Consider the following 144,179-nt stretch of genomic DNA (forward strand, 5'->3'; position numbering starts at 1 on the left):
TAGCTAACGAGTCATCTGGACTAAATGAGAACTAAATGAGTTCATTTATGTCGTGTCAGTCTAGCAGATTGATTCATTTGGTTTTCATGCAGAGTTCCAAGAGAACAATGCCAATTATTTCCACAAATAGAACGGAACGATCCAGCTATCTGAGGAGTGACTTTAGCATTCCTTTAAGGAATAAGACATATCTTCCTTCTTTATTCCTTAACCCTCTAACTTCCTTCCTTAGAAAAAAAGTATCTTGGAAGTTAAGAAGGCAAAACTCTAACTTAATAAGTTCAAATTCTTCCTGGGTGTTTGCTACCATTGACGTTGTTAGGGATAAGCAATCCTTAACCTTTACCAACTACTTTTTTTTTTTTTAATTTTTTTATTCTTATGTTAATCCCCTTACATTACAACATTAGTTTTAGATGAAGTGTTCCATGATTCATTGTTTGTGCACAACACCCAGTGCTCTATGCAGAATGTGCCCTCCTAAATACCCACCACCAGGCTAACCCATCCTCCCACCCCCCTCCCCTCTAGAACCCTGTTTGTTTTTCAGAGTCCATCGTCTCTCATGGTTCGTCTACCCCTCTGATTTCCCCCGCTTCATTCTTCCCCTCCCACTACCTTCTTCTTCTTCTTCTTCTTCTTCTTCTTTTTTTTTTTTCTTAACATATATTGCATTATTTGTTTCAGAGGTACAGATCTGAGATTCAACAGTCTTGCACAATTCACAGCGCTTACCAGAGCACATACACTCCCCAGTGTCTATCACCCAGTCCCCCCATCCCTCCCACCCCACCCCCCACTCCAACAACACTCAGTTTGTTTCCTGCGATTAAGAATTCCTCATATCAGTGAGATCATATGATACATGTCTTTCTCTGTTTGACTTATTTCACTCAACATAATACCCTCCAGTTCCATCCACGTCGTTGCAAATGGCAAGATCTCATTCCTTTTGATGGCTGCATAATATTCCATTGTATATATATACCACATCTTCTTTATCCATTCATCTGTCGATGGACATCTTGGCTCTTTCCACAGTTTGGCTATTGTGGACATTGCTGCTATAAACATCGGGGTGCACGTACCCCTTCGGATCCCTACTTTTGTATCTTTGGGGTAAATACCCAGTAGTGCAATTGCTGGATCATAGGGTAGCTCTATTTTCAACTTTTTGAGGAACCTCCATACAGTTTTCCAGAGTGGCTGCACCAGTTTGCATGCCCACCAACAGTGTAGGAGGGTTCCCCTTTCTCCTCATCCCCGCCAACATCTGTCGTTTCCTGACTTGTTAATTTTAGCCATTCTGACTGGTGTGAGGTGGTATCTCATTGAGGTTTTGATTTGGATTTCCCTGATGCCGAGCGATATTGAGCACTTTTTCATGTGTCTGTTGGCCATTTGGATGTCTTCTTTGGAAAAATGTCTGTTCATGTCTTCTGCCCATTTCTTAATTGGATTCTTTGTTCTTTGGGTGTTGAGTTTGATGAGTTCTTTATAGATTTTGGATACTAGCCCTTTATCTGATATGTCATTTGCAAATATCTTCTCCCATTCTGTCGGTTGTCTTTTGGTTTTGTTAACTGTTTCCTTTGCTTTGCAAAAGCTTTTTATCTGGATGAAGTCCCAATAGTTCATTTTTGCCCTTGCTTCCCTTGCCTTTGGCGATGTTTCTAGGAAGAAGTTGCTTCGGCTGAGGTCAAAGAGGTTGTTGCCTGTGTTCTCCTTTAGGATTTTGATGGACTCCTGTCTCACATTGAGGTCTTTCCACCATTTGGAGTCTATTTTTGTGTGTGGTGTAAGGAAGTGGTCCAGTTTCATTCTTCTGCATGTGGCTATCCAATTTTCCCAACACCATTTGTTGAAGAGACTGTCTTTGTTCCATTGGACATTCTTTCCTGCTTTGTCGAAGATTAGTTGACCATAGAGTTGAGGGTCCATTTCTGGGCTCTCTATTCTGTTCCATTGATCTATGTGTCTGTTTTTGTGCCAGTACCATGCTGTCTTGATGATGACAGCTTTGTAATAGAGCTGGAAGTCCGGAATTGTGATGCCGCCGGCTTTGCTTTTCTTTTTCAACATTCCTCTGGCTATGCGGGGTCTTTTCTGGTTCCATACAAATTTTAGGATTATTTCTTCCATTTCTTTGAAAAAAGTGGATGGTATTTTGATGGGGATTGCATTGAATGTGTAGATTGCTCTAGGTAGCTTTGACATCTTCACAATATTTGTTCTTCCAATCCATGAGCATGGAACGTTTTTCCATTTCTTTGTGTCTTCCTCAATTTCTTTCATGAGTATTTTATAGTTTTCTGAGTACAGATCCTTTGTCTCTTTGGTTAGATTTATTCCTAGGTATCTTATGGTTTTGGGTGCAATTGTAAATGGGATCGACTCCTTAATTTCTCTTTCTTCTGTCTTGTTGTTGGTGTATAGGAATGCCACTGACTTCTGTGCATTGATTTTATATCCTGCCACTTGACTGAATTCCTGTATGAGTTCTAGCAGTTTGGGGGTGGAGTCTTTTGGGTTTTCCACATAAAGTATCATATCATCTGCAAAGAGTGAGAGTTTGACTTCTTCTTTGCCAATTTGGATGCCTTTGATTTCTTTTTGTTGTCTGATTGCTGTGGCTAGGACTTCCAATACTATGTTGAATAGCAGTGGTGATAGTGGACATCCCTGCCGCGTTCCTGACCTTAGGGGGAAAGCTCTCAGTTTTTCCCCATTGAGAATAATATTTGCTGTAGGTTTTTCATAGATGGCTTTTATGATATTGAGGTATGTACCCTCTATCCCTATACTCTGAAGAGTTTTGATCAAGAAAGGATGCTGTACTTTGTCAAAAGCTTTTTCTGCATCTATTGAGAGGATCATATGATTCTTGTTCTTTCCTTTGGTAATGTACTGTATCACATTGATTGATTTGCGGATGTTGAACCAACTTTGCAGCCCAGGGATAAATCCCACTTGGTCATGGTGAATAATGTACTTTTAATGTACTGTTGGATCCTATTGGCTAGTATTTTGGTGAGAATTTTTGCATCCATGTTCATCAGGGATATTGGTCTGTAATTCTCCTTTTTGATGGGGTCTTTGTCTGGTTTGGGGATCAAGGTAATGCTGGCCACATAAAATGAGTTTGGAAGTTTTCCTTCCATTTCTATTTTTTGGAACAGTTTCAGAAGAATAGGTATTAATTCTTCTTGAAATGTTTGGTAGAATTCCCCTGGGAAGCCATCTGGCCCTGGGCTTTTGTTCTTTGGGAGATTTTTGATGACTGCTTCAATTTCCTTAGTGGTTATAGGTCTGTTCAGGTTTTCTATTTCATCCTGGTTCAGTTTTGGTAGTTGATACATCTCTTGGAATGCATCCATCTCTTCCAGGTTATCTAATTTGCTGGCATAGAGTTGCTCATAATAGGTTCTTATAATTGTTTGTATTTCTTTGGTGTTGGTTGTGATCTCTCCTCTTTCATTCATGATTTTGTTGATTTGGGTCATTTCTCTTCTCTTTTTGATAAGTCTGGCCAGGGGTTTATCAATCTTGTTAATTCTTTCAAAGAACAAGCTCCTAGTTTTGTTGATCTGTTCTACTGTTCTTTTAGTTTCTATTTCATTGATTTCTGCTCTGATCTTTATGATTTCTCTTCTCCTGCTGGGTTTAGGCTTTATTTGCTGTTCTTTCTCCAGCTCCTTTAGGTGTAGGGTTAGGTTGTGTACTTGAGACCTTTCTTGTTTCTTGAGAAAGGCTTGTATTGCTATATACTTAACTCTTAGGACTGCCTTTGCTGTATCCCAAAGATTTTGAACAGTGTGTTTTCATTTTCATTGGTTTCCATGTATTTTTTTAATTCTTCTTTAATTTCCTGGTTGACCCATTCATTCTTCAGTAGGATGCTCTTTAGCCTCCATGTATTTGAGTTCTTTCCAACTTTCCTCTTGGGATTGAGTTCTAGTTTCAAAGCATTGTGGTCTGAAAATAGGCAGGGAATGATCCCAATCTTTTGGTACCGGTTGAGACCTGATTTATGACCTAGGATGTGATCGATTCTGGAGAATGTTCCATGGGCACTAGAGAAGAATGTGTATTCCGTTGCTTTGGGGTGGAAAGTTCTGAATATGTCTGTGAAGTCCATTTGGTCCAGTGTGTCATTTAAAGTCTTTATTTCCTTGTTGATCTTTTGCTTAGATGATCTGTCCATTTCAGTGAGGGGGATGTTAAAGTCCCCCACTATTATTGTATTGTTGTCGATGTGTTTCTTTGCTTTTGTTATTAATTGCCTTATATAATTGGCTGCTCCCATGTTAGGGGCATAGATATTTACAGTGGTTAGATCTTCTTGTTGGATAGATCCTTTAAGTATGATATAGTGTCCTTCCTCATCTCTTATTACAGTCTTTGGTTTAAAATCTAATTTGTCTGATATAAGGATTGCCACCCCAGCTTTCTTTTGGTGTCCATTAGCATGGTAAATGGTTTTCCACCCCCTCACTTTCAATCTGGGGGTGTCTTTGGGTCTAAAATGAGTCTCTTGCAGACAGCATATCGATGGATCTTGTTTTTTAATCCAGTCTGTTAGCCTGTGTCTTTTGATTGGGGCATTTAGCCCACTTACATTCAAGGTAACTATTGAAAGATCGGAATTTAGTGCCATTGTATTGCCTGTAAGGTGACTGTTACCGTATATTGTCTGTGTTCCTTTCTGGTCTATGTTGCTTTTAGGGTCTCTCTTTGCTTAGAGGACCCCTTTCAAGATTTCCTGTAGGGCTGGTTTTGTGTTTGCAAATTCCTTTAGTTTTTGTTTGTCCTGGAAGCTTTTTATCTCTCCTTCAATTTTCAATGACAGCCTAGCTGGATAGAGTATTCTTGGCTGCATATTTTTCTCCTTTAGTGCTCTGAATATATCCTGCCAGTCCTTTCTGGCCTGCCAGGTCTCTGTGGATAGGTCTGTTGCCAATCTAATGTTTCTACCATTGTAGGTTACATATCTCTTCTCCCGAGCTGCTTTCAGGATTTTCTCTTTGTCTATGAGACTCGTAAGTTTTACTATTAGATGTCGGGGAGTTGACCTGTTTTTATTGATTTTGAGAGGGGTTCTCTGTGCTTCCTGGATTTTCATGCCTGTTTCTTTCCCCAAATTAGGGGAGTTCTCTGCTATAATTTGCTCCATTATACCTTCTGCCCCTCTCTCTCTTTCTTCTTCTTCTGGGATCCCAATTATTCTAATGTTGTTTCGTCTTATGGTATCGCTTATCTCTCGAATTCTGCCCTCCTGATCCAGTAGTTGTTTATCTCTCTTTTTCTCAGCTTCTTTATTTTCCAGCATTTCATCTTCTATATTACTGATTCTCTCTTCTGCCTCATTTATTCTAGCAGTTAGTGCCCCCATTTTTGATTGCACCTCATTAATAGCCTTTTTGATTTCTACTTGGTTGGATTTTAGCTCTTTTACTTCTCCAGAAAGAGTTTCTCTAATAACTTCTATATTTTTTTCAAGCCCAGCTAGTATCTTTAAAGTGATGATTCTGAACTCTAGATCTGACATCGTGCTAATGTCCGTATTGAGTAGGTCCCTGGCAGTCGGTACTGCCTCTTGTTCTTTTTGTTGAGGTGATTTTTTCCGTCTCGTCATTTTGTGCAGAGGAGAATAGATTAATGAGAGAACAAAATGCTAGCAGAGTAACCACGTCCCCAGAAAATATACTCTAAACAAATCAGAAAAGACCTGAAGCAGTGGGATAAGAAGGGGAAAGAGAGAAAAAAGAAAAAGAAAAAAAAAGAAAAAGATAAAGATAAAAACAAAAACAAACAAAACAAAACAACAACAACAAAAGAAAAACCAGAATGTGATCAAATATGATCTATATGGTATATAGATCAGTGCCACACACTAGATTTGGGGTGTGTTTTGGTCTTTTAGAAGAAAGTGTCTCCCAAAATTTTAAAGAAAGAAAAACTTATATATGTACAAAAATAAGGGTTGATATGATGAAGGGATGGAAAATGACTGTAAAAATGGAAATTATAAAAAATTTTATAAAAGGAATTGATAAGAAGTTGTTTGAAAAAAGAAAGAAGAGGATTTAAATAAAGAAAAAAGAAAAAGAAAAAAAAAGGGAGAGGATGTGATCAGGCAGGGGAATAGAAAACACCATATACTAGAGATTTAGGGTATATTTTAATCTGTTAGAAGAAACTATCTCAAAATTTTAAAGAGAGAACAACTTATATATATAAGCCAAAAATATGGGTAACTACTATGAAGGGATAGAATATGACTCTAAAAATGAAAAATAAAAATTTTTTTTAAAAAAAGGGATTGATAAGATGTTGTTTGAAAAAGGGAAAAAAAATTCAAAAAGAAATAAAAAGACAAAAAGACAGTTAAAAAAAATTAACTTTGAAAGACTAAAGGATCATGGTAAAAAAGCCGTGAATTCTATGTGCAGTAGTCCCTTAGCGCTGGAGTTCTGCCGTTCTCATTGATCGGTAAACTTGGTCTTGGCTGGCTGTTCTCGCTGATCTTCTGGGGGAGGGGCCTGTTGCCGTGGTTTCCAAATGTCTTTGCCGGAGGCGGAATTGCCCCGCCCTTGCCCCCTCCCGGCTAAGTCATCTGCTGGGGTTTGCTCTCGGGGCTTTTGTTCCCTGCGAGCTTTCCGTACAGCTTTGGAGGCGGAGAGTGAAAATGGCGGCCTCCCAATCTCCGCCCCGGAGGAGCCGAGAACTCGGGCCCCGCTCCCCAGTGAGCCCCCAGAGAAAAGCTGTCAGTCACTCCCGTCTCCCCGGTCTGCAGCCGCACTCCGTGCTCAACCGGCCTGTGACGGCGCGTTTCTATCTCTGGCACCCGACCCGGTCTGGAGTCTCCAAACCCAGCAGATCCCTGCGGTGCACTCCCGCGCGGCTCCTCCCGGGGGAGGAAGGTGAGTCTTCCCGGATCTGCCGCTTGTTGGGTCCCTGCTGGAGGAGCAGTGGCCCGACTGTACCACGAATCACGGTTTATGGCCACCCCGAGCTGAGAGCCCGCGCCTGGGCTCCGCCTCTGCAGCCGGCTTCCCTGCTCCGTTACCTGGGAGCTCTGCCGCCCTCAGGCACCCCCGGTCTTTCTGTGACCCCGAGGGTCCTGAGACCACACTGTCCCGGAGGGTTCCACCCCAGCTTAGCCACCGGAGTGACATCCCTGGCGGAGCAGACTTTTAAAAGTTCCGATTTTGTGCTCCGCGGCTCTATCACTTGCCAGAAGTGGCCGACGGAGGCCCCTCCCCCGCCGTCTATCCTCCCGAATATCGCCTCAGATTCACTTCTCCGCACGTCCTACCTTCCAGAAAGTGGTCGTTTTTCTGATGAGAGAGTTGTTGCTCTTCTTTTCTTCGATCTCCTGTTGGGTTTGTAGGTGTTCCGAATGGTTTGATCCCTATCCAGCTGAATTCCTGAGAGGAGACAAAATCCAGGTCTCCTACTCCTCTGCCATCTTGCTCCGCCCCCCTAGCAACTACTTTTTATTTGCCAAGCACCATGCTAAGAGCTTTGTAAGCAGGATCTCATTTCTTCCTCTTTTTTTTTTAAATTATGTTATGTTAGTCACCCTACAGTACTTCATTAGTTTTTGATGTAGTGTTCCATGATTCATTGTTTGCATATAACACCCAGGGCTCATCGCAATACGTGCCCTCCTTAATACCCATTTCTTCCTCTTAATAACTCTTTGAGATAGGTATTCTTACTCCCCTTTGTCAGGAATTAAAAAAACATGAGGTTTGAAGACGTTAGGTAACTTGCCCACAGCGGCCCCTTTAGAAGAAAAGGTATGACAGATAGAAGTGAAAACCAAGTCCATCAGACATGATAACCCAAATTTCTGACAACTGTGCTGGTGCTTCTTCAACTTAACATGCATGGAGACCATGCAAAGATCTTCCAAAAATGCAGATTCTGATTCAGCATGCTTCTGTAGGGACCTGTGATTCTGCATTTCCAAGAAGCTCCAAGTCATTTCCAGCAGAGTACTCATTTTTTTGAAATTAATATATTCCACATTTTAGAACAGTTTTTCAGTTAACAGAGTAATTTCACAAAAAAGTAAAGTCTCATATATACCCTCTCCTCACACACCTAGTTTTGCCCCCTATTATTAATATTTTGCATTAGTGTGTTACATTTGTTACAACTGAGGAGCCAATATTGATTATTGTTAAGTAAAAGTCAATAGTCTGCATTAGGGTTACTGTTTGGGTGGTACATTCTATGGATTTTGATACCATAGAATGGTATCAGACAAGATTCATAGGCTGGAGATCCCCATAGTTCTCCCCAGATCCTTCTGTCTCCCCAGCGCCTGCCATTTATCATCATGTGACCTCTGTTGTTTTTCTTATGAAAAAAAAAAATTTTTGGTACTCACGTCTCTATCAAAAGTGAGAAAATGGAAGACCAGAAAAAGCTTCATGTTTCCGAAAAGTGGGTGAGAGCAATCACTTAGTTTGACACGTATTTGTTGACTGCCCAGTCCCAATTATTGTTTTAGTCTGAGATGCTTTATATAGAACTCCTTTCTCCTGAAGCTTTGTCCTTTCTGCCTCTGGCCACGTAGGACAGCTACCATAAAGGAGGACAGGACACTTCAGGATTGCAGAAAACCTAGTGTTTTCCAAAGGTGCCCAATTCTGGCTCCTCCTCTTACCCCTTCCAGTGGCTGCTCCCCTCCTTGCCAAAAATAGTACCACAGGGTCCAGTTCTTCCTACACCGTCCAGCTCTGCTTCCACACACTCCTAGGGGCTGTCCTGGCTTTCTCTGGTATAAAATACAGCGTACCTGGTAACATTTGAATTGTATGTATTCATTGGATTCATTTAGTATGCCCTTTGGGGCTAACTAAAAATAGTACACAGAACTGGTTTTTATTTGAAACTGAAATTTAACTGTCCTGTGTGTGTTTGTTGTTGTGTGTGTGTTGTTCCTGTGTGTTGTTAAACGTTTTGTTTTGTTACTAAATCTGGCAACCCTACCTCTAAGATATCTTTCCCCCCTGCTCAAATATCAGAGACCAAGTATTTCATCTTTTGCTAGGACCTGCTCAGTGTTCCTTCCCAAAGGGAACCACTCTCTGGAGTTACTGTCCCTATTTTCACTGTAATTCTATAGTGGACAAATGAAATGTTCTGTCCATTTTTTTTCCCAATATAATAGTAATAATAGACCTCTCTACTAATTTTTACCCTTTCTCCTGTCACCAAGGTAAACATGAGGACAATCCTTAAACAGGAATAACTTCGTGAAGGAATGCTATTCCTGTGAATCCTTCCTTGGCACCATCATCTTCCGGGGCACAACCTCATCTTTTTACTGCTGTGCTTAGAAGTCTTTCCCCAACTTCCCAACTTTATTTTGCTGCTTTTTCTTTCTTTCTTTCCTTCTTTCTTTCTTTCCTTCTTTCTTTCTTTCTTTCTTTCTTTCTTTCTTTCTTTCTTTCTTTCTTTCTTTCTTTCTTTCTCTTTCTTTCTTTCTTTCTTTCTTCTTTCTTCTTTCTTTCCTTCTTTCTTTCTTTCTTTCCTTTTTTCTTTCTTTCTTTCTTTCTTTCTCTTTCTTTCTTTCTTTCTTTCTTTCTTTCCTTCTTTCTTTCTTTCTTTCTTTCTTTTCTTTTTGCTGCAACTCACCTCACTCTTTTTATGTGATTCACTCGTGAAGCATCCTTTTTTAGTCCTTCCTTTAATTCATTAGAAACAAGACATGATGTGATGACACAGTTGCCATCTTTTCTATATTCGAATTTTTGTGACATTTTTAAAGCCAAAATCATAAAATAAGAAATATTTGCTCAGCCCCAGGCTTGATGAGGCCATCACATCAGACCTCTGGGCACTTTCTTAGTATAACAAGAATAGACCCGTGGACCTCTGGAAGGTTTGGTGATTTGTTTTTATGTCATGGAGGTTGACACATGAAGGGACGATTTTTGTAATTGTTTTCCCCAGAGGTTGCTAAGGTTTCACATGGTTCTTCTGGCCTCCCACCCCCTCTCCATCCCCTGCCAATAATGGCTCTCGGACTTTTTCAGGTAAAAGCATGTGCTAGCCTCTTCTATCATCACATTGTAATAAAACTAAAAGGAAAAAGCCAGAAGAGCTGGTGGTCATATTGAGAAGTAAATAATTCAAGACCTATAACCTGTATTGGTTTCAAAACTGTGAGGGTTGGGAGTTAGGGAGGCACATGAACTGTGAAAGAAAGAATTGGAACAAAAATTCTCAACGTACAAGCTTTATCAATCGTGTGTCTGACCCCTCAATAGAACTGGGTCTCAGCTGCATCAGAAATCCGTCTACTTACCATTACCGTTTTTGTAGAGTCGATGTGTACCATCAGACTAATCATCCCCAGTATTTGCTATACCTGACTCCTTTCCAAAATCAATCCCACCCTCAAAGGCAGGAAATAAACTGCCCCTGAGAACTATTCTAAAGAACTTGCCAAAGTAGGTTAATGTTTTTAATCTCTTCTTAGTTATCCTTGTAATCTGGACTAAATGACTTGACACAATAAGACCTGGATTCATTAAGGTTGTAAAAATATGCTTCACCAACTTGGGGGGGGTTGTTGGTAACCACTGCAGTGAGGTGAATATCACTTGTCAGAGGATTTTTCATTTCTAAATTAATTTAATCATTTCTGCTTCTGTAATCATTATGCCCTTTCAATGTCTCTCTGAAGTTTGTATCATTCTAAAGAGGTAATGAAGTGCATAGAGCTTTACCGTCCCTCTGGCAAGGATTTAAACAAATCTGTGAGGAAAGCCAAGCCAGATAGAGAGATACCCAGGTGGTAGCTCCTTTAGGGGTTTTGGCTTAGCTGGTAATAAACTGACACTTCTCTTTAGGTCCCACTGAGGTGGTTTCATTTTCACCTCAAAAGTTGGTAAATGCCACCTGACACAATGTTTTATGTATGTAAAATCCATACACAATAGCATGTGGTGCTATTTTCTTTATAAAAATGATTCTTTTTCCAGAAATCAAATGTGCCCAAAATAATTAAAAACATACTAAGAGATTTTAACCTTATGAAATTGAATATTATGAATGTGATTAAAGCCAACTGATTTTATACAAGTCCCATTAGCATAAGAGCAGGAAAAATACTTTAAAAATCTAAAAATAGTATGATGATGCATAAGAGCGAAGGTTCTGACGTGGGATGGATTTTTGATTTAAAGTCATTAACGCATGGCCTATCTACTTATGTGTCCTCCATGCTGCTAAAGCTCAATGAATCTGGAATAGATTTGCCCCAAATTATGGAATTGTATAATATTACAGCAAGACTAATTGCTAAAGCAATACAGTCCAAAAATCTCTTATGGCAGTCAAGAAGAAGAAAACCCAAGTGAGTATTTGATTTTTTTTTTTAAAGATTCATTTAAGAGAGAGAGAGCAAGTAGGGGGAAGGGCAGAGGAAGAGGGAGACAAGCAGATTCCCCACTCAGTGGGGAGGCTGATGCAGAGCTGGATCCCAGGACCCTGAGATCATGACCTGAGCCAAAATCCGGAGTCAGACACTTAACCAGATGATCCACCCAGGCACCCCAGTAATTCTGTGATTTGTCCAAAGTCACAACTTAGGGCAGATGGGTTAGAGGCTTATCGTCAGACCCCTAGGCCCTTAGCCAGTTAGGCAGTAGGCCCTACTGTGCTCTGCCCCAACTTTCTTCTCGTTCGGCTCCCTGGGCTACAGATGATAGGAAAGCTATTTCACACAGTCCCTTTCAGCCAGGATTCTACATGTGACCTGGTGAAAGGAAAGAATTAACACCTGGACTATAAATCTTCCTCCAGCCTCAGAGATGTTTGAGCACAGTTAAATCTGTAGTCAAAGTTCTTGAGATATCCATTGTGGTCAGTCGAGAGCACCAAAAATACTCCTAAGTATTTTGTACTTAGTTATCCAAGATTGTTTGCTGTATAACTTGTCATTTACGGAAGGACTATAGTTATAAGAAAGAGTGGGAGGTCGGCACATGACCTCTGGGGTGCTAGGTGATTAGCAAAGTGTCTAAGTTCAGGGATTCTGAACTCTGGGGCTTCCCTGTGCTGATGTGATCCACGTTCACTCAGCATCTTTTCATTTCCTGTGGCCAGAACGTAAGCAATGCATGTGACTAGGGACATCAGGAACAGTAGCCAAGGTCTCTGTGATGCTCTTGCCCTGGACGCCCTCTTTTCTGGAAACTTTCTTAAAGATAAGTAAACATTGTGCTGGGTAAGCCTGTTGTGCCTTGAAAGTCTGAATGATCATCCAGAGTGGAAACCCACCCTGGTGATCTTGCACTGAGTTTCTGCCAAGGGGAACCACTTACACGCTTGGAGGCAGACATGAGCACCAGGTGATGACACGGGCAAAGCCATCAAAGCTTCTAGGAGGCACAGTGGCAGAAGTATCTGGCTTTTCTGGGGCAATGTCCTTGTCTTTCTACTGTCCAGACTTTAGCATCAGAGGGTGCAAGGAGCAAGCTATGGCAGCAGGGATTTTTCCAAAATAAGTAAGAGATGGTGGGATGCATTTTCAGACCCTGCCCCTGAATGTGTCCATTCTATGAGCCAAATGAACCATTCAAATATGCATCTTTTCACCACATAGAATGGATTCTTCTTCTGCTCTCAAGAATCCTGATCAATAGAGTTAGGGGTTTCTTGTCTTTCGCATTGAAGGGATTGTTCTGAGCATTTTACTTCAGTTTGGCTTCTGCGTAAAACCCTGATCAGAGTTAAACCCATCCTCCCTATGGGCTATAAGGGGCAAGATTTGTTTCTGTAGCCTTTTGCCTAAAATTCAGAAGCCCCCAAAACTGCCTATGATGTGTTTCGAATGCCTTGACCACCCACCCAAGTCTTTCAGTCAGTGAGATACCATCCCTCGGAGAGGAAGGAAGACTGGACCTGTGGTTAACTCTGCTTGGGTCCCTATGGTCATGAAAGGTTGGGATAATTTGGCCTTTCTGGCCTTATGAATATTAAACGGCCAAGGGAAAGGAAGCTTTGGAACAAGAAGCTTCACCAAGACCCTGCTTTGCTCACACAACAGAGGAGGCCGGAGAGCCAGTGCAATGGGGGTTCTTATCCACCTGGCCAAGGTGAAGGTGTCTCCCTCTGAGCCTCGTCAACCATCACCTGTCACAGCAGCAAGGCCCGGGCTTCACCACAGTCAATGGAGCAACTGACCAGTGGATCAAATTATGTTTATGGACCATCTAATGAGTATTGGGACATTGTAGAAGCTGCAAAGGGAAAAAGAATGAGAAAGACACAATTCTTGCTCACAGGAACTAACGTACAGGAAGAAAAATCAAGCCTGTTATGGCACATTTCAGCAGTTAGAGGAATCCAGGGAGGAAGTTAGAGATCAGGGTGGAAGGCGGATAGTCAGAGAGGGAGGAATGGTTGGTCCAGGGATGGTAGGGACCCTGAAGCTGAAGGTCTCTACAAATGAAGAGGCATCATTTGGTGGGGGGAGGGCGGGGGCGGGGGAGACAACTTTCTAAGCAGGAAGGCAAAGGGGCAAACAAAGCAGAGAGGAAGTAGGAATGGAGACGGAACTGCCAGTGGGTGGCCTTACTTGCTCAAGAAGCGATGGTTACCTGAACGAAGCAGAAAGACCGTGCTTCTTGAGAACATAAAGGAAAGGGGCTTGAACAGCATCCTAAATCTTGAGTTCCGCTGTTGCTCTCGTGTCCTCAAATGGAGAAAGGCAATAAAAGCAGCAGGTTAAGGCTGCTTTTCATTGTGCAGTTGCCCCCTGCATGTCTCAGAACTTAGGGCTCACGTTGGGTGACCAGACACAGAAGCACGGGGTATGCGCTGTGAAATGAAGAGAATAAATGCGGGTTACGTCTAATTCTTCCTCTTGTGGATATGGGAATGTTTCCATCCGTACATTCATTCAATAAGCACTGAGTACCCAATAATAACTAATTACCAATTGCAACTGAGTACTTACATGTATCCGACTGAATCCATTCATGTATGCAGCAGACACACATAATTGCCTCCCATTTTTCTCACTAATAGAACCCTTCTGGTCCTGGGGGCTACAAGGCTGCATTTCCCTGCCTCCTTTGCAGATGTGGACGTGGACACAGTTCTGGCCCACAGTAGCTGGCAAAACTGTCAGTGAGGGGACCTGCTTGCTTAAAGGCAGAGCATTAACATGGCAGAAAGGAGGAGAAAATCTGAACATAAGGAAAAGGGCTGGAGCAGAATCCTGAGATGCTGAATGTAGGAGGATCAACCCAAAAGGAAGAAATCAGTCCTTATGAGTCAGTTTGAAGATAAAATATTTCAAGATAAACTCTTTGAATTCTAAGAATGACCCCCTTTTAGTATAACCTATTGCATTATTTGGCTAACAGAATAGTTGTCCTTCTTTCTGTATTACCAAAGGCCTCTCTATTATCCTCATCTGGCATGGGCCGGAGACCCAGAGGGGGTGTGAGTATACACTCCACCTCAGAGAGGAGATGTTCTCTCCTTTGAGGTAGTTAATGTTACTACTCTCATTTATCGTATGATAAAATGGCGACCTAGGAATCTAAATGATTAGCCAAAGATGACAAAGCCAGTCAGAGGCAAAGGGAGAACTCACACATGGATATGCTTCTGCTGCTTCCTTTAATGTCTGATAGCATGTGAGGGACAGGCAACACAAGAAGGAGCAAAAAATAGTCCTTGCCTGAGGGGAACTTCCAGTCTTTCTGGGCGCGTGACATATGGAAAAACAGAAAAGAAACGCTAAGGGAGCACAGAGAAAGAAGAAATCGAATAGGCAGCAGTTTGTAGAAAAGTCTCTCATGGTCCTGGAGTCAGTTTAGGGAAATCACCCCCCACCCTCTTTCTCAACCCACTCCTGAGGGCTTAACTGGCAACCGTTGCTCTCAGACAAGACTTAAGTTTCTTAATTTAGTTCCAACACTGGGATAACTAGTCATGACTATGTCCTATGTGCAAAACACCATACTCCATCTTTCTAGAAAGAGTCAACAAATGGATGAGGAATGTCTTGGCTTTCAAGAAAATTACAATTTGGGAAGAAAAATATTAAAAAATTATAGTAAAGGAGAAAAAAATCATAGCCTAGCAAATTCTGTGAGAGTGAATCAAAGGTGAAAGACAATAGGGATACCAATCTGCTTTGATCTCTGATCTTTGATGTCCTTTGTAGGTTGTATCGGTCATTATTACAAAATACTACTGAGTCTTTACTGCATACCAAGTACCATGCTAGGCTCTGGTAATTCAAAAAAGAACAAGACACAGCTTTTGCCTTGCTGGGGGTTGGTGCCCACAGACCAGGCATTCTCAGGAAGGAGGATGGTTGGGGGAGAGGTAATATCACCTACAAGGCGGGGGGGGGGGGGGGGGGTGAAAATTGGTTCTTGTGAGGATGAAAAAAATCTGTTTTGTTTTGTTTTTTTTTTAGTGTTTCTTATTTACTTATTTTTTTATTTTTTTATTCTTATGTTAATCCCCATACATTACATCATTAGTTTTAGATGAAGTGTTCCATGATTCATTGTTTGTGCATAACACCCAGTGCTCCATGCAGAATGTGCCCTCCTCAATACCCACCACCAGGCTAACCGAAGGGGTACGTGCACCCCGATGTTTATAGCAGCAATGTCCACAATAGCCAAACTGTGGAAAGAGCCAAGATGTCCATCGACAGATGAATGGATAAAGAAGATGTGGTATATATATACAATGGAATATTATGCAGCCATCAAAAGGAATGAGATCTTGCCATTTGCAAAAAATCTGTTTTTAAGTGTATAAGGCACAGATATACATGCAGTATAGGAACAGATATGACTATGTGGTATTAAAATTTTATGGGAGGCATAGTGATTAGATAAAAATGTCTAGAAAGTTTCTTTGGGGGGATGATATTAAAAATGGGTTAAGAAATACTGATATAGACAATTTAACAAGCAATTTCAACACAATTTGATAAATGCTGTGATAAGCCAAGTGGATGGTGAGAACACAAAATAGAGACACCCAACCTGGGCTTTAGGAGACAGGAAGACCGCCCTGCAGTCTCTCAGCGTTGGCCCCTCAGCTGAGGCCAAAATGGTGAGGAAGGGCCAGGAAAGGTGTAGGAAGGCCTTCCAAAACTATGGAGCATTGTGTGTAAAGTTGTAGCATTGAGAAAGCAAGCATGCGCCATTAATGAAACTGCATGACGTTCACAAACTTCACCAGAAAGTCCAAGTTGGAAAGGGGACGTGAGGTTTCCACTCCTACCCATACCAAGTAACCCATACAATTGCCACTTTTGAGTGAGTCCCAAAGCAACTGAAGGCTCTGCAGCAAGTCAACACTGCAATGCAAGTTGCTCTTGGGCCTTAGGACTCTACAGATCTGATGAGACACAAAATGTCTGTGACAAATTGGGGTGAGGTACAAGCCTCTGGGAAGCAATGAAAGGAGAGTCACAGCATAGAACTAGGGGGTTTTGAAGCAAACTCACACCCTCTTCTGCAGAAAACTATCCTTTCGAGAAACAGGTTTTGGCTAGCTATGAGGTATTGATAAAGATTAAATGCCTAACCGTGAGATATCAAATGACCCTGTGATCTGAGCTACCAATGAAACCTAGATGCCGAGTGTATATGACAGTAATCTATCAGCACATTCCATGAGTAGATGATTCAGACTTCTTTGACACCTACTTTGGTTGAATCGCCCCATTTCCTCCAGTCTATACTTAAGGCCCCATTGGAAATCCTGTGACAGTTGATCAAGGAGAGAAAAACTCAGTCCTGGTTTACAGGTGTTTCTGCACGATATTCTAGCAGCAACCAGAGGTAATGGTGGCAGCATTACAATCCTTCCCAGGGCTGGCTACTCTACTAGTAGCAGTAAAGGAAATTTTTCCCAGTGGGCAGTTTATTTGATCATTCGCTTTGCACCAGAAGACCTATGTATCTACATTGATTCATGGACAGTTGTTAACAGTTGATCTGGATGATCAAGGACTTGGAAAGAACAATATTGGAAAACACCCTCCAGTGAGGTCTGGGGAAGAAGTATGAGGATGAAACTTTCAGAATGGGCACAGAGTGTGAAAACATTCTTATGCCATGTTATTGGTCATCAAAAAACATCTATTGCAGAGGAAGTTCTCAGTAATCAGTTGAACAAATGACTTGTAGATGTGAATATCTCCCCAGTCTTCCCAGTGCTCAATGGGCCCATGTACAAAGTGGCCGTGGGGGCAGGAATGGAGGCTATCAATGGGCTCAGTACGCATTGACTTCCCCTCACCAAAGCTGACCTGTCTCCCACTGTTGTTGAGTGCCTAACCTGCCAACATCAAAGATTGAGCCCCCTGGTGTGCCAGTATTCAAAAGGGATGAATTTACGTTGGTTATATGGAGGAGGCAGGAATTTATCCTCATCAAATAGACGTGATTCTGGATATGAATGGACCATCCCTATTTATAATGCCCTGCCAGCACCACAATTTGTGAACATCTGAAATGCTTCATTCATCATCACGATATCATTCAAATATCACTTCTAAGCAGGGAACTCATTCCAGAGCAAAAGAGGCATACAATGGGCTCATGCCAGTGGAGTTCACTAGTCTTCCAATAGCCATCACTAGCAGCAGTTTGCCCAGTAGAATGGGGAAACAACCTACTGAAGACAGTTATGGTGCCAGTTGGGAAATGATGTCCTGACAGGACAGGATTCTATTTTATAGGATGCAGTTCATATTTTGAATCAGTGACCAGTAAGTAAAACAGCCTCACCCACAGTTAGAATACATGGGTCCAGGAATCAACCTATGGAATTACATACATGGAATAATGAGGTTCCCCTCATTATTCATAATCCACATGCAGAATTTCTGCTTTCTGTCCCAACAACTCTGAGGTTTGCTAGCTACTGATTCAATAGGTGAAGGTGGACATGATCTACTGGTTGAGATGATTATCTCTGATTACTAGAAGGAAATTGGTTTGAAACAGGGAGGACGACTTGGAATCCAGGGATTTCTCTGCCCACAAAATGGCAGGTCCACTGAAGAATCAGACCCATTAAGAATGCAGATTTAGAACACCTCACCAATTAAAATACCTTGATCTGCTAAAGTTATGGCTGTCAGGAAAGGAAACATGGGATGGGTAGAGGAAGAAGGAGGTTATAAATATAAACAATGGTCCTGTGACTGGCTATAGAAACAATGACTAATGGCTATAAATTTTTTCTTCTTTGCTGATTATATGAATGGGTATATGTTTGTGTAATTATAAACACAAATTTATTTTTCTCTTACATCCTATCCTTTATTATCTTATACAAGTTTTTTGGCAGTTTACGACTTAGCCTTTAGGCAATTAAATATTCAAATGGAACTGTGACTGAATTTGAGGACCAGGTATTATAGCCCAGAGATAAATGGTAGGATTACTAATGAAGGTGGATACACTTATTGAGACTTCGGGTTCCTCATTTTGAGAAAAGGATGAGAACGTCTTCATTTGTACAAATTGTACATCTTGCTAGATGAAAACAGAGAGCTGTTTCTGTTGTTGTTTGAAAGACCAGTAGGCACAGGAAGGATGTGTGTGTGTGCGCTGACCAGCCAAAGGGACAGATTTTGCCAGTTATTAAGTTATTCTCGGTTAGCTTCAAATCCACCCTTCTATACCCGGTTTGTGATATTGGGGCGGGGACTCTACCAATCACATTTCGGCTTTGCCAAAAGGCTTTGTTTGGCTCTGCCAATAGGGGATCCCAGGAAAACTAGACCGAAGGGGGAAGAGGCTGCTCCTTCCTGTTACTCAGAGTCACTCTGGCCTCACCTCTTCCCTCAGGAAGTAGCAGCCCATTCCCCACCAGCTGCAAACTAGCCTCCTCCTGCTCCATCTCAGAGCCACCAGCACCCGCTGTGCTCTGCCCTGTCTGCGGGGCGCGGAGAGCTTGATCCACTCAGGGCACCACCTCCAAGCTTCTGAAGTTGAGTCACTTCAACTTCTTCCCTCATTCCTCCAGCCCTCCAGCAGATTAATAGCCGTTTCTTGCAATCCTTGCTTCTGCTCCATCTTAGTGTTCTCTTTCTGCTTTGTCAGTTCTTCAATAACTAGTTAACAGTTCTTTATATTCAGTTCTCTCAATGGCAGTGACTGGTGTGGTTTCTGTCCCCTGACTAACCCCCAACTAATCCAAAAAAATCAACACAGGCTGGATCATAAAGCATCTTACAATAACCGTTAAGAAGTTAAGACTTATTCTCAATAAAATGGCACTGAAGGGTTTTTAAATCAAGAAAGTAACAACGAGATTTGGACTTGAGAAAAATTACCCCAGCTGCACTCTGGAGAATACATTGGAGGGGTCAATACTAGAGGCAGTTAGGAAGGGATTGCAGAAATCCAGGTGAAATAGTGCCTTGAACTGAAGAAGTGAAAGTATTGATTAAAAAAAAAAATGAAGTAATTGCTACTGAGTAGTTAGGACCATAAGGACTTAGTCTGGATTGGATAAAGGTAGGGAAGGAGGGAAAGAAATTTATTTCCTTTGGAAGTGACAAAGAGGAAGCTATCAAGGTTGACAGTCTCTGGTGATGACAGCTGGGTAAGTAATTCAGTTCATAGAAAAGAAGCCCAAACACTGAGGGGTAATCAGGTTTAAGGCAATCAAATGAATTTGGTTTTGAACTGTGGGCTTTGGCTTTTAGGACATCTAGAGGTGGTTGGATTCAGAGATCTGGGGATCAAGAAAATTCCTGAATTTGAAAGATACTAACAGCTCTGTTGAGATTTAGGGGCCATTTGTGTGACTTCAGGACCTCGGGAAATTTGCTACACAGTCTCCTCCTTTTGAGAGAGCTGTTACATAGTGTTTCCTGCCATGCCATCCGTGTCTCTCTGCAGAGGGGACTCTAGTGAGTCAGAGGGGACTGCCCTGAGTGTTGGCATGACCACTAGGTGGCCAGTGCGGGCCACTCATCCAGGAGGAATTGAGGAGGAGGTGCCTAAAAGCATGATGAGAACCTGGTGAGCAAAATGAGACTCTCTGAGAGGGTAAGACCACTGAAAAGCAAGTGTCTAATGTGTCACTTGATGAGGACATGACCAATAAGTGCTGACCCAACAGGCGACCCATCTATCACCTTTACCGATTCAGTTCCATTCTCCTTTGGGAGGAAGTATAACAGTAAAGTGGTTAAAGGCAAAGGCACTAGCAAACTCATAAACGTTGATCCCAGCTCTTGTACTTACCAGCTGTCTCACCTCTAGCTGGTTATTTCATTCTTTTAAATTTTAGATTATTCATCTATAAAACAGAAAATAATAGCAACCCAAATCATAAGAGAGTTGAGGTTTAAATGAGAGAATCCATATAAAGCCCAACTGAGCCTTCTGTTAGCTGTGTGTGCTAGCTACCAGTTTATTGCCTCCCTTTCCAAAGTCATCCTGCATTACCAGCTCCGTGCTAATGCAGATTTAAATATTTCCTTGCACTGAGCACAGTATTGAGCTTTGTCAATGGATGGTTACTGCAGGAGGAAGGATTTTTCTCCCTGACTCCAGTGTGCTGCCATTTTTGCTTCTGGCTCCTGCTGTGTAGAGGTCAGCGGCACAGGTCTTGGGATATCCAGGGGTGCTCTGCCCTGGCTGCACACCCAGGATTTGTAGTCTCTTGTCAAGCTTGTAGCCTGGCCCGGACTGGTGAACACTTCCCATGGCCCTCCCAACATGGATCCCAGACATCCCAGGCCTCGCGGCACCTGACTCATTCCGTGCCTGCTGCCAGCCTCAGCCTGCCTGTGCTCCCAAAGTTCTTGCGCCAGGTCCTCCAGATACGTACACCACGTACCCCAGGCTGCACACTGCCCCGCCGATGAACAGGATCCAGCTACCTCAACTCTCTCTGCAAGTTCACCTGCCAGCCTCAGCATACCCGCTTGGTATGCTTCCTGCAAGCTTCCTGCTTGCCCAGCAAATACAGACTACCTCTAGCCTCTCTGCTGGCCCCCAGGCTTCAAGCACGCCTTTTCCAGCGAGCTCTGAATCCCAGCCTTGGGGAGGGCCCCCCCATTCCAACTCGGTCCTTCCTTGGATAGTGTATCCTTTAGAGTTCTCCCTAGATCTTTTTAGTTCTTTCTCTATTTAATACTTTTTTATATTAAACCTTCTATATTCAAATTAATGGTGATTTCTGTTTCCATAATGGATCTTGACTGATGCACTATTTTTGATATCATTATTTTATTCAACAAACATTTATTGAGTTCTTGCAGTGTGGTTGGCACTGTTGTGCATACTGATGAAACTGCAATAAACAAGACAAAATTCGTGCCCTTATGGAACTTGCATTCTCTAGGAAGACGGATTGGGACACCAGTTAAATGATGTGAGATGTCTGTCTCTAGAAGGCAGAAGATACCCCTCACATGTTTCATAAAGCTTTGAGATCAAATTCATATCTTAATGTTAGAAAAGCTGGTGCAAAAGATCAACTCATTCAAATCTAGTTCATTCAAATGTTTTTACCATAATCTTTTCTTTTAATCATTTAAAAATCACATTGCTGGGACGCCTGGGTGGCTCCGCTGGTTAAATGTCTGCCTTCGGCTCAGGTCATGATCCCAGGGTCCTGGGGAGGAGTCCCGCATCGGGCTCCCTGCTCTGCGGGGTGTCGCTTCTCCTTCTCTCTCCCACTCCCCCTGCTTTATGCTTGCTTTCACTCCCTGTCAAATAAATAAATAAAATCTTTAAAAAAATAAAAATAAAAATCCCGTTGCTTTTGAGTGAACTTGTCTTACAAGTCCATTGTGATAAACATTTTAAATTTACAGTTTTACTCTTTTTATCCTGGTGCTTGGTTCTCTTTTCAGTCATCTAATGTGAGTGGCAGCATTCACTAGATATGCCGTTACTCTGCAGATAGTTATTATTTTAAAGTTGCTTAGCAACAATTATTTAACTTTGAGCTTCTATCAGCTTTTGCACTGAGATGTTTTGAAACCCTGAAAAGAGTGTACTATTTCAGGTATTTAGCATTGAACTCCATTATTTCTTTGCTAAAATAGCACAGTCTTAGAGTTTGTATAGAAATTGCGCATTTATTAAAGCCCATAATAATTGCTGATTGAGCCCAGCATTTCTACATGTTTCTATCAGACTTAGAGATATTCAGAGCACAAAACTAGTTGAAATAAATAAATTTATGTTTGAAATTCACTAATCTTGAGAGTGAAGATGCATTTCTGGATCAAATAAATTCTAAAAATGAGAAGGTGAAAAATGTGGTTAGACCAGATAAACTTAATCAGCCTCTTCAAACTGAATAGCTTTATATGAATCTAATTGACATTACAAAGTCCTATAGTCTTTTGTCTATCAGGTTTCTTACTAAAGAATAAATTAGAGACTGAAGAGAAGACGCCGACAAGCTCGCCTGCCGGTCACTGCAAAACCAAGTTTACTTGAAACACATCAACATAAAACAGTGCCAAGGGCTAGAAAGTAAAGAGCTTTATAAAAAACGAAAGCAACAAGTGCAAACACAAAACTAACCCTTATCTTTATTTTCCTTCTCAAGCCAGTGTGTTCCTATAGTACATATTGAACACATTCATGAAATACTATGAATAAATCAAAACTGTAGAGTTGGATTACGCTAAAAAAGAAAAAGGGGGGAGCTAATTATATCAAATGAAAGAAAACCTGTGGTTGATTAATAAAATGATTATTTTCCGACTTTATTGAATATTGAGTGTGGGCACCTGTTGTATTTTTTTTTTTTTTTAATCCAACAGCATACTCAATAGCGAAATGCTCTTTTTTTAAACAAGGTCCATTATGTCATATGTCGGGAGTGGAGAGGCCAAGAATAATGGTAAACATTCATAGAAACCTTACCCAGTCAAAATATAAAACAGTCACCCAGGACCCTTAAAGAGCCCCATATATCATTCCCAATCCTAACTTTGTTTGCTCCCTTAGAGGTAACTACTTTTTGTGACTGTTATTTTCTTACTTTTCTTTATAGTTTTACCACTAATATCTGCATCCCTTACACTGTTGTTTCACTTTGCCTGGTTTTGAACTTTGTACCAATGGATTCATACTGTATGTGTTTGGATTTGACTTAAATTCTTTCCATCAGTATTGTAGTTATGAGAGGATGTAGTTTATTCAGTTTCATTGCTCTCTGACTACACCATAACTTTTTATCCAGTCTGTTTGAGGGACATTAGGATTGGTTCTGGCTTGAGTCTGCTAAAAATCATTCTTATATGAGCATTCTTGCATAGTATCCTAATCTACTACAAATGCACAAGATTATCCAGTGTACATATGTCAGAGTGATTTTGTGGGTTGTAAAGTAATATTAATAACAAGGATAGCAATAACAATGATAGAAAATTCTTTATAGTTTTTATTATGTTCTGGATACTGTTATGAGCATTTCACATAGATTAACTCATTTAATCTTCACCAAAAAACTCCCATGAGGGCAAAACTTAGTTCCTGGGGCAGGAATTGGGAGTAAGAGAGTAAAAATCTTACTCTTTTTATATTTGAAGTCACATCCTCAAGGTCATAGAAGTAAAAAGATGGGATTCAAATCCATGTAGTTGGCAACAGAATTGGTACTCAACCACCACATCATAATGCAATAGTATTTATACAGTATAACATCTTCAAATTTGTTAGAGAATGTCAAACTGTTTTCCAGAGAAGTTATGCTAATTAACACTCTCATTAGCAAGATAAGAGAGTTTCCATTACTTTCTATCATTTTCCACACCTGTTATTGTCAGTTTCCTCATTTTACTCAATTTGAAAGTTCTGTAATACAATCTCATTGTGATTTATACTTGAATTTCTCTATTACAAATGAAAAAGGATTTTGTTTACTGACCATGTGAATTTCCTTATTTGTGAATTTCTTGTTCAAGGTTTTCCTCCATTTTGTTTTGGATTTTATTTCTTATTGATCTATAGTTTTTTTAAGATTTTATTTATTTGTTAACAGGGAGAGACACAGCGAGAGAGGGAACACAAGCGGGGGGAGTGGGAGAGGGACAAGCAGGCCTCCCGCGGAGGAGGGGGCCCGATGCAGGGCTCAATCCCGGGACCCTGGGATCATGACCTGAGCCAAAGGCAACTGAGCCACCCAGGCACCCCTGATCTATAGTTCTTTAGATGTTCTGCATATTATTTCTTTGAGCATTATTGATGTGATACAACTATCCATATTCTGAGGCATGCATTTGCACTTACCGCTTTTGATGGAAAAGTAACTTGTTAATGTGTTTAGATATGTTCACTTTTTTCCTTTACAGCTAGAGCTGGTTGTGTCTTTAAAAAAGTCCTCTCCTGGGGCACGTGGGTGGCTGTCGGTTAGGTGTCTGACTCTTGATTTCGGCTCAGGTCATGATCTCAGGGTAGCGGGATCAAGCCCGCATTGGGCTCTGCGCTGGGTGTGGAACCTGCTTGAGATTCTCTCTCTCCTTCTCCCTTTGCCCCTCTACTTCCACCCCTGCTTGGGCTCTCTCTCACTTTTGCACTAAAAAAAAAAAAAAAAATCCTCTCCTGGGGCTCCTGGGTGGCTCAGTGGGTTACGCATCTGACTCTTGATATCAGCTCAGGTCTTCATCTCAGGGTTGTGAGTTCAAGCCCTGCACTGGGTTCCATGCTGGATGTGAAGCCTACTTAAAAAAAATCCTCCTACCCCAATATTTTGAAGATATTCTTTATATTGTGTTTTTACAGTGTTGTAACTTTGTCTTCTTTTGATCTTTAAGAAACCTACAACCAATTCTAGGTACCCAAGATTTTTTTTCCATAAAAATATCTGAATTTCCCAGAACCATTTGTTGAAAAGCAGTCCTTTCTGCCCTGTAGGATGGTACCACCATTGGATAAGCTAAGCCTCCATATAATAAAATGTTGCACTATCTTCATAACTATAGTTATAGTGTATTTCAATATCTGGCTAGCAGAGAAAGTTCTATTACATTCTCTTCTTAGTGTACTGGCTATTCTTGGTCCTTTCCACTTCCATATAAATCTTTAAGCTTTTTCAATTAAAAAACCATTTGGAATTTTGATGAAGATTACATCAAAACTATAAAGGTTCAGGAATAATTATACTTACAATTCTAAATCTTCTAATCTTTGAGCATGGAGTAACACTTTTTAAATGGTACTGTATTCGTAAACCTGATGCAAGTTTACAAAATTTACTGTACATTGACAAATCTGCAATGAGAAATTACACAAAAATGAAGCATGCCAAATGTGCAGATGTTGATCTGCTAGCCATCAGGATATGAATGAATTCAATAATGTATTCAAGATTTAGCCTTAGGTATAAGGAACTTTAATGCTTTAAAGAATTCTGCTTTGTCACTTACTATCTGAGCACCTGGCAATCAGAACTGTATACAAATGTAACCAAGTGAAAAGAATACCACATTTTCAGTCTTCTTTAGTGTCTTTAAGAAAAATTTCAAAATTTTCTCCAGAGAGTTTTGAATACCTTTTGTGAAATTGCTTTGTATTTATTTGTTGATACTATTTTAATATTTTTATAAATTTTCACATTGTTGCTGCTTATATAGAAATGCAATTGATTTTTGTACAGCAATTTTTGCATCTAACAAACTTGTTAAATTCTCTTATTCTAATAATTTATAGATTATTTTGGATGTTCAACATATACATTAATATTGTCTCAGACTAACAGTTTTGACTTGAAAAGCAGTGATGACAAATATTCTTGTCTTTTTCCCAATCTCAAAGAGAAAGCTTTCAAGGATTCATCATTATGTTTGCTGCAGATGTTTGGTAGAAACCCTTTAATTAGATTGATGAAGTGCCCTTTATATTTAGTTTGTTAAGAGATTTTTATCATGGATAGATGTTGAATGCTTAGCAAATGCTTTTTATACATCTAATGAGATGATGACATTTACACTCCTTTGATTATGTGGTGGATCATAGTAATTGATTTTCTAATGTAAAAACAACTTTGGATTTCTAACATAAACCTGACCAAGTCATGATAAGTCATGCTTTACTGTATTTGTTTTTACTAATACTTAGTTTAGAATTATGCATCTATATCATAAGTGAAATTGGCCTGTAATTTTCCTTACTCATACCATTATTATTGGTATCAGATATTTGACAGTCTCATAAAATGAGTTAGGAAGAAGTATCCCTCTTTTTCTATTCTCTCAAAAAGCTTGTTTAATTTCTTGAATATTTAGCTGTACTCACCAAAGAAGTTGTTTAGACCTCAAATTTTCTTTCTATACTGATACAATTAATTTAAAAGCTATGGAACCATTTTTCTGGCTATTTTGCTAAGCTATATAATTTTTAAAAATTAACCCTTCTAGACTACAAATTTACTGGTTTTGAGTTGTTCATAGTATCATATCTATTTAATGTCAGAAAAGAAATGGTTATGTCCTCTTTTCACTCCTGATATTTTTCTTATTCAACTTTACCAGAGATTTGTCACTGAAAAAAGTCTTTTTCAAAGAATAAGCTTTTGATTTTTTATTACTTTCTGCTCTAATCCTTATCTCCTTTGAGATTATTTTGTGCTATTTTTCTTATTAAAATAGATGCTTCTCATTAATATTCAGGCTTTCTTTTTGCTAGACACATTTAAAGCTATGAATTTCCTCCAGCTACTGTTTTAGCTACAGCCTATAAATTTTATCAAGTATTTCACTAGTGTTCAGTTCCAGTTATATTTTAGGATCCATTAGAATTTCTTGATTGAGTCATTGGTTATTTACAACTGTGTTAACTCCCTAAAATATGGGGCTGCTTAATCATTTACTTCCAGGTAAATACCAATTTAAAAATTATCCTCTCAATGAACTGAACCTTTCATTATATGAAGTTACTTTCTTTATCTCTAACAGTGTTTCTGGTTTTACGGTTGTTTTCAGATATAAATATATCTATATCAGATTAATTTTGGTTGGTATAACTTTCTGTATTTTATGCTTTAGGTGTGCATATAAGTGCATATAAGTGGTTTTATTTGTCAATAAAATAGTCCATACACATTTGATGTGTTACTGACATATTTTGCTTATTATCTCAATTTTTTTCTATCTCATTTATCCTCAATTACTAACTTGGAAGTTACATACTCATTTCTATAAAACAATCATTTTAGTGGTTGGTTTTGATTAGAAAACCAATTCTATATAACATGTAACCACTAAAATGGTCATTATATAAAAATGAGTTATACATTAGAAATCACATTTATACTTAAATTATACTACCTTTATTCTCTTCTCATACAATCTACACTATTTTTTTATTTTTAGTTGAAGTATTTGGTTGATGTATACTTTTATACTGGTTTCAGGTGAACAACATAGTGATTCAACGATTATCGTTGTGAACACTGTGTCATGTATATAAGTGTAGTTACCCTCTGTCACCATACAGTTATTACAATATTATTGACAGTTTTCTCTTTGCTGTATTTTTCATTACGATGGCTTATTTTATAATCGAAACTTTATACCTCTCAATCCCTTTCACTTATTTTCAGTCCCCCATCCCCCTCCCCTTTGGCAACCACCAGTTCTCAGTATTTATGAGATTATTTCTATTTTTGCTTGTTTGTTCATTTGTTTTGCGTTTTAGTCCCACATATAAGTGAAATCATATGGCATTGGTCTTTTTCTGACTTATTTCACTTAGAGTAATACCCTCTAGGTCCATCCATGTTGTTGCAAAGGGCAAGATCTCATTCTTTTTTTATGGCTGAGTAATATTTCAGTTTATATGTACACATACACTGTGTCTTCTTTATTCATTCATCTATCAATGGACACTTTGGGCCCATATCTTGGCTATTGCAAATAATGCTGCAATAAATATAGGGGTGTATACATCTTTTTGAATTAATGTCTTCGTATTCTTGGGTAAATACCCAGTAGCGGAGTTACAGGATCATATGGTATTTCTATTTTTGATTTTTTGAGGAACCTCCATACTCTTTTCCACAGTGGTTACATCAATGTACATTGAGGGTTGCAGACTCAATGAGGAATACTAAAAAGGAGTGAGGAGTCTGGCAGCCATACACAGACAAAAAGCCCATATGGCAAAAGAGAGTAAATATGAATCAATTTTTAAAGAGCTGAATAAATGCAATAGCATCTGAAAAATAATCACTTCACAATCTCAAAGTAGACATACATAACTAAAGTTACAAGTCGTTTCAGTAATTTTTTTTAAATTAAACATTTTAGGATGTACATGGGATTACCACTTGATTTTTTTCAGTTTATAATCAACTTAAAAAATTTATAAAAGTGTTTTTATATCTCCCCAACTTTGAGGCAATAAATGAGATTCTCAAGGTAACTACAAATTATATAAATTTAAGGGCTCATCTGTTATTAAGAAACACTGTAGAAACATTACACTATCATTTGTATGATAGATTATACAATGTATGATGGTACTGAATGTTAAAGCTTCTTTTTAATCTGTCATTGTATCTGAACAATGACTCGGGGAGAATGGATATTTACAAGAATAATCATTAAAGTAGAAATGATGAAACTTTCAGAATGACAATATATATAAATAACAACCTTGCTGGAATTCCACATCTGTCATTATCACAATATACTTATCTGTTGAAGCTAAAACCATGAGGCTAATGCTTGAACAAGAACAGCATAATACATTATATTTTAATAAAAAAAAAAAAAAAAAACCCTGTAGCCTGATTGGAAAAAAAGAACAGTATTAAATTTATATATAAAAATAAATTCTGGCAAAATTCCACAACTTTGTGGAATTTTAGAGTCATTCTTTCTTGTTTAGTCCAAAAATCAAATCCTATCCAGCAAGTACTGTTACTTAAATGCAGTTTTGTGTACTAGTCATATTGATCTATATATTGTAGATACCACTAATAACATCCCCCAAATAAAATATTTCATTAATACTAGGCATTCTCAAAGCCTAAAAGCTTAAGAAACAAATTCCTAAAAACCATGAGACTTAAAATAAGGGGTTCTGAACTTAAAATGCTTGTTAAGCTTTATTGCGTAGACTAAAATGTTGGTTTCCTAGACTCAGTAATACTAAATTGTCTATTGGGTTTAGTAGCTTCTTGCATCAGCTCCTGCAACTGTCCAATTTGTTCATCACGAAAGTCATTAAGTTTTTCTTCTGGTAGGGCAGCTCCAAAACATACTTTTTCTGTTGAATTTTGTCTGTTTTCATTAGTTTGTTGCCATAGCACTGCTGCATACACCTAATAAAAAGACCAAAAAAAAAAAAAAAAACTGAAGGTTATATATATAAAATTAAGATATGTATGCATCCATTTAATGTTAGAGGACTTGAAAAATTCTAAGTCACCTATTTTTCTCCATCACTGAAGATACAAACAATATAGTTAAGTTTTTACTGAAAATTTCAAATATACCTTTTTAGCAAAGTTTTTAACCTGGAAATCTGGGGGTTGGGTGTGACCCACGAACAGACTCGAAGAAAATGCATAAACCACCCAAAAGTCATATGCTAAAATGTATGTACACAAGCACTGCAGATAGTTGTGGGGCTAGAACTTTCCTCAGGTTTTTAAGGAGGGGTAGGGGTCTTATAGACTTAAAAGTGGGGTGCAAAATTCATTGTTAATTCCCTTGCTTACAATTAAAAGATTAAATCACACTAGAGAGAATGTTTTCAAACCTTTAACTGTTCTATATTTAATAATAATCTCTGTCAGGGAAAAATTCTACACTTTTTATGCTGTCATTTTTCTCTCATTCAATCATCATCTGCAGCCTAATATTCCAACTACTGTTGTCTTACACAAGTGATACTTTTTTGAAGCAGACTCTCACTCTACAATCAATCTTTTAATCAGACAGGAAGTAACAATGTATTTTAGTTCATGAAGTTAAAAGATTACATGTACCCTCTAGGTAAGTAAATAGTTAACTCTATGTAATGCCACTAACTTTATCTGGTTTAATTAAATTGCTTATAACTGCTGGATAGCCATTATCACCAAAGAAACTTTAATTCAAAACATTCCGACCTTTACCTGTATTGAAAATATTTTCTTTTACAGAAATCTGTTTCATATAACTGAAAGAGTTGCATGTACCCCAAGCTTTAGCAATCCCACCTCAAAGTATATGCCCAGAGCAAGGTTTCTCAACCTTCGCACTATTAACAAATTGAATAATTTGGATAATGCTACAATTTGTAGTGGGGTGGTGGGAGTCTGTTCTTCCAGGGTAGGATGTTTTAGCAGTATCTCTAGTCTCTGCCCAATAGATGCCAGGAGCACACCTCCCTTCAGTCTTGATAATCAAAAATGTCTCCAAACATTGCCAAATGTTCCCTGGCAGGCAAGACTGACCCAGGTTGAGAACTATGGCCCTAAAGAGACTTTCAAACATATGAATGAGTAGCACAGGAAGCGTGGTATTACTTGTTAAAGCAAAAATTGGAAAAAATCTCATTGTACTTTTCATTAGGAGAAAGGACAAATACACTAAGGTTTATTCAGATACTTCATCTCTTCTTTTTGTCTATACTTTATAAATTTTATTTTTTTATTAGGTTATGTTAGTCACCCTACAGTACTTCATTAGTTTTTGATGTAGTGTTCCATGATTCATTGTTTGCGTATAACACCCAGTGCTCATTGCAATACGAGTCCTCCTTAATACCCATCACTGGGCTAACCCATTCCCCACCCCCCTCCCCTCTAAAACCCTCAGTTTGTTTCCTGGAGTCCATAGTCTCTCATGGTTCATCTCCCCCTCCGATACCCCCGCTTCATTTTTCCCTTCCTTCTCCTAATGTCCTCCATGCTGTTCCTTATGTTCCACATATAAGTGAAACCATATGATAATTGTCTTTCTCTGCTTGACTTATTTCACTTAAGCATAATCCCCTCCAGTTCCATCCATGTCGATGCAAATGGTGAGTATTCCTCCTTTCTGATGGCTGAGTAATATTCCATTGTATATATGGACCACATCCTCTTTATACATTCATTTGTTGAAGGGCATCTCAGCCCCTTCCACAGTTTGGCTATTGCAAACATTGTTGCTATGAACATTGGAGTGCACGTGCCCCTTCTTTTCACTACATTTGTGTCTTGAGGGTAAATACCCAGGAGTGCAATTGCTGGGCCATAGGGTAGCTCTATTTTTAACTTTTTGAGGAACTGCCATACTGTTTTCCAAAGTGGCTGTACGAACTTGCATTCCCACCAACAATGTAAGAAGGTTCCCCTTTCTCTACAACCTCTCCAACATTTGTTTCCTGCCTTGTTAATTTTTGCCATTGTAACTGATATAAGGTGGTATCTCAATGTGGTTTTAATTTGAATTTTCCTGATGGCTCATGATGTTGGACATTTTTTCATGTGTCTGTTAGCCATTTGTATGTCTTCTTCAGAGAAGTGTCTGTTCATGTCTTCTGCCCATTTTTTGACTTATTTGTTTTTTGTGTGTTGAGTTTGAGAAGTTCTTTACAAATCTTGGATACCAGCCCTTTATCTGTAATGTCATTTGCAAATATCTTCTCCCATTCTGTGGGTTGCCTCTTTGTTTTGTTGACTATTTCCTTTGTCGTGCAGAAGCTTTTTATCTTGATGAAGCCCCAAAAGTTCACTTTTGCTTTTTTTCCCCTTGCCTTTGGAGACGTGTCCTGAAAGAAGTTGCTGTGGCCGATGTCAAAGAGATTACTGCCTATGTTCTCCTCTAGGATTTTGATGGATTCCTGTCTCACATTGAGGTCTTTCATCCATTTAGAGTTTATCTTTGTGTATGGCATAAGAGAATGGTTGAGTTTCATTCTTCTGTATATAGCTGTCCAATTTTCCCAGCACATCTATTGAAGAGACTTTTTTCCATTGCATATTTTTTCCTGCTTTGTCAAAGATATTTGACCATAGAGTTCAGGGTCCATATCTGGGCTATCTATTCTGTTCCACTGATCTATGTGTCTGTTTTGTGCCAGTACCATGCTCTCTTGGTGATCACTGCTTTGTAATATAGCTTGAAATCAGGCAACATGATGCCCCCAGCTTTGTTTTTCTTTTTCAACATTTCCTTGGCGATTTGGGGTCTTTTCTGGTTCCAAACAAATATTAGGATTGTTTGTTCCTGCTCTTTGAAAAATGCCATTGGTATTTTGATCAGGATGACATTGAAAGTATAGATTGCTCTGGGTAGCACAGACATTTTAATAATGTTTATTCTTTCGATCCATGAGCATGGAATGTTTTTTCTTCTTTTGGTGTCATCCTCAATTTCTTTCATGAGTGTTCTGTAGTTTTTAGAGTATAGATCCTTTACCTCTTTGGTTAGGTTTCTTCCGAGGTATCTTATGGTTTTTGGTGCTATTGTAAATGGAATCAACTCCCTAATTTCTTTCTATAGTTGCATTGTTAGTGTATAAGAAAGCAACTGATTTCTGTGCATTGATTTTGTATCCTGCTATATTACTGAATTGCTGTATGAGTTCTAGTAATTTGGGGGTGGAGTCTTTTGGGTTTTCCACATAAAGTATCATGTCATCTGCAAAAAGAGAGAGTTTGATTTCTTCTTTGCCAATTTGAATACCTTTTATTTCTTTTTGTTGTCTGGTTGCTGATGCTAGGATTTCTAATACTATATTGAACAACAGTGGCAGGAGTGGGCATCCTTGTCGTGTTCCTGATCTTAAGGGAATGAGAATGATATTCACTGTGGGCTTTTCATAGATGGTTTTCATGAATTTGAGGAATGTTCCCTCTACCCTCCCTACACTCTTTTCAAAAAGCCAGCTTTTGGGGGCGCCTGGGTGGCTCAGTTGGTTAAGCGACTGCCTTCGGCTCAGGTCATGATTCTGGAGTCCCGGGATCAAGTCCCACATCGGGCTCCCTGCTCAGCAGGGAGTCTGCTTCTCCCTTTGACCCTCCCCCCTCTCATGCTCTCTCTCATTCTCTCTCTCGCAAATAAATAAAATCTTAAAAAAAAAAAAAAGCCAGCTTTTGGTTTCATTGATCTTCTCCATTGTTGTTTTAGTCTCCATTTCATTTATTTCTGTTCTGATCTTTATTATTTCCTTCCTTCTACTAGATTTGGGCTTTGATTGTTCTTTTCCAAGCTAGGTCCTGTAGGTGTAAGGTTAGGTTGTTTGAGACTTTTCTTATTTCTTGAGGTAGGCCTGTATCACACGTAAGTTTCTCCCTGAAATTGCTTTCACTGCATCACAAAGATTTTGGACTGTTGTGTTTTCATTTTCTTTTTTTTTTTTAATTGACTCTTGATTTCTTTGACTCACTGGTTGTTTAGTAGCATGTTTAGCCTCCATGTGTTTGTGTTTCCACCATTTTTTTCTTGAGACTGATTTCTAGTTTCACACCTTTTGGTCAAAAAAGATGCATGATATGATTTCAATCTTCTTAAATTTATTGACACTTATTTTGTAGCCTAACATGTGGTCTATCCTGGAGAATATTCCATGTGCATTTGAAAAGAATGTGTATTCTGTTGTTTTGGATGGAGTGTTGTGCATTTAAGTCCATCTGGTCTTGAATGCAAAGCTACTGTTGGCTTATTTTCTGCCTGAATAATCTACCCATTAATGTAAGTGGGATATTAAAGTCCCCTATTACTCTCAATTTCTCCATGTCCATTAATACTTGCTTTCTGTATTTAGGTATCCAGTGTTGGATGTACAGTTGTTCACAATTGTTATATCCTCTTGTTGGATGATCCTTCTATCATTATGTGGTGCCCTTCTTTGTCTCGTTACTGTCTTTGTTCTACAGTCTATTTTGTCGGATATGAGTATTGCTACCCATTTTTTTTCCTCCCTTTTAAATGGAATATCTTTTTCCATTCTTTCCATTTCAGCCTATATGTGTCTTCAGCTCTGAAGTGAGTCTCTTGTAGACAGCATATAGATGGGTCTTGTTTTTTCATCCATTCAGTCATCTAATGTCTTTTGATTAGAGCATTTAGACCATTTACATTTGAAATAATGATTGATAGTTATGTACTTGTCATTTTGTTGAACTGTTTTCTGCTTGCTTTCTTAGTTCTCTGTTCATTTCTTCTTCTCTTACTCTTTTCCCTTGGGATTAGTGACTCTATGGTATTATGCTTGCCTTCCTTTCTCTTTATTTTTTTGTGTATTTATTATAAATTTTCAGTTTGTGGTTACCATGAGGTTTATATGTAACATTCCAAGTATAAAGCATCTATATTAAAATGGTGGCCACTTAGGTTTGAAAACATTCTAAAAGAACTTTTTGACTCCCACTTCCACAGTTCATGTAAATGTTGGCATATTTCCCTACTTCCAATTAGGGCCTTTTCTTTTCCACTTAATGAAGTCCCTTTGATATTTCTCATAATCTTGGTTTAGTTTAACTTTTGTCTGGGAAACTGTCTTTGTCAAATAGGAAAAAAATCTACAACCCAGAATATTCTTTCAACTCTTTACAGGCCAGAAGGGAGCAACATGATACATTCAAAGTTTCTGTTGAAAAATCAACAGAGGCTTTATGGAGTTTCTCTTTGTTGCTGCTTTAAAATTTTCTCTCTCTAATGTTTGACATTTCAATTACTATGTGTCAAGTGACGTGGACTTCCTTGGGTTCATCTTGTTTGGAACTCTCTGTGATTCCTCGACCAAGATGCAGATTTCCTTCGCGTTCTCTTTGCCTTCTGGGACCTCTATAATGTGAATGTGCACTTGATATTGTTCAAGACATCTTTTAGCTTCTCATTTTTAAAATTCGTTTTGCTGTTGAGCTTGGGTGCTTTCCATGACCCTGTCTTCTAGATCATTGATCAGTTTCCCTGCATCCACTAATGTGTTGATTCCCTCTAGTGTATTTCTCATTTCAGTTATTGTATTCTTCAACTCTGACTGGTTCTCTGCAGTCCAGTGAGCATCTTTATGATCATTACTTTAAATTCTATCAATCACATATATTGCTTATCTCCATTTCCTTTGGAGTATATTCCTCTGTCTCGTTGTGCTTGACATTTGGTGTTTCTTTCTATGAATTAGAATTCTCCCAAACTTGAAGGAATGGTCTTATATATGGTCATCCCCAGGGGAAACTATGTGTGCTTGGTGACTTTGGCTGCCTGGAGCTATGGCTGGTGTAGGCTGAGGGTCCCAAAGCTCTCTGTGCAGAGGGTACCCTGGCAGGACAGCTAAAGTGAAAGAAAAGTGGGGTGTCCTAGGATACTCAATGCAGAGGGTGCCCTGGTGGGGTGGCTGGAGCCAAGGTGGGGTACATGCTGGGTGAGTCCCAGGGTGCTCAGTACAGTAGATGTAAGATAGGAGGTTCCAGAGCACTCTGAGGTAGGAGGGCCCTAGCAAGCCACCTAGAGCTGAGTGGTGTGGGCCTAGAGTGTCCCAGGGTGCTTTGTTCCTGTGTTGCCTTGACATGACGGCTGGAACTGCAGTAAGTGCTGATGATGAGAGTCCTAATTTATGTTGCTCTGAGGCCTTGATGGGATGGCTGGGGCTGGTGTGGTCTAGGGTCTTGGGGCTCACTGGGGTGATAGGTCAGCTAGGGCACCCAGACCCTTCTCCTGTCCATGTTATCAAGGTAGAGGGGAAATGTAAACCAAGGCTCTTGCCAGCCCCTCCTACCCAAAGAGAATTTCAGGAGCTCCCCTCTTGTTTGGCAGATTTTCCCTTCTTGTTTGGATCCTTTATATTGTAGCTGTTCTTTGGTTTTTGTTTCGTTTTGATCATGATAGTGTACTCCTTAATCCTCATCACCTATTTCACCCATTCCCCCACCCACCTCCCCTCTGGTAAGCATCAGTTGGTTCTCTATAGTTAAGGGTCTGTTTCTTTGTGTCTCTCTTCCCCCCGCCCCCACATGAGTAAAATCATATATGGTATTTGTCTTTCTCTGACTTATTTCACATAGCATTATTTTCTCTAGCTCTCTCCAGGTTGTAAATGACAAGATTCCATTTTTTACAGCTGGGCAATAATCCACCGTATATACATACCACACTTTCTTTATCCATTCATATATCAATAGATGCTAGGTCTGCTTCCATATTTTGTTTATTGCAGCATTATTTACAATAGCCATAGGGTGCATGTATCCCTTTGAATTAGTGTGTTATATTTTTTGGGTAAATACCCAGTAGTGGGATTACTGGATTGTAGAATCTATTTTGAACTTTTTGAGGATACTCCATACTGTTTTCCCCAGGAGCTGCAGCAGGTTACATTCCTACCAACAGTGTATGAAAGTTCCTTTTTCTCCACATTCTTGCCAACACTTGTTTCTTGGGGTTTTGATTTTAGCCATTCTGATAGGTCTGAGGTGATATCTCATTGTAGTTTTGCATTTCCCTGATGATGGGTGATATTGAGCATCTTTTCATGTGTCTGTCAGCCATCTGGATCTCTTCTTTGGAAAAATGTCTGTTCATGTCTTCTGCCCATTTTTTAACTGGATTATTTGGCTTTCTGGGTGTTGAGTTTGATAAGTTCTTTATATATTTATCTGATATATCATTTGCAAGTATCTTCTCTCATTCAGTAGATTGTCTTTTCATTTTGTTGGTTGTATCCTTCACTGTGCAGAAGCTTTTTATTTTGCTGTAGTCCCAATAGTTTATTTTTGCTTTTATTTCCTTTGCCTTGGGAGACATATCTAGAAAAATGTTGCTACAGCCAATGTTAGAAAAATTACTGTCTGTGTTCTCTTCAAGGACTTTTATGGTTTCAGGTCTTACATTTAGGCCTTGAACCCATTTTGAGTTTATTTTTGCATATGGTAAAAAAAAGTGGTCTAAGTTTCATTCTTTTGCATGTAGCTGTCCAGTTTTCCCAGCACCATTTCTTGAAGAGACTGTCTTTTTCACACTGCATATTCTTTCCTCCTTTGTTACAGATTAACTGACCATATAATCATGTGTTTATTTCTGGGTTTTCCATTCTGTTCCATTGATCTACATGTCTATTTTTATTCCAATACCATACTGTTCTAATTACTCCCACTTTGTAATATAACTTGAAGTCTGGAATTGTGATGCCTCCAGTTCTGTTTTTCTTGTAGTTGCTCTTTTAAATGGCAGCCTTTTTTACTGTGCTCCAAGGCATCTGCTGCAGGTGTGTGCCAGATAGCCTGGGGCTCACTCAGGCAGAAGGCCTATCAAGGCACCCAGCCTCTTCTCCCATTTGTACTTTCAAAATGGAGGGAGAGTATAAAGCACCAACAGCTCTCCTGCCATTTGGCAGGGTTCTAGAGCTGGTTCCTTTACATTCTAGTTGCCCTTTTAAACCAAAGCTTTTTTTCTTTGGTCTAGAGCAAACATATCTGCTTATTGTCCCTCAGTATGATCCCTCCCCACTGTACTTTGTGGTGGGGGTTCCCTTTGTTATCATGTAGAGAACAGCAAGAGAAATGGAAACATGGTATATCTATCTTTTTTTGTGCAGAAGCTGTTCAGTCACCTATCAGGTTTTTTTCAGGAGGAATTGCTCTATCAATAGTTATGGATTTGGTGTATCAATGTTGGAGATAAGGTCTTCTATGCTGCCATCCTGGACTAGAATTTCAGATATTACTTTAGAACCCATTAATAGGTAAATGAACTAAATGCCTATTAGCATGGATGAATGTCCAAAACAGAATCCAAAAAATGGATTTTAAAAAGGTATTCATTTGTAGAAATGGGAAAACTGATACTCAAATTCAAATATAAGAGGCCCTTATTAGCCAAAACATACTTGAAAAAGAACAAATTTGGAGCACTCACAGCATCCAACTTCAAAACTGACAAAGCTACATTAAATAATCAAAACACTGTGATATAGGCTTTAGGATAAACATATAGATCAACAGAATAACAATGAGAGTCCAGAAATAAACCTATATATAGGGCCAATTGTTTTCCAACAAGGGTGTCAAGTGCACTCAATGGGGGAAAGAACAATCTCTTCAAGAGATACTTCAGGGAAAACTGGATCTCTATCTCCTATCTTAAACAAAACTTAACACAAAAATCCATGAAATTTCAGACCTAAATATGAGAGAGAAAATCATAAAACTCCTAGAAGAATACAGGTAAATCTTATGACCTTGAATTTGGTAATGAATTCTGAAATATGACCCCAAAACATGAGCAACAAAAGAAGAAATAAACTGGGCTTCATCAAAAGCTTCTGTGTTCCAGAAAACATTATTAAGAAAGTGAAAAAACACTACAGAATGGGTAAAAAAAATTATATGATGAAAAAGCCCAGACTTATATAAAAAAAAAAAAACTACATTTCAACAACAAAAAGACAACAACCCAATTTAAAAATGTGCAAAGACTTCTAATGTGCTTCTTGACCATTTGTATATCATCATTGTAAGATACTCAATATGATCAGGGAAATGCAAATCAAAGATCTAAAGAAAATGGAACCCTTGGGCATTGCTGATGGGAATATGAAATGGTATAGCCACTGTGGAAGACAATTCGGCAGTTCCCACAAGGTTAAAGAATTACCATAAGACCCAGCAATTCCACTCATCGGTATTTACCCAAAATAAATGAAAGCAGGAATTCATACTTCTACACTTCTGTTCATAACAGCCTTACTCACAATACCTAATATGTGTAAATACCCAAGTGTCCATTAAGAGATGAACAGATAAAATGTGGTACAGATGTAAAATGAAATATTTACCCTTAAAAAGGAATGAAGTTGGATGGAAAAAAGATGGGGAAGGAGCAGGGGACCCTATTCCAACTGGTCCCCGGAATTGAGCTGGATATCTACCAGACCACTCAACACCCATGAAATCAGCATGAGATGTAAGAAGATATATCTGGATTTCTACAAACAGAATATCACAGGCAGTTGGTTTCGAGGTATGAAGCGGGGAGCCATGATTCTGTGGGCAGATATCCAAAGATAAATGGAAGGCGGAGGGAGCCGTGGGGATCCTACACCACCAGTGAGCAACAGCCTCCTGCACTGGGGACAGGGCACAGACTCACAGACTGGTAGTGGTGGGGAAAGGACTTTAAGGCAGCCCCCCAGACTGAAACCTGAAGCGGCGGGGTCATGTATGCAAACTGGGGGCGGCTGACGGTTTTAGAAGTACAAAGGGCAGAGACGAGCTCCTGTACCCCGACCTGCAGGCAAGGACTGGGAGCCCTGCTGAGGGGCGCACAACCCAGGACACTGCAGTTTATAGCAGCACAGACAGAAACGGAAATAATGTGGCCTGGAGAGTTCACTGAAGAACAGACTGTGATCTCTCTGCTCTGAGGCAGAGGGTTGGAAACGGTCTCTTCTGCTCTGTTGGAAGAGACGAGGAAAGCCACCAGAGAACAAAAGCCCCAAAAACCAGTTTTCACTGAGCCCATTCCCCCCCCCCACCACAGTGGGCAGGGCAACTCTGCCCAAACAGGCTTGCCTGAGTAAAAGTGCAGCAGGCCCCTCCCCCGAGAAGACAGGCTGGGAGAACAAGAGGCCAACAACCCTAAGGTCCCTATAAAACAGGTGCATCTTGCTTGGGTTGTGGTCAATAATTTGGACTCTGTACATTCCCTCAACCACCCATCAACAGAAAGAGTAGGAGGAGGAACCCCCAAAATAGGAAAGACTCAGAGATTATGACTTCTGCCACAGATTTACAAATGGATACAGATGTAACCAAGATGTCGGATATGGAATTCAGGGTAGCAGTTGTGAAGACAAGAGCTAGAATGGAGAAATTGATTAATGGCAACCTAGAGTATCTAGATTAGATCTCATTGATAGCATTTTTAAGTTCTGCCCTTAGAGACTCTAACAGCTAGGGTAAGCGAGGCAGAAGAATGAATTAGTGATCTAGAAGACCAATTGATAGAAAAGAAGGATAAAGAGGGGGAAACAACTCAAAATCCATGAAAACAGAATCAGAAAACTAAGTGACAATATGAAATGTTCCAATGTCAGAATTATTGGGATCCCTGAGGGGATGAAGAGAGAGAGAGGGCTAGAAGATATATTTTTGAACAAATCGTAGCTGAGAACTTCCCTAATCTGGGGAATGAAACAAACAGTCATGTCTTAGAGGCAAGAGGACCCCTCCCAAGACCAAGGAAAAAAGGCCAATGCCCCGGAATGTAATAGTAAAACTCACAAATCTTAGAACCAAGGAAACCATCTTAAGGGCAGGTAGGGGGAAGAGATTCCTTACATACACAGGGAAGAACATCAGAATAACGTCAGACCTACCCACAGAGACCTGGCAAGACATTTTCAGGTCCTAAACGAGAAGAACATGCAACCAAGAATACTTTATCTGGCAAGGCTGTCATTTAGAATGGATGGAGAGATGCAGAACTTCCAAGTCTGGCAGAAACTGAAAGAATATGTGACCACTAAGCTGGCCCTGCAAGAAATATTAAGGGGGGGGTTCTATAAAAGGAGAAAGACCCCAAGAGTGATATACAACAGAAATTTACAAGGACAATCTATAAAAACGACGTCTTCACAGGCAACATGATGACAATTAATTCATATCTTTCAATAATCACTCTCAATGTGAATGGCCTAAATGCTCCCCTAAAACGGCACAGAGTTGCAGATTGGCTAAAAAGACAGGACCCATCCATAGGCTGTCTAAAGGAGATGCATTTTGAACCTAAAGATACATCCAGACTGAAAGTGAAGGGATGGAGATCCATCTTCCATGCCAATGGACCTCAAAAGAAAGCTGGGGTAGCAATTCTTATATCAGACAAATTAGATTTTAAACTAAAGACCGTAGTCAGACACACAGAAGGACACTATATCATTGTTAAAGGGTCTATCCAACAAGAAGATCTAACAATTGTAAGTATCTATGCCCCCAACATGGGAGCAGCCATCTACATAAGCCAACTGTTAACCAAAATAGTCATATTGATCATAATACGTTAATTTTAGGAGACCTCAATATTCCACTCTCAGCAATACAGCATCTAAATAGAAAAATCAACAAACAAGAGCTTTGAATGACACACTGGACCAGATGGACCTCATAGATATATACAGAACATTTTACCCTAAAACAATACTCATTCTTCTTGAGCACACATGGAACTTTCTCCAGAATAGACCACATACTGGGCCACAGATCAGGTCTCAACCGATACCAAAAGTATGAGATTATTCCCTGCATATTCTCAGACCATAATGCTTTAAAACTGGAACTCAATCACACGAAAAAATTTGGCAGAAATTCAAACACTTGGAAGCTAAAGACTACTCTACTCAAGAATGTTTGGGTCAACCAGGAAATCAAAGAAGAACTTAAACAATTCATGGAAACCAATGAGAATGAAACCTCATCGGTCCAAAACCTATGGGATACTGCAAAGGCAGTCCTAAGGGGGAAATATATAGCCATCCAAGCCTCACTCAAAAAAATAGAAAAATCCTGAATTCACCAATTCTGCACCTTAAAGAACTACAGAAAGTGAAATAATGCCTAAGCCATGCATTAGAAAAGAAATAATTAAGATTAGAGCAGAGATCAATGAATTAGAAACCAGAAACAGAGTAGATCATATCAATGAAACTAGAAGCTGGTTCTTTGAAAGAATTAATAAGATCAATAAACCACTGGCCAGACTTATTCAAAAGAAGAGAGAAAGGACTCAAATTAATAAAATTATGAATGAAAGGGGAGAGATCACGACTAACACCAAGGAAATAGAAACAATTATTAGAAATTATTATCAACTATATGCCAATGAACTGAGCAATCTGGATGCAATGGATGGCTTCCTATAAACCTATAAACTGCCAAAACTGAAACAGGAAGAAACTGACAACCTGAACAGGACAATAACCAATAACGAGACTGAAGCAATGATCAAAAACCTCCCAAAAAACGAGTCCAGGACCTGATGGATTCCCTGGGGAATTCTACGAAACATTCAAAGAAGAAATAACACCTATTCTCCTGAAGCTGTTTCAAAAAATGGAAACAGAAGGAAAGCTTCCAGACTCATTCTATGAGGTCAGCATTACCTCCCCAAACCAGGCAAATACCCCATCAAAAAGGAGATTTTCAGACCGATATCCCTGATGAATATGGATTCCAAAATCCTCAACAAAATCCTAGCTAATAGGATCCAACAACACATTAAAAGGATCATCCACCATGACCAAGTGGGATTTATCCCCGGGATGCAAGGGTGGGTCACCATTCGCAAATCAATCAATGTGATAGAACACATTAATAAGAGGAGGGAGAAGAACCATATGGTCCTCTCAGTTGATGCAGAAAAAGCATTTGACAAAATACAGCATCCTTTCCTGATTAAAACTCTTCAAAGTATAGGGATAGAGGGAACATTCCTCAAGTTCATAAAATCCATCTATGAAAAACCCACAGCAAATATCATCCTCAATGGGGAAAAGCTGAGAGCCTTTCCCTTAAGATCAGGAACACATCAAGGATGCCCACTCTCACCACTATTGTTCAACATAGTACTAGAAGTCCTGCAATCAGACAACAACAAGAAATAAAAGGTATTCAAATTGGCAAAGAAGAAGTCAAACTCTCTTTTCGCAGATGACAGGATACTTTATGTGGAAAACCCAAAAGACTCCACCCCCAAATTACTAGATCTCATACAGCAATTCAGTAATGTGGCAGGATACAAAATCAATGCACAGAAATCAGTTGCTTTCTTATACACTAACAATGCAACTGCAGAAAGAGAAATTAGAGAACAATTCCATTTACAATAGCACCAAAAACCATAAGATACCTTGGAATAAACCTAACCAAAGAGGTAAAGGATCTATACTCTAGAAACTACAGAACACTCATGTTCCATCACAAAAAGATGGAACAACATTCCATGCTCATGGATCGGAAGAATAAACATTATTAAAATGTCTATGCTACCCAGAGCAATCTATACTTTCAATGCCATCCTGATCAAAATTCCAATGACATTTTTCAAAGTGCTGGAACAAACAATCCTAAAATTTGTATGGAACCAGAAAAGACCCCGAATTGCCAAGGAAATGTTGAAAAAGAAAAACAAACCTGGGGGCATCATGTTGCCTGATTTCAAGCTATATTACAAAGCAGTGATCACCAAGAGAGCATGGTACTGGCACAAAAACAGACACATAGATCAATGGAACAGAATAGATAGCCCAGATATGGACCCTGAACTCTATGGTCAAATATCTTCGACAAAGCAGGAAAAAATATGCACTGGAAAAAAGACAGTCTCTTCAATAAATGGTGCGGGGAAAATTGGACAGCCACATGCAGAAGAATGAAACTTGACCATTCTCTAACACCATACACAAAGATAAACTCAAAATGGATGAAAAACCTCAGTGTGAGACAGGAATCCATCAAAATCCTAGAGGAGAACATAGGCAGTAACCTCTTCGACATCAGCCACAGCAACTTCTTTCAAGATACATCTCCAAAGGCTAGTGAAGCAAAAGCAAAAAGGAACTTTTGGGACTTCATGAAGACAAAAAGCTTCTGCACAGCAAAGGAAACAGTCAACAGAACAGAGGCAACTCACAGAATGGGAGAAGATATTTACAAATGACAGTACAGATAAAAGGCTGATTTCCAAGCTATAAAGAACTTCTCAAATTCAACACCTAAAAAACAATCAAGTCAAAAAATGAGCAGAAGACATGAACAGACACTTCTCTGAAGAAGATATACAAATGGCTAACAGACACATGAAAAAATGTTCAACATCATTAGGCATCAGGGAAATTCAAATCAAAACCACACTGAGATACCATCCTACACCAGTTACAATGGCAAAAATTGACAAGGCAAGAAACAACAAATGTTGGCGAGGTTGTGGAGAAAAGCGATCTCTCTTACACTGTTGGTGGGAATACAAGTTGGTAGAGCCACTTTGGAAAACAGTGTGGAGGTGCCTCAAAAAATTAAAAATAGAGCTACCCTATGACCCAGCAATTACACTACTGGGTATTTACCCCAAAGATACAGATGTAGTGAAAAGAAGGGCCATATGCACCCCAATGTTCATAGCAGCAATGTCCGCAATAGCCAAACTGTGGAAGGAGCCAAGATGCCCTTCAAAAGACGAATGGATAAAGAAGATGTAGTCCATATATACAATGGAATATTACTCAGCCATCAGAAAGGAGGAATACTCACCATTTGCATTGACATGGATGGAACTGGAGGGGATTATGCTTAAGTGAAATAAGTCAAGCAGAGAAAGACAATTATCATATGGTTTCACTTATATGTGGAACATAAGGAACAGCATGGAGGACATTAGGAGAAGGAAGGGAAAAATAAGGGGGGGGTGGAAATCGGAGGGAGAGATGAACCATGAGAGACTATGGACTCCAGGAAACAAACTGAGGGTTTTAGAGGGGAGGGTGGTGGGGGGATGGGTTAGCCCGGTGATGGGTATTAAGGAGGGCACATATTGCAATGAGCACTGGGTGTTACACGAAAACAATCATGGATCACTACATCAAAAATTAATGATGTACTGTATAGTGACTAACAATAAAATTAAAAAAGGAATGAAGTTCTGGTATATTCTACAACGTGGATAACCTTGAAAACATTATGCTAATAAGCCAACACAATGAATATTATAGGATTCCACTTACAGGAAATATGTAGAATAAGCAAATTTAGAGAGACAGAAAATAGAACAGAGGTTGCCAGGGGTTGGGAAAATGGGATTTATTGCATAATAAGCACAAAGTACCTGTTTGGTTAAGAAAAGGTTTTGGGTATAGATAGTGGTAACTGATGCACAACATGGTAAATGCAATTAATGCTCATGAATTATAGGCTTAAAAATGGTTGAAATGGCAAATTTCATGTTATATATATTTTTATCACATTAAGAAAAAGGTTATGCAAGATGTTCAATCAATTAATGGTGGGGTAACTTCTATCAGACCAACCCTCCTCCAAATAACCTTGTAAACTCTGGACAAATATAATCAAACAACAACCCCAGGGCACCTGAGAACAACCAAAGTCAAACAGAAAATAGAAAGGAGTTGACTCTTCAGAAAACTACAGAAAATACTAGGTTAGACTCCCATTTTTACAACTTTTTGTCTAAGATCCCAGTTGGTGCCAAGAAGTAACTAAAGAATCAGCAGACATTGTACGATAACCACAGCAATTGGAAAGCAACAAGGGGAAATCACAGGAAAAAAGAGCTACAGAAAGGGAACTCTGAATTCTGTAAATAAACTCTGCCAAAATCTCTGGCTAACCCCTTAACTATGAATGCTCAGGACAGACTCACACAGCCCCTCCCCCCCCCAAAAAAATGGCAAAAAAGAAAGCAAGAAATAGATATTTCAGCAGCTTCTTGTCAGAGGAGACAGAGTTTGGGATCTGAGTTCTGCCAAGGTAACTGCTTGATAAAATCAATAAGCTTTGGAAGAAGATAGTGGAATAAGGTCTCTACAATGTATCATTCAGTCCCCAGGAAACAAATCCAAGATTACTAGAAACATGAAGAATTTCAAAAGAAAAGACAATGTCTGAAATGATTCATATATTACTGGAAAAGAATTTTATTTTTAAGTAATGTCTCCACCCAATGTGGGGCTCCATCTCACAACCCTGACATCAAGAGTTGCATGCTCTACTGACTGAGCTAACCCGGTCCCCCAGTGGAAAAGGATTTTAAACCACCTATTATGAATACGTGCAAGTATGTAAAAGAAAATTTGGTCATAAAGAATGCCTAGATGAGAAGTCTCAAAAAACAAAAACAAAAAAAAGAGAAACTGTTAGACCCAGATGAAAACTCTGGAACTCTAAAATGCAGTATCTGAAATGTAAAAAACCTCACTGGTCTTAATAGCATACTAGAATTGAAAGAAGAAAGATTCAATAAACTTGAAAATAAATCAGAAGTTATCCAATCTGAAAGAAAAAAACTATTAAATTTAAGATCAATGTTTTATGGGACAATGTCAAAACATTTACATATTTAAATAGAATCCCAGAAAAAGAGAATGAGGCAGAAAATATATTTGAAAAGTAATTATCTTAAAAATGTACAGATTCAAAAAGCTTAGTAAGCTCCCAGCAAGATAATTACATAATGAAGCCACTCCAACTAGGTGTTATACTCAAATGATAAATTATTGAACACTACATCTGAAACTAATGATGTACTATGTTGGCTAATTCAACTTAAATAAAAAATTTAAAAAGTAGTAATAATGAAGCCACTCCTAGCCATACCAGAGCAAAATGTTAAAAAGGACCAATAAAGCAAAAATCTTATTTATAAATAGTATGACCATTTTGTATACATTTTAAAAATAGAATATTATTCACAAACATTATATATATGTATATGCAAAATATATCAAAACAAACATGGAAACAACAGACACCAATGTCAAGATACTGATTACCTCTAAGGACATAGAAAGGGGAAAAGACTGGGGTAAAGTTTTATCTGCACTCTTAATGTCTTTTTAAAAGACTGATCTAATGCAAATCCTGTAAAATGTCAGTATAGGCAGCTCCACTAGAGGCCTCAAAATGGAAACAAGTGCCCCATACCAATGATTGGGGGCAGACTGTAATACATCTTTCATACCTACAGTAAATAGTTTATTATCAGGACCTCTATAATGCTCAGCAGAGACGGCATGCTTCATTCTCTCCTCTTGCAATATCTCTTCCATGGTCAGCCATCATAAAGGGAGAGGTGCGTATATTTCCCTCTTTAGGCCAAGCTGATTTACAGCCCCATGCCAGCCAGGAGAGTAAAGGAGTCACATGATCTTCATTGATGGCTCCATGCAGACCCTGCTCTAAATCAGGATGTGTCATAATGGACACCATGTTGGACACTTGTTCCCAAAAGCAAAATGCCTTCAATGCCCACATCCCATAGATAGAACCATGCTGTGATGGACTCCCTTCCTTTGTGTCTGAATTTATTCCCCAATTCCACCAGTTTGGTGTATAGTTGCTCAGTGTGGTTCTGGGGTTCCACACCCTGTGGCGTGGCTGCTCTGCTTTCACTTTGGTGGTTAAAACCAGCTGAACTGAGGGAATGAGAATGTCTCTGGACTCATCCCAATCTCTTCCTCAGTTGAGCTCTCAACAGGGCTGCATGACTTGATCCCAGGTGGGCTTAGAGATAACCACCCAAACTCATTGCTAGGGCAACTTACAACCCTTCAGCCAGGGCCAGTCTGCATGCTAGAGTTTCTAATTTATCATCTTGTTTCCTCAAGCAGATTATCAAGTTCTCTACAGTCTTTGCTTGTGCTAGTGTTCCTCTCTAAGCATAATTCCTCCTGCACATGGTACATTTTCTCCAAGGCAGCTAATTCTGCTTCTGCCCCAAGGACAGCTGTAAGGAGGGGCCACCCAACCTCAGAGGCAGCTACTCACCTGTGTATCCATCCTCTAAATCAAAATTTCCTCTAGACACTTAAGCATTTTCAAGGTGTCCCTGTACTCACAGTGTGGGCCCCATCCATCAATGATTGCAACTATAAGGCCAAATGTGGATGGTCGCCCCAGAATTTCCCCCTTTCCCACATCTAGGCACTCACAGGGTTTTTTCCAGCCTCCTGGCTGGCCTGCCAATGGTCTAATTGCACCCCAGTAGACTCTAAGCCCAGGGTGGGTGATGGTCTGGGGAGGCCAAAGAAAAGCAACTGAAACGTAGGTTTATTGAGAGAACTTACATACAGGGAGTCCAGGAGCAGCTGACTGGACAAAGCATTCACTGCTAGGATCTATATGTAGCAAGCTTTTATAATGTAGTGACTGAGCCCAGCAGCCGGCTGTAGCCCTTCTCCTTATTGCACAGCCAGTGTTCCAAAGAGATCTAGGCCTGCCATTTAGGACTCTTCCTTACAGAGGAGATGCTCTGGGTTAGCCACCCCAAGAGCCCCTGACCTTGAATAGTGAACAATACATTCTACATATTTTGCTTGATGGGAATACAGAGGGAGAAACAGTAACAGGAAAACCTTACCAGTGAAGGTATATAGTTATATTCAGAATACTCTAATGGTGGTCAGTAAATCACATAAATCCAACATGAAGTTTAAACACAAAAGTATTAATGGATACACAACATAAAAAGTTGTAGGTTGTGAAAATAAAAATAGAAAACATGGGGCGAAGAAGTAAAAATGTGAAGCTTTAGTATGCATTTAATGTTATCAGCTTAAAAGAGAGTGAAATAAATAGACTCAGAAAAGATGAAGGGAAAGGAATCTAAGCCACTAAAGAAAATCATCAAATCACAAAGGAATAGAGCAACAGATGAAAGGTAACAAAAGAATTGCAGAATAGCCAAAAAATAATTAACAGAATAGCAATAGTAAGTCCTTACCTATCATTAATAACTTTAAATATAAATGGACTGAATTCCTCAATAGAAAGATGCAAAATGACTGAATGGATTACAAAAAACAAAAACAAAAACTATGCTGTCTACAAGAGGATCACTTTAGAGTTAAGGACACCTATAGACTGAAACTAAAGGGACAGAAAAGATACATACTATGCCTATGGAAATCACGAGAAAGCTAAGGTAGCTATACTTAGATAAAACAGACATCAAGACAAAGACTGATAAAAAACAAAGAAGGTCATTATATAATAATAAAAAGGTCAATCCAACAAGAGGATATGTTAATATTTATGCAGCCAACATAGGAGCACTTAAATATATAAAGCAAATGTTAACAGACCTACAGTGGAAACAGTCAGCAATACAGTAATAGTGCGAAACTTCAATACCTGGATCTGGATAGATCATCTAGAAAGAAAATCAATAATAAAACACTGGACTTAAACTACACATTACACTGATGGACTTTCCATCTAAAAACAATACACATTCTTCTCAAGCACACGTGGAAAATTCTCTAGCATACATCATGTTAGTCTACAAGGCCTTGAATCACATCAGGCATCTTTTCAGACCACAGTGAAACTGGACAATTCATAAATATGTGTAGATTAAACAACATACAACTGAATAACAATATGTCAAAGAATAAATCAAAAGATATATCAAAAGATAAATCAAAAAATATCTTGAGAAAAAGGAAATACAACACACCAAACTTATGGGATGCAGAAAGGCCAGTTCTAAGAGGGAAATTCAAAACAACTACATTAAAGATTTTATTTATTTATTTATTTGAGGGAGAGAGAAGCAGACTCCCTGCTGAGCAGTGAGCTCCACACGGGGCTCAATCCCAGGACCCTGAGATCATGACCTGAGCCGAAAGAAGACGCTTAACCAACTGAGCCGCCCAGGTGCCCCAAACAGCTACATTAGAAACAAGAACATTTCAAATAAAAAAAATTTTTTAAACCCTAATTTGACACCTGAAAGAACCAGAAAAAGTAAACATTTAGCCCAAAGTTCATAAAAATAAGGAAATAGCAAAGATCAGAGCAGAAATAAATGAAATAGAGACCAAAAAAAGGCAACAGAAAAGTTAAATGTAACTATGAGTTGTTTTTTTTAAAAGATAAACAAATATTTAGCTAGATTCACCAAGAAAAAAAGACATTATAACCAATATCACAGAAATACAAAAGATAAAAGACTACTATGAACAATTTATATGACAACAAATTGGACAACCTAGAAGAAATGAATTTTTAGAAACACACAATTTATAAAGACTGAATCATGAATAGAAAATTTGAACAGACCAATCACTAATAAGGAAATCGAATCCATAAAGTCCAGGACCAAATGGCCTCACTGGTAAATTCAAACTCTTCCAAAAATGTATGAGTAGAGAATATTTCCTATTTTACTCATTTTACAAAGCCAGCATTACCCTGATACCAAAACTAGACAACACTGTACAAGAAAAGAAAATTAGAGGTCAATATCCCTGATGAACATAGCTGCAAAAATCCTCAACAAAATATTACCAAGCCCAATTCAACAATACATTAAAAGGATCATATACCATCGTCAGGTGGGATTTATCCCTGGGATACAGGATGGTGCAATATCCACAAATCAGTGTGATACACCACATTAACAGAATGAAGGATAAAAATCTTATCAAGAAAAGCATTTGACAAAATTCAACATCCATTCATGATAGTGGTGAGAGTAGATGTAGTGAGCTAAATGGTGTCCCCCAAGATATCAAGTCCTAACCCCTGGAATGTGTGAGTGTTATTCTGTATGGCAAAGGATTTGCAGATGTAATTAAAAGTTTAATACTTGAGATGAGGAAATTATCCTGTTGGGCTCTAAATACCACCAGAAATGTTCGTCTAGGAGAGAAGTGGAGAGAAATTAGACATACCAGAAAAGAAGGTTATGTGAATATAGAGACAAAGTTTGGAGTGATGTGACCACAAGTCAAGAAATGCCTGCATCTACCCAAAGCTGGAAGAAGCACGGCTCAGGTTCTCCCCTAGAGCCTCCAACACCTTGAGTAGGACAGTTGGCATCTAGAACTATGAGAGAACAAATTTTTGTTGTGTTAAGCCATCATGTTGTGCTAATTTATTACAGCAGCATCAGGAAACTGTGACAGCAAGAAACTACTGAAAGTTTTAGAAAAGTCTAACAGAAAAAACTACCCTTCATGCTATGATAATAACTTAAACTGTTATCAAAAGGCGAATTCGCTGTAGCTTGCTAATTCCTTTTCTCACTAGTTTTTGAAAAGGCAGAGGACCTACAGTACCAGTTTATCAGTGACAAAACAACTAAAATATTTTGAGACTAGTTCTGCCTTCACTGTATCTTCTACATATTAAACTTGAATCCAGTCGATACCACTGAAATACTGATAACAAAGTGGATAGAATCCATTAGAATAGGACTTTAACATATGTAAAAGATAATTTTATTAAGTTGACAGTTTTTTATCTCTTATTAGAAAACTGACTTCTATTGAACAGGGTTTTTATCAAAGAATAGAAGTGAACTGTAGGGGATTTTTTTTTACCAGTTTTGGAAATTAATAAAACTAAACGGAAAATCTAACAAGATAAACAACCAGAGACATGTACCCCGATATTTATCACCTATACCAAAAATCAACCTGTACCTAAGAAGCCTATACATTTAACCCAATTTACATAATAACATGTTAAATATCACTATGGGAATGCAATCAGCAAAATCCAGGCTACAACAACAACCCCAATCTAAGAGCTAATAAAGGAAAAACAACTTTCCAGTGAGAAACCACTAAGACACCACCTTAACCAAATGATCAAGGTTAACATCACCAGTAATAAGTGATAGTGACAGCATGGTACCCCCTGATAATACTGCACTGAGAAGGGTATGTCATCTCCGTAATATTTCTCCCATTAATGTACAACCTCAGTGTAATCATAAGAAAACATCAAACTGCAACTAAGGGACTCTTCACCAAATAACTACCAGTAGTTTTCAAATGTTTTAATGTCATGAAAGCAAAGACTAAAGAACTGTCACAGATCAGAGGAAACAATGGTAACATGACAACCATATGCAGTGTAGAACACTGGATTAGACCCTGAAACAGAAGAAGAACATTAGCAGAAAAACTGATGAGACTAGATATACTAAGTAGTTAATAATATTGTACTGATGTTAATTTCTTAGTTCTGATCATTGTACTATAATTATGCCAGATATTAACAGGTAGGGGAGCTATACTATTTTTGCCACTGGAAATCTAAAGTTAATTCAAATTAAAAAGCTAAACTATTTTTTTTTCATTTCAAGAAAAGGAAGATTTAACAGACCTCAATTATGATGTATCAATTTATTTGGATTCTTATTCAAACAAAAATGCTAATTTAAAAAACTGGATGTTTGATGATATTAAGAATTACTGCTAATTTTAGAAGTACAGTAATGGTATTATGATCACGATTTTGGAGTTTCTTTTAGAGATAAATAAGTATTTGTGAATAAAATTACGGCTTGTGATTTGCTTTAAAATAATCTGAGGGTGAGGGAACAAAGTAGATGAAGGTACAAATGAAACAAGATTGGCCATAGTTGAAAAATGCTAAAGCCAAGTGATAGGGATGTGGTGGTTCGTTATATTCTCTACATTTGTATATGTTTGAAATTTTTTCTATTAACTAAAAATTATATACACACACTGCACGCACATATACAACACAATTTAAACAGAATTAGCCATGCAAATACAATTCTACTAAAACTATTATTTCAGGGGCACCTGGGTGACTCAGTCAGTTAAGTGTCTGCCTTCGGCTCAGGTCATGATCCCAGGGTCCTGGGATCAAGCCCTGCATCAGGCTCCCTGCAAAGCAGGAAGCCTGCTTCTCCCTCTCCCACTCCCCCTGCTTGTGTTCCTGCTCTTGTTCTCTCTCTCTTCTGCCAAATAAATAAATAAAATCTTTAAAAAAAAAAAAAAAAACATTATTTCAATCACTCCTAAACTTACCTACAAAGCTTCCCAAAGCACTGGAAAGTTCCCTTGGCCTAATCTAAGCACAAGCCTGTGGACTCTAGACTAGTCTACTCTCATATTAACTTCTCTAACCAAAAACCATATTAATTCTTTTTGTTTCAATGAATAAAGGATATTAAGTGTTTTGACTGCTATATTTAATTTTTGTAAATCAAAGAAAAACAACCTTTTTCAGATTTAATATTAACTGTTGTTTGTCATGTCAATTTATAACATTTTTTTTTCTTACACAGTCATCAGGGTTCAAAGAAGAAAACTAGTTTGCTCTGAGGCTACCCTCAAAAATTTTTTTTAAAGATTTTATTGTTCTGGGCTTACACTTTTATTTGTTGGTGCAAGACTCTAGTGCTTTTCCTGCCTCAGTCATGGAAGCCCACACAGAAAAAGGCGCCAGAAAATCAAAGTAGTTTGGAATGCTGAGCCCCCTATGTGGAGAGCAGGTGGAGAGTCCCACAGTCCTGTGGGAATGAGACTTTATGGGAATGAGAAATAAACTTCTGTTAAACTACAAAAAAAAAAAATATGTATCTTGAGTAATCTCTATACCCAACATGGGACTCGAGCCCATAACCCCAAGATCAAGAGTGCATGCTCCACCTACTAAGCCAGCCAGGCACACCACCCACCCCGCCCTGAGATCTTTATTTCTAATGAGGTCATAATGATTACCTGGGTAACAAAGTTTTGTCCTTTTTATTTCCTGTTAAAGAAATGGTTAATTGGCAAGAGAGTGAGGATGAAACAATATTAAGTTTCTCCTTCCTCTCTAGTAAATGTTCATTAGAGAACACACTAGGTTCTTTAATGAAAAAAACCCTACCTTTACCAGCAGTTTTTCTTCTGTTTCTGGAACTATTTCTTAAATACCTTACTATTACCATAATTTTTAAGCCATACATATTTTTTAAAACCTAGGTAAAACATAACAAGAATTTTAAATAGGTTTCACAACAATTTCCTTACAAAAGAATAGGATTTCAACTTGATACTTTAGCATATGCTTGTGAACCCTGATTAAATTCACTTAGTATACCATTAAATACCACTTGTATTTATAATGTGAATCACTGGATTTGCACCACCCGCCCTGCAGGCTAGAATCAAAGTGGGATAAGATTCCTTATAAACCCGGCATACAAAAATTGAGACTAATTGGTTCTTATGAACAAATCTGGGCCACAATTTTTTAAGATGCCAATAATGAACACTGTTGGTAAGAGAATAAGACTTGAACATGGGACAGTGATAGAGTCACAAAAAGCCAGGAATCAAGTAAATAAAGCTATGGACTTCAGACAGTTCAGACTATAATTGTGAATGACAGGAATATCAGGGCAGAAAAGGTACTAAACCCATCATATCTTTAAAAAGTCTCACATGTATATAGAAACAGATATAAGGATTAGTCAAATTAAATATAGTACATCTAAAATATTCAACAGTTAAAAAGAGCTCCCTAAGTGAAAAAAGCAACTTGCAGAATATTATGTAAAACAAAAAAAAAGTCATTTGTATATGTTTTTAGAATATGTACACAATTATGTAGGTAATAGAATACTTATATATTTATACATGTAAATGAAGAAGCTGAAAGGATGCTCACAAAAGTTTGGGGGGTGATCTTTTATATTTCGTTCTGAACATTTCACTTCTGTAATGTTTTGATCTTTTATAATATTAAGTATTATTAAGTAATTAAATGGAAAGAAAACAAAGCAAAGAGAAGCTTTACTGGACAAATTTTAGAATGGAGGAAATTATAGCTCTGGTTTTCATGATTTGTGACCAAATCAATTTGCCATAAAGATTAACAGAAGAAAACTCAAATTCTCATTTTGTTTAATCACACATCTACTACTTGCCCTTTGTTCTTTAAAACAAAATTACAACTGAACAACCCAAAAATGCAGTCAGAAACATTAATTCTGTAAGAAATCATGATATGATAATGTAAATTGTCAAAGCCTAAATAAAATTGCTTCACAAGAGGATATTCATATTTAGAAAAGCATTTATCATAGGCCCCTTTGAAAAGTGAAAACAAATGGCTTAAGAAGCCTAATCTTTCTTTTGAACTACATATTATATGTATTACTATTCATATCAATTCCTCTTATAGGCATATATGGTGCTGCCATGCCCACAATTTCCTGGAAAGCTAAAATAAGAGTAATCTTTCAGAGTTTTGCTAAATTAAATTATCTGTTACTCCTTCAATGTAAACTCCCAAAGAGAAAGAAAACTAGTAGATCCAGAAGGAAAGTTATGTTTCTCCCAAAAATTAATTACTGTAAGATTTTATTTAGCAACACTGAACCAACAAAGTTTGGAACATTTAGTCAAGCTTTCCCTGGAGAACTGATTAAAAATGCCATGCCTCCTGGAGGAACAAAAACAACAAAAACAACCCCTCCATAAGAAACCTGAAAGTTACCTGAATTATAATAACTAAATTCAAAGACACCTTAGGGATTTGAAGCACAGCTGCCCAAGTCATTAAGACAGAATATTTTATATTACAGAAAAAAAGAATCTATGTTGTCAATAATAAATCTGATCTTCTGGCTGACAGATTTTATGATTTTCATATCAGTGATGACAGATCCATTTTTATAGCACAAAACATATCAAATACAACTTAACGCTGTTTCTCAGCACCCAAATAGTTATAAAACATCACAGTGATTCACAGAACACAAACTAGAATAGAAAGTAGCACCAGTGTCACCAATATGTATTTCTCAGGTGGCCATGAAGCTGGGCCTCTTGGGAATCAAGTTCCCTAGGTTCCTCTTCCCAGGGAAGGGAAGGAGACTCAGGACTCACCTGGGACTCCAGGGATTAGCAAAAAAGGTGTTAGTTGCTACTCAAAGCAGAGCAAAAAAAGAGACTGAACACATGAACATGGAAGGTTCCTGGTTAGGGATGTAGTAAGGAAATGTAGAGAAGATCTGGTTCACAAATGCTCTTTACACTTGTTTACTCTGAATTCTGTATGTTCTTGACATTAGTCCCATACAAATCAAGTATTTCATAATGGCAGAAATGAGAAGTCAGTACAAATAAATAAGTAAATTTCTGTTTATGAAATTCATCCAAAAGTTCCTAGAAGCTTACTATTAGCATGGTACTTAAGGTAAATATTATTACATAAGATACCTTACTTAAAGGCAACTCTTCATCACCCAAAAACATTCATAAGATTAAAAAAAAAAAATTTTTTTTCCTGGTCATTTTTTAAGACTATGAAGGTAAATGCATTATATGTACATTTTATGCTTTATTTAGCAATTTTATTCTTTTGTAATACAATTTGCTTAAGTTTTATAGTACCTCATTATGTTCTAGATATAGAATTAAATGTGTAATATTATGATAGGTTAACACAAGATATTTTAAAATGATAAAAACTTGTCAAGCTCTCTAACTGGACATCTTTATTAATGAGAACTACCAAATATGTATAGTATAGGATTATTGTGACAATTAAATTATAAACAGTTAATATTTTTAAAAGGTCTTTGCATTCAGTCTGTAAAATACCGTAGAATTCTCTTCGTGATTATGTGTCTTTGTGAGTATTCTTGCCTGGAATGCTCTTCTCATGCCTGCCTTCCTACCCTCATCATAGCTTAAATGTCTCTTCCTTAGAAAGGCCTTCCTGACTCTTTCCTATATAACTGTTACTTCTGTTCTCAATACTCTTAAGTTTCCTGCTCAGTACTTACCCTAATCTGGTATTTTTATTTCCCCCATTAGAATGAAAAGTCCATGAAAATAGGGACGCATCTGTCTTTTTCACTACTGAATTCCCTTCATCTAACATGGTGCCTAGATCAAAGAAAGTGCTCAATAATTACCATCTTATGATGAATAAATGAATGCTGTCCAAACATTTACCAGAAACCACTCTCCCAGGGTATTACAGGCACAAGGTTGATGCATAATCTTCAAATATGCTTACTTTATCTAGTTTTTTTAAAGAGTCATAATTTAAGATATTGAACTGAATATGGATATTTTCATAAAGTGAAAACATAAAATCTTTTTTCTTACTGATGACATTGTCAAAGGTATCTTTGCTCAATGGTTGTCAAATATTTTGGTCTCAGAATTTCATATTCTTAAGTACAAAAAGGTTTTTATCTGAATTATATCTACCAATATTCACTGTATTAAAAATTAAAACATTTTAAAATTCACTAAAAATATATTACCAATAAACTCATAAAGTAACAGCACATTTTTATGAAAAATAACTTCAAAAAAAAAAAAAAAACACCTTAGAAGAATGGTACTGTTTTATAGGTCTGCAAATCTAATAACTGGTTTACTACAAAGACCTCTGGATTCTCTTTCTATTGTGATATGTAATTTTGGTTGAAGTATATGAAGAAAATCTAACCTTACATTGATTAACATTTGTAAAAGGGAAGCAATTTTAATACATTTTTTGATAATTGTGGATATTACTCTTTGATACTACACCAAAACTAAACAAGTGGTAGTTTCGGGAAAGTTGCAATGTACCATATCAATGAACTTTTCCTACTCTATTACATGAAAATTCATTGCTCCACTTTACCCTTTGAATGAAATTTTTATCTCTACATGGTTCTGTAATACCATGCATTGGTCATTTGTAAAATCACTACTTTCACTAAGTTATACTAATCTCCCAAATGCTGATGTTTTACTCTACAATATTTTAAAAATTACATGTATTAATATCTCCACTGATAAAATGAGCAAAGTATTTGTCTTGGGAACTATCTTCCAATTGGGGGATGGAGAGAGGATAGTTTTCCAAAATCCTAATTTTTGCCCAAAAGCTCAATTTTCACCTTTAGCAAACAATGTCAATAACTTTCCATGAAGTGATGGGCTCACTCCACTCATTTTTGAGAAAATGTCTGCAAATTCCCAAGTCCAAGAAATGATTACTTGTTGTCGTTCTTTTTGGTAAAAACTGTATACATTTTAAAAAGTAACTTAACTTTCAACTCAAATATCTTTATAAGTGCTTTTATTCAAGATAATCATCATGCTTTGGTATGAAACCAAAGTGTTTCATGAGTACTTCCTATTTCTTCACACAGAATATTAAAAGGACATACTCAAAAGTAAAAATTTAACAAAATTAATTAACACTGTTTCATTAAAGATATTCTTAAACAAAATTGGCTTTTAAAAAAAGGCAGGGGAGTTCAGGAAAGATCCAGAAGAGGATCCTGAGTTCCCTTTATCCCACAGACACAACAAGATAACAACTACATTTATGCAACTGGCTCTGAAAATGACCTGAAGACTAGCAGAATGTGTAGTTATTCACAGTTACTCACAGAGAGGAGGCCACATTGAAAAGACAGGAGAGGTAGAGACTCCAGCAAGACTAAACACAAATGGGAGGGACACCCCAAGCACAGAGAAGCCGGAAGAGCAGACGCCACACGAGGAGCTTTTTAAATAAGCAGGACTTACCAGGTACTTTAAACCTCATTGGGCTTAATAGCAGGGAGAGCCTAGGTTGATAGGAAACCAAGTCCCTGTCCTTAAAGAGCCAGCATAATAAACTGGGCCAGAGACACAAACCGAAGCACCATTTTGAAAAGTGCCTGGGATATACATGAAGGAGATTTATTTACTAATCTCAGAACCTGTGCTGGCAGGGCAGTGATCTTCAGGAGATTTCTCTAGGAACGAAATGCTGGCATTTTGTTGTTTCCTTTCCCCAAACTAGATAGTTCTAACTTTCAAAAATGTCTGGCTAATGGTATCTATCTTGCTAGTACAACATGCCCAGCCCCTACATTCTCCTAAGGACCCGCCCATCTAACCTCTCTGCCTTGGCTGACTTCCCACCAATGCAGCTCCAGCTCCAAAATACCCTGCAAGCAGCCTCAGCAGAGACCACCACTCCAAAGTGACTACTGCCCTGAGGAGAGGGGAAGATAACTGCACACACCAGCATGTTTGCAGTCCTTGTATAGCTGAGCCTCTTAGCTGGTTGCACAGGGAGCAAGTCCTTCCATTCAATTCACCTGCAGCTGTGGCAGGGAGGTTAACTGCAGACACCTAGTCTGGCTGCTGGCCCCATCCACCTAAAACTTGTGGTGGCCTCAGCAAAGCCTCTTAATAGTGCAGGGACAAAACCCTGACATGTGCACCCACAACAGGCAGATCAGATCATTGCAGCTAACTGGTCTGAAAGCAAACAAGCTCAGCCACAACAGTAGGGTGCATGCAGTCCACACAGAAGACACCCCTGGAGTTCCTGGTTCTGGTGACTAAATGGGACTGAGCTACAGGACACCACAGGACCTGTTGTACACAAGGCCACTACTTTCAAGACCAGGAGATGGAGCCAACTTCTCTAATACATAGTTACACAAGAGTTAGATAAAATGAGGAGACAGAGGAATCTGTCCTAAATGAAAGAATAGGACAAAATGACAGAAAATGAGCTAAATGAAATGGAGATAAGCAAAATGCCTGATAATTCAAAGTAATGATCATAGATATTCACTGGACTTGAGAAAAGAGTGGAAGAACTCAGTGAGAATTTAAAGAGATGGATAATATTAAAAAGAATCCACAGAGCTAAAGAATTCAAGAACTGAAAAAATGCACTAAAGGGAATCCACAGAAAAGAGGATGTAGAAGAATGGATCAGCAATGTAGAAGACAGGATAATGGAAAGCAAATAAGTTGAACAGCAAAAAAAAAAAAAAAGACATAGTAATAAAAAATGAGAATACATTAAGGGAACTCAGTGACACTATTAAGTGTAATAACATCTGTATTATAGGGATCCCTAAAAAGAGAAATGAAGAAGAGAGAAGGGGACAGAAAACATGTTTGAAGAAATAGCTGAAAACTTCCTAATTTGGGGAAGGAAATGGACATCCAGATCCAGGAAGTACAGAAAGCCCTTAAAGCAAGATTAACCCCAGAAAGTCCACACCAAAACACATAATAATTAAAATGGCAAAAGGTAATGATAAAGAGATTTTAAAAGCAGCAGAAGCTACATACAAGAGAAACCCCATAAGACTATCAGTTGATTTTTCAGCAGAAACTCTGCAGACCAGAAGACAGTGGCATGATATATTCAAAGTCCTGAGAGGAAAAAACCTCCAACAAAGAATACTCTACCTAGCGGGGCGCCTGTGTGGCTCAGTTGGTTAAGCGGCTGCCTTCGGCTCAGGTCATGATCCCAGCGTCCTGGAATCGAGCCCCGCATCGGGCTCCCTGCTCGGCGGAGAGCCTGCTTCTCCCTTTCCCTCTGCCTGCCGCTCTGCCTACTTGTGCTATCTCTCTGTCAAATAAATAAATTAAAAAAATAATAAATTAAATTTAAAAAAAAAAAGAATACTCTACCTAGCAAGATTATCATTAAGAATAGAATGAGAAACAGTTTCCCAGACAGACAAAAGTTAAAGGAGTTCATCACCACTAAATCAGCCTTACAAGAAATATTAAAGGGACTTAAAATGTAAAGTCCATAACCAAAGGAAAATTATAAAAGCAAACATACGCTAAGGTAGTAGATAAATCACTTATAAAGCCAGTATGGAGGTTAAAATATAAAGGCAGTAAAATGAAGTATGTCTATAAAATTAGTCAAGACACACAAAATAAAAAGATGCAAACTATGCAATACATAAAATGGAGGGGGAGGTAAAAATGTAGCACTTTTAGCATGTGTTCAAACTTAAGTAATCATCAACTTAATATAGACAAATATACACATGTATATTACCATAATGTAACCACAAATAAAAAACCTATAGATACACACAAAACCATCAAACACAAGGCAAGAGAGTAAGAAAAGAGAAACAACTACAAGAACTACTATAAAACAATTAAACTGGCAAAAAATACATACTTATCAAAAATTAAATGTAAATGGACTAAATGCTTCAACCATAAAATATATATAACTGAATAGATTTAAAAAACAACAACGGGGTACCTGGGTGGCTCAAACGTTAAGCATCTGCCTTCAGCTCAGGTCACGATCCCGGGGTCCTGGGATCAAACCCTGCATCAGGCTCCATGCTCAATGGGAAGCCTGCTTCTCCCTCTCCCACTCCCCCTGCTTGTGTTCCCTCTCTTGCTGTCTCTCTGTCAAACAAACAAACAAACAAACAAATAACAACAACAAGACCCATCTATATGCTGCCTACCAGAGACTTGCTTCAGACCTAAAGACTCATACAGGCTAAAAGTGAAAAAAATGGAAAAACATATACCATGCAAATGGAAAAAAAAAAAAGCTGGGGTAGCAATAATTATATCAGACAAAATAGATTTTAAAACAAAGATTGCAGCAAGACAAAGAACTACACTACATAACAGAGGGATCTATCCAACAAAAGGATATAACAAGTATAAATATCTAAGCACCCAACATTGGAGCATCTAGATAGATAAAGCAAACATTCAAAGACATAAAGGGAGAAATTGGACAGCAATATAATAATACTAGGGAATTTTAACATCTACTTATATCAATGGATAGATAACCCAGACAGAAAATCAACATGAAAACAGTGGCTTTGAACAACACAATAGACCAAATGTATATACAAAACATTCCATCCAAAAATACACATTATTTTCAAGTGCACATGGATAATTCTCCAGGACAGATCACACATTAGGCCACAAAATAAAGCTCAATAAATTACTCAAGAGACACAAAAAGATGTAAGATATGAGGTCATATACATAAAACCTGGAGGAGAAAGTGGAGTTAAGAAGATGGAAATGTCACACATCTTTTCCAACTGTAACGATATGAAATTAGAGATTTAAAAAATCTAGAAAGAACACAAATGCATGGAGGCTAAACAACATGCTACTAAGCAATGAGTGAGTTAACCAATAAATCAAAGAGGACATCAAAACATACATGAGGACGATTCAAACACACAATCCAAAATCTTTGAGACAGCAGAAGCAGTTCTAAGAAAGAAGTTTATAGCAATACAGACCTACTTCAACAAAACAAAAAATCTCAAACTAACTGCAGAAAAAGAAAAAACAAAGCCCAAACTAGTAGAAGGAAGGAAATTATAATTATGTGTATATACAGAGATACAGACACACACACACATATAATTTTAAAAAGATTAATGAAACCAAGACTCAAATTCTGAAATGAAGAAAGAAAAATAATTGACACCATAGAGATGCAAAGAATTATAAGAGAATATTATGAAAAAGTATATGCCAACAAACTGCACTATCTAGCAGAAATGGATAAATTCCTAGAAATATACAATCTTCAGAAACTGAATAAGGAAAAAAAAATCTGAACAAACCAATTACTAGCAACAAAATTGAATCAGCAATCAAAAAACTCTGAACAAATGTCTAGGAACATATGGTTTCACATAGGAATTCTACCAAACATCTCAAACTCTTCTAAAAAGAGAGAAAGGAAAACTTCCACAAGACCAGCATTACCCTAATATCAAAACAGGACAAACACACTACAAAAAAAAAAACAAAAAAAACTGCAGGCCAATATCCCTGGTATGCAAAGATGCAAAGATCCTCAACTAAATACTGGCAAACCAAATTCAAAATTACATTTAAAAAATCATTCACCCATGATCAAATGGGATTTATTCCAGGGATGCAAGGGTGGTTCAAATTCACAATCAATGTGATATACCAAATTCACAAGAGAAAGCATAAAAACCATATGATCATCACAACAGATGCAGAAAAAGCATCTGACAAAGCACAACATCCATTATGATAAAAACTCCTGGTGGGAAGAGCAAGATGGCAGAGATGTAGGAGACCTAAATTTCGTCTGGTCTCAGAAATTCAACTAGATAGGGATCAAACCATTCAGAACACCTACAAACTCAACAGGAGACTGAAGAAAACAATAGCAGCAATTCTATGAACCGAAAAGCAACCACTTTCTGGAAGGTAGGACGTGCAGAGAAGTGAATCCAAGGCAATATTTGGGAAGACATACCCCAGGGGCGGGGACATAGCCTCTGTCAGCCAGCTACCGGCAAGTGATAGAGCCCAGCGGAGCACAAAATCAGAACTTTTAGAAGTCTGCTCCGCTGAGGGATGTCCCTCCAGTGGCTAAGCAGGGGTGGAACCCTCATTGGGACAGTGTGGTCTCAGGACCCTCGGGGTCACAGAAAGACCGGGGGTGCCTGAGTGCAGCAGAGCCCCCAGGTATCAGAGCAGGGAAGCCGGCTGCAAAGGCAGAGCCGAGGAGTGGGCTCTCAGCTCGGGGTTGCCATAAACTGTGATCTACGGCACAGTGGGGCCACTGCTCTTCCAGCAGAGACCAAACAAGCAGCAGATCCAGGGAGACTCCCCTTCCTCCTTGGGGAGGAGCGGCATGGGAGCGCACCACAGGTATTTGCTGGGTTTGGAGACTCCAAACAGGGTCAGGTGCCAGAGATAGAAATGCTCAGTCACAGGCCGGGTGAGCATGGAGTTCAGCTGGAGACAGGAGTGATTGATTGCTTTTCTCTGGGGGTCACTGAGGAGTGGGAACCGAGCTCTCAGCTCCTCCGGGACCAGAGATTGGGAAGCCACCATTTTCACTCTCATCCTCCAAAGCTGTACGGAAAGCTTGCAGGGAACAAAATCTACTGAGAGCAAGCCTAAGCAGATTATTTAGCCTGGTCCCTGACAAGGGCAGTGCAATTCCACCACAGGCAAAGACATATGGGAATCACTGCAACAGGCCCCTCCCCCAGAAGATGAGCAAGAACAACCAGCCAAGACCAAGTTTACCGATCACTGAGAACTGCAAAACCCCAGTGCTAGGGGAATACAGCATATAGAATTCATGGCATTTTCCCCATGATTCTTTACTCTTTCAAAGTTAATTTTTTTATTTTATTTGTTTAGTTGAATTTTTCTTCTTTCCTTTTTCAACCAACATATTATCAATTTTTTTAAATCTTTTTTAATTTTCACTTTTACAGGCATATTCTATCCCTTCATTGTATTTAAACTTTTTTGTATATATATGTTTCTTTCATTAAAATTTTGGGATACGGTTTCTTCTAAAAGACCAAAATACACCCTAAACCTAGTGTATGACATTGTCCTAGTCTCGCCATGATCACATTTTTTTTAATTTTTAAAAAAAATTTTTCAACCACCTTATCAATTCATTTTTTAAAATCTTTTTAAATTTTCATCTTTACAGTCATATTCCATCCCTTCATCGTATTTACCCTTATTTTTGTATATATGTAAGATTTTCTTTCCTTAAAATTTTGGGAGGCAATTTCTTCTAAAAGACCAAAATACACCCAAAATCTAGTGTGTGGCTCTGTTCTATACACCAGCCTGATCATGTTCTTCCCCCCTCCCCCCCCCCCCGGTTTCAGGTCTCTTCTGATTTGTTTAGCGTCTATTTTTCTGGGTTCATTGTTACCCTTTCAGCATTTTGTTCTCTCATTCATCTAGTCTCCTCTGGACAAAATGACAAGATGGAAAACTCATCTCAAAAAAAGAACAAGAGGCAGTACCGACTGCCAGGGCCTAATCAATACAGACATTAGTAAGATGTCGGAACTAGAGTTCAGAATGATGATTATAAAGATACTAGCTGGGCTGGAAAAACTCTTAGAAGATACTAGAGAATCCCTTTCTGGAGAAATAAAAACTAAAACATAACCAAGTCAAAATAAAAAAGGCTATTAATGAGGTGCAATAAAAAATGGAGGCTCTAACTGCTAAGATAACTGAGGCAAAAGAGAGAATTAGTGATATAGAAGACCAAATGATGGAAAATAAAGAAGCTGAGAAAAAGAGATAAACTACTGGATCACGAGGGGAGAATTCGAGACATAAGCAAAACAACATTAGAATAATTGGGATCCCCGAAGAAGAAAGACAGAGAAGGGCAGAAGGTATATTGGAGCAAATTATAGCAGAGAACTTCCCTAATTTGGGGAAGGAAACAAGGATCTAAATCCAGGAGGCACAGAGAATGCACCTCAAAATCAATAAAAATAGGTCAACACCCCAACATCTAATAGTAAAACTCGCAAGTCTCAGAGACAAAGAGAAAATCCTGAAAGCAGCACCGGAAAAGAGGTCTGTAACCTACAATGATAGAAACATTAGATTGGCAACAGACCTATCCACAGAGATCTGGCAGACCATAAAGGACTGGCATGATATATTCAGGGCACTAAATGAGAAAAATATGCAGCCAAGAATACTATATCCAGCTAGGCTGTCACTGAAAACAGACAGAGAGATTAAAAGGGTCCAGGACAAACAAAAACTAAAAGAATTTGTGAACACCAAACCAGCCCTACAAGAAATACTGAAAGGGGTCCTCTAAGAAAGAAAGAGCCCAAAAGTAACATAGACCAGAAAGGAACACAAACAATATACAGTAACAGTCACCTTACAGGCAATACAATGGCACTAAATTCGTATCTTTCAATAGTTACCCTGAATGTAAATGGGCTAAATGCCCCAATCAAAAGACAAAGGCTATCAGATTGGATAAAAAAACAAGACCCATCGAGATGCTGTCTGCAAGAGACTCATTTTAGACCCAAAGATACCTCCAGATTTAAAGTGAGGGGGTGGAAAACAATTTACCATGCTAACGGACATCAAAAGAAAGCTGGGGTGGCAATCCTTAGATCAGACAAATCAGATTTTAAACCAAAGACTATAAGAGATGAGGAAGAACACTACATCATACTTAAAGGGTCTATCCAACAAGAAGATCTAACAATTGTAAATATTTATGCCCCTAACATGGGAGCAGCCAATTATATGAACCGATTAATAAAATCAAATAAACATACTGACAATAATACAATTATAGTAGGGGACTTTAACATGCCCCTCACTGAAATGGACAAATCATCTAAGCAAAAGATCAACATGGAAATAAAGGCTTTAAATGACACACTGGAGCAGTTGGACTTCACAGATATATTCAGAACATTCCATCCCAAAGCAACAGAATACACATTCTTCTCTAGTGCACATGGAACATTCTCCAGAATAGATCACATCCTGGGTCACAAATCAGGTCTCAACTGGTACCAAAAGACTGAGATCATTCCCTGCATATTTTCAGACCACAATGCTTTGAAACTAGAACTCAATCACAAGAGGAAAGCCAGAAAGAACTCAAATACATGGAAGCTAAAGAGCATCCTACTAAAGAATGAATGAATGGGTCAACCAGGAAATTAAAGAATTTAAAAAATTCATGGAAACCAATGAAAATGAAAACACAACAGTTCAAAATCTTTGGGATACAGCAAAGGCGGTCCTGAGAGGAAAGTACATAGCAATACAAGCCTTCCTCAAGAAACAAGAAAGGTCTCAAATACACAGCCTAAACCTACACCTAAAGGAGCTGGAGAAAGAAGAGCAAATAAAGCCTAAACCCAGAAAGAAGAGAAATAATAAAGATCAGAGCAGAAATCAATGAAACAGAAACCAAAAGAACAGCAGAACAGATCAACGAAACTAGGAGCGGGTTCTCTGAAAGAATTAATAAGACTGATAAACCCCTGGCCAGACTTATCAAAAAGAAAAGAGAAAAGACCCAAATAAATAAAATCATGAATGAAAGAGGAGAAATCAAAACCAACAAAAGAAGTACAAACAATTATAAGAACATATTATGAGCAACTATATGCCAGCAAATTGGATAATCTGGAAGAAATGGATGCATTCCTGGAGATATATAAACTACCAAAACTGAACCAAGAAGAAATAGAAAACCTGAACAGACCCACAACCACTAAGGAAATTGAAGCAGTAATCAAAAATCTCCCAAAAAACAAGAGCCCAGGGCCAGATGGCTTCCCAGGGGAATTCTACCAAACATTTCAAGAAGAATTAATACCTATTCTTCTGAAACTGTTCCAAAAAATAGAAATGGAAGGAAAACGTCCAATCTCATTTTATGAGGGCAGCATTACCTTGATCCCAAAACCAAAGACCCCATCAAAAAGGAGAACTACAGACCAATATCCCTGATGAACATGGATGCAAAAATTCTCACCAAAATACTAGCCAGTAGGATCCAACAGTACATTAAAAGGATTATTCACCATGACCAAGTGGGATTTATCCCTGGGCTGCAAGGTTGGTTCAACATCCGCAAATCAATCAACGTGATGCAATACATTAATAAAAGAAAGAACAAGAACCATATGATCCTCTCAATAGATGCAGAAAAAGCATTTCACAAAGTACAGCATCCTTTCTTGATCAAAACTCTTCAGAGTATAGGGGATAAAGGGTACATACCTCAATATCATAAAAGCCATCTATGAAAAACCCACAGTGAATATCATTCTCAATGGGGAAAAACTGAGAGCTATCACCCTAAGGTCAAGAACACAGCAGGGGGGCGCCTGGGTGGCTCAGTTGGTTAAGCGACTGCCTTCGGCTCAGGTCATGATCCTGGAGTCCCTGGATTGAGTCCCGCATCGGGCTCCCTGCTCAGCGGGGAGCCTGCTTCTCCCTCTGACCGTCCCCCCTCTCATGTACTCGCTCTCTCTCATTCTCTCTCTCTCAAATAAATAAATCAATTTAAAAAAAAAAAAAAAAAGAATTTATGGGCGCCTGGGTGGCTCAGTTGGTTAAGCGACTGCCTTCAGCTCAGGTCATGATCCTGGAGTCCCGGGATCCAGTCCCACATCGGGCTCCCTGCTCGGCGGGGAGTCTGCTTCTCCCTCTGACCCTCCTCCCTCTCATGCTCTCTGTCTCTCACTCTCTCTCTCTCAAATAAATAAATAAAATCTTTAAAAAAAAAAAAAAGAACACAGCAGGGATGTCCACTATCACCACTGCTAATCAACATAGTACTAGAAGTCCTAGCCACAGCAATCAGACAACAAAAAGAAATAAATGCATCCGAATCGGCAAAGAAGATGTCAAACTCTCACTCTTTGCAGACGATATGATACTTTGTGTGGAAAACCCCAAAGACTCCACCCCAAAACTGCTAGAACTCATATAGGAATTCAGTCAAGTGGCAGGATATAAAATCAATGCACAGAAATCAGTGGCATTCCTATACACCAACAACAAGACAGAAGAAAGAGAAATTAAGGAGTTGATCCCATTTACAACTGCACCCAAAACCATAAGATACCTAAGAATAAATCTAACCAAAGAGGTAAAGGATCTGTACTCAGAAAACTATAAAATACTCATGAAAGAAATTGAGGAAGACACAAAGAAATGGAAAAACGTTCCATGCTCATGGATTGGAAGAACAAACATTGTGAAGATGTCAATGCTACCTAGAGCGATCTACACATTCAATGCAATCCCTATCAAAACACCATAAACTTTTTTCAAAGAAATGGAAGAAATAATCCTAAAATTTGTATGGAACCAGAAAAGACCCCGAATAGCCAGAGGAATGTTGACAAAGAAAAGCAAAGCTGGTGGCATCACAATTATGGACTTCAAGCTCTATTACAAAGCTGTCTTCAAGACAGTATGGTACTGGCACAAAAACAGACACATAGATCAATGGAACAGAATAGAGAGCCCAGAAATGGACCCTCAACTCTATGGTCAACTCATCTTTGACAAAGCAGGAAAGAATGTCCAGTGGAAAAAAGACAGTCTCTTCAACAAATGGTGTTGGGAAAATTGGACAGCCACATGCAGAAGAATGAAACTGGACCATTTCCTTACACCATACACAAAAATAGACTCAAAATGGTTGAAAGACCTAAATGTTCAGCAGGAGTCCATCAAAATCCTAAAGGAGAACACAGGCAGCAACCTCTTCGACCTCAGCCACAGCAACTTCCTAGAAACATCGCCAAAGGCAAGGGAAGCAAGGGCAAAAATGAACTATTGGGACTTCATCCAGATAAAAAGCTTTTGCACAGCAAAAGAAACAGTCAACAAAACCAAAACACAACGGACAGAATGGAAGAAGATATTTGCAAACGACATATCAGATAAAGGGCTAGTATCCAAAATCTATAAAGAACTTATCAAACTCAAAACTCAAAGAACAAATGATCCAATCAAGAAATGGGCAGAAGACATGAACAGACATTTTTCCAAAGAAGACATCCAAATGGCCAAAAGACACATGAAAAAGTGCTCAACATCGCTCAGCATCAGGAGAATCCAAATCAAAACCTCAGCGAGAACCACCTACCAGTCAGAATGGCTAAAATTAACAAGTGAGGAAATGACAGATGTTGGCAGGGATGCGGAGAAAGGGGAACCCTCCTACACTGTTCATGGGGAAGCAAGCTGGTGCAGGTACTCTGGAAAACAGTATAGAGCTACCATATGACCCAGCAATTGCACTACTGGGTATTTACCCCAAAGATACAAATATAGTGATCTGAAGGGTACGTGCACCCTGATGTTTACAGCAGCAATGTCCACAATAGCCAAACTGTGGAAAGAGTCAAGATGTCCATCGACAGATGAATGGATAAAGAAGAAGTGGTATATATATACAATGGAATATTATGCAGCCATCAAAAGGAATGAAATCTTGCCATTTGCAACGACGTGGATGGAACTGGAGGGTATTATGCTGAGCGAAATAAGTCAATCAGAGAAAGACATGTATCATATGATCTCACTGATATGAGGAATTCTTAATCTAGGAAACAAACTGAGGGTTGCTGGAGTGGTGGGGGGTGGGAGGGATGGATTGGCTGGGTGATAGACATTGGGGAGGGTATATGCTATGGTGAGCGCTGTGAATTGTGCAAGACTGTTGAATCACAGACCTGTACCTCTGAAACAAATAATACATTATATGTTTTAAAAAAAAAAAAAGAAGAAGATAGTAGGAAGGGAAAAATGAAGGGGGGGGAAATCGGAGGGGGAGACGAACCATGAGACTATGGACTCTGAGAAACAAACTGAGGGTTCTAGAGGGGAGGGAGGTGGGGGGATGGGTTAGCCTGGTGATGGGTATTAAAGGGGGCACATATTGAATGGAGCACTGGGGGTTATACGCAAACAATGAATCATGGAACACTACATCAAAAACTAATGATGTAATGTACGGTGATTAACATAATAAAAAAAATAAAAATAAATTTAAAATAATAAAAAAAAGAACTCCAAGCTACTGTTTTCCTTTAGAGTTTCCTCATAGGTATGGTAACAACAGTTTGGGGTTTTTTTTAAGATTTTATTTATTTATTTGACAGAGAGAGAGTTTGGAACACAAGCAGGGGGAGTGGGAGAGGGAGAAGCAGTCTTCCCCCCGAGCAGGGAGCCCAACGTGGGGCTCAATCCCAGGATCCTGGGATCATGACCTGAGCCGAAGGCAGACGCTTAACGACTGAGCCACCCAGGCACCCCAAAAACAACAGTTTAACTATGTTCTCTAATATATTTATTTTGCCATCTTTCTTGTGGTTTAAGTTCACTATTCTATTGTTTATATGATAATAGTATATGGCTTCAGCGTACAGCAAATTATGAGAAATTATGTTAGTCTGTCCTCCTCCATCCCCAAATTGGTAGGCAATTTTTACTCCAAAACTTCACTCCTGGTTATTCAAACAATTCATCGAGGGGACTAGCGGCACAACAGTCATAGCTATATAAAAGAACCATGAATCAACACACCTTAAGTTTAGTTTGGGGATAATTATTACCTTGCCACTGTACATTCAGAAACAATGACATTAAATACAGTCATTCTCTTACGTTAGAAACCACAATGGTATCCTATTTCCTACTGGATCAAATTTAAATTCTATCAACCAACCCCAAAATTATTTTCAACTTAAACAGGTATTCCCTACTCCCACAGTAATATATATTACTGTGTGTGTGTGTGTGTGTGTATCCAACTCTAAGCTGGCATGTACCACAGTTTTATTAATTATGTATCTATCACAGCCACTAGAAGCTGCTATTTAGCAGGGAAGATATTTTATTCAAATAGACAATGAAAGATCAATGAATTAAGAAAAGAAATACCAAATCACCTTTCTCATTAGATCCATCTCTATGTCTGCTTTTTCCTGCTTCTAAACTTCTACTCCAGCTATTCTTTCCATCTGAAATGCCCTCCTATTTCTTATCAATCTAAAACCTTGCAGGGAAGCTATAGGTAGACCAACATTGAAACTAATAGCTATAAAAGCTCTTTATATTTTAAAATTCACATTTAAAAAAATACTAGACAACAAATTGAGTAAGGTCAATATCAATGATATTTTACATATTAATTTGTTCAATTCTACTTATTTGCACATTAGAAATGTTTATGCTTTCTCTTTTCTGTACTTCAACTAGATGCTTACAAATTTATTTTGCTTTGTATAGGTGATGTGCATACACCAAAAAGGCATTTTGTATGTGTGCACATGTGTGAGAGATATGGTGAATATCAGATCACCTGACTTAAGAATTAAAAGTGATTGCCTTTAGGAAGCAAAAAAAAAAAATGCAGGAATGGGGAGGGATGGGATAGGACAGCAATGTTTATTATAAATGTTTTGGTGCTACTTGACTTTTGAAGCTATGTAAACTTACAGCTTTGAAAAAATAAAAAGAATGTTTGGTGATTATGTCTTTCTGGCAGGTGACCATATACCCTGCTTCTTAGATTTCTAATCTGCATTCATTTCCTAAAGTGAAGTCTGTCTTCTGATTTTTCTGTCAGCTTTATCGGTCTCAAATCTCTAAGACAGAAAGAGCCAGCATTAGCATCACTGGAAACTTGTTAAATATGCAAATTTCTAGTCTCATCTCAGATCAACAGAATCAGAAACTTCAAGTGGGATCCAATAATCTGTGGTTTAAGAAGCCCTCCAGATGATTCTTCTGTACCCTGAAGTTTGAGAACCACTACTACAATGGTTTAACCTTCTCTTTTCCTGACTCCTTCCTTCACAAAGGTTGCATCCTAACAATTTCCATACAAACACAGATATATATGCACAGCCCATGCAAAAGATTGGTTCTATGTAACATAAATACCTGGGGAAAGGGGACCAATTATCACTAACACTGCTCTTTATTCTGCCCTCTAATATCCAGAAACTGATAGGTGTTTAATAATAAATTTGCAATGTTTTAAGTGTTGCACAAAAAGAAATAATATGGAAGGGATGCCCTGAAGACCTTTTCACCCAATAAAAGTATCTTCCTTAACTATAAATTACCATAAAAACAACTACCATAACATTAAAAAGATGTACTTACAATATCATAATTTTTATCACTTTGACTCATCCACTCTTATTTTTTTTTTCTTTTATTTGAGAGAGAGAGAGAATGAGAGAGAGCACATGAGAAGGGGGAGGGTCAGAGGGAGAAGCAGACTCCCCGCCGAGCAGGGAACCCGATGCGGGACTCGATCCAGGGACTCCAGGATCATGACCTGAGTCGAAGGCAGTCACTTAACCAACTGAGCCACCCAGGCGCCCCACTCTTAATTCTTAATCAAATAAAAAATAGAATGTGTTCTATAGCACATGTCCATAAATGCTAATAAACCAAAATGAAGCTTCTAAGGATTATTAATTCTTCACAGCTGTTAAGTATTTGGAAAAACCAATTGTCACTGTTATCCTAATGATGAAAAGCTAATATGGACCCTGGAACAAAACTGAAATCAACTGAATGTCTGTTGGAGAAGAAGAAAACAATATAGTTAAATGGAGCTTAGCTTAGTACCAAAGTAAATTACAATAGCAGGAATCATAATGTGTAGCTAGTTTTAGTTTCTAAAAATTAATCAGTATTAAAATTAAAGTGACTATACAGGTCAGAGTCTTAGCAAGATTTTTTGTAATTTTATCCTACTTTGGTATATCTTAAATTGCAAACACTTTCAAGCAAACACAAGTATATTAATATATTCAGGTGGTATGGATTTGGAGGAGGGTTATTTTCCTTAATAAAACCCTTATTCATTGTATTAAAATAGTTTTTTTTTTAAAGATTTATTTATTTTAGGGAGAGAGAGAACATGCATGAGCAGGGGGAGGGGCAGAGTGAGAGAAAATCCTCAAGCAGACTCCCTGCTGAGCACAGAGCCCGGGCCTCCATCCCAGGACCCTGAGATCATGACCTGAGCTGAAATCAAGAGTCAGAGGCCTGGGGCGCCTGGGTGGCTCAGTCGTGCCTTCGGCTCAGGTCATGATCCCAGGGTCCTGGGATCGAGCCCTGCATCAGGCTCCCTGCTCAGCGGGAAGCCTGCTTCTCCCTCTCCCACTCCCCCTACTTGTTTTCCTTCTCTCGCTTTGCCTCTGTCAAATAAATAAACAAAATCTTAAAAAAAAAAAAAAAGAGTTAGAGGCTTAACCCACTGAGCCACGCAGGCACCCCAAAATGGAAATTTAATGTATTCAGTATGATCTCAGGATGAAAATAACAGACCTATAAATGATTATCAACTTAAGGAAAATATTATGCAAAAAAGTTTTATATATATCATATTTAGCAAAATAACGTTTCTGGGAAATTTTATCGACCGGAACATGTTAGCCTAGATTTACTAGAAACAAGAGGTCCATACTGTGTTACATATAGCAAATAATTTCACCTTAAAAATTCTAGGCTTTAATCAAAATAAAGAAAAATTGGGACAAATTTCTATGATGGCCAATCCATAAAATGACTCAAGGTGAAAACTATGAAGACATAATTTCTAATCATTTATAATGCACCTGGCTACACAGTACTTCCAACTCTAAGCTCTGGCTTATTTCTCATAAATATCATACCATACTGTAGTAAAACCAACTGTAAACTCTGGCTCATTTCTCAATGTTATACCATACTGTAGTAGAATCAATTTAAGAAAAATAATTCTCTTTTACAAATTTGCCATTTCATATACAGTCTTACCCATTCTTTTTAAATAAAGTAACTTCTCAAACAGAAATAGGACTCTATTTTTAAAAGGCTCTTAAATATAATTTAACCACAAAATCTCAATTAAATGTAAAAATTATTAATTTCCACAACAAATAGTTCTCAACTGCCATAACAATGAAGAGATACAATAATGAAGATAATACAAGTCACATAAGGTTAAATTTGATGTATACTCTGCTCAGCTGAACTGGACCTTAGACTATTTTTCCAAAAACTGTATGACTTGCTAGACTATAATTTTAAACAAGCAGAGATCAGAACCACTGCAGCTACTAAGAATTTTAATCACTACAGGTTCCAAGAAGAATGAGACAGTGACTGATTATGTTGGACCTGTCTCCCATGCTGCCTACTGAGTCAAGGGGAACTGAGCCAGCATGCTCTACTTCTCATCTTTTTCATTTCCCACTTTGGAAAGGTAATATTCAGACAGTAAGAAAATGCAGAGAAGTGGAGATGCTGCATGCCACAGGATTTATGCTCCTATCTCCCTTAACAAGTTTCCCCATTTCACTGAGTTAGACCCTGGCTTTGTAATGAGACCAGCTTCCAAAGCGTATACATAATCTCCAGTGCACAGAGATAAGTTTTTATACTAATCCTCATACAATGATAGAACAAGAATATTTTAAAGAATACATCTGCACATAATTAAATATTTAGCCCTAGTAGAATTTCCTTAAAATCTCTACACTTAATTAGTAGATATACAAATTGTTAACATTAACTAAACCACTATGCTAGGGAAAATGCTTTTGGTGTTTCTTATTTCAATAACACAATCTAATACTATACTGTCCTCCTTTTCCAATTTAAGAAAAAAAAAATGTTACTACATTGGTAAAACACACTCCAGGAGCAATTAAAACTTTCATGATAGATCCTTCCCTTTCCAGTCTAATTATGGATTGATTTTTAAAAGACAACTTACAAGTCACTAGAGAGAAATTATTTTGAAATTCCCAAGGGGCTATGATTCAGTCTATATTTATGAACTACACTTTTGAAAATTAATGGGATATTTTCAGTTCCAAGTAATTAAAGCCCCTGGTATTCCACCCTGGTAATTGGCAAAGTATATTGGAATTTTTGATAAATTTCATCTCATTGCCTTTTCTTAAATACCTGCAGGCTTGTAACAAACTGTTAAATATGAGAGAAGTAAAGATGGGAAGAAGAAGAAATGGAGAACAGGATAAGATCAGTTTGATTACTTGAAGGACAGGATAGTAAAAAGTATTTGTTAAATTGGTTGTTCAAGTTGACTTGGCAGAGATTAAAAAGCTCTGGTATTAATGGTAACTAGAAATAAGCTACCTGAGTTCTGGGAGGAAGAAAGAATTGGCAAAGTAGAAAAAAAAAAAAAAGGTAACAAAAATAAAGATGACACTGAGCATTTAGGTCTTTCTTATTGAGTACAAATTAGTGATTCTCTGATTAAAAACTAAGTAAAGAAACACTGCTATTGTAGTCATTCCTTCTTCCAATCCCAACTAACAGCAGCTAATTACAGAGTCCCACAGACCACATGCTAGTTATTTTTTTAAGAGATGACAAAGACCCTAGATTCACTGCAGCATTATTTACAGTAGCCAAGATATGGAAGCAACTTAAGCGTACAATGATAAATATATGGGTAAAGAAGGTGTGTGTGTGTGTGTGTGATGAAATATTACTCAGCCACTAAAAAAGAATGAAATCTTGCCATTTGTGACAACATGGATGGATCTAGGAGGTATTGTACTAGGTGAAATAAGTCAGACAAAGACGTACCATATGATTTCACTTATATGTGGTATCTAAAACAAACAAACAAACAAACAATAGAAACAGACTCACAGATTCAGGAAACAAACTGTTGGTTACCAGAAGAGGGAGGGGGTGGGAAGGACTAAATCAGTAAAGAGGATTAAGAAGTACAAACTTCCAGTTACAAAATAAATAAGTCATGGAGATGTAAAGCATAGGAAATATAGTCAATAATATTGTAATAATTTTGTATGGTGACAGATGATAACTAGATTTATTGTGGGGATCATTTCATAATGTATAAAAATATTGAATCACTATGATGTACACATGAAACTAATAGGATAATGTATTCAATCACACTTCAATAAATACATACATTTCAGAAATAAAAAAGAGATGACAAAGAAACTGGCACAATGTGTTAGTTTATACCAAATTCCAAAAATTTTCCCATTCAAAAAAAAAGTTCTACTACACCAGTTTCACAGGTTTCCTTTTACACAATGACTGTATACTGTTCTTCAAACCGAAGGCCTCAGCAGCCCTTTGCTATTCTTTCTACAAATTTACTTCTAAATTCCAAAGGTTCAGCACTACCAAGTCCAAAGCCTAATCTCAAAACTTGACATCTCTGCCTTTCACTACAATCCTGTATTGACAACTGCCTACAGTTCTTCTCCATTTGGATACTCTTCCATCAGCATCCAGTGGGTAACATGTACTTATCTTTCCCAGTGACCTCAGAATACAACCTTTCTCAAACATTAAAAATCATACAAACAGATGTCACCAAAAATAGCAGAACTACAGAATGAAAGGGTTTATTCCTAAAACTCTGTTAATGTTTAAAAGATCCCTGTGGAAACTCCAATAGTTCATCCCTCCACAAAAGCAACAAATATACTGGCAAAAACTGGCAAAACCAACTTTTTCAGAACTCTAGAAACTAATGGAAAGCTTATAGTAACCAAGTAAACGTTTAGCTAAGAAAAAAATGTCAAATCTTGGTCAAGGAGCTCTGTGGTATTTGAACTCACTCTGGTCCTGTCCCATGCTCTCCAGCTGGACAGTGGTTGAGGACATCAGGTCACTTTCCCAGTATAGGTATCCAGTATCAGAGGGAACAGAAAAGACCTTATTCTCAAACAATTAGGATTTTTTTGTTGAGACCTGTTTGGTAACTCCTTAAAGGAGCAGCTCAAAGGGCTTGCTCTTATCTGTCCTCTCAGAACTCTCCCAGTGCTGGGGGGGACCACCAGGGACATTTGTCAAAACTACATCAGGCAAGCATACTAGTTACTGATGCCTGGGGCAAGAGGTAACAGTTGACGCAAACAATAGACTAACCAAAAAACTTGGAATAAAAGGCTAATGAACAAAATGCTTTGCAAAATAAAGGTTTTGAAAAGCACCCACATATTTCTGGGAATTTAAAGGTCACATACAATGGCCACATGTCTAAAATGTTGAAGGAATTTGGATTCTGTGTTACTGCTTTGAGGAAAGCCCCCTGGGAGGGACATCCACACACACTTTTCAAGAGCAAGACATAAATTTTTATCATAAACCACCGAGACTTTGGGATTGTTACAGAAGTTGGCATTAATTATGTGAATATTAAAGACCTAGAATCGAAGGAACCAAGAAGATATGCATGCTATTTTGCTGTAAAATGAAGAATTTGTTTAAAGAAAAATGAGTGACTTTTTTATACTATGTTCTGTTCACTTAGGCTCTCAGTAAATGTATTTTCTCTATATTGCTGAATCACGAACAAACATTAAAAAGAAAAACAAAAATAGGCTGTTTTCATATGTGTATACAGGTATATTTTTCTCTAAGTTATTTAGAGCAGTACATGTTAGCCCCCCCACATCTTAAATTTCATAATACATAATACATATTGTTAGGTAAATAGAATTTCATGTACTCAAATTTAACTTTGCTAGAATACATCTTTCTTATAAGGTGAGTTTCACCTGAGTCAGAGAGTTTTAGCATAAATACCTGGGAGCAATAACTGAAAATAACAACTATGAACTAGTTTCAAGCTAAAAAGGAAGAACAACACAGTCGATACAAATCTATTCATATGTATTCAAATCCATGCAATTATTCTTCTGAATGATAATGCTTCAGATGAGAACTACATGACAAAGAATAACTGTGAATAATAAAAAGAGAATCTCTTGAAACAATGGGAAGGCAAAGCAACAAATAAAAAAACATGCAACTGTTAACAGTTCACCTGGAATGACCAAAGCCCTAAGCCTGCATTCATCTTGAATGCATTTTTAAACAAAAAAATTAACAATACTTTTACAAAATGCTCTAAAAAATATACAGCAAAAAAAAATTTTGGAAGCAGCATCTCAAAAAATGTCAAATAGACATAAAATATTAACTTCCTTGAGCATGTTGCTATATGCCTTATTTAAAAGTATCATGAATTTCTTTTCCTTACAGCAGCATCAAAATGCCAGTTACTGAGTTTTCCAATTTACCTCTCCTATTTGGAGTTTTAGTATTTGGTATTATTTAGTTAATGTACATTCAATTTTCTGATTCTTATGTAGTCCATAAATGTTAAAATAAGTAAAAATATATTAATATGTATAAAATATACAGTATTATATAAAGTAAAATAGATTACAGACTAAATGCATAAGGTAAATGTTCTCCTTAAAAAGATTACAGATGCCAAAAAAAAAGATTACAGATGCCCACCCAAATTCCCCCCCCCCACCAAAAATATGCATCATTAACTATTACATTTGTAATCTATGGCAGCATAGATTGTCCAAATACTGCTTTATACAGAATCTATTAACTGGAATCTCTTAACAATAGGAATCTGTCAAAAATGCCTAAAGATACATACCTTACTGTGTAATGGGCATTTCTGAAAAAGCTGCATGCACCTAATTTTATAAGTTGAATTATTAAATGAACTACAGAATGAAAGGGTTCATTCCTAAAACTCTGTTAAAATGTTTAAAAGATCCCTGTGGAAATAAAATCATCAGTCCTACTAATCACAGCTTATGTTCATATTCTGTACACTGGGTTTCCTTAAAATGATTCTGCTATTATTTTCTAATTACTTTTTTCTAGCATTATAGCACATGTATCTTCCCATTTCAAAGACGTACTTATAAATAAAGAAACTAGGAAAGTGGTTATAAAAGAAATGCAGATTTAAGAAAAAAATGAAAAAGAATGACAGCATTCAAATTCTATATTCCTAGAGAAAATAAATGTCAGCCTCCTAGATATAATCTCCTCATTAACCCACCCTGAAAAGGAAACCAAGGAATCTAACAATGGCTGTGATTTCTAGAAGGGTTCCCCAGTTCTAACTAACTGGAATGTAGAAACCAAAACATTCAGTCTTATCAGGAAATAGAAGGAAATTGTCCTAAAAAGGATATCATCATGCACAAAGGAATAATAACTTGAAGAAGTCTGGAGAATATAGAGAAGGAAATTTGGGAGACAGTAAAATGATCTTTGAAATTCTTTTAGTTCACTAGCCTAGCCCATTAGTCTCCAGAGTGAGAATGTGAGCACCTGAAGGATACAGGATTACAGCAAGGCAATCCACCAGAGTAAGGGAAGAAAATAATCAGAATCTCCATGTAAGTTTATTTTAAAAATAAGGGAAATTTTGTTTTATTGGTATTTAAGTTACAGGCTGTCACTGACACCCTCTTAACTGTGTAACAGAATCATGCAGGATTCAGGTAATACATGAGGTTAGTTCTCTAGTTCCTCCGTGCCACCAAAGCTGACAGAGACCTCTTCCTCTAACCTCTATGTCTGCTTCTGGTGTACCGTATTTGGATGTGCTAGTTTGATAAGTCAGTTAAACAGATTTTTAATTTATATTATCTAGCTTAAACTAATTCATAAAATGGACAGGTGGCTTTAAAAGATGCCTATGAAGAATCTTCTGGCTGAACACAATTATTAATACCATAAGCGCCAGCAAAGAAGATACAGCAAAGAGAACACTTTTCCGACTACTCGTACTAGTACATCACACTAATAGTACATGTACTACTAGTACATCGACCAGATTAATGAAGTAAAAACAATGGCAAAAATGTCCCCTGGATATGTGATAAGAATAGAGTTTACTTCTGTGGTCTTCCTTCCCAAAACTCAGAACCTCAGTTTATTCACGAGGAAAACATCGACAAGTCCCGGTTGGAGGACGTTCTACAAAAGACCCAACTTGCACTCCTCAAAACTGTTACGGTCATCAAAAACTGGGAAAGTCTGAGAAACTCTCCCAGTCCAGAAGAGGGTATGGAAACAGTACAACTAAATGTAATGTGGTCTCCTAGACGAGATCCTGGAACAGAAAAGGTCATCAGGTAAAAACTAAGCAAATATGAATAAAGAATGAAGTTCTTTGGTTGTGATAAATATGCCTTACTTTTTGAAAAATGGCAACATATTCAGGCCTAAAAAACTCAGCCCAAAATTTTCAAAATCATCAAGACTACCTGCAATACAAATTTATATTCACTATTGTTAATGATGAATATTTGGCCTTAAGTGAATAATGTGTTTCAGATATTAGCTAATGATAAGACATGCTCAAAAGTTATAAAATAATAAGTATATATAAAAATCTATGCCCCCAAAGCATGGAGACCACAATTCTAGAAAATGATGAGGTTAATTAGATGTGATACTACTGTTAATATATCACCAATTATTTATTGAGTATATATTAAATGTCAGGTGCTAGAGATACAAGGATAATCCTACAATTTCTGATTCAAAGCAGCTTATAATTCAGTGATCAAACAGACAAGTAAAAAGGTAATTAGCACACAATGGAATCATAAAAAGCAGCAAAAGAATAACTGCCACAAATAGAAATGAATATAGAGTTCAATGGGAGCACTTGGGCTGAGAAATGAGACATGAAGCAAAGAAGATGCTTGAAACAAGGTGCCATCTAGACTAACTCTCAAAGTATAGGAATTGGTCAAACTAAATAGGAGGAAGATGTTCCAGAAAAAGGGACCAGCATGTACAGGAGTCTAGAGCTATGTTGTCTAAGAGCAGAGCTACTAAACAACATGACTATTGAACGCTTGAAATATGATTACTGAGAACGTGAATTCTTAATTTTATTTCATTTAAAGACTGAAGCAGTTCAGCATAGTCAAGATATCAATTCTCCCCCAAGTTTAACACAATTCTTATCAAAATCCCATAAATGCTTTTGTAGGCATAGACAAGCTTATCCTCAAATGTATATGGAGGGAAAAAAAGGTCTTAGAATAGTCAAAACCATTTTGGAAAAGAAGAATAAAGTGTAAGGAATCACTCTTCTTGATGTTAGGACTTACTACATAGTTACAGCAAACAAGACAGTGTGGTGGAGGGATAGCCACACAGATCAATGGAACAGACTGGAGAACTGAGAAACACATACAAACATGCCTAACTGATTTTTTTTTTTTTTTTAACAAGGTGCAAAAGCAATTCAATGGAAGAGAAATAGTCTTTTCAACAAATGGTGCTGAAGCAACTGGACATCCATAGGCTTAAAGAAATGAACCTTGAACTAAACCTTACACTGCTTGCATACAGTAATTCAAAATGGCTCACTGGCTTAAATGTTAAATGTAAAACTATAAAACTTCCGGGGGGGGGGAATATAGGAGCAAATCTTCAGGACATAGGAATCATCTGACTTGACACCAAAAATATGATCCATAAAAGGAAAAAATGATAAATTGGACTTCATCAAAATTTAAAACCTTTGCTCTGAAAAAGACTATTATAAAAGAATGAAAAACAAATTACAGTCTAGAAGAAATGTGTGCAAACCACATATCTGACAAAAGCCTAAAATCTAGAATACATATAAAGAACTCCCAAAACTCAATAGAAAAAAAAATCCAAATAGAAAATGGGCAAAAGGCATGAACAGACATTTTGAAGACAACATACAGATGAGAAATAAGCACATGCAAAGATGTTCACCATCATCAGTCATTGGGAAAGTGCAAATTAAAACATAATGAGATACCACTACACAACTATCAAAATGGCTAAAAATTAAAAAAAAAATAGTGACAATAAGTGCTGGAAAGGATGTAGAGAAACTGGTCAATTATATATTACAAGTAGGTATGTAAAATGGTACAGTCACTCTGGAATACAGTTTGGCAATTCCTTTCAAACAGACTTGAGCTGCATAAAATATTTTCCCTGTAAACACAACCTTCTTGTTTTGATAGGAAACATTTTACTTTAACAACTGTATCGTGTAAGATCTTGTTGTGCTGTACTAAGAGAGGAAAGTGCAAGCATTACTTTGGTACTACACACAGGCACACAACCAATCTAGTTAGTGTCCACGGACTGTTTCAGCTCAAGTGATGTTCTTCTAGGCACCAGTGTCATGCATATGAGAATATGCAAGACAGCATGACTTACAGTGATACCTATTAATTGGTAATTAAATCAAAATGCCTGTTTTTTAAATTATAATTAAATTTGTTTCCGCTTAAAAATATAGTATGGACAACTTTAAATTTAAAAGAAAGATCTATTGATGCAGAATTGAGTACATTCAAAAGCTAGAACTAGGACCAAAATTAAAAAAAAAAAAAAAAAACCTGGAAGAAGTGATGACAAATTTCATGATGAATGGCAACTGTAATTTACCAGAGCAGAGCAAAATGAGGAAGCTGTTTGGTTTTGTGCCAATTATTAATTTACAGCTCCAAATTCACCCAAAGACTGCTCTGTGAAACGGACCTGGGCCCTTTAAGTATTTTCTTTCGCCAGCTGGCACAATGTTAAGCTTCGTCAGGAGAGGGCACAGGAGCGACTCTGCAGGAGTAAATGGCTTTGCTTCCTCAGGCTTGCTCCAGCAGAGCTCCTCTAGAACACTCAGCTCACGCAGTGCCCAGTGGCCAAACAACCAGCGGCCAACAGCTCCCCTCTCCAGTGAGACACTTCCCTGTACACAGCTTGGGTGCTAATTTCTGGCAAGCTCCAAATGGCAGATTTCTAGCACATTCTGCCAGCATGGCACCACAGCAACTTCTCTGTCATCCAGTGAGTTATAGCTATGCCCCCTCCAGCAAGGTCTGGATTTAAGCCCTCAAGCTTAGTGGAACATTTTCATTGGTAATACTCTTAGGAGTGCTATTGCTGGCAGCCCTAACTTTTCATCTTATGTGACCAGTAATTCTTTTAGGTTTAGATTTATTTCTTAAGACCCAAATGTCTTGCCAGGTCTAATTTGTTCATGTAATACTTTCTAACAAAATGGATCTGAAGAAAATATTCTTTTTATTTGGAAGATGGAGAAATTAAACTATGAAACATGACAAAGGTGATAAAGCAAATCAGTGGACAGAGTTAAGAATTTAAAAATCCTGACTAAATTCAGTACTTTATTCCCAAAACTATAGTAAACCACTTCCCTATCAAAACTATTGCCTGATAAACTTTAAGTGGCTAAAAATATAACAACCACACATTCTGATTGGTAGAGGATCACCCTGGTTTATTACCATTGTTTTTACATTTCATCCAGTTTAAAATTTGTCCTGAATTTTTTCAATTTTTACCAAAATATCAACAGTTGCATTAAGATAACTGGGCTGGTATTGGCATACCTTCATTTTGTACTTCCAACTTCTGCCAGTCTAGTCTAGTAGCATAAGAGATGCAACAAAGACAAGCTTTCAATTTAAGATGCCATTAAATCTAGAAGAGGACTACTAATAACCCACGTCTCTTTCCTGACCTTTTCCTGATGCAGTGTAAGTAACATGTTCTTTTTGAAGACAACATGCAAGGCCTGACTGATAAGCAAGGGCACTCACACACAGTGGCTCCAGATTCTTAACTTTCCAGTCCAGAGTAAATGGAAATTCACTCTCTTAAAGGTGAAATATCTGACATTATTGTCAGTGCTACTGCAAATTCTGCAAAAAAAAAAGTTCAACATCATTTTTACAGTGATAATATGAATATATCTTGGTGGAATGCCAAAGAAACAGTTATTATTAAATTTAGAGACCCTCAGAGAAGGAATGTACTTGGAATCAGTTGTGGTGTGTACATAATTTATAACTGTGCCCAAACTGTGATATTCTAATCAAAACAGAATCTGTTGTCAAAATTGACACTTTTTAAAAATCTATAGTTTACACATTAAGAGTAATCCACAGAATTTTGTAACAAAACTGACAGTGAATGCAACACTTCAGCATGGCAGTATGAACTTTCTCTTTATGCTGCCTATCATCTACAGATTTAAAAAACATTGGAGCGGGCGCCTGGGTGGCTCAGTTGGTTAAGCGACTGCCTTCGGCTCAGGTCATGATCCTGGAGTCCCTGGATCGAGTCCCACATCGGGCTCCCTGCTCAGCAGGGAGTCTGCTTCTCCCTCTGACCCTCCCCCCTCTCATGTGTTCTCTCTCATTCTCTCTCTCTCAAATAAATAAATAAAATCTTTAAAAAAAAAATAAAAAATAAAAAATATTGGAGCTTTAAAAAAACTAATTTGTAAATCAACCTAAGTATTCTACAATAATATTGAACTTTTTTGTAAACAAGTCTTTAAATTTTGGTTGCACTTTGTTCAAATCAGTAGGAATTCTTAACATATGAGACAAAGAGGCAAAAAGCTTAAGCTTTTAATTCCAACAAATGGCATTTTTAAAAAACAAAACTTGTAAGCGGGAAGACTGAAATTTGCTGCTACTAAAATAAGAAACAAATCAAATTTTAAGAGCACAAATGGTATACAAGATTAATTCTGAAATTCTATCATTACATATCTATCACAATTTCTGACAGCAATCTTTTGAAGGAGCTATTTATAATTGGATGCATTTATATTCATACTAAAATAAATAAAAATTGAAAAGCCCTATGATTTTGGAACATCTGAATTTGGCAAAACATTCAAAATAATCACAAAGACAACTTATCTGACAAGTTCTGTCTTATAAAAATATTTGTCAAAGAAAACTATTCTAAATGGAGACTAAAAAATAGTACCTGTTAAAATATTTGGGCTTAAATATTGATACATTTAAATGCCAAAAAATGTTGATCTGAAAATATCCTCCATTGAGCAGAATTTACCTTTAACTCCTTTGATATCTTAGCACCTATAAAAAGGTGGTTTTCTCAATTAAAGAAGTCAACAATTGAAATCTGTTAATCATAAAATATAACTTTGAAAAGGATAACAGCAAGCAATTTTAAGGGAAAACTTTCAATAGCAAAACCATATTGCCAAAACTATATTCTTCACAAAAAAGGGACACAGTATTATAGAAACAGCTAAAAAGGACTAATATTAATATATCCCAAGAGTTATTATGCTACTTATGTTCTTTTTGTATTGTTCAGATAGAGGGGGGGTTTTGCCTTAAAGTAAATATACATATAATTTTTATATTTTGACAACTTATTTTTGGAAAGTTTTCACAAAGAGCTATTATTTTTAAAGATCTTATTTATTTCTCAAAGAGAAAGCAAGAGCACAAGTAGGGGGAGTGGCAGGCAGAGGGAGAGGGAGAAGCAGGTTCCCCACTGAGCAGGGAGCTTGATACAGGACTCGATTCCAGGACACTGGGATCATGACCTGAGCCGAAGGCAGATGCTTAACCAACTAAGCTACCCAGGTATCCCCATAAAGAGCTATTTTATAGGTCTATCAATAAAAGCCAAATATATAAGTTAATAAATATACATTTTATATATGTTGTACAACTTTGTTAGTGCTTTCCTCCCAATTATCCCAGTTTTGACAAATTATACAGATAATATATAAGATAAAACACTTGCACACTGAAAAAGGCCAGAATGTTACTAGCTACAAGTAAAAACAGTCATGTTACTCCCTTTTTAACTAGATAATCATCTAGTGTTCAAAACAAACAAAACAATTGGCCTATTTAAGTTTCCACAAATTTTCCAAATCTTTATTTTGATCTTTTTCAAATCATTTGAGTAATTCATAATTTTATAGTTAATCTGCTATACCTATGTAAAACTTGCATGGTGTTTAAAATTTTATTAAAAGTATACTGTTTTAGTGAGAATCACAAACATTAACTCAAACACAACAATGTATTTGGGAAGCTATCTGCCTTGCAAGACTGTAAACTCTAGAAAACAGATTGTATCTGAAATTTTTACCACTATGAATTATCATCTGTCTATGGTGGTATATGAAACATAGCAAGCATTTAATAAATATTTACAGAATGAATAAATTTCTTAAATTAAGACAAGGGTGATTTCAGAGAAGACCTGACAATGATAAAGAAAACAGTAAAGAGAGCAGGAAGCATGAGACAGCCATTCAAAATTTTAAGCAAGTTAACATAAAAGAATGCATGTTGCAGCAATTTCTCAATTTCGAAAATAAATACAACTCTATATATCAAGTTTCATACATTTATAAATAGTAAATAACTGTACTAAATTTCCCCTAAACTAACTAATCAAAAAAAAAAAAAGACACCAAAACAATTATTTTAAACACTATTCAAGGGAAATCCATTAAACCTTTAAAAATGTATTTAAACTGTATACAATAGGAAAAAAATTCCATTTTAAAATTAGTGAAACCATTTAAAATACTTAAAATAACAATAACATATCTATATCAGACAATGCAAACACGAAAATTACTAGCTGCAATATGAAAAGATAAATATTTCAGATAAAATTGTAATCAACTTTTCTGAATTTCATGTGCTAGCCTTTCCAGATATAAGGATTTTCTGCCATCATGTGGAAATTTTTGAAATTACACTTACACAAAAAAATGCCAGTATCTCATTAGAGTATTTATTTCGCAATAGTAGAATCCAGTTATAAGCTAGATCCATATTCTTAGAAGAATTTAGTGAAAATGATCATGCACAGGAACTCTTAGCTCCTGTCTTCTTCCTAAGATGGTGTTCATTGCAGCTTAAGGAAACTACATGACAGACATTCAACCTCTTTTTTGTTTCCAAGACTCTTGGCAATCATGGCTATCCTAGGTCTCTCCCAGTTCATGATCTTAAATTCCTTAAATATTCTTTCCTTATCTCTTCCCCACTTTAGGCACTTAAAAGACTATATTCAATGGAAAAGGAAACAGGAATATAAAACTACTTTAACTTGTCCTGAGTAATTAGGAACCACAGATGTTGAATGTAAATTTTGTAAAGACCAAAAGTTTATTAACAGCTACATAGCAAAAAATAAATAAAAAATAAAAACTGAACCAGCTATTCATACATTCATAGGCCTACTGACTTATCAATGTATCTAGATAAAAACATGAATTAAAGTGCTTGGAATAAGCCTAGTACCCTATGAAATAGCACACTGAATTCTTATTTATAAAATGCAATTTAAGAATTCTCAGAGTAAAAGCCTTTGCTTAAACTATTAATCTTTATAAAGACTACAATTCACACATTCAAATGACTGGTTTACTTTTTAATCTAACTATGGACATTAGTATGTTTGGTCTTCATCTGAAATATAATCACACATTTTTTCTTTTGGGGGAAAAAAATAAGATTTACTGAGCATTTATTATAAGCAAAATACTGTCCTAAGAGCTTTAAAGTACACAAAGGTAGGTAAAACATAATTTTTGTCCTCAAGGAACTTATCATCTATTAGTGCCAAAAGGATGTACACAAATAACTATAACACAATGTTGAAAGCATTAAGTACCAAAACAAAAATACCAAAAAAATACTGTTTTAGGAAATTAGAAGATAGGATTTTGTTTTTTACTGAAGAATTAGTTAAGAAAGAGTTGATAGGAAAGTACTGGAGCTGTTGTAAAGACATTTTAAGATCTGGCCATACAGAAAAAGGAAAATATTTAGGTCAAATGAATAGTGAAAGCCAAAACAACTTACGGCCACAGCCAGAGAACAGCCCTCAAATAGAACTGGAACGTAGGATACATGGCAGAGAATATTGAGATGAACAATAGGAAAAATATATTTGAGCCAGATTTTGCAAAGTTTTAAACTCTAGGTTAAAGAGAGGTCAATGGGAAAACAGTGATGATTTTTGACAGAGGCAATAATATGGTCAAAGTTGTGTTCTATAAATTGACAAGAGACTAAAGGCAAGATTATTTATGAAATTACTACAGATAGAGGTAATGAGAATGGAGACAATAAGTCAGGATTCTGATATGGTAAAAGGAAACAGAATCAACAGGATTTAGCAACTAACTGGATATAGAAGATAAGAGAGAAGGAAGAATTAAAAATAATGAAATCACAAAATTTGTTTTCAACACCCTCAAAGCTCTTTCCTGGAAATCTTGCCTCCTTCCTTTTAATCTCCTTCTTCCCCCACACTAGAGGTAAAATAGCTAGCATTTATTGAGTACTATGATACAAGGCAACTGTTATGAATATATTACCTTACTGACTCTTTAACCTTAAGGGGTAACTACTGCTGGTACTCCCATTTTACTGTTGAAGAAACAAGCTTGGAGTGGTTAAATTACCCAAGGTCACAGGGTAAGTGACTGGATGTTAGCCAATGTGAGATAATCATTAAAGTGTTACCGACAATAGATTAGAATGCAATCTCCCATAAGGGGCTTAAAAACCGCATTTTTAAAACAAACTCAAAGAGGGGTGCCTGGGTGGCTCAGTTGGTTAAGTGGCTTCTTTCAGTTCAGGTCATGATCCCAAGGTCCTGGGATCAAGCCCTACATCGGGCTCTCTGCTCAGCAGGGAGCCTGACCCTCCCTCTCCCTCTGCCTACCATTCTGCCTACGTGTGCGCGGACGCTCTCTCTCTCTCTCTCTCTGTCAGATAAATAAAATCTTTTAAAAAATAAATAATTAAATAAACTCAAAGATAAAAAATCTTCAAAATCCAACAGAATGGATCTATATGAAGGAACAAGTGACAAGGTAGATACACTGAGGAGAAAACTGCCTAACCATGAATTCAATTGGCAAAAAAGTTGTTTTCCTCCCACTGGACTCATACTGCCCATTGTTTGCTCTACTGACAAAAGACCAACATTCTCAACTGCTATTTTTTTTTTAAGATTTTATGTATTTGAGAGAAAGTGAGCACACAGGAGCAGAGGGACAGGGAGAAGCAGACTCCCCTGCCAAGCAAGGAGCCCGATGCGGGGCTCGATCCCAGAATCCTGGGATCATGACCTGAGCCGAAGGCAGACACTTAACCAGCTGAGCCACCCAGATGCCCCTCAACTGCTATTCTTTAAGGTACAATGAGTCTCATACTATCTTATACAGATTTGTAGCAAACTTAATAAACTCCTTAAAGATACTGACCATGTATTAACCTCTGAATTCCGTGAAAAACAGTAGGCACTGAATGAATGAGTGGACACTGAATGAAATCAACTCAGGTGGGCGGCTTCTGTTTAGTCCTCCCTGGTACAGTGTGACCAACATCTTCACAAAATTCAAGGCCCACACATTTGGAACAATTTCTCCATGTCCTACCTTGGATGTGATGAAAACTCTCTCTTGATTCTTTGCTTCCTTTCCAGTTTTTGACCTTATTAATGTCCTCTGGATAACCCGTCAACACCCTCAATTTGTAAAAACCATGGAAAAACAAATGGCTAGCCCTATTTATGTTAGAAGAGGTGTTTCTCCTAAATCCCAAGACATTTCCAAAGGTTCCCTAACCCACTGACTCCCTCCTCAGTTATCAAGGAAAGGCTTTACTTTCCATGGTGTCCAACAGTACCCATGTTCAATCATGAGAGGGTTCTCCTTTCATGGACTTTCCAGTAGGCTGTGCAGAGGATCTGAAAGATGGGGCCAAGTTCCCAATGCTCTCAGCTTTAATTTGTATATCCTTTCCCAGAGAAACAGTGTAACAGATAGTAGTTAGGCTCCTAAACAGTCCTGCAGAAAAAGTCTATTTAACCACAGTACAGTTAGAATATTACACAATAGCAGTTACATTCTGTTTTCATATTGTTTATGCTATATTATGGACTAAATAGCTGTTTATGGTTAATTCTGGTTAAAAGCATTTCAGTATCCATAAAAGGAGGATGAATTATCATTAGTATCTTCCAAGTATTAAGCAAAGCAATAAGCTGCTGGGAATCAAACTAAAGTAGAAAGCTAACAAACGTGTTATAGTTAAAAGCAACATACACTTCTGTAATTACAAAGATAAAACAAAAAGAAAAACAAATCATTAGGATTTGGGATCCAGTTTGCTTTTAAGAAAGAAAAAACTACTAAACAACTTTTTAAACTTTGGATAATTTCACACTAGTCCTGCTACTATTTAAGAAAATATAGTTTAAAATATACTGTAGTTCAACCTTAATATATGAACACTTGCCATCTCCTTAATTTAGGGTGTGAAGCACATTTTGATAGCATTTAGTTGAAAAGAATAGAACTAAAATGATCTGGTATGTCTCACTCATCAAAAGTGCCAAATCTAAATTTGTTCTTCACATCAAACAGAAATTAGATTTTATTCTTTTTAGACACACGCCATCGACATTTGTAGACACACCCTATTTAAAACAAATTTGATGTATGCAAATGCAGGTTTACACAAAGAAACAAATTATGGGCTGATTATTCGCTTCACAAAAGGATTCTCAAAAGAATTCCCTTTAATAGTAAGTTTGCCAGTATACTTAAAATATAGTTAAATTTCAAAAGAAATCAATTTATAAACAACTTTTCAGAAATATAGTATAAAAGTAGTTACAAAAGTATCAAGCTCCAGAAACTTCTATTATTACAATCTTTGTCCCAAAAGCTTGTCAAATCTAGATGAAACAAATTAAATACAACAGCTGAAAATGGCATAGAAATGTAGATCTTAAATAGTTCTTAAATATATACTTTTGTAACTATCCTAACAATAATCATTAAACTACCAAATTCTTCTTTAAAATTATATGCAGAGATTAGCAAACAATAGTCAATATGGCTAACAGTGACCCATGAAACCAAAGAGCAAAGAGTCTGTTTTGCCTTCTCCATGCAGGTAAGCCAGAAGTACAAAAGAAGAAAAATCCAGAGATCCCAATCAGCATTGCAGTTTTTGTTTTGTTTTTCCTCTGCAGTGTTCCAAATGCTCTGAGATGTAGAAGACAGTATCTGGGAAAAGGAAATCCAAATTTGATGGTCCAAAAATGGACCATTTTGGACCAACTAAGGGAAGATGGAAAGATCCTAATGCCCCCAAATGGTCATTACTGGCTAATTTCTTCCCATTCTGTTCAGATTTCCACACTGAGATCGAATCCAAAAACCCTGGCATATCCACTGAAGACCAAACATATGTGGAGTAATATGACAGCAAAAAAAGCAGCCTTGCAATAAGGTAGTGAGGCTAACAAAGAAATAGAAAAAAAAAAAAAAAATTAGCCAGCTTGGGAAAATTGGATGGTACAAAGGAGAGAGCTTGTTGCCTGAAAAAGAAAAAAAAAGAAGAAAGTGAAGAGGATGACAGATAGGAAAGGAGGAGAGGGAGGTGTTTGAGGAAGAGAGGAAGATAGAGAAAACTGAGTATCTATCTCCACATGAATTCCAGAGTAAGGAAAACATGGTTATAACAGTTTTTGAAGTATCTCTGCCCTCATTAGATTTAATTACGAAGTTAGAATATGATCATACTGCAGTTTCTAAAAACATCCTAGAAATACTAAGTGATTTACATGAATGAAGTAGCCAAGGGTGTTAGAGCACTCAAAATTATATCAAAGTTATACATATTTCCAAATATCTTAAAATAAGAAGTTTTTCTCATTCTGTGCATCTTGCTCTTGGCCTTGTAAAGGCATCTAGAGATGTTCATGGCATTTTTTACAAGTGGTGTTAACTAGGGTTATTGGCTAGAAATCCGGAGTTATCATGAAAAAGTAACATGCACAAACCATCGAGGCCCATGCTGGGAAGTGTGAGGCAGTTGAATAAGAGGCCTTTTGAAGGAGTCATGGTTTAGAATGTGTGCTGTGAGGCTATACCCACTGATGCTACATGCCGATGTCGTTGTAGCTGGTTTGGGATACGTGTGTATGTGTATTTGCCATGCCACCCTACTGCCGTTCTTAGTTTGGAAGGGGGAAATCTTCTATGAGAAATGTATGCATTTTTTTATTCAATGGAATAATCTTTAAACAAACTGTAGACCTCTTCACCTTCAGCAAAGACTCACTGCATCAAAGTCCAGAAACCTTTGCCTAAACATAAAATAAGCAACATTCTACAATTTTTATTTATAATAACGATATCTTTTCGAAGGAAAATAAACCGTATGTATTTAAAATCTATTCAAATAAAGCATAAATATTTTAGTGTTTGAGAGCAGAGAAGTCAAAATGTGTTTATTTTGGAAATGCTTCTGAGTTGTAGTGATTTAGGAGCTGAGAAGAGCAAAAACTTGTAAATAAGATAAATATGATCCTCCCTTGGGAATTAAGCTAATTAAATCCACACACCATGGGAAGTATCTGAATTCTCTCAGGCCCAGATGAGAAATTTGGTAGCTTAATCTATTAACACATTAATGGCAATAATGCTTTGACAGAAAGTGCTTACAATGAAAATAATAAAATAATAAACTATTACGAGGGGGCCAACTTGCTAATATGTGTTCAGCACTGTCCGGGGGAAAAAAAAAAAAAAAGCAGTGAAGCAGTAAAACCCAGGATGTTTTCTGCTGTAGATACAGTGAAGCCTAATGAAAAATCTCTCATGCCTACCCACTTCCCATTATTTTAATTCCATGTTACTCAGCAACCTTCTAAACACTAATTCAGTTTCTGAGAAAGCTTAATAGAAGTCCACAATCCCTTATTTACAGTTCTGAAGTCAAAAAAGTTTTGACAAACAAAAGCTTTTTCAGAACTTATTGGCAGCAAATCCTGATCTAAATGGACATAAACCCTTTATTTACTCCACTTAATATTAAAAGTCAAATATTTTACTGTGGAAATATTAATGTATTCAATTACAGGGTGTCACCCCAGATTCTATGGTGGTATTTCTTAAAATTCAATCATATTCCTTTTTATCTTTCTAAAAATCTAAAAAATTCTGAATTGTGAGACACATCTGAAAAAGAGTTCCCTGGATCTAGATATAAATATTCTGATTCCTGGAAAAGAAGAGCCCCCTTCACCAGTCCCCATTCCCCCACTGACAGAAATGAATATTCTAGTTTATACTTCAATCATCATTCTGGTTTATAATTGAATATTTATAAATTTAGTTAACGTGAGTCTGATGCCAACACCTGACCACCTCCGGGTATATTGGTATATAAAGTCTAATTCCAGACCTACAAGGCCAATTACCAGGAATTATAATCACAATGTTTAGTGGCACATACCCACCTGGAATCTCCTTTCTAACCTACTGGCTTCCAAGCCACCAAGTCAGCCTGTTTACAGGTCTTCCATTCTCTCTGACTATACCAGAAGACAAACAGATAGTTAACCAATCTCCCTCCCAGTCCCACCTGTCAGCCTGACACAACTTCTACAATGCTTAGAAAAAGAAAATGTGAAAAATTAAAATACTATATTTTTTAAGTTATTAAGTAGCAATTTAATTTGATCAAATTAAGTTACTGGAGAATCAATGACTAAATACAATCTCTAGGAAATTAAGCAAGAGAAGATTCTTCATGTTGTTTAAAAAAAACTTAATACGGGGCGCCTGGGTGGCTCAGTCGGTTAAGCGGCTGCCTTTGGCTCAGGTCATGATCTCAGGGTCCTGGGATCCAGCCTACATCGGGCTCCCTGCTCAGTGGGAAGCCTGCTTCTCCCTTTCCCTCTGCCCTTCTCCCTGCTTATGTGCACATGCGCACTCTCAAATAAATAAAATCTTTTAAAAATAAATAAACTTACTACTATACCAGAAAATGGCCCTGATGATTCTTTTCTGATCTCAGTTTAGAGCACTAAAGATTCAAAATATGTCTTCCAGTGGTTAGGTAAAAGAGAATCACTAGATAAAGTTGTATTTTGAGTCTACACATTTTTTTCAGCAAAGCTTCATAGTCTTTAGTGTACAAGTTTGTACATCCTTTGTTTGCATCATCCCTGAGTATTTAATAATTTTTGATGGTAAGTCGTATTTTTAAATTTTAATTTCCAAGTTTGCATTGCTAGTAGATAAAAACAGTTAATTTTTGTATAATGATAATGTATCATACAACCCTAATACTAATTTTAGATTTTTTTTGTAGATTCCATCCAATTTTCTACATAATCACATTGTGAATAAACACAGTTTTATTTCTTTCTTTCCAATCTGGGTACCTTTTATTTCTTCTGTCTCATTTCAGTGGCCATTTACGATGTTGAATACATGTTTAGATTTTTTTCATTTCATTTACAAAACTCAGCAAGAATCATAAAATATATAGCTGACATTATTAAACATGAAGAAGTCTAAGTTTAACTTACAAAATTTATTTTTTCTAAAGATTTTATTTATTTATTTGAGACAGAGAGAAAGAGCGCACAAGTGGGCGAGGAGGGTCAGAGAGAGAGTGAGAAGCTGGCTCCCCACTGAGCAGGGAGCCCGATGTGATGCTGAGCCACCCGGGTGCCCCTAACTTACAAAATTGAAAGGGCAAAATTAGGAAATGTATTTATAAGGTGCTGGTATTTGACTCTTTTAATGTGTTTGCCTCAAGTGCTTTAGGACATGAGACTGGTAACAAAAATATTGAGTATATCCAACTGAATTTTTAAAAATAACATTTACTGGCTTTTCTTATAATTACTAAAGTAGCCCTGATCTTTGCAGAGAATCTGGAAAATAGGTGGTTCAAGGAAGAAAATTACAATCATCCTTTGCCATATCACCCAAAGATAAACACTGTTTACATTTAATTATAACATGAACAGTTCTCCCAGTGATTAATTCTTCTGAAACACTATTTCTAGCTGCATACTAACCCACCCATCATATGGCTATGCTATCATTTCATTCTTCTGCCCTCATTGGATATCTATGCTGTTTTTGATTTGTCATTATTACCATATACATGCAGCACAATGAATATCCTTGTAAATAAATCATAGAATGATCTTTTACTAGAGTCCCTTTTGCCCATTCTTTTTAAAAGCTGTGTTTTCCCAATCCAAGCTAATAAACCTTTTATATTAATTCTATTAAGCATATATCACATTAATTCAAAATATATTCCATTTGTTTTTTTAACTTTTTAAAATTCAGGAGTTATTAATTTTATGTTAATTGTAATGGTATTACAAAAACAAAATATATTTTTTTACCCATTCTATTACTATAAAAACATATTACCCTAAAACTAACAGAAAAGATGAAAGAGAAAAATCAGTGTTACCAATGAAAAGTGTAAAATAGGTTAAGCCATTTGATATAGTTAATATAACCGTATCTTAGAGGTGAAAGAACTTAACAGTTCATTCCTATCTTCAAGGATAAAATATTATTTTTCCAACTGAGACCACTGAGGCCTAAATAAACCTTCCAAAAAATTACACAGAAAACATATGTGCTTGACTAACTAGAGTTTAACAGTTACATCACAACTTCCATTCTCATTTCATTACTGAAAAAATTTTGGCAATTAGCATCTTGGGCTAATAAACTTAAAATAAATTATTCTTTAAACGATAATTAAACATTTGTTTATTATGCTAGAGGTGTAGAGGATAAAAACATGATTAAGAGAAGCTTCTGTTTCCCTTAGGAAAAATACAAAAAATGGAGAAGCAAATACACAAACTGTAGTAAGCAAACAAGCATAATTCAAAAGAAAAATACTAATAACCATTTTATGCTGCAAAAGTTTAATAGTTTTTTGGAAACATTAATTTCATGAGGTAAGAACACAAGATTTTTGTCCTATCTAGCTGTGTGATACCAAACAAGTCATTTTACTTCAGTAAGTCCCAGTTACTTTCTCTTTAAAATGATAGAACTGGGGTTTCAGTTTAAGATGACAGACTGGAGAATTCATAGCAGCATATTTCTTATTTCCTCCCTTCCCAAAACCCCTTTGAACTGACAGTAAAGGATTTTTTTTTTTTTAAAGATTTTATTTATTTATTTGACAGAGAGAGACACAGCGAGAGAGGGAACACAAGCAGGGGGAGTGGGAGAGGGAGAAGCAGGCTCCCCGCAGAGCAGGGAGCCCGATGCGGGACTCGATCCCAGGACCCTGGGACCATGACCTGAGCTGAAGGCAGTCGCTTAACCAACTGAGCCACCCAGGCGCCCGACAGTAAAGGATTTTTAAAAGAAGTCATCCATAATGACCGAGAACAAGAATAGAGCCATTAGCAGCCAAGAGATTTCAGCGAATTTCTCAAGACCAAAAGCAGGTAGAGGAGTGAACTCATAAAACAGTGCAGATATAGGGATCCACAGCTTAGAACAGAAGAGAGAGAACATAGCTGAAGATCAAGCCAAACTGCCAGAGCCAAATGAACACAAATACCATGTAGGTAAGGAAATCAGGAGTGAGAAGCAAATCTAAGGCAGATAACGGAAACTCTGTAAGCCTAAAAGTAATTTTCCAATCAACAAGCCTAGCTGTAGGCAGAGTTCTGTTTCTTACTGCTTTCCTTGTAAATAAGGACAGATAACCAAAATTCACAAGATATTTGAAACATAAAAGACATCAAAATAAAATGAAAAGTCCCCTTAAAAAGAGATAAATAAGGAATAGAAAATATTGCTCTTTATTATAAGCCCTCCCACACTAATTTTTTAATCACATAACATTACGTTGACTTTTTTTAAAGTTTAAGTATATTAACTAAAAAAAATAAGAGTATACTATAGCGATCTGAAGCTCCCTTTCAATTCTAATACTCTCTATGTAAAATTTCAGACATGTATTCTTATTAAGCAACTGTAAAATATATTTCAAAAAAAGTAGGTAAAAACCAGTAAAACTATGCATATACAATCCTTTATCTTCTTAAATTCTATACAAAACCTTATTTCAAATTTTTAAGACTGTGTGTTATGTATAAATAAATATGTACAGATCTATTTTATTTTATCTTATTTTATTTTTTTAGGGGCTCCTGGCTGGCTCAGTCAGTAGAGCATGCAACTCTTGATCTTAGGGTTTTGAGTTCAAGCCCTACACTGGGTGTAGAGATCTATTTTAGAACGATAACTACTAGCATATTAATATTATTATACTATCACCATTATTTTAAATCTGTAAATTCAAATAAATTTTAATCATTTAAATATAAGAAACAGACCTCTATGTCTTGGTAACAACATCAATATAGACAATATTGATCAAATTAGGATTTTTAAAATACCTTTATAACACAAGCACTGTCAGAACACATCTCATGACATCAATAAAAATTAAATATTCCTAAATAAAAACAGTATCTTAAAAGTATTACTAAAAAGCCAATGCTTCAGAAATGGAAAAAAAAAAGATGTTTTATGTTCCAATGATAGTTTCATATCCTCTCCTTTACACCCCTTTTCAACCACCAGATAAGGACCAGAATATGGCTAAAAAATTTTTAAGAGGTAAAGCTTAATGTAGAAAACATACATCACCATTCAGTAAACCCTCACCATCCAATAAACCATCACAAAAACACTACATTGAGTAACATGCTGAATAAACGTACAACTGAGAGGTTCACAAATGACTCCCTCAGACTTAGTAGATGCATCCCCAACATCTATGATCCGTCTACGGAACAGAGAGGTAATTCATTCCTTTTCTTCTGCAAGCTAAAATACAAACTACAAATCAGGATGTTCAAAAGCAACAAAATGAGGTCCCCAAATTAGGTAAGAAAGGCATACAATTATAAAAACTACAAAATACCCATCCAAGCCTAATTATCCTAAGTTAAGGAAACTTTAAATATAGGTGACAGGCAACTTAATCATACATGTTTTATCTGATGATCGACTTCAAAGTCCTAAATAAGACAAAGATACCCCATGTGAGTTACAAATGGATGGTTACATGAAATATGAAGCACTTCCTCTTCTCCAACAAATACAACAAAACATCAAATGTTATATATGATACCTAGACTGCCATACAAATCTAAAGAATTAAACACAAGACGGACAAAAGTATGTTCCTTTGCAGAAGTAGCCAGAAACAACCAGATACAGAAGAATAGAACAGAACAATTCCAGCACTATACTACTACCTTCATTCTCTTAACTCCTGAATGTTAGTGGTCTATCTTTGATTACCTTTCCCCACATTTTACCCAATCTGGGCACTTTCAGCCACAACTTTGAACCAGCAACTAACTACAGATGAGGAATTTCAATTCTCTACCTCCAGCCACAATCTCTCTCCTAAGTATGAGACTAATATATACCTCAGAACATCTCCATTTGACTGTCCCACCAGGATGCTTACCACAAAATACACTATACTGTACTCATTCTTCACCTGCTTCTTCTAAATACCTAGTCTGGTTACTGGTATTATGTTCTTAAAACAGAGAGTTTTCCATTCTATTTCCTCCCTTTTCACTAATCCTCTGTGGGTCCTCGAGTTAAGTCCCATTCTACCTTATAAAAGATAACACATCCATACCCTGTGCTCTCAACACCTATAACATCTCTACTACATCTCTCCTAACAGTTCCCCCTACCTTCAATTTGACTCATTCTTCAATCATTCCTTTATATTGCTGCTAAAGTGATCTTTCTAGAATATAATTTGAATCATTTCACCACTGCTTAAAATCTTTCAATGATTCCAAATAAAAACCTAAAATCCTTAGCAGAATATCCTGTCTCTTGCCACCTCTCTAGCTTTATCTCTTCCTAATCTCTCACTTAAGACACTAAATTTTAAACACATCACTGAAGATCCTGGAAAAAGTCATACTGTTTCTTACTTCAATACCTCTGCATGTTACTCCTGCTACCTAGAAAGTCTTTTTCATGACATGGTAACTTTGACTTGCTCAAGGCTCAGCTCAGACATTGTATGTGGCCCTCAACTTCCTCCATTCTCTACCTGCTCCCATCGCATTTAACAGACACATTCATACTGTATTATAACTGTCTAATATATGCTACTAAATTTTGGGCACCGTGAAAGTAAAATACAATTATTATTCATTTTTGTGTCCCATAATGCCTAGAACTTTGCCTGGCAATAATAAGTGATCAATAACTACTTACAGAATGTGTAAGCCATTTGGCTTTTTCCAGAAACAAGTTCTACTATAAACATCCCCCAACAGACACAGAGCAAAGCAGCTCCTTAAGAAAAGCAAAAGAAACCAGGCAAGAAAGCAGGAGACATAAACAAATGGGGCAGAAAAGGAAAAATTAAACGCACGGAGTCTCTTCAGAATGGCTCCTGAGAGCTCACTGTTTTTTACCCTTCATCTCAGGTTCTATCACAAACATGTTTTACTTGCTATTTAATCTTCAATGCTTATTCTAATTTCCCAGAAAATAAGTGGCAAGAAGTTCTTCTCTCCACAACTGGGCAGGCAAAGAAAAAAAAAAATGGAAAGTATTACCTAAATCAGCTATTCTTCAAAACAGCAGTTAGAAGTTTAAATATGCCATAATAAATAAGACCCCTGATCTACCCAGACCCAATTTCACTTCTAACAGTTGCCTCCTAAAAGACTTAAGATTACAATAAATATTTTACCCAACCAGATATCAAACATTCTCCTTCAAATATTCCCAACATCTCTTTCTGAACCTACATTTTTTTCTCTTATGGTAAAGTACTATATAAATTCAGTATTTACTCTGTAAATAAGCATATATATATTTTTATCCTTAAGATAAAATGAAATACTTTTCTCCTACCTTCCCCTAAGTGGTCATGGAACAGAAACTTCCCCAGCTGAATTCCCTCTATCATTTGCCATGGTTTTCCATGATTACAAATGAAAAGAACAGAGAACTTTCCTCCTAATGCTGGGGCCTCTAAGATGCCTTAGCTTTCCCTTCTCTTTTCTCCAGTGGGACCTATACCTAAGTTTGCCCCGTAACGTAAAACAAATTCAGAATCCATTCTAGTCCGTAAGTAATTTTAGAAGTGAGAGAGTATCAAAACCCAAAGTCCACAAAGCACAGGAAGTCCACAACTGTGTTACTCTCAATTAGCTTGACAGAAACATAAGCATCAAGCTAGTAATACTCATGTGTGCCAAATATGTAATCATCATTAACCAAAACAACAGAAATCCAGGCCATAACTAGTCGCAACATGTATAACACAATCATAAATTAGATGTGTTGAAGAACACGTAGCAGGGAAAAGCCCAGAAGACTGAAGATATCACTTTCCAGTATCACTGCCCTAGCCAACATGTTCTCCCCTCCAAGTCATTAGAATCTTCTCTATCATTCATCCTTGAAAAAGAGAAACTACTCTCTTGGCAGAATCCACACCACCACTTCCAACTCCAGGCTTAGACTGAGCTGCCTTGCAACTGTGAGAATTGTTACTTTATCCAAATAGTTACATTACTAGGTTTAAACTAAACTTTACCCAGCTGCTAACTCATTAATTACAGAGCCCTAGCCCCACGGAATACACTTTTCATTCCAAAAAATAAGTGGAAATGTTAGATCAATAATGGGGAAGAAGGGACAAGGTTTACCTATTGAAACTTTCCAGTAAATAAATTCAAAAGGAATGAGGGAATAGAAAATCACCATGAGAACACAATAGCAAGATCCATCAATGATGCTAAACTAGTTGGCAAAATTTGAGAAACAAAATATTTGCATAGTTTCAGAGTATCTCCTCAAAATATATACTAATTTCAAAAAGGAAAATAGTCACTTTACAGTGGAGAAACTTAACCAAGTGATCACAGTTAACATCATGAGTAGTAAGTCATATTGATATCATGTGCCCTCTGATACGTGTTGAGAAAAACTCATCACCCTTGTATCCTTCCCACTAATGCACAACATCAATCTAATCATGAGAAAAAAAAATCAAAAAATCCAAATTGATAGTCTACAAAATAATTTACCAATACTTTCAAAAAGTGTCAAACACATGAAAGATAAGATTAAAGAACTGTCATAGACTAGAGAAAATTAAGGGGACAGGATGACTAAATGCAATGTAGGATCCTGAATTGGATCCTGCAACAGAATAAGAACATTAGTGGATATACTGGCAAAATGTGAATAAAGCTTGTAGTTAACATCACTACAGCAATGTTAATTTCTTTTTTATGTCAATTTCTTATTTTTGGTAACTGCACCATGGTTATGTACCATGTTAACATTTGGGGAAGCTGGATGTAGGATGTATGGGGGGAACTCAGTACTGTCTCTGTAACTCTTCTGTATGTCTAAAATTATTTAATTAAAAAAAAAAAGCTGAATTCCTGATACCAAGCCTCCTCGGTCAATCAACACATTTACCTGGTTGTTTTTTTATGCATCTCTCTCCTCCAGCGTATTATCAATTTATTCTGAGTTTCTACTCTTGCTAAAGCTTCCAAGTTCTTACACTTTAGGAACTCTCAAGGTGCCCTTATTTCTTCTCAAACAGAGCTAGAGACCCTCCTTCTTGTCCTGCCACAAACTGACCTGGCTTAAAAGATGTCACTTAAACACTCTAACTTCTTACAGATTCACTGCAATTAGCAATTTACAAAGCGCTTTTAAATGAATTTACATACACTAATTTAGAGGTGCATAAATACTGTTATTATTTCACAGATTAGAAAATAAGACTAGGAAAAATTAAGTGATACGACATTTAAAAAATTCCAGAATCTGATTTTGAATCCAGTTCTTCTAGCTCTAAAACTAACTTACCAAATATTAAAAGAAAGCAATCTGCACTTAAGATTCAACTTCCCTGGCTCCATAGAGGCTACTTGGCGCTAACACACGATTTTAAAGTTCTAAATTTCAAGATTGTCTTAAATAACCCTCTTGCAAGCTACAATCAAGAATTCTAAGATTCAGTAAAAAAGATGTGTTCACCCTAACCATAAACTTTATAATTTAAAAAAAAGTCTAGCCATTAATTTTTTAGGCTTTCCAATAATCGCTTACCTCTGTTCTTTTACCGACACTGGTTCACGCTTTCAAATACCTGAGATGTCGCTCTAATTTCCAATTCCATTCATATCTTAATATTTGCAAATCATAACTAAGAGCAATGCTGCTAGGCCCCCAACCCCACGAAATACTCTAAATATCTTTTTCCCTCACTCAAAAAAAAAGGGGGGGGGGGAGTGGGTAGTCAAAGGGCTAATCCCTAATGCATGTGTCTGAGATTTAGTGCAACGAGACAGAGCAATGTAACTAAATAACGGAACCTGAGACTCCGGAGAAACCCAATTTTCACCTGACTTAACTCAGCATTTTTCTCCTCCACCGCTTGTGGTCGTATCCGATATCTGCCTCGGTCAACTGAGACCATTAAGACCCAAGAAAGAGCACGGAAATTTAAAAAACAGTAATTATGGAAACAATCTAAGTCTGAAAACTAGGTAATGAGAAAACCATTAACTTATTAACAGGCGCTTGCTACATGCAAGGCACTGGAGGGGCAAAAAGCTACTTGAGGTTATTTACTCAATTTTGTAACCTCCCATCCTCACCCCTCCGGCGCCTGGCACGCGCAGGAGCGCAAAAGGATGAATTGTATGAGAGACGCCGAGGTAACGGGATCAGCTCCAGCCCGGAACCGGTGGGAGAAACAGACCGGCTCGGGATGTAACTCTGGGAAGTACTGTTTGAACAGCTTTGCGCTGTTTAATTCAAACGGAACAGGCTGCCGCTGTTGGATTCTGCGTGGCGCCCGGGGAAACCAGCAGGGACAGGCTGTCTCTCACAGGGACAAACAGGGACACCTCTGAGGGTCTGGGGCGAAGAAAAGGTGGCATTCACTTGCCTCCCATTCCTGCAAGAAACGCTGGGCCTCGTCAGAACCAACGGTCTTATGTCTCCTAAATTCGTCCTTCACGTATTGGTCGCCAAGGGCTTTGAGGTCTGCGGGCAGAGCCCGGTGCAACAGCAAGATGCGCCGATACAAGGCCCGGACCCGCGAGACGTGCCGGGCCGGCATAGCCGCGCGCGTGGACCGCACACCGCGCCTGCGCAAAGGAACGAAGCGTGCCCACCGCGGTGAGAAGCCGGGTATTAGTAAACCGGAACACGAGCGGAAGAGGGCGCGCGACCTTCATCCGGTTTGGTCCGCTCTAAAATCAGGACCTTCCGGAAACCGGGCTGCTGTGGCTGACGCGAAAATGGGCGGGCTCTTGCCTGGAGGGGGCGTGGCCTTGGTGGAGATGGGCCTGCGGTCCGGCCCTACTGCTAAAGCCAAACTTGTCCCAGTGAGAGAGGCAGCCAACCAGAGGTCTGGCGTGGGCCTTTTGTCACCCCCTCAGTCACACCACATCCTCCTTTCCATTCATCTTACCCTTCTCTCCTGATAAAGGCCTGAGAAAGCCTCCATCAAAATCGGGCTCCTCCGGAAAGTCTTCCATGGTTGGCTAGACCCACTTCAGGTGTCTCACAGTGTTCCTGTGTTCTCGAGAGGGATCAGAGTGGGATTAGGATTCATCTCTCCATTCAGGAGCACCTACCCACGTACTTTGCACAGTGCTGTGCTCCTAATTTGTACCCTGAAGGTGCAGCCTCTTTCATATAACTCACGTGAGCTGTGAGCCAGCAGGTTTTTTTTTTTTTAATTATGTTAATCACCATACATTACATCATTAGTTTTGATGTAGTGTTCCATGATTCATTGTTTGCATATAAGACCCAGTGCTCCATGCAGAACGTGCCCTCTTTAATACCCATCACCAGGCTAACCTATCCTCCCACCCCCCTCCCCTCTAGAACCCTAAGTTTGTTTTTCAGAGTCCATAGTCTCTCATGGTTCGTCTCCCCCTCCGATTAGTCCCCCTTCATTCTTCCCCTCCTGCTATCTTCTTCTTTTTTTTTTTTAACATAATAATGTATTATTTGCTTCAGAGGTACAGATCTGTGATTCAACAGTCTTGCACAATTCACAGTGCTCACCATAGCACATACCCTCCCCAATGTCTATCACCCAGCCGCCCCATCCCTCCCAAACTCCACCACTCCAGCAACCCTCAGTTTGTTTCCTGAGATTAAAAAAAAAAAAAAAAGAATGAAATCTTGCCATTTGCAACTACGTGGATGGAACTGGAGGGTATTATGCTGAGCGAAATAAGTCAATCAGAGAAAGACATGTATCATATGACTTCACTGATATGAGGAATTCTTAATCTCAGGAGCCAGCAGGTTTCATTAGCTCAAGTCAAATTGGCTGCAGAAGAATCATAGAGAAACATTTTATTTTTTAAAAAAGATTTATCGATTTGAGAGAGAGAGAGCAGGGGGAGGGGCAGAAGGAGAGGGAGAAAGAATCTCAAGCCTACTCCCTCTGAGTGCAGAGCCCAACACGGGTCTGATCTCACACCCTGAGATCATGACCTGGGTAGAAATCCAGAGTGGAAGGCTTAACCAACTGAGCCACTCAGGGGCCCCTAGAAACATTTTAAATGTATTGTTTCCAGGGCCACGATCCTGGAGATGCTGGTTAAATTGAGCTGAAAACATAAAATCAAGACATTTAAAAAGTTCCCACCTTTAGCAAAGGTGATACTGAGAGTGTGACTGCTTCTAAAGCTGGCAGCAACTTGGCCTCTTTCCTTCTCCCCCATCACACCTTTGGTCCTTCAGCAAATCCTGATGGCTCCACCAACAAAATATATGCAGAACTAAACCATTTCTCACCATGCTGGCAACCACAACCGTCTCTCTCTCCAGTCAACACCTCCTGATATTGTGGTAGCTTGTGTTCCTGCTTCTGGCCATGATCAACTTTGGTCATGATCCACCTAAACTGTAAATTAGATCATGTTATTCCTCTGCTCAACAAAATCCTTCAGTAAAACCCAAGGTCTCTCCACTTCTTAGTGTTCTAGATTTTCCCCTACTGCTCTCTCCCTAGTTGGTCAGTTCCAGACACACTAGTCATCTTTGAATAGGCCAGGCACACTCCCAGCTGAAGACCTCGGCACTTGCTGTTCCCTGTGCTTGGAATGCTCTGCCACAAATGTATCTTCTTGTCTAAGACCTTCATTCCACCCAGCTCCTTAACTTCAGGTCCCCTTCTAAGACCCTCCCTGGCAACTATATTTGAAATTACAACATCACCATGCCAAGAACTCCCTAAGCCCCCTCTCTGCTTTATTTTTCTCTAAAACACAAATTTTGCTTACTTGCTGATTGTCTGTCCCCCCACCCACCCACACACACCCTAGAATACAGATTCCATGAGGGCGGGCATTTTGTGATTTGTGAGGTGTCAAATGACTCAGATGACCTGCTGGTGATGAAGGGGCAAGAGTATAAGAATTCATGTGCTTCCCTCACAAACTTTTTTCTGTGCAAAGACTTTTTGAAAGACAAAGAAGACACACACCCTGCTAGCAAGGGCAGGGACTTATTCATTTTAGTGTTCTTTTCAGGGCCCACCACAGTGCCCGAAAAATAGTAAGTACTCTAATATTGATTACCTTGAATAGACTTTTTCCTTCTGCTTAAAATTTAGAAAAAATATTTGTTTAAAAGAGCAAAGAACATTTTTTAAAAATGGATTTAATTTGGTATTATGACAAACCACATTAATGGCAAGAATTGAATGGTAGTGTGGTTATTTTACTTCAGGAAATTTTTTTTAACCATACTTCATCTGTTAATATCCCTATAAATTGAAAATTAATTTCTTGTTCCAGTTTACTTTTTTTCTGGTTTCCTTTGGGGCTAAATTACATGTATAATAAATACTTCTTTCAGAGCCAAAGCTCTTATAAAAATGTGGAAAAAACATTCTGCCAATGAATTAATAAAAAAATAACAATAAAAGACTTAATTCAGCCTAAAGGGAGCAGAAAAGGTCCACAGAACATTGGGCAATCAATACTCAGAAATGTCAAATGATGGGTGAGAGAGAAGCCAAGACATAGCGGTTAGGCCTTGGGAAGAGGAATCAAGTAATAACATCTATAATGATAGATGGCCTTTATTTATTTATTTATTTTTACAATGAGCTGGACAGTGAGGTATGTTTTGAGGACAAAATTTTCTCTGATTCCTTGACCTTCCAATTTAGGCTGACCAGTTTTCCTCTTGTGGTCAAAATAGCCATGAATTGAAAATAACATCTGAGTTATATTCCTGGCCATTAATCTGGATCTGTACACTTCATGTAGGCTTTTCCTTTATTCCTTTATCTTTCCTCCATGTGTTTCTTTTTCCTGTGTGTTATTAAGCAAGTCACTCAACCACTCTATGCCTGGATTGTCTAACACGCCAAACGCTGGGTTAGGTAATTTCAGTACCTTCTACTTCTACTAATCTAATCATGATTTCTCCCAGATTCCCTCCAAAATTTTTTGTAAAAATAGCAGACACATATACACTCTGAAATAATTGCTTTGAAAATTCTTTTTTTTTTTTTTTTTTTAAAGTAGGCTCCACACCCAACTGGAGCCCAGTGCAGGGCTCAAACTCTTGATGGTGAGATCAAGACCTGAGCTGAGATCAAGAGTCAGCTGTGGAGGGCCTGGGTGGCTCAATCGGTTAAGCATCTGCCTTTGGCCCAGGTCATGATCCCGGGGTCCTGGGCTCGAGCCCCGCATCAGGCTCCCTGCTCAGTGGGAAGCCTGCTTCTCTCTCTCTCTCTCTCTTAAATAAATAAAATCTTTAAAAAAAAAAAAAAAAAAGAGCCAGGCACCCCTGCTCTGAAAGGACTTTTAAGAGAAAGGGGAAACTCCTCCAAACTCTGTGTGGAACACATCATGTAAGCCTTTCAGGGCTCACAAAACATAAGCACCACAATATACTCATACCCATAACGAAGATCAATGTAGCAATTGCTCTACGCAGTGTGGTACCTGTACAGACCAATTCCCACACAGACAGACATAGAAGGGGCTGCCAGGGAAGTTTTTTGACAAGCAGATAGAGAACTTTGAGGTCAAAGGAGATAGAGAAAAATCAGTGAGGAAGAAAAAATAAACTGGAAAAAAAAAAAAAAAGGGTTCTACTTTTAAGTAATCTCTACACCCAATGTGGGGTTTGAACCCACAACCCCAAGAACAAGAGTCACATGCTCTTCCGACTGAGCCAGCCGGGTGCCCCAAACATTTACATTTCCTAATTATATGTATTAGGATATAGCTTTATATTACTTGTGTCGCTGGATTTTTTTTTTTTTTTTTAGCTTTTAATTGTGCACTTACATGCATCAGAAAAAGCTATTCAGTTTTTTTCTAGTGATCAATAAAAAATGTACTAAAAATTTTTTTTTAATTTTTAATTTAAAAAAAGAAAAAGTAAACTGAAAGAAAAAGACAGGAAACACCTGTGTGGAGCATACTGCATTGTTACTTTGTATTATGCTCTAGTGTTTACATTAAGTATGAAAATAATCCTTACCTGCGAATAAGGTTAAAGTCTTGTCCTCTACAGCGGAATGAGAGAGGGCTGGTGAATGGGAGAGGCTGGTGGTGAAAGATCTGGAAACTGCTCTATGTTATTAGGCATTTGGTTGCATAAGTGGCTCATTTTTGAACTTACAGCTACTAAATTCCAAATTTTCAATCTGTGAGAATTATGAAAAGGTAAATGCCTGGAACAAGATATATCTTTGACTCAAACAACCTTCACATGCTCTCCAGGCCTGGAGAGATGAATAAGCTGGATTTAACCACAGTCAGTACCTACAGTCTGCCAAACAATACCACTGATGGTCTTTCATCTTCCACTTTATCTTGGAGTCCTAAATAGGAACATCACTACGTTGAGGTGAAAATGTAAGAGGAAGGACTTCTTTAAACATTTTTACTTGGTGTCTGAGTATCTCTACCTACTGAAATGCAATAGTAAGGAAGCAGATCTTCTTGAAAGTCAAAATTTCAAGCTTAAACATAACAGTTCAAAGAATGGGAGAAGCAAATAAATTCATGGAGAGTCTGTTCTTTGAAAGTCACTTTGGAAAACATATTAGTCTTCCTTTAGTATATTCCTAAGTTTTTGAAATATGTTACATAAGAAATATCAAAGAGGCACTAAATGTGTTCATACCTGTACAGAAAGATCTAACTATAAGGAATGTTTTAGATGTTTATAGTTGTTGATAAACGAGGATAGAAAATCAACCAAAGTTGAGATACACTGTCAGGTATAATAATTTAAAGTACTAATGACACTAATTTTTTTCTAAGGCGAAAAAAACGGACCATTGCTGTGGAAGCTGAAAACAAATTCAACACCCATTTCTGATTTTAAAATAATAAAAATCAATGGATTTCTTTTTTTTTTTTTCTTTTTAGAGAGGTGGGGGGGGGGGGCAGAGGGAGAGGGAGGAAGAGAATCCTAAGCAGGCTCTATGCCCAGCATGGAGCCCAACGCCGGGCTTGATCTCATGACCCTGAGCTGAAATCAAGAGTCGGACACTTAACTGACTGAGCCACCCAGGTGCCCCAAAAATCAATAGATTTCTCAACACAAAATCCATCATCTCAGTTAACAGGAAAACGTCTAATATAGTAGGCAAGCTTTTGCATAAAAGGGAATGGGAAAAGAACATATAAAATATTTCCCTTATACAAAAAGATAAACCAAAAACTATTTTTTAAAGTTACCTATGGGGATGAGTTTCAGTGAGGGGCAAGGCAGAGAGGATAGGAATGGAAATAAGATGCTTCTAGGTTTACATTTTTATATAGTTTCAACTTTTGAGCAGTGAAAATATCTTACATAGAAAAAGAAATCACATTAAATTTTTTAGAAGCTAACACTAATATAGAAAGCAAACCTTAAGAATGATCACTGAACACTGCTTTGGCCATATACTGTGAGTTTTGTTCAAAACAGTTCATCACTTACACTTATATCCTCCTTTCCCAAAAGTTATTTAGTTGATGTAAAAATAGATGTTTACTTCTCATTCATAAATGTTCTCTAATTTTACTGCATTGTAATCAAAGAAAAAGTTGTAATTTATCAACTTATCAGGGAAAAGGAATTTCTTCAAATTTCCTTTAGCCCTTCTACACAATTTTTTGAGATTCTAAGTATGCTTAAAAGAATATGTTGTTTCACAAGAAACAACAGGTGTTGGCGAAGATGTGGAGAAAAAGGAACCGTCTTGCACTGCTGGTGGGAATACAAACTGGTGCAGCCACCGGTGCAGTATGGAGGTTCCTCAAAAAGTTAAAAATAGAACTGCCCTATGTTCCAGTAACTCCACTACTGGGTATTTGCCCAAAGAATACAAAAACACTAATTCAAAGGGATACATGCAGCCCTATGTTTATAGCAGCATTATTTACAAGAGCCAAATTATGGAAGCAGCCCAAGTGTCCATCAGTAGATTAATAGATAAAGAAGATGTGATTCATATATAAAATGGAATATTACTCAGCCCTTAAAAAAGAATGAAATCTTGGGGCACCTGGGTGGCTCAGTCAGTTAAGTGTCTGCCTTGGCGTCAGGTCATGATCTTAGGGTCCTGGGATCGAGCCCCTCATTGGGCTCCCCACTCAGCAGGGAACCTACTTCTCTCTTTCCCTCTGCTCCTCCTCCCTACTTGTGCTCTCTCTCTCTCAAATAAATCAATAAAATCTTAAAAAAAAAAAAAGAATGAAATCTTGCCATTTCCAACAACATGGATGGATCTAGACAGTACAATGCTAAGCAAAATAAGCCAATCAGAGAAATATAAATACCATATACTTTCACTCACATGTGGAATTTAAAAAACAAAACAATGAGCAAAGGGGAAAAAAGAGAGAGAGACAGAAACCAAGAAACAGACTCTTAACTACAGAGAACAAACTGGTGGTTTCGGAGAGGAGAGGGGGGTTGGATGAAATAGGTGATGAGCACCAGCCATTTATAGAAGTGTTGAATGACTATAATGTACACCTAAGACTAACATTACACTGTATGTAAACTATACTGGAGTTAAAATTAAAAACACTAAAAAAATAAAAAATGAATTAAAAAGAATATGTCATTTCTACTTTGCAGGTCCAAAATATATATGTGAAATAGATCTTAGATCAAGCTGAATTATTCCAATTTTCTATTTTTTAAGTTTTTGCCTCCTTGATCTCTCAATTTCAAAAAGTAGAGCATTGGAGTTGCCAAGTATGATTGTGGATTTGTCAGTTTCTCTATTTGCTTATATTTGGTTTTGCCGTCTATGTTTTGACAGTTATATTAGACATAAAAGTTAGTTTGAAAGTCAGTTATGTTAGACATATTAAGATTTGTGATTGGTCGGGCGCCTGGGTGGCTCAGTTGGTTAAGCGACTGCCTTCGGCTCAGGTCATGATCCTGGAGTCCTGGATCGAGTCCCGCATCGGGCTCCCTGCTCAGCAGGGAGTCTGCTTCTCCTTCTGACCCTCCCCCCTCTCATGCTCTCTCTCTCTCTCATTCTCTCTCTCAAATAAATAAATAAAATCTTTAAAAAAAAAAGATTTATGATTGTTCTATCTTCTTGTACCTTTTAGCAAAAGTTCTTCTGGGCCCTTTAAATATTTTGTTTTAAATTCTGTTTTGTCCAATATTAATATATAATTACAATTGCTTTCCTTTTGTTAGCATTTGCTTCAGGTACCTTTTTATTGTCAACCATTATCTGTCATTCTCTTTTGTCCCCTCTTCACTATTTATAGCTAGATTTTATTTTTATTAACTCTCTCAGTAGATGAGTTTAGCCTATTCATATTGATTGTGTTTAATGGCCTTTTTGAACTAGTCTCTGCTATCATATTTTGTTTTCTGCTTACCACAAAGTCTGGATTATTTCTACTGTATTTCCTTTTATTGAACTATTAACTGGAAAGTTTTACATTTATTTCTGTATTTCGGGTTATAATTCTTACATTTTAAATGTGTATCCATAGTGTTACATTGTTCAAAAAATATTTAAAGTTAATCAGTAGGCATGTCCTCTTCTAAATAAGATAAGAACATTGGCATGATTCTGTTTCCCTGCCTGGCTACCTTCTGCAAAGTCCCCTGTGGTTATCAGTTGGAATTGTGGGTTCAGAATATTGCTTAAAAGTACTCTTCCTTAACAATCAATACGTATTTAAACATCAATTTTTATGAATTTCTTGCCTTACCACTACTTCTGTATTCCATTTCTTCTTCCTCAGTTTATTTTAGAACCTTGGACTAGGCTTCTGGTGGTTTGGGTTTATTTGGTTTGCTGTGGTTTGGCTTAATTCTGATCCATTTAAAAGTGAGGGCACATGACGTTCAAGTCTCGGACATTCTAGTCTATCGTATTTCTTTAAAATTTACCTTCCCTCTCTTATCTCCATTGTTGCCTTCTGGAATTTATACTGAATGGATGCTGAAACTTTACATCAGTCACTAATATCTCTACTCTACATATTTGTATCCCTTGGTACTCTCTGCTGGAAGAATTCCTTGACTATCCCGATGTGTTCATCTACCCTACAGCTCACCCATTAAGTTTGCTGTCTCATTCACTATTCTTAGTTAATGATGCGCTATCCTCTCTTCTCTTCTTGGATACTCTTATCCCAAAGTCCTTGTGTACTTATTCTAAAGCCCTGTTCTGCTTGTCTGTAACTGTTTCCTGAGGTGTAGGTTCTTCGGTTTAAGTCCATTATCTTTCCTGATATTGGTTCTCCTCAAATGTGGATAATTCTCATTGGGGATTTACTTTTGTATTCAGATGCCCTATTCGTGCTTCTATTCTCTCTGCTTAGTCGAGGGACAGGCAAGATAAGCTACTAAGGATAGTCTGCCCATCTATTTTCAGTGAGAGTAGGGGCACAGAAAGGATGTGCCAGTAGGCTGTCATGCCAGTTTGGGTATCTCAGTGGGCAGTCTTCCACTTTTAAAAATTCCTTTCCCCTTGGGTCCTTGTCAAGCCACCAAAGGCACTCACCTCTCTCTCTGATCCAAGCTCCTGTACTCACTGCCCTCACCTGCAGACAGACACCCGGCCATCCTGCTGTAGCACCCAAACCAGTCACCTTCTTAGCCATCAGGACCCTCCCTGCTCCCAGTTCTGTCTCCCCAAGCATGACCTGTTCTTGGAATCACTCTCCTCTGCTGCTAGCACTACTCTTCTACTCACCTTTTGAGCTGAATTTCCTTTTTAAAGGATATTCCATCTACTCTCCTTTTCTCAGGGATGCCTCACACTTCCTAAAACATCATGAATTTCCTTTATTTTTCCAATCCAGTTGCAGCTTTTTGAAATATACCTTTTAGCACCTTTCTAAGAATTAGCAGGAATGGGTGACTATACTGTTTTTCCAGTCTATTAACATTTGAAGTACAAAGCATTATTTATCATTGTAAAAATCAGAATCAAATTGAAATGTCTGACATCAGGGAATTGATTAAGTAAATTATGATATATATATGCAATGGAATATCTAATACGCTTTTGAAAATGATGCCTATGATGATATTTGGTCTGAGAAAGTGCCTGTTAATTATTGTTAAGCACCAAAAACAGGAGATAGAGAGATAGTAATTTTTTTAAGGTAAAAAGGAAACCTAGAAATAAATATTTAAAATATTAACAGCACTGTTGTTTCTGGGTAGATTGCTGATGTACTTTCCAATTCTGAACAAGTTCTATCCCTTTTATATATAAAATTTATTTTATTTTACATTACTATTTTTAAAAGCTATTGAAAAAAGAGTTTATATTATTTTCAAGCTTGCATAAAATCTTTACAAAAACTGATCAAAAACTAGATCATGGGGTGCCTGGGTGGCTCAGTTGGTTAAGCATCGAACTCTTGGTTTCAGCTCAGGTCATAATCTCAGGGTCCTGGGATCAAGCCCTGCATCGGGCTCCTCACTCAGTGCAGAGTCTGCTTGTCCTCACCCCCGCCTGCTCTCCCCCTGTTTGCACTCTCTCTCTCAAATAAATAAATAAAATCTTATATTATATACATATACTCAGTTGCTCATCTAAGAAGACATTATAGATGAGTGGCATTTCAAAAAATAATAATAATAAAAATTTAAAAAATTTAAAAAAAAAGATGAGTGGCATTTCAGCTGGGCCTTGAATGACAAATACAGTATGGGCAGGTAGGAAAGACTGAGACCTCTTCAAAAGAGAAAACCAACATGAGAAGCAACATTGTACTTGCGTCATTAAAACAATGAAGAAACCAAGTTTAATTAGAATTGTGAATAGTCTAGACAGTAGTAGAAAACTGTCAAAAAATAAAATGTTTGGAGCTAAAGAGAATATCCATATGTTTTGATATATATATACATGCACATATATCTATATACATATATAGATAATACATATATTTTACACATATATATTTTTTAACATCTGATTACAGTGGTGAAACTGGGACCAGAGAGGTGACTTTGCAATTTGAATGGGTTTAGAATATGGAGAGCCTTAAAAGGCATACAACACAGTTCACCATTTTTTTAAAGTAAGTTCTATACCCAACGTGGGGCTTGAACCCCAAACCTGAGATCAAGAGTTGCATGCTCTACCGACTGAGTCAGCCAGATGCCCCCACAGTTCACTATTTAGAGGGTAAGAAATGAGGAGTTACTAGAAACTTTGAACCAGAAGGACATGGTGAGAACAGTGCTTGAAAAAGAATAATCTGGCAGCCACGTGCAAAATAGGCTGTTAAAAGAATAAATTAATACCTACTTTCATTCAAAGGAAAGAAGGGCCTTGTGGTGACCCCATGACTACAATGTGCCACTCACAGAAGAATATGATTAACTCAACTGTCTGCACTTGAGTCAAAAAAGAGAGCAAGAGATAGCCAGGAGGTGACGGCTGGAGGTAGGGGAAGCTCTAGGAGTATAGTCATGGGACTTTGGAGGACACTGGATTTAGGGACAAACCAGATGGGGGGAAATGGGAAACTTGGCTGAATGAAAGAGTATCCCCAGTCTCCCTTGGGTGGTACACCTTACAAAGAAAAGTCAGGGGGGGTACTGCTTTTGGAAATGCATTATACTTCAGTCACATTGAGTTTGAAGGGACAGCCCAGCCCTACATGATGCATTGAAAAGTTGCTTTTTGTACCAGTGGAATCTGCTATTGGTCTGTGTCAGTGCTTCTCAACTTTGGCTGTATACTACAATCACCTGGAAAACTAGTAAAAAAAAAAAAAAAAAAAAAAAAATCTGATAACCAAACCCCACTCCAAACCACTTGAATCAGAATCTCTGAGAGTGGAGTGAGGCATTGATATTGCTTAGAAGCACCTCCAGTGATTCCAATGTGCAGGCAGGATTGAGAACCAATGGTCTAAATTTCTAATTTGGAGACATGTGGGTTCTGGGAAAAGTACCCAAGATATTAAGACACTGTGTTAAAAACTGGTTACTAAAAATCCAGTACTTAATATCGAAGAGTTTGTATGATGATAGGAATGGAGATTTTTTATATAGCTAACAATATTTTAAACCATAAAAGCAAAAATTGTATCTGAGGAAGAGAAGTAAGAGTGAAAAGAGATTGATATAACTCTGGGTTGTATCCACAATGATAAAGCAGAAGGTGGAGAGCTCAGTCCAGAACTGTCCCACTTTCCACATGCCACATCCACCATGCTGGAGTGTTTCTCTCAGAACATGGGGTAAGCTTTCCATATAACTAATGAACATTCAGAACACAGCTTACCTATACAAAGTTGGCACCCTTGATAAAGATCCACAGAATCTCCATTATCTGGATCTTCTTCCTTCCTCCTCTCCTCCAATCCAAGACTTCCACCAGCATTCTTAATTATATCCCAATCCTTCTGAGAAGTGGCTTCATAATTATCCACTCATTCTTTCTCTCACTGGTATCTTCAATTATTGTCTTTATGAGATTATTCTGTGTGGCTCAGAAACATTTATGAGAATACTTAACATAAAAAAATAACAACAACAACCACCCTTCATCTATTCTGCCTCCCCCTCAAATTACCATCCTATCACTCTGCTTCCTTCATTGGCAAACTTGAAAAAATTACATATTTCTCTATCTCCATTCCTATTCCCCCACTTAATCCCTTTTAATCTATTACTGGCCCCATTACTCTTCTAAAATCACTTACTTCAAAGTTACTAGTCATTTGGCTTAAGTTTATATACCTACTGTCTCCTGACCTTCTGGAAATCTTTCTAGAAATTGAATCTTTTGGCTCCCATACATCTGTACTGTCCAGATGACCCCACCTGTAGGGTTCCATTTCCTCTGTGTCCTTAGCTAGCTATGGTTCTTCTTCCCATACCTAAATGTGAATACACCCAAAGGCTCAGTCCAAATAACAGCTTTCAGTCAGTGCCCTTATCCTGTCCAGCTGTCCCCAGCGATTGGTGATGCTCTGCTGCCCCCACCTGGCCAAGCCCATTCTAACCACTTTGGAGGTTCTCACTGTACCCTTACCTGGAAAAGTGCCAGGACACTTTATCCAATCACACACACCACTGACCTCTCTACAATTTCAGCCTTCCCCTCTATCTAACCATGGGATAAGTTCAAATTGGATGGCCCATCATCTTTTTAGAGTTTATGTCCCAATGAAACTCATCATTTTTCTCCAAAGACCTCTTTCTCTACCATTCTTTGGTTTACCTAGACTCAAGACTGGAGAGACATCTATAACAACTTTCACTCTCTTCATCTATCTTGTTATTGAAGAATTCTTGTTGAAACTTCTTTCGTAAATCAGTCACTTTTTTCCCACGTCATTGACCCACCTGCCTAGACTCTTTCCCTCATTTAAATGATCACACACAGTCCTCTAATTTCTTCAAAGCCTTCAAAGCTTTCCCATTGTCTTCAGGGTAAAGTCTGTGCCCACAGAATATAAAATTAGATTTAAAAATCTCATTGAAACCAAAGGCAAGACTTGCAGCTAAGCTATTAGTAATCTACTTTCTCATATTATATATGTATAAAAGTATTTTTATCATAATATACAATTTTATTATAATACATATTATAATGTACAATTGTATATTATATAATTTTCTTTAAAATTGAAGAAGAAAATTCTAAATGATAAATTCAGACCAAGATTTCAACTTCATAATGCCATTATGCTTTTAACCTACAGAAAGCAAAAGTGAGCAAATATATGAACAAATGCAAAAAATAAACTGTCTGTCAAGGGAAGTCATTCCTCTTCCCCGAGCCCCCAAATTAGAGTAAGTTCACAATATGTGTTCTTCATACTCACAAATTTAAAGTGACTAAATCATATTTATATTCAGCTAGATTCCAGCTCTGCCATTTTTTAATTATGTGATCTTGGACTAATGTTGAAGCTCTCTGGGTCTGTTTCCACTTCTTAAAATGAGAATGAAATATTGTACCTCAAAAGCCTCTTCTGTGTTTTAACGATTTAATATGCAAAAAGGATTTAGACTAGCTAGTCTATAGCACATAGAAAGTGCTGATTAGGGGCGCCTGGGTGGCTCAGTTGGTTAAGTGGCTGCCTTCAGCTCAGGTCATGATCCTAGAGTCCTGGGATCAAGCGCCATGTCGGAATCCCTGCCTGCCGCTCCCCCCCACTTGTGCTCTCTCTCCCTCTCTCACTGTCAGATAGATGAATAAAATCTTTAGGAAAAAAAAAAGAAAGTGCTGATTAGTGTTAGCAATGATGATGATGATGTAAATTGATAGCCAGTAGAAACTGCACTTATTTTAAGAAGTGGGTCTTTTTAAACTTCTCTTTTTTTTAAGATTTTATTTATTCATTTGAGAGAGAGTGAACGAGAGAGAGAGGGAGAGAGAGAGAGAGCACACGAGCCCAGGGGAGAGGGGCAGAAGGAGAGGGAGAAACAGACTCCCCGGTTGCCAGGATCATGACTTGAGTTGAAGGCAGACACTTAACCGACTGAGCCACCCAGGCACCCCTAAACTTACCTCACTTTAGATGTAGCATTAATCTTAGATGTATGAAACTTAAATTAATTGAAATGATGTAATGCAATTTAGATGACTACCTAGATTCTTTTTTTTTTTAAGGTTTTATTTATTTATTTGACAGAGAGAGAGAGACAGCAAGAGAAGGAACACAAGCAGGGGGAGTGGGAGAGGGAGAAGCAGGCCTCCCGCTGAGCAGGGAGCCCACTGCAGGGCTGGATCCCAGGACCCCGGGATCATGACCTGAGCCGAAGGCAGACGCTTAACGACTGAGCCACCCAGGCACCCCTGATGACTACCTAAATTCTTAAACCAGAGCTTATACCTGGGCCCCTACTATACACACACATGATGACTTTCCTTTAAGCAACAAGAACGGTTGTTCTTGAAGAGATAATCTCATGTAAATCTGCACCGAGTTTACTGATTCAATACTGCAATATCTGACAGACTCTCAGCATCAATGATCGGAACAGAACGTTTCAGTCTTGGACTTGTGTTGTGAAATCATTTGAATTGCTACTCCTCATGCTGGATGAGAATGACAGATTAAGTGAAAATTAGTGGTTAGTCTCTGTCTACTATTCTATAGTCATGATGATGAAGGAGGATCATTTATCTAGGGAATGAAGAGTGGAGGTTGGATAGTTCTAGAGACTACATTATTCTGAACCAGTAACTTCTTAGAAATTGTTTTCAAGGTTGCATTAAGAGTGTTTAAGCAAAGTAACATTTGTTATTCCTTCATAAAATAAGACTTTGGCAGTGAATGTTTACAGGATTTCTTTAAAAATATAACAGCAAATATCACAGATATCTTTTTATTAGGCTCAATTTTAGAACAAATCATAATTTTTTTAAATTATTTAATTGGATCTCAAAAGGCCTTTTGGATAGTACACAATAATGTTCTTAAGCAGATGAGATTATTTTAAAATGGATATATGATGGAATTATAGCCTTTCTCAAGTATGTCACAACATATGCAACTGGTAATGAAATATACATTTCAAAATTAGATCAAATATTTAATAATATATTTAATATAATCAAATTATTAACAGAATTTTTTAAAAGAAAAAGATCATAAGTCCAATCTTCCTTTATGGATATATGTTGGAATTACAGCCTCTCTCAAGTACTGTGGCAGAAGAAATATTTTATAGAGAATCTACTTTGCTATGTATTCATGCATGATATTAAAGAAAAGTTTGTGGGGTGCACCTGGCTGGTTCAGGTGGTAGAGCATGAGACTCTTGATCTCGGGGTTGTAAGTTTGAGCCCCACATGGGCTGAAGAGATTACTTAAAAATAAAATCTTTTAAAAATAAATAAATAAAAATAAAAATAAAGAAAGAAATTTATTTGTTCACAAGTACCCAATTTAAATGTGTTCACAAATGTAAAATAAATCAGTTTTTAAGATACCTAATTATAGTCCAGCACCATTATAAATTAAGACATAATCAAAGGGAAGGCTTAAAAACTTATGCAGGAATTTTTTCATTTTTACTCTATTTAACAGGCTCCTAATGGGTCCATAAAAGGCCACTTAAGATGCCTAATCTGAGCGCACACAATGTTTTCCATAGTCCTCCTATTGAAGAACCTATATAATGTCTCAAGAAGATGAGCCTGAGGGAAGAATGATTTGTCCAGAAAGAACATTTACCCTACATTGGTGCTTCTCAAACTATAATGTGCTCACTAATCATCTGGGTAACTTACTAAGATGCACATTCTGATCCAGTTGGTCTGGGGAGGACCCTGAGATTCCGCATCTCTAACAAGCTCCCAAGTGATGCTGATGTTGCTGGACCATGGACCACACTTGAAGAAGTGAGGTCCTAAAACATAATCCATAACTTCAGCTAATAGAGAATGACATCTTACTCCCCCAGACTGCATCTTCTTATTCAGATATGTATAATGTGGACATTTTGGATGACTTGCCATTATCTAAAATTTTTCCAAACTGAAGTCCAATTTAAAATATTTTCATTGCTCTCAAAAAAAAAAAAAAAAAAGGTGGTATGAGAAGAAAAAGAAGGGTCCCCTGGGTGGCTTAGTTGTTAAAGCGTCTGCCTTCGGCTTGGGTCATGATCCCGGGGTCTTGGGATTGAGTCTCACATCGGGCTCCCTGCTCAGCGGGGAAGTCTGCTTCTCTCTCTCCCTCTGTCCCTCCCCGTGCTCGTGCTATCTCACTCTGACAAATAAATAAATAAAATCTTTAAAAAAAGAGAGAGAGAAGAAAAAGAAAAGAGAAATAATCTTTTTTTAAAGAAAAACCTCATCTGAAAGGAAAACATAAATAATCGAGAGCAGAAAAAGAACAAAAATAAGGCTCAGGTATAATAATCTTTGAGTTAATAAGGCCAAGGCAAGACGAAAAGATACTACGAAGGTGAAGGTGAATCAGTCCAAACGGGGAAGTATTATCTTCAGGTCTGGGGCTTGCCCAGCCTCAGTAGATAGCTTTTGTATGGGGTATGGGAGGGATTAAGTCTTAAGTACTTAAGGCTAAAAGTATTCAGGAAGGCCTACAGTTGCCTAATCAAATTGCTTTTATGCCTTTGGATCTGCGTTACTTTACCCCACAGGGAATTTAAACACAAACATAAACATGTATTTAAATGAATTTAGAAGAAAGCTTGTTGTCTCGTCTCCTGTTTTAATTAAATATGTCTTATATAAGAAACATCTAAATGCAGGCTCTGCGGTTTCCCTGGCAAGGCTACAGCACTAAGTAAATCCACTATAGTATTATTTTGTTTGCCTTTTTTCCCTTAATTAAGTTTTTAAAGTTTCCTTAGCTCTCTGTGTGGCTGCTTCAGCTTAGGCAGCCCGGGTTTGTGGTGAAGGTTTGGGAGAGCACATACCAGCCTCCCCCGTGCCCCTCCCAGGCGCCTAATCGTACCTCCTGTGCAGCTAGATAGGCAAGCAGAAGAAAGAAGAGGGGAAAACATCCCGACTGCGCAATAAATGCCTTCCACAGAAGCCGCCTTACATCGTACTTAAGAAAAGCCCATTATTTTCCTGGCATACTGACAGAGTAGAGGACACTCAAAACATTGAACTTCAAGATGCGGACAGCCTTCCAGGGCTTATGGGAAACAAGGAGAGCATCCAATTTATATAATGCCAATGTATTCAAATATTTTGCTGGCCTGAGTGCTATCTTCACCATAGATCTCTGGACTGAAGGCGCCTCTAGAAGCCAATTTTTAGAGGCTGCAATCATGTCCTGGCAAAATAACCAGTATGGGGGCAATCAGGATACACGCCTCTAGCTTCCCTCTCCCTTTTGTTAAAGTCTCCGCAAAGAAAGTCAAGTTTGACTAATGCACACACACTGCCGAGGGCTTCAAAGCCTTTCGAATTTGTGTCTGCTTTTTTTTTTTTTTTTTTTGATTTTGCTTTCTTTTAGTATAATATCAATTAGCCCTTAATTGAATGCTGCTAAAAATCTAGAGGAAAAAGGAGCATATGCACATCATGAAGTGTGTGTTTTAATACAGCAGGGCTCCAAACGCGTGGAACGAAGCTAATGGTGACGTGCATGGCTCTGGAGCACTTTGAAATATGGGTGTGGCAGGTCTGAAGTAAATGTAAAATCGGGGCGCCTGGGGGGCTCAGTCGTTGAGCGTCTGCCTCCGGCTCAGGTCATGATCCCGGGGTCCTGGGATCCAGCCCCGCATCGGGCTCCCTGCTCAGCGGGGGGTCTGCTTCCCCCTCTGCCCCTCCCCCTGCTCATTCTCTCTCTCTCTCAAGTAAATAAATAAAATCTTAAAAAAAAAAAAAAAAGAACTGTTTAAAAATCATGTTTAGGGGACACCTGGGTGGCTCAGATGGTTAAGCCTCTGCCTTCGGCTCAGGTCATGATCCCAGGGTCCTGGGATCGAGCCCTGCATTGGGCTCCCTGCTCCGCGGGAAGCCTGCTTCTCCCTCTCCCATTCCCCCTGCTTGTGTTCCCTCTCTTGCTATGTCTCTCTCTGTCAAATAAATAAATAAAATCTTTAAAAAAAAAAGTTATATGGAATAAGAAGGGTTTTGGGGGCACCTGGGTGCCTTTGTTGGTTAAGCGTCTGCCTCCGGCTCAGGTCATGATCCCGGGGTCCTGGGATCCAACCCTGCATTGGGCTCCTTGCTCCATGGTGAGCCTGCTTCTCCCTCTCCCACTCCCCCTGCTTGTGTTCCCTCTCTCGCTGTGACTCTCTCTGTCAAATAAATAAAATCTTAAAAAAAAAAAAAATACAGTTGACTGGGCACCTGGGTGGCTCAGTCATTAAGCGTCTGCCTTCAGCTCAGGTCATGGTCCCAGGGTCCTGGGATCGAGCCCCACATCGGGCTCCTTGCTCCACGGGAAGCCTGCTTCTCCCTCTCCCACTCCCCCTGCTTGTGTTCCCTCTCTTGCTATGTCTCTCTCTGTCAAATAAATAAATAAAATCTTTTAAAAAAATGTAAAATCAAATATAGTTGACCCTTGAACAACACAGGGGTTGGGGTGCCAAACCCTTGAGCAGTCAAAAATTCATGTATAACTTTTGACTTCCCCAAAGCTTAACCAATAACAGCCTACTGTTGACCATACCGATAATATAAACAGTTGATTTTAACACATATTTTGTATGTTACATGTATTATATCTGTATTCTTATAATAAAGTAAAACTAGAGAAAACAAAATGTTATGAAGAAAATTGTAAGGAAGAGAAAATCTATTTATTATCCTGTACTGTGTTTATCGAAAAGAATCTGCATACAAGTGGACCCACGCCGTTCAAACCCATGTTGTTCAAGGATCAACTGCCCACATCAGATATCTCAGACCTAACACAATAAAATGTAAAAAGGGTGTAAAAATCTCAATCATTGTTTAAATAATAATTAATATTTAAATGATTTTTGATAAAATTCGTTTCACAAAAAATGCTAATCATGACTCACATAAGATATAGGTATATATTTGCATATCCTTTTTATGTCTTATGGCAGCAGAGAAAAAAACTTAGTAAGTCCACGCAGTATTCTCTAACCTATGCCTCTGTTTTCCAGATTACGTACTTGGTTTAAATTAGCTAAAATTTATATATGAACAAAGACATACAAAGAAAGAAGAGTGGAAGAAATACACCTAAATGTTAAAAGTGATTATCTTGGAAAAGTGAAATGAGAAGCAATTTTTCGTTTTTTTCTTTATGCTTTACTTCTCCCTCCCCCCAAACTCTCTGAGCCTTTTAAAACAAAACAAACAAAAAGGCTATTCCACAAGTAGGCACATAATTAATGATTTTTCTTGTTGATATTTGTCCCTCAACTATTTTACATGATCACTAATTCAATCATCCAGCATAATTTATTAAGAATCTCCTATGTGCCAGGCACTGTGCTTGGCACTGGGAATGCGCTAATATACACACATTACATGTTTTTATCAAACAAATGTCCAGCCAAATGCTCTTCATTGACCTATGGAAAGGTGCTAGAAATGCAGGCACTAGGTTACACCTTCTCCTCTACTAAATTTCTCCTTATTTTGCACCTTTCTGTAATGTCAGCAGAGTTGAATTACTCCAAGCAAACTTTTTTATCACTTCGTTTGGATCTTTAAGGTGATGTCACCGGATGTTACAGGAGTACCTGACTTTGGCCATGCATAGGCCTGTGTCCGTCTTTCCATGGCTTTGTGACAACAACCAATAATGATATCGCAACCTCCACACTCCTCTGAGGGAGGGGCAGGCCTGGGAGGCCTCAGTGAACCCCTGCTCCTCTCCCCCTGAAGACACTCATATTTAGGAAGCCCCAAAGGAGGCTGTGTGAGACCAGGCTCATTAAACACAATAAACAAAAACTGATCAAACACTCAAAGACCAAAGTCTGCAAAACATGCTTAGCTAGTTAAATATAGATCTCCAAAATGGAACTTTTGTGTTTGCTCCAGGTTCCAGAAGAAACCACTGTGATTAGCAACTTCCAGCTAACATTTAAATTCTAATATAGCTAAGTCATGTTCCTTCACTGTCTAGGTGTAGCGTGTTATTTAAAAACATCTGCTGCCAAGCCCACCCTGTTGCTTTCCACAATAGACAGCACATTAAAAAGATTTCTTGACTAGGCATTTAAAGTCCTTCATAAACTGATCCCAGCCCTTGTTCCTCCCAATCTGTTTCTGTGTAACCATTCAGTCCAGGCAATTGGCATAACTGGCTAATTCTAGAACATGCCTCTTCCTTTCCCATTTTTGTCTCTTTATCCTCAAAGATCCCTTTTCTTTTCTCCATTTTGTCCATTCTCCAATGATAAGTGACATTTACTTCTTCAGGAAATGCCCTAAGAGAACTTCAACTCCAAGAACGCCCTTCATCCTCAGACTCCATTGTGCTACTCTCTGTAGAACTCACTAGGTCATGAGTTGGTATAAAGGGGGCAGATGGTTTAGATTGAATGGCATTGTCAATCCCCAGTCCACTCTTGGAGTACCTTCTCTCTCTAGCTCCTTACTATTCAGTAATGTTGTTGTTTTGTCTTTGCTTCTCTTTTGCCTGCATAAGGCAGCCCACCTAACCGAGAGCTTAGATGGATCTTTAACAGGCCATAGGGTCCTTTTGGGTTATAGAGCACACAATGAGTAATCAAAGAAATGTTAAATTATTATTTATGATCTCATTGCTCTTCAACTTTTCAAAATTGAGTCTACCCAAGTAGATGTTGTGCTCTGCGGAGGCAAGGATCATCTCATACTCCTTTTACCTAACAGAGCTCCCACAACAATACTTTGCATATGTTAGGTCCTCAACAGATATGTGTTTCTTGATTTCTTACTCAACACTATCAATGCCAAAGTGGCCCCATAGAAATACCACAAGTAAAAAAACTTGCCTTGTAGTCTGCAGCTGATGAGCTATCTGGCTCCATTCCTTTTGGACCCTCAGGCAGACCCCTTTTATAGACTAAGTATTCTTCAACAATACTCAAACTAGATATGGTTGCAGTGGTTTCGATGAGAAAAGTGAGAATGAACAGAGCATAATGTCTTCAGCATAATTATCTCTCCTACTAACAATTCCATGTAGGCTCTGTAACTCCATGATAATTTTGTGGCAGAGATTGTTCATGATTCCCTAATAGTATTCCCACTTCTTCCTTTTAGAGACAGAAATCTGACATTTTAACTGAACACATGGCTGCCAAGCTGACATCATATTGTCCAGTCTTCCTTGTATCTAGGCAGAGACATATGACTCAATCCTAACCTGTGGGGTGCGAACAAAAGTGATGTGTGCATATTCTGAGTCAGATTCATCAAAAAAGAATTGAATTCTTTTCTCTCTAATTCATTTCCCCTTCCCTTGCCCAGGCTCAAATGCCGAGCATAAAACTAATGAACCGATTTTGAACATACCAACACACCAAAGGATGGCCTAACAACAAGACAGAAGGAACCCTGAGTCCCTAAGTTACTTCATGAAGCTTAACAACCCACATACCCTAAGTTGCCAATTAATTCTGGACTGATATATAAAGGAAATATAATATTCTATCTCATTTGAACCATGGTATTTTCAAATCTCTTTATGAGAGTCATTTAGCCTTTACCCTAATTAATATGGACATTTTCCAGATAAATAAGACCTGTTAAGATAAACCTCTGTCCCTTGATTATACCACATACTTTATTTTCCAGAAGCTTATGCACAGGATCTGGCTTCTGGCTGGATTGATTTCAAAATACAAACCTATTTAAGAATGTAAGAATTTAAGAATAGAGACCTGGCACATCACCTTTACCAACTATTGCTTTATTTGAGTTACAGAGTGTGGTTTCTCTAGGATGAGTCCATCAAATTTTGGCCTTTTCTCATTTTGTCTTTCTTTTGCCAGACACAGGCTTAAGTGTCACTTTTTGTTACATGAATGCATGCATTTGAGGTTTTTCAACAACGCCCTAGCAGTCCAAGGAAGAACTACCATATGGCATATTCTCCAGGAATACATTATGTCTAAAAACTGGAGTCCTAGAAGGAGGGTTCCAATCAGAGAAGCCAGAAGCTGCATACCTCTTAACTCTCAATCTCAGACACAACTTGTGCTGAATTTGCTGAAACACTTGTGCTGAAGCCCTGAGATACCACGTTAAGAAGTCCTACCCTGGGGCTGCCATGCTGTGAGGAAGCCCAAACTAAACCTATAAAGAGAATCCACAGGGAGAGGCCTGGGATACTATATAAAGAGAGAGATGACTGGCCAGCTCTCAGATGTTCTAGCCATCTACTATTCCAGCCCCAACCACTGTCTGACTACAATCAGATGAGAAATTCAGAGCCAGAACTACCCAGCTGAGCCCTTCTTGAATAGCTATACCATAAAAAGAAAGAAAGAAAGAAAGAAATACTATAAAATATATTGTTATTTTAAACCACTAAGTTTTGGGGTAGTTTGTTACACAGCCTAGACAACTGTAATAGTCACCAAAAGCATAGAACCCACTACCCAATTTTGCTGGGACCATGAGGGAAAAGGGGTATTTCTGACCACAGTCTCTGCAGCCTGAGAGAATTTTAGCATCTAGACCACAGAGTTTGGATTCCAGAGTCTTGTCCTTACGCTTTGTTCCAACTTGCTTATACAGGATAACTTTAAGTAATTCATTTGAGTTTTTCAGATTTTGCATCTACAGAGGCTCTTAGGAAGGCTGTAAAGAACAACAGGATACCATAGGAACAATCCTCCCAAAGGAAGTGTTCAGGAAATGTTACCTGGTACTTGACTGCCTCATGCCCACTCATCTTCGTGAAGGTCTTATAAGAAGCCAAAGCTGCATAAAATGGACAACAATTTGATGGGTAGACTTCCCTCTACTGCAACTCCAACAGACTCAGTAGAGTCGACTGACTCCAATTAAATGTCAGTTATCTTCTGACTTGTTACATTACAGATGAAAGACGTTAGCCCTTCCTTGATCGTAGAGGGGAATGCCGCTTCCCATCCTAAATCTCTGTTGTTACTCCAAAAGGGCAAGCCCCCTTGCTCTTCAGGAAGGAGAAGCAGTCGAAGTCTTCTCTTTTTCTGAGCTTTGCTCTCTCTGAGATCCCAGGGAACATATGTGGTCAGAATCATTTCTTCCAGCCCCACAGCCGTTTTCAAAATTCCTCCCCTTGGCAGCCAGCAAGTCTCTTATAATCTCTCTGGAAATAGCTTTTCCCTGAGAATAATCGCCCTGGCAATGAGGCAGGGAAGAACACAAAACTGTGTCCCAGGAAAGCCTCGTCCGAGGCCATTATTTAATGTTAATCCTAGCACAGCATGGTGCCTCTTGGAGGCAAAGATTGCTCTGGTATAGAAAGCAGGCTCTGCGGCTGCTCAGCATGGCTAGCCTAACACCCAGGGGGAAGCAACTGCAGGAACAGTTCGTAACCTGGGTGATTTCCAGTGTCCAAGAGTTAAAGGAAAATAATGAAAATTAAGTATTTCGCTGTATATTCAGATATGTATCCTGCCTCTAACCAGACAAAAACAGAATTTGAAATAACTGCTACCCAAAAAGCTAAAATGGAGACTGTTGTCTGAAAAAAAAATATGCCTCTACTTTTACATATATGCAAAATCATTGTAATTTTTGAATGGAAATCTTGAACAGGTTATGCGTTAATAGTAAGATCATTAATCTTAAAAAAGAAAGCTGAGCACAGATCATTGATATTGCGGTTAGTAGAATTTTGGAAATTTAATTAAATAATTACATTGAATTCAGTGAAACTGATTTTGCTTGCATCAAGGTAACTGATAGCATCCCCTAGAAGATATAAATGTAGAAGAATAGGCTATGTTTAGGGTGACATTTTGCTGATATTTTCCTCACCTTCCAATCTGTTTCCACAACCCTATTTTTGCCAGAGTAGAAACACAAAGAAATTTTGTTGCTGACTTCAATTTTTAAAAATCCAATGCAAAGCTAAATTCAATCCTAAAGGCTACCTTGCCTCTTAATTTTAAAAGTATTAAAAATATCAACTGGTACACATGTGAAAAGTTATATTTTTAAAAGGTCCATAAATTCAAACTATTAGCAATTTTTAAATCGACTTTTTTTCCTACTATTATAATTTTTAAGTGTCGCCGGCCTTTTAATGGAAGCTTTCAGAGCCATACCCTGAGTCATTTAATTTCTGTTAACAGATCTGTCCTGGCTTCTTCTTGGCGTTCATTCCTATGCCACCCACGTAGAACTCCCAATGTGGATCCAAGGACTGCTGAGCTGTGAACACTCTATTTGTGTACTTCTGCCAGTGACCACCCTAAAGCCTCAGAAGCATCAAAGGAAAGCAAAGATACGCTGAAACGTTAAGAAAAAAAAAAGCCAACCTTGAGGACACGTACAAGAATGCAAGTTCTATACTGCGCCCTGTCAAATGGGCATCCTCAGGGTCAGGACCACCAGTGTAGTTTGTAGCTGTTAGGGCTTCTGGGCATGATCTGTGGCAAAGCTGTATATGCATATGTACCAGCCTGCCCAGCGCTTCGCACAGAAATCAGGACTAACCACAGCTGAAAGAGGAAACCCTCACTTGGCACAAAGAATAGGTGAATTGTAAGCCCTGGGCCAAAATACCTTCTTTTACCTTCCTTTGCCCTAAATAAGATGTGTGTGTGTGTGTGTGCACGCACACACACATGTGCACTTTGTACCTCAAAATAAAAAGACATGACACCGCGGGTCTTTCCCCCTCAGCAACTATGGGTTAGGCAAAAGCTAAGCAAAAAGAATATAATATAATCATTTAGACCTTCACTGCTGACCTTCTTGCCAACATCACCAACACTAAAAAGCTTGGTTTCATTTTGACTTCAGTTTGTAACTTCGATTTCATTCAGTACTCTGAATGAAAGTAAGGGTAACATCAGTTAATTATAAGTTAATTTTGGCATAATCTGGAATAAATTAGGTGATTGCTTAGTTCACATAAATATATTGTAATCATAAATTGGGATTTTAGACTTCGAAGGACGCTTTGAAATTATTTCCCATCTAAACCTCTCATTTTAGAGATGAAAAAACAAAACTGGAGATCCAGTGTGATTAAGTGACCTGCCCAAAGTCATACAGCTAATTAAAAGCTGAGTAAGAACTAGATTCAGTGTCTCCAGCTTCCCCATCTGCTGTTTGTTTTTTTGTATTACACCTCAACTTTTGATTAGTCATAATAACAGGTAGCAGTGACTTGGATTAAACAAAACAGCAAAGAAACCTGGTGTCTCCTGTCCTTGTTTCTGAGCTCCTTGAAAATAGGATTGTCTTGTTTTGTTGTTTATTTAATTACCTTTATATCCTCCGCAGTATCCAACAGCTTAGATTTGCAGCAGAGATGAGTTAAATGCACCGAATAACTGCAGGAAATCGATGGATGTATCTTTAGAGGAACAGCAGACTGATGTTAATATTAGCACTGTGGACAGAGAAGGCAGGCTGCCAGCCAAGTGGAGAACGATGGGGGAGCTGGTCTGGAGGTTACATTTTCCATGTCTATACCACAGAGGATAAACTACATGGAGGCAATAGAGACTCAATGGGAAAATACAAACAGCTGTATTTTTTTAAATCATGTGAAGAAGCCATTCCTTTTTTCTCATTATCCTTCTCAAGTTGCTAATGAATCATTCTAACATGTATAACTCTATCAGTTCTCATTCATTCTTATTCTTCTCATTCTCAGATATCAACCATCTCCCCCATTGTGTGTCATAAAACTAGCTCTGAGGATTCAAATTAGGTTGCTAATTAAAATTTTAGCAGGAGTTTCACGTATTACGAAGAGCATTTGACCTGAGAATTTGGAGACATGGTTTCTAGTCCTGGCTTTGTCAGTAATGAGCTGTATGACTTTAGACCAGGAGTGCAAACCCGCTGGTGAACCCCCCTCCTCCTTCCAGCTTTAAAATCATATGATTCAATATGCTTTCTTAAGGAATTTGCAAATACTTATAGAACAGTACCTAGGACTAGGCACGTGTTTACTGTTCTAAAGAAGGTAATTACCTCATTTGGAGAGAGCAACCTTAACACACCGTTATCACCATCATAAATAGAAGACTCCAGTCACATGTTAGGCAATGAGGTGATGATGGGGGCAAGGGGATTCAGGAAGTATAAAACAGGGTCTCTGCCCTTAAGGGCTTTCGCAGGCTAGCTGGGGAGACAGAACTCTCTGTAAGAAAATAAGTAAGGTTCACATTGGTCTTGTCACACTAAGGGTCTAATTAGTGTCCAGTGGTTTTATTTGGATGTTTTGTTTTGTTTTTAAGATTTATTTATTTATTTGAGAGAGGGGAGGGGCACAGGAAGAGGGAGGGAATCTCAAGCTGAATGTGGAGCCCGAGGCTGGGCTCAATCCCATAACCCTGAGATCGTGACCTGAGCTGAAATCAAGAGTCTGACACTTAACTGGGTGTTACACGCAACTGATAAATTATTGAACACTACATTTGAAACTAATGATGGACTATACGTTGGATAATTGAATTTAAATTTTTTAAAGAATAGCAATAGCCATTCTAACAAGAAAAAAAAAGTCTGACGCTTAGCCCACCGAGCCACCCAGGCGGCCGTGGGTAATGCTTTTTAATAAGCACTGAATTTGTTTATATAATCTTAAGCTCCATTTGCACCCAGGGAGAGAGAAACGTGACCTAGACGGGACCCACAGATCCTGAAACTGTGAGTCCGCAGCAAGATGAGCAAGCGTTGAGTGTGTCCTTCATACGGGCTGGGAGACCAGGGCAGTCACGGGGCCAGGTGCTCAGAAGGGCCCCACACTGGGGTTTAATGCTCGGTGATCGCCGCCTTGAAATTCTTAATAATGTTATCTTGGGATCTGGATTTTGTGAGAGAAGCCCAATGGGACAATGGCACATGCCCCAGGATCTTGGTGCCTCAGCTGTCGCGTGATCCTGCCTCCAGCCTCCATCCATCTCCTCACCACGGGTGGGCTGTCAGTGGCCTGCTTCTCCATTCCCAGACATCCCACCCCAGCCTCCCCCTCGCCTGCCCCACAACAGCTGCCGCCCTCCGCTGCGGCAGAAGCCTGGGTGCAGTGTAGAGAGAGAAGCTCCCCCACACATCCCATGGGCAGCGAGCCAGAGTTCGCTTCCCTATTCCCACCCAAACTATGAGCACATTCCAGCCCTGAGGGTTAAAGAAACTTAGGAGTCACCCATGGGCTGTGGATTGGAGCATCAGCCTCAACTTCCCTAGATCTCCTCCCACCCCGTGCTGAGGCATCTTGCCTGGGCTCAGCAGCTGGCGGGAGCAGAAGCTGGTAACCATCAGGCCCCTCCTGAACACAAGCCACGCTCGCCCTCCAACAGCTGTGAGGGTCCACGCTCACCGCTCGGCGAAGTCCTGCTCCCGCCCTTCTTCCACCCTGCCTCAGCAGGGCTTGTGTTTTTCTTCTGAACCCCCGCAGGCAGAAGATTTCCCCTTTGTTTTTTATATTGTGTCCTGAGGGCCGCCTGGGTGGCTCAGTCCGTTAAGCATCTGCCTTTGGCTTAGGTCATGATCCCAGGGCCCTGGGATCGAGCCCCACATCGGGCTCCCCGCTCTGCGGGGAGCCCGCCTCTCTGCCTGTTTGTGCTCTGTCTCTCTGTCAAATAAATAAAATCTTTTTTAAAAAATGTTATATTGTGTCCTGATATTTGCATTTAAAGTTGGCATTGCACAATATAAAAATAAATGGGAAATTTCATGCAAACATTTAATATCTAAATTTTTCTTTACTTAGAATGACATGAAATAGCAAATAAAACACATTGACAAGGTCGAGAGAGAGAGAGAGACCATGGCATTTTTAACAGCATTTTTCCCCTGCTTTTTATTTATTTTTCCCCTGCCTTTAAACAAGGGCTCCATACTTTTATTTTTGCACTGAGACTTACAAATTATGTAGTCAGAAAGAGTTTTTATTATTTAGAGTATTATGTATGTATTATGTAGAGTCTTTATTACATTTTTCCTATATGTTATAAATTTTACGGTCAGAAAGAGTTATTTTCCCATTAGCAAAAAGAGAAATTCTGTCCTAAAAAAGTTTACTGATTTGCAGTGATGTTTACATGCTTTCAAAAGGTTGAAGGATTTCCACCAATCCCTAATCTCCTAATCCTCTTTACTTATTTTATTTTATTTTACTTTTTATTTCCTCTGCCATTTCCTTGAAGACTCAAGCTTCCAGAAAAGTTGAGCTTTAATACCCGATGTTTGCAAGCACTTGTTCCAAGAGTTGACATTATGTCAACCATTTTGAGGCAAAACTTTTCACTCAGTACATACAAACTATATGAAGAGGGACCCTCAGAGTATAAATAGAACCTGCTGCCTGATCTGCTAGCGGAAGCTAATTACCTTTGGCCTGAGAGACTTCCCTAGGTCTCACCGGCTGAGAGAGTCCAAGAGTACTTGCAGCAGGAGGAAAAAGATTTTAGAAGTGGACAATAGTGATTGGTTAATATATTTATTTCAAAGGAAAATATCATAGAGACAAATCATATTATATAAAACAAATCGATTATATTACAGGTGGCATTAAGAGACTATGAACCTATAATTTTGTATTCTGCTTGATTCACTTGATCTTAAAGTATCCCAAATGTATCTACTATAATTTACTTAACATTTCATACCTTTAGATACTGTTTCTGGTTTTGTGTCCCAAACTCTTCTGTATTTAGAATTATTTCCTTAAAATAGATTCCCAGTTATTGCTACAAAGAATATGATATTGATAAAGAATACTGATACACGGATGTATCAGTATACACCACGCCTGGGTGACTCAGTCGGTTAAGCGTCTGCCTTCGGCTCAGGTCGGGATCTCAGGGTCCTGGGATTGAGCCCCACGTCAGGTTCCCTGCTCATCGGGGACCCTGCTTCTCCCTCTCCCTCTGCCTCTTCCTCTCCCTCTGCCGCTCCCTCTGCTTGTGCGCTCTCTCTCTCAAATGAATAAATAAAATCTTTTTAAAAAAGAATATTGATACACATTCAAATTGCTTTCAAAAAACATCACAGAAATTTCTACCCCTACCTATAAACTTGAGCATTTATAGCATCCTGTCCAACACTCATCGTCTAATTAATCAATTAAGTAGTCACCTTCCAATTCAAAAAGTAAATCATGTTTTATTGTTGTTTTAATTTGCATTGCTTTGATTACTAGTAAGACTGAATATCTATTACTCATTTTTACTACTTTTTAGCAAATTGTCTTTTGATTTCCTTTTACTAGAATGAATAGGCTATGATGGCAAAGATGGGCAAGATAGCTCTGGGCTTACATCCTACCAGCACGACAGTGCAAAAAGAACTTCTCTTTCCCAAACTATCACTGGCCTCGAGAGGATAACACACACAGTCCTGACCCAGTCACCATGGGCAAGGGGTAGAGCTGTATTTCCATTTGTGAGGCCTAGGTCATGTGCCAACCAAATGTCAGGGGATGGAGTCAGCTCAGTTGATCTGGGAGCAACAAAGATTGCCTGGCACAAGCCCTTGAGCCAAGCCAAGGAAAACCACACGATCCCTACCTTTAGACACATCATGCCATATGGTGTTAGTGTATTTCCACACTTCGACTGGGAGTAAATCCTCCTGGGCTAAAGGGAATTGAAGAACAAATCATCACAAAATAATCATTTCTAAAAAGCAGAATGTACTTGCAGGTGATCAATTATCAAGTACTTAACTTCCCACAGACAAAACTAATGCTCCCTTTTAGAATAGGCATCTGCTAAAAGCAAGAATTGGACTAGATCTACTGTACACAGTATATTATGACGACATCAAGTTGTATCCTTAATGCACGTCTAAACAAACCTTCCCTTGACACATCAGTCATTATTATCCTTTCCTCTGAGTGAAATTTCTCTAGAGTGAAATAGAACAATAAAAACCTTTGTAAAAAATAATAACAGAAAAGTATATCTTTTTAGAGATACATTTTCAGCTTGTAGGGTTCAGATAGATATAAACCATTAGAAGCTGAGTGAACTAAATTTTGAAATTTAGACATTCAACAATGCACAGTAGTATACAGTGAAAGACTTCTATGAATATGAAATACCTAGGAATTAATTTAACCAACGAAGGTGAAGGACCTGGGCTCTGAAAACTATAAGACCTTGATGAAGAAACTGAAAAAGGCGCAAATTTAAAAAAAGATATTCCATGCTCATGGATTGGAAGAATTCATATTGTTAAAATGCCCACACTACCCAAAGCAATCTACAGATTTAGTGCAATCCCTATCAAAATTCCAATGGCATTTTTCACACAACTAGGCCAAATAATTCTAAAATGTATCCAGGACCACAAAAGATTCCAAATAGCCAAAACAATCCTGAAAAAGACAGAACAAATCTGAAGGTATCACACTCCCTGTTTTTCCACCATCTACAAAACTATTGTAATCAAAACAGTATGGTATTGACATAAAAAGAAACACATAGATCAATGGGACAGAATAGAGAGCCCAAAAATAAACCCAAGTTTATATATGGGTCAATTAATTTACAACAAAGGAGGCAAGGATATACAGTAGGGAAAGGACAGTCTCTTCAGTAAATGGTACTGGGGAAGCTGGACAGCTACGTGCAAAAGAATGAAGCCGCACCAGGGCACCCGGCTGGCTCAGTCAGAAGACCACATGACTCTTGATCTCAGGATGGTGAGTTCAAGCCCCACACTGGGTGTAGAGACTACTAAAGATAAGTAAATAAACAAATAAACTTAAAAAAAAAAAAAAGAATGAAACTGGACCACTTTCTTACACCATACACAAAAATCAACTCAAAATTGATTGAAGACCTAAATGTGAGACCTGAATCTATAAAAATCCTAGAAGAAAACACAGGCGATAAGCTCCTTGATATCAGTCTTAGTGATATTTTGGGGGATCTTGATCTCACTCCAAAGGCAAGGGAAACAAAAGCAAAAATAGACTATTGGGACTACACCAAATTTAAAAGCTTCTGCAAAATGAAAGCATCGACAAAAGAAAAAGGCAACCTACTGAATGAGAGAAGGCAAATCATATATCCTACAAGGGAGATATCCAAAATATTTAAGAATTCATACAATTAAATAACCAAAAACCAAATAATCCAATTTAAAAATGGACAGAGGGGCACCTGGGTAGCTTAGTTGGTTACGTGGCCAGCTGTGGCCATCATCTCAGTAACCTGGGATCGAGCCCCAAGTTGGGGGACTCTGCCTGAGATTCTCTCTCTCCCTCTCTCTCTGCCCCTCCCCCCTCCATTAAATAAATCTTTTTTAAAAAATGGACAGAGATTCTGAATAGACATTTTCCCAAAAAGACATACAGATGGCCAACAGCACATGAAAAGATGCTCAGCATCACTCATCAGGAAAATGGAAATCAAAACCACAGTGAGATATCACCTCACACCTGTCAGAATGGCTATTATCAAAATAACGAGAAATAACAAATGCTGTTAAGGATATGGAGAAAAGAGAACCAACCATCCCGCACTGTTGGTGGCAATGTAATTTGGTACAGCCACTATGAAAAACAGCGTGGCGGTTCCTCAAAAAATTAATAGTAGAGCCATCAGAGGATACAACAATTCCACTTCTGAGTATCCATCTGAAGAAAACAAAACACTGCTTTTAAGAGATATATGCACCCTTACTTTCATTACAGCATTATTTACAACAGCTAAGAGATAGAAACAACCACAACAACCACAGTGTCCATCAGTGGATGAATGGATAAAGAAGATGTGTTTGATATATATATATACTTATATATATACACACATACATACACACACACACACACACACAAAGGAATACCACTCAGCTATAAAAAAGAATGAAATCTATCTTGCCATTTGCAACAACATGGATGGACCTTGAGAGTATTATGCTAAATGAAATAAGTCAGACAGAGAAAGACAAATACCTCATGATTTCACTTATATGCAGAATCTAAAAGAACCAAACAAAACCAAACCCAGACTCATAGATACAGAGAACAGATTGGTGGTTGCCAGAGTGGAGGGGTTGAGGGAGGGAGCAAAATGGGTGAAGGGGATCAAGAAGTACAAACTTCCAGTTATAAGTCAGTCATGGGGGTGTAATGTACAGCATGGGGAATACAGTCGCTAACACTGTATCAACTTTGTACGGAGACAGACGGTAACGAGACTTACTGTGGTGACCATTTCACAAGGTATACAATGTCAAATCACTATGTTGTACACCTGAAACTAACACTGTATGTCAAAACAGAACAAAAAAAAGACTTCTCTGAAAGTGTAAACAAAAGGACCATGTCACATAAGATCACTTGTTAGTTATTTGGTCTTCTTAATCATACTCTTTCCCACTTACACTTTGATCACAAAGAGACCAAGTGTCATGAAGCACCAGTTCAGATTTAATTATGTTGGCCCTGAAGTGTCTTCACCTCTCTTTTTCGCTGCTCCTTTCATTGCTGGGGGGAAAGAAAGGTGTTGGGTGGGGCAGGGGGGATGCACAAAGAAGCTGAGGAACTTGTCTAAAGTCCCACAGATAATCACTAACAGAGCCAGAAACCAAAATCCTGTTTCCTCCAGTCTAATCCCTAAATCCTTCCAACAAGCATCATAACCTCAGCAACTGGATTTTTCTGGGTGTGCATTCCAATGGCTAGAGATCAGGCAAACTGTAAATGCCACCAGTAAGTGCTAAATATGAACTAGTGAGCACCCGGAACTGAACCCAAATCCCTCCTCTAAACACTCGCGAGTCAACCCATTTTTCACATATTTTCCTGAGTTCTCTTGGATATTATTATAGCTCTGGGAAGAGAGTTGGTTGGAAAACTTGGCATGAACTGTGCAAATAAAATGAAATGAATAAGTTTTTTCTTTTTTGAGAGTTTATTTCTTCAAAACATCGGCTCAGAAGCTGTGGAAGCAGCCGTATTTAATTAAACAAATGCTAAGAAACCTCATGTTTTCAGTGGAGCAGACATGGTTTTTGCCATCTGTCTTTTTGCAATTGTAAAGTCTCCACATAGTAGATGTGGTAAAAAGAAATCATGATTGGTTTCTCCCCTAACAAAGGTTCTTCACGGAAATTGTCATCATCTTAACTGCTGTCAGAATGAACAAAATACGACAAAATAGATATAAAAGGAGTAGAATTTCCAAGTAGGTTTTTGAAAAGGTCCTGATTTCTGTGATATGCTGTCCGTTCCCTTATTCAAAACACACATGCAGTTGTCATCCATTCCAAAATGAACATAAAAAATGGGGGCTTTTAGACAGATAGAAGATATCCTGATTTTGAAGATATCAAGGTACCTGGAAGTGCCTTGAAAACCTATAGTTAAGAAAAATGAGATGCTACGTGTGCTATAATATAATATAAAACAAGTTGGAAATCAACAAAGTGACAGGATTCGTTTTTCGTCTTGGATAAATCCCTAAACATGTGCAGGTCTTCTTCCTGTATTTGCAGAGTTGGAAGAATAATGTTACTCAGACTCAGAGGGACATTCTGTGGTTACCAGATAAGAGGATTGGAAAAGCAAACAGTAGTAATATTACAGCCATTTTGGATTCTCACTTCTAAAAAGTATTTACAATGTAGAATTATACAAATCTCACTTCCAAAATGCCCCAAGTCTACATATTTGTCTTCAGTTCCACCATCATTACCCTAATCTGAAAATGACATGATCTTATATCAGGATGGCCTCCACCCTCCCCCAACTCATATCTCTGCCTCCTTTCATGCTGAGGACTGACCCCAAATCCCGAAAAGATAATGGTTCCCTCTCCTTTCCTACCCTGATATGTAATTTGACTACAAGTGGGGTATCTTTTTTAAAAGATAAATGAGACTCTGAAAAACTGTTTGCCTTTTTTGGTTTTCAAGGTAGGCATATGACTTGCATTTATACAAGACTATTGTTGGATATAGAAGTGTCTCTATGTTTGGGTATCTGCATTCTGGGCCATATTAATTAGAATCTAGAACTAAGTTCTGTTGAATTAACAACAACAACAAAAAGCCATGAAGATCATAGCTTCACATTCATGAATCCTAATCAAAATTTCAAGCTCAAGAATCACTGTGCATGGTACAACGGAAATGCTACTTATGTGGCACTTTATATTTTTGTAAAAGAAAATGCTTCCGAGAAGCACACATCTGTTGTTTTTGCCCGCTCAGCATCCACTAACTGTTCTTCTCTGGGAGACCAAGCCTCATCCATTGGATATGCCTCTGAGACGACTTAAATCAAGGCAATGAGCATGTGATCCAGGCTAGGTCAATCTGAAGCTCTCTTGCTGGAATCTGAACCACGAGCAAGTAACTACGACAAAAATAAATTCAAGTTATTCACCCTAATGGCAGTAACCTTAAGAACAGTCCACTGATTCTTGCTACATATATTCCTAGAGCTATTCTAATTCCCATCCTTTTGGGGGCCAGGGTTTTTTTAGTTCTGGTAACAATATCCTTCTACTAATTTCCTTTTTTGTTTAAATTATCCAGAGTTGGGGATGCCTGAGTGGCTCAGTCAGTTAAGCGTCTGCCTTCGGCTCAGGTCATGATCCCAGGGTCCGGGGATGGAGTCCTGCATCAGGCTCCTTGCTCAGCGGGGAGCCTGCTTCTCCCTCTGCCTGCCCCTCCCTGCTTGTGCGCTCACACTCTCTCTCTCTCTCTGACAAATAAATGAAATCCTTTAAAAAATTTTTTTAAATAATAAATAAATTATCCAGAGTTGATTTTTGTTTGCTACTTGCAACCAAAGCTCTATGGACATCCACATTTTTACTAGAATTTGAGGGAAATGGAGACAAATTACAAGTCAGCATCATATATAAAGAGCAGTAAGTGGAATTTTATAAATCTAAAATATTCTTACCCATCCCAGACTTAGGGAATTTCTCAATGTAAGTTTTTTCTCCCTGGGCTTGACACTCCATCATGTTTTGAAGGATCTATTTCTCTTGGATGCATACATCTCTTTCCAATTTCCTCCTCTGTCAGGCCTATGAGGGCACCTTAGATCTTCTCTCCCAAGTTCCTAGAGGAAACTCAATAATAATCTTCTCTTAGCCTCCACTCCAGAACAGGCTTACAAAGTATTACTTCATACCAAAACCCAAAGCCATTTATTTACTTCCAAACAACTATGACATGGTTGGGGGAGGGTGCATAGATAAAACAGATCGGACATATATTGATAATCACTGAAGCTAGGTGATGAATTCATAATACCGATCTCTCTACATGTATAGATGTAATAGAATACTAAAAAGCTTGTAAAAAAAAAAAAAAAACGAACAGATGACACTCATAGAGAGAACGTAACTACGAATTGGTTCTTTCTGTAGAGGTAGATCTCTCTCCCGTGGAAGTCTTGTGTCTATGGGGCAAGTCTTACAAATGGCAAGAAGCTGTGTGCAGTTACTGTCCAATCTCACTTTTTTAAAAAGGCCTGTTAAGGGAGTTTCCTAAAACACATAAATTGGTGAACCCCACCACTCGCTCATTCTCCTCTCTGAAATTTGGCACATGCTGTTCCCTCAACCTGGAACATTTCCCCGCACTGTACCTGCTAACTCATATTTGTGTTTCGGATCTCACTGCATTTGGAAGGCAATTTTCCCTACACTAGCTTAGGTCCCCCACCTATTTGCCCCACAGTCCTCTCTCCTTCCCTTCCCAACACACGTCACATGTTCAGCGTGTGTGTTTATGTTAACCCCGCATGCTCCGCAAGGTCAGGAACACACTGTGTCTTGTCCTCAGCTAGAGCCAGAGTGTTTATCATAGTGCCCAGGATACAGAAGGCATCCAATAAATATCTGTTGAACAAATGACTGAGTGAGTGATTAAATGAGACTGGGTGAAAGCACCACCCTAGTTTCTGGTCAAACAGCAGGTAACCATACATACGTGTCAAGAGAAGGAAGAAATGGAGAAAGGGAGGTTTAGTATCAGAACTGTGCAGAAAGGAAATGTATCTAGATGCAAATGGCATAGAATGTATATAAAGCCCTGGTTTTATATACTCAAGCTGGGTAACCCTGACCTTCTAACTGAAGTAGGAGGTTAAGAAAACAGTGAGTAAATGGCAGGCAACAAAAACAAATCACATACAAATTTTGATTACTTTCAGATATATTTTCTTCCAATCTGTCATCATTGCATTCACACTTGACTTACCATACCTAAAGGTCTATCGGTCCTCTCATCACTTAATATAATTATTATATTTAACCCAGGAACAAAGGACATTAACAGTATATTCTTTTAAGATAAAACTATTTTGTGGGTTAATGCTATGAAAGACTGAGCCAAGATGGTATAGAAATGGGTAACTGTCTTTCTTCTTTCGTGATTTATGTCTCTGTGCATCTTTGTGTGTGTCTATGTGTGTTTGTATGATTTGGGGTAAAAATCACTCCATGGGGCTGGTGTGGTGGACATTATATAAATCTGAAAAGTAACATCAAAATTCCCTCCTTTTTATCTCTTAGAATTCTTGAGTTGTCAAGGTTTTCTTTGGTAATTTTCTGATATTTCCCTACAGTCACAGCAGGACTGATTTCTTTATCCCTAACTCAGAAAAAGCATTAGGCCCAGCCTTGAAATGAAGGTTTTCATAATATTTAATTTTTTTTTCTTCCTTTGCTGTAGCTTAAGTCCCATTACTCCTGGTCCTGTTCTTGTTGACTAATGAGGATAATTGGTCCCTTTCCTCCTGAAAACATCCTTTTATGTATTTTGGAGAGTTATTATGGCTCTTTTCAGCCCTCTCTTCTCTAGGCAGAACAGACCTGATTCTCTTAACCTTTCCTCACAGGGCTGATTTTCCAAACCTTTGATCATTTTTGTTCTTCCCCTCTGAACTCTCTCCAATTTGTCTGTCTCTTTCAAAACGTGGTGCCCAGGAGAGAATTCAATCCTTCAGTTGAATCTTAACCAACATGGTGTTAAGCTGGCCAATGCTTAGTCGATGTGTAATAGAATCTTAAATATTATTTATCCAAGTTCTGGTATGGAACTTTCTTTTATTTAAAAAATAATAGAAACTAGGAATCCTCATTTGACACCTAGTGTTCTTTAAATAGTCCACAAGATAGTATATCACAGCATTTGAAAAACAGTGAGATGTCAAACAGTAGTGAACAGAACTTGAGTTGCACATACAGAGTCACATTTTTAGAGCAGATGAGCTTCCTAAATGAAAATAAATAGAGCTTTCAAATAGTGAAAAAGATTTCCACAGTATTATATGTCTTTTTGCTCTGTTGTATAGGATCTGCTATTTGTGAATGACTTTGTTCTATGCTTATGTTGCCTGAGAATCTCCCGGGAATAAACTTTCATAACAACTCAAGTTGATCTAAGGCTTATTTTATTGATTTGCATCACAGCTTAACATTATACTAGTAGTTACCAAAAACTATAGTCCATCAGCTGTTTGGACAAAAGGAAATAGAGCTTTTCCACTGAAACATGAGAGAAGATTAAGGAATGGTTTAGAAGAAGATATGTTTTGCATGTTTTATACCATTAAGAAAACTAAGGTTGTACCAAAACTTCAGCTTAAGTTCTTCCATTTGTACCATTCCTTCAAATAAAGTAACTTGGTACCCTCCCCCCCAAAAAAGTAAGGAAAATATAAAAAAGACATACAGTGATTAAGTGGCAAACGATTGCTTTTGCAGGGTTTAAGCTCTAAAAGATGAGACAAGACAAAGAAGCATGAAATACTCAAAAAGCAGCTTAATGCTTCACCGTGTGGTTCTAAGTATAAATAAGATGGTAATTCAGAGAACGGAGAGATCAGTGTAGATTTAAAGAAATAACAAGAGATGACTTCAGAGAAAAGATGGGCTTACAATGAGCATTGAAAAAAAGGCAGCCGAGAAGAAAGGAAGAGAGAAGAGTTGAGAAGCAAAGGTAGGAAAGGAGAAATGAACATGCTGGGTTCAGAGGACGGAGAGGAAACTGACTTGGCTGGGACGGAGAAATGAGCTGTGCAACAGTGAGAAACAATTAAAGTGGACTATTTTGGGGGGCTGTTTGAAAACCAAGCAGGCACGTATGAATTCAATGTGGTAGGGCACTGGGGGGCAAGTGAGGATTGATGAGAGTTACTATTCTGGAAGATTAGTCTGGTGGCAGCCTTCTGTGTGGATGGGACAAAGTGGGCGGGGCAGCGCTAAAGCAAATGCAGAACCTGTGAGCGTTCTATCCATCACTGAGCGCTTCAGGCTGTCAAACTTGTCCTTTTAAATATTTGAGCCCAATTATTCTCCCTTTGCTGTACTGCTAGGTGACTTTCATACAAGTCAAAGAAATAGTCAAAGTGAAACATTTCAGTCTTAATCCATCAACACATGTATTTGAAGCACCTTAGAGACCCAGAAAGACCATTTAAGTGTGGGTATTAATAGAGAAATTCAACTTTAAATGGTGAACTCTGATAACACTCTTTCTTCGGAGAGAATGGGGTGGGGGGGAGGGCAAAATGGAGATAGGAGAGAGAAAAAAAGAGGAATCAGTACGACCACTAGATGTCACTGTTGCCAGCCTACCTCAAGGTTAGAAGTGCAGTATTCAGTGGGCTTAAAATAAAGAGTTTTCAATGCAAGAGAAAAAATTTAAAATCCATATATTTGCAGCCAAAATGTCCCCCAACTTAGCTCTCCCTCACATCCAATCTCTTCCCTAGAGGCAAATTCAGGCTACCTGTCTGAGGGCGGATTAGAACTTCTAAAATAAACTGGCTGCAATTCTTGCATTCTTATTTTGAATACAGCTTCCTCTTTAGCACTGGGCATTCGGCAATGCTGCATGTAGGGCTGGCTGTTGCTTCTTAAACAGTGCTCTCAGCCATACTGACTTAGTGGGTTAGTTCTTTTTCAAGTGATTTTTTTTTAATTTTATTCACCAAATATCTGACTCATAGTGTTCAACTTAGTCGCATAGGTCAGAGGTCTATTGCTATGGCAGAATCCCAGAGTCCCCTGCGTCACTATTCTGTGATGGGAGCTTTTAATACAATGGGCAATTTGGAAGCTCAAAGCACATTTTCTCATGTGTTTACACAGTCCTCATTACTGAGCCATTAAAGATATTTCGGGTATTTTAATTATTCGAGATGTTTAGGCTATAGCTTATGTTCTGAACATAGCATCCTATAACAATATCTTTTGTGTACCTAATAAAGGCTTTTAAGTAGCACTGTGTGTACTTTTTGTAAATAGATACTACATAAAATACCTCATGAAATATTTAATGACCATTCTCTATGGTAACTGAATTGTATTTAACCCAAATTCTTGGGTTTTCTTCCTACTCCCCAAAGATACCATTTAAATTAAGGTGATGGGAAGCCAGACACACACTGAAATGAAAGCACAGACTTTCATAAGCCTGCCACATTAAGCATCTGGATTTTTTTCCCACCTCATTTTCTTGGGGGTAACAAAAACCTGTGATCCCAGCTCCTGTTTCTATCTCTGATAGTTATTCCATAAAGGGGCTAAAGATGGGGTTATCATAGAATACCATTTCATTGAATTAAGGTGATTAAAGACAAAGATGCATAATTGTTCTTCAGAGTCATAAGAGGGAGTATAGATTTTTTTATTGGAAAGTTCTGTGTTTTTTAAAATTTTTGATGCTTCCAAACCTGATTCACTTTCAGGAACTTTGGGAGGCATAGGTAGCCAGATCTCTATGCCTTGTAGGAGAAAAATACCATTTCCCCACCCCCGCCCAGGCATCTGCATCTCTGGAGAACTGCTTGGTCGCTTCCTCAGCTGGACTCCCAAGAGCACAAAATCAGAGAGACTCATCGTGAACTGTGTTCTAATTCATATCTCATGGCAATTTCAGCACACCAGACATTCCAGATTCAGGGTGATGTAGAGAATTCAGAAGATTCTGACAGCACAGCCCTTCAAGGTCCCAGACATGGTGTGCTGATCCAGCAGTGTGCAAGCAGCCAGGTTTCTGAGGGCACCACAATTTACAAGAGAAAGATGTTCTCTCTTGTCCTCCACCCCCTCCAAAGAAAACTTTATTCTCTTGCCACTTAATCTAACTCACCGCAAAGGACAGATTCAAGCTGACAGACTCCTTGAGCATATCCACGCAATGTGAAATTGAAGGACAAGAAAACTTCGCCTCTCTTTATGGACCAAGAAGATGTGAAAAAGTACATCAATCCCTATGTTAAATGCCCTACGGAAACCAATTTCTTTAAAACACTATAAACTGTGACAAGTTCTCGTGTTGATTGTTATATTCGATTTTTACACACTGGTTTATTTTCAAAGAAGGAACACATCTTCTTCTTGCAAGTAAAAACTGAGATATAAAATGAAAGAAACATTTCAAGTAAAAGGAGACATAGAAACAATATGGATAACTTTTTTTAAAAAAATCTTTTGATACTGAAGGAAAAATAGGATTGTTCTGTTTGTCATGAAGTATATGTAAATCAGAGATTTATAAATCTCAAATTAAGCCCACATTGTTACCTTCATCAAATTTTCTGTAACAAATAGTCCAGAAAGCTTAATTAAGCAATCTGAAAAAAAACTGATATTGTGGAATCTGTATTTTGTAAGGTAAAATATTTACCCAAAAAATAAGTTTACATATTTTCCATTAGGAATCATGCTAATAATACTTTGGGGAGTTTGTTAATTCATTTGTCGGCTACTCAGAGCAACCAAAAAGGAAATTACTGGTATTCCTCTGTTCCACCAGAAGCCATGCAAATTTTCCCTCACTTATATAATGCAATAACATTTGTAACGTAGTTATTTTCACTTGAGGTCAAATGTGGTAACAATAGAAAATCAGACATTTGGCAGAAATCCTAGGCTTAAGCTTAAAGAAACAGAAAAACTCTTTCATCACTGGTAACTTGAAAAAATAACCTTGGTGATGTTAAAATGTCTTCGCAAATTAACAATTTGTTATCGGTCCTGAAATTGATGGACTGTTTTCATCTGAACTTAAATTTAATAGTTCGGATGGAAAGCCCAAAAGAGAAGGGGAAAATGTAATTAAAACTCTGGGGGCGCAGCGTCCCAGGAGATATGTGTTCTACATGATGACTCGTCTGGAGTTCTCTCTGGAAATGCTTTCACTCCGGATGCTCCCACACTCCGGCGTGGGACCATGCCAGTTGAACACCACATCCAAGCAAAGAGAAGGGATGTGAAATCAAGAGCTTGGCTTGACTTTCCCAATTCCAAACCCCGAGCAGTCGGTAAGAGGGAAGGAGGAGCTCGTGGCTACACAAGGCATGTTTCATAAACTGTTTCATAGCATTTAAGATATATTTTAAATAGATTAATTTCTTTTTCTTTTTTTTTAAAGATTTTATTTATTTATTTGACAGAGAGAGACACAGCGAGAGAGGGAACACAAGCAGGAGGAGAGGGAGAAGCAGGCTTCCCGCGGAGCAGGGAGCCCGATGCGGGGCTCCAACCCAGGACCCCGGGATGGTGACCTGAGCCGAACGCAGATGCTTAACGACTGAGCCACCCAGACACTCTCAAATAGATTAATTTTTATATTCACACCTGTTTATTCTTTCAGGTGTTACTGCTTGAGGGTGTGCAGTTAGTGCTCTCCATAAAGACACCAACACAAGGGTGTTCAGAGGAGGGACAGCTGAGTGCTGGCCAGAGCTACGGTACCCAAAGGAAGGATTCCTTGCTCTCGTTCACGCAAGGCACAACAGGGCTCTAGACTTTCTAATTGGTCTCACCCATTTTAAGAGAAGAGGCAACCTCGTATATTTCCTTGTGTCAACAGCTCATTTCCCTTGAGAATAAGTTAATAACTGAACAACAATGAGATTTAGAGAAATCGATTCATTCTGAAGAGATATTTTCAGGCTCTGTCCTCACCTGGGAATGCAGGAAACTAGCACCAAGGTACTCAGAGAGGCAAAAAAAGAACTGAGCTTTTTAGGAAC

At 38.0% G+C, this 144,179-nt stretch overlaps 1 protein-coding gene across 1 annotated transcript; it reads right to left on the reverse strand.

The window, feature by feature from the left end:
- Nucleotides 1-27,726: 27,726 nt before the first annotated feature.
- On the reverse strand, nucleotides 27,727-102,363 carry SDHAF3 (succinate dehydrogenase complex assembly factor 3). The gene is made up of 2 exons (XM_064575243.1): nucleotides 102,089-102,363; nucleotides 27,727-29,328 (listed from the first exon to the last, which is right to left on the reverse strand). The coding sequence occupies exons 1-2, from the start codon at nucleotides 102,260-102,262 to the stop codon at nucleotides 29,125-29,127; spliced, it is 378 nt and encodes a 125-aa protein (XP_064431313.1). The 5' UTR covers nucleotides 102,263-102,363; the 3' UTR covers nucleotides 27,727-29,124.
- Nucleotides 102,364-144,179: the final 41,816 nt, after the last annotated feature.

The sequence above is a fragment of the Mirounga angustirostris genome, unplaced genomic scaffold (assembly GCF_029215605.1).
Source record: "Mirounga angustirostris isolate CCGP_5_RB_7025 unplaced genomic scaffold, mMirAng1.0.hap1 SCAF_12, whole genome shotgun sequence".
Classification (NCBI taxonomy): domain Eukaryota; kingdom Metazoa; phylum Chordata; class Mammalia; order Carnivora; family Phocidae; genus Mirounga; species Mirounga angustirostris.

Coding starts and splice junctions, on each gene's coding strand:
- SDHAF3 (XM_064575243.1), bottom strand. CDS start 102,262: ATGCCGGCCCGGCACGTCTCGCGGGTCCGGGCCTTGTATCGGCGCATC. Junction 29,329..102,088: donor GTTTCTTGCAGGAATGGGAG/GCAAGTGAATGC, acceptor TCTTTTTATTAG/GTGTATGCAGCAGTGCTATG.